The 111,286-nt window shown below is 42.2% G+C and overlaps 7 protein-coding genes across 12 annotated transcripts; 3 read left to right on the top strand and 4 right to left on the bottom strand.

The window, feature by feature from the left end:
- Positions 1-9,208: 9,208 nt before the first annotated feature.
- Positions 9,209-10,129, bottom strand: LOC114763707 (TATA-box-binding protein-like). Its single transcript, XM_028953464.1, has one exon. It carries the CDS (start codon positions 10,127-10,129, stop codon positions 9,209-9,211), a length of 921 nt encoding a protein of 306 aa, XP_028809297.1.
- Positions 10,130-12,703: 2,574 nt separating this feature from the next.
- hmbox1b (homeobox containing 1 b) lies at positions 12,704-32,650 on the bottom strand. Of its 5 annotated transcripts, XR_003751901.1 has the most exons (11): positions 32,445-32,650; positions 22,820-23,404; positions 19,650-19,735; positions 19,347-19,457; positions 18,725-18,881; positions 18,320-18,402; positions 18,136-18,231; positions 17,924-18,018; positions 17,333-17,416; positions 16,501-16,705; positions 12,704-16,158 (listed from the first exon to the last, which is right to left on the bottom strand). XR_003751901.1 is itself a non-coding variant. In XM_029002762.1 (10 exons), the coding sequence occupies exons 2-10, from the start codon at positions 23,398-23,400 to the stop codon at positions 16,559-16,561; spliced, it is 1,440 nt and encodes a 479-aa protein (XP_028858595.1). In that variant the 5' UTR covers positions 23,401-23,404; positions 32,445-32,650; the 3' UTR covers positions 12,704-16,558. The 5 variants fall into 5 exon arrangements, 4 of the variants coding, with proteins under 4 accessions (XP_028858595.1, XP_028858597.1, XP_028858596.1 ...); XM_029002762.1 differs by having other exon boundaries at positions 12,704-16,705; XM_029002764.1 differs by having other exon boundaries at positions 12,704-16,705; positions 17,924-18,015.
- A 304-nt stretch (positions 32,651-32,954) lies between these two features.
- ints9 (integrator complex subunit 9) lies at positions 32,955-50,653 on the top strand. 2 transcript variants are annotated; one of them, XM_029002558.1, is made up of 17 exons: positions 32,955-33,052; positions 33,286-33,413; positions 34,100-34,137; positions 34,234-34,296; positions 34,628-34,767; positions 34,872-34,958; positions 36,232-36,352; positions 37,822-37,956; positions 38,079-38,190; positions 39,250-39,430; positions 40,867-40,927; positions 41,576-41,747; positions 42,171-42,295; positions 43,704-43,871; positions 46,065-46,163; positions 46,509-46,646; positions 50,386-50,653. In XM_029002558.1, exons 2-17 carry the CDS (start codon positions 33,320-33,322, stop codon positions 50,557-50,559), a joined length of 1,908 nt encoding a protein of 635 aa, XP_028858391.1. In that variant the 5' UTR covers positions 32,955-33,052; positions 33,286-33,319; the 3' UTR covers positions 50,560-50,653. The 2 variants fall into 2 exon arrangements, with proteins under 2 accessions (XP_028858391.1, XP_028858390.1); XM_029002557.1 differs by having other exon boundaries at positions 34,077-34,137.
- Positions 50,654-53,631: 2,978 nt separating this feature from the next.
- On the bottom strand, positions 53,632-64,478 carry extl3 (exostosin-like glycosyltransferase 3). Its single transcript, XM_029002556.1, has 5 exons — positions 62,262-64,478; positions 61,061-61,188; positions 58,953-59,097; positions 57,767-57,895; positions 53,632-56,095 (listed from the first exon to the last, which is right to left on the bottom strand). The coding sequence occupies exons 1-5, from the start codon at positions 64,398-64,400 to the stop codon at positions 55,886-55,888; spliced, it is 2,751 nt and encodes a 916-aa protein (XP_028858389.1). The 5' UTR covers positions 64,401-64,478; the 3' UTR covers positions 53,632-55,885.
- Positions 64,479-79,892: 15,414 nt separating this feature from the next.
- On the top strand, positions 79,893-87,095 carry riox1 (ribosomal oxygenase 1). Its single transcript, XM_029002889.1, has 15 exons — positions 79,893-80,129; positions 80,216-80,341; positions 81,080-81,222; positions 81,304-81,403; positions 81,765-81,878; positions 82,555-82,661; positions 83,101-83,208; positions 83,358-83,392; positions 83,472-83,650; positions 83,988-84,092; positions 84,984-85,125; positions 85,648-85,768; positions 86,526-86,625; positions 86,724-86,810; positions 86,895-87,095. The coding sequence occupies exons 1-15, from the start codon at positions 80,052-80,054 to the stop codon at positions 86,961-86,963; spliced, it is 1,614 nt and encodes a 537-aa protein (XP_028858722.1). The 5' UTR covers positions 79,893-80,051; the 3' UTR covers positions 86,964-87,095.
- On the bottom strand, positions 87,093-91,044 carry ndufb1 (NADH:ubiquinone oxidoreductase subunit B1). Its single transcript, XM_029002890.1, has 3 exons — positions 90,927-91,044; positions 90,097-90,240; positions 87,093-87,259 (listed from the first exon to the last, which is right to left on the bottom strand). The coding sequence occupies exons 2-3, from the start codon at positions 90,234-90,236 to the stop codon at positions 87,223-87,225; spliced, it is 177 nt and encodes a 58-aa protein (XP_028858723.1). The 5' UTR covers positions 90,237-90,240; positions 90,927-91,044; the 3' UTR covers positions 87,093-87,222.
- Positions 91,045-91,195: 151 nt separating this feature from the next.
- cpsf2 (cleavage and polyadenylation specific factor 2) lies at positions 91,196-101,594 on the top strand. Its single transcript, XM_029002680.1, has 15 exons — positions 91,196-91,320; positions 91,565-91,739; positions 93,542-93,701; positions 94,412-94,517; positions 94,745-94,874; positions 95,076-95,191; positions 96,458-96,645; positions 97,578-97,868; positions 98,507-98,607; positions 98,861-99,061; positions 99,463-99,615; positions 99,708-99,933; positions 100,324-100,644; positions 100,735-100,869; positions 101,236-101,594. The coding sequence occupies exons 2-15, from the start codon at positions 91,591-91,593 to the stop codon at positions 101,326-101,328; spliced, it is 2,370 nt and encodes a 789-aa protein (XP_028858513.1). The 5' UTR covers positions 91,196-91,320; positions 91,565-91,590; the 3' UTR covers positions 101,329-101,594.
- Positions 101,595-111,286: the final 9,692 nt, after the last annotated feature.

Below are 111,286 nucleotides of genomic sequence, written 5' to 3'. Positions count from 1 at the left end.
AAATTGAGTTCTGACTTGTTATGAACAGTACTTGTCTCTGTAGGAAACTGAAGAATGAGGCAGATCTGGCTTCCAGTTTGAGTGCCTCGTGCCTCAGTGATTCTCATCCTCCAAATGGCTACCTGCACGGTGTAGATCTTTAACTTCTCCAACCTCCACCTCCTGTTTACAGGTGTGTGTGTGTGTGAGTGTGTTTTTCATTTGGATGAATGAAACAGCCTTTTTAATAATGTTGGGTGTCTTTAGCCTGTGTATTGAGAAACTGAAGAGTCTGGGGCAGCAGAAGGAACGGTTTGGTGTTTGGCGATGAGAAGTCTGGACAAACACATGCAGGTTATAGCTGCATAAGCCCTGGTGCACAGATACACAGCTCCGCATGAAATCCTCACACCCTTCGATGATACTCACGAAACAGATGGAGATGTGCCTGGGTGACTTCTGACCCTGAGCATGAAGACACACAGTCCTTGTTCTGGATAAGGTGACTCACTTTTGACTCAGCATGATACGAAAGAAACGGGCAAATGAATGATTATGTTTTATAACGTTGCCATGGGAAAATATCTCCTATCTGATGTTTTGTTCAGTCACACGCATTCCATCATTGGATGCAGTAATTGGACATGCACATCTTCAGCAGGTACACACTTGTATGTATGTAATATGTTTATTTATTCACCCTCATTTAGACATCTGTCACATGTCCAATCTGTCCCATTCATTGACAAGCCCCCCCCACCCACACACACACACACAAATGTCAGAAGTAAAAAAAAGTCATAAATTAATATATTCTTGCTTTTCTATCAGATAAACACTTGTGATTTATTCAATCATATTTGTTGAGGTCTTAAAAAGGTCTTAGTAAGCGGTGAAGCAAGAACCCTGGCTCCACTGCATTTGTGTGGCTATACAAGTTGGAACGTCAGTGGAGCGGAGCAGTAGGGATGAGGATGATCTGGGAATCGACTCCAAGCAAGTGTTTTACTTGCTTAACCCTGACATCATTTATCAGACGCCCTTATCCAGAGCGATTTATAATCAGTAATGACAGGGACAGTCCCCCCTGGAGCAACTTAGGGTTAAGTGTCTTGCTCAGGGACACAATGGTAGTAAGTGGGATTACCCATACCCTACCCACTAGGCTTCTACCACCCACTACCACCTGATAACAACCTGAGGAGTGATTCAGAGACTGGTTCTGTGGGTCGGAGTGTGTGCGTGGGTGTGTGTGTGATGCACGCATGCATGCTTCTGTTTACAGCTCGTATGTAAATTAGTTTGCCCTGTCAGGGAGAAGGCGTGGCAGGGAGTGTGTGGCTCCACCCCTGACACTGACGAGCTCAAGGAAGCCATGACAAAAGATCTGTACGTGTGAGTACAAATCCATATGAATCCTACAACTCCAGCTCTACGTGACTCGTCAAGGGAAGTCAAGCAGCTCCTAGCAAGATATGTGATAAACAGAACAATAAAATACCCGTAAATACTGCATAGGGTATTGCTGCTAGGATTTCTAAACTCATCACGATGTGAACACATTTGAATAAATGCAGACCTTACGTGGTTTGAGAAGAAAAATGGCTCTCATGTTTTAATTAAGATACAATGCAGACAAAACCTATTAAACCATGCTGGGCATGAATGCAGTTTGAAGAGGGTATCCTGTATGCTTGTTTGGCAGCTATATTGTAATTAAGCTGAACAATACATTTTACAATATCTACCCACAAGCCGTTTAATCCAAATGTATCATTTCTCACAGAAATGCTAAATACTGGTCAACATTACTGCCGCCCATTCACCCTTTTTTGCATAATTCCTCATAAATATATACCGAATATTTTCATTAAATGCCCAGATTACACAATTTTTACATTATTTGGTTGGACACTCTGATTACTGCTTTGTGGATGTTATTTCACTTGTTTTCTTTGTTTGAGTGGCAGTCATGGATTTCAGCTTTTTCACTGAGATTTGACAGTGGCCAGTTTCGAATGGTCCACCTTCAGTGATAGTCTGTATTTATCTTGCTGCTGACCCAATAATCCTAGTTTACCTTCGTAAAGTACAAAGTAGTAAAATGACCTAAATCTGCATTCTCTCCTCCCATGTTTGGAGTAGTTATATAGGCCATGGTGCAAGTGTTTGGTAAAATATTTTTGCTTGAGACTTGCTGTTTCATTATATCAGTGACCAGAATGCAATTTTACCACCAATCTTTACTGAACTAAAAACGATCAGCATAATAGTTGTGGTATTCAGTCACGGTTCTGATTAACATAGACAGCAAACAGTCTGAGCTTTTTGGTGTACACCTGGATACACTGAACTGGTTCAGTAGGAAGCCATTACATTGCAGAACAATGTAAAAAAAAAAGTAGTATTTCTAAAATGGGCAAATAAAGTAACCCTAATAAGAATTGTTGCAATGTGCTGGAGAAGAATTTGTGCAGTGCGGCGAGGCATGTGAACTTGTAACCGAAAGTTTGCAGGCTCAAATCCCAAACCATCACTTTCTCTCTCAGATCCGCCACTGATAGTTGACTCTGGTGGCTCACTATTCACTCTGATAGTATGTTATCCCAGCAAACTCCAAGCATGTATTGAGCTCAAACTATCTATATGACAACATGATTAATTATTTAATTGAAACTGAAGAAAGCTTGAAATATAAAAGTGAGTTGGGGTAGATGTCACCATAAGATGGAAGACATCAGTGAATTTGTGAATTTCTCACAGAGGAAGAACATGTTCACATAAACACACACACAGACAGGCAATTTTATAATAAGTTTATTAAACTGCTCTTTATGAATTTCTCTAATGTTTAAAATAAATACATTATTTTATGTCATGTTCTGCTGCACGATTACTGCCTTTGGTTTCATGTCAAGTAATAATTAAAAATATAATTTATGTACATCATTTTTATTATAATACATTTTCCTCAAAAAATCTCCATGGCCTTGTCACAGGGAGCTTCTGTTTGATACTGGAATAAAAATGAAACCACATCTGCATTTATATTTTACTGAAGCATTAACAAAGCTTTTCAGTTTCAAGTTAAGTTTCAATTTCAGACAAATCTTGTTTTATTTAGTATTATATTGACTTATTTTCAGCAATCAGCCACAAAAACTGAGCCCTGTTGTTATTTAATTGTGTAGGAACTTAATTCGGGATCCCTATTACATTAAATGCCGTATTAATGACGTGTTCAGCCCTGATGCTGTTTAGCTCAATTGCTGCTAATCTCGCTAATATTCTAACGCTGCTTGGTTTTAAAGTGAGATGCCGGTAAAATGGCTGAAATGCGTCTTATTTTTATTTTACTACTCTGCGTTTTATTAGTACTGTAAGAGAAAAATGGTGGCGGTGGACATTTTTTTGTAGGCCAAAGTACATGTCTACTTGACTGAAATTAACAGAATTCATACGAAATGGCTTTTTTATCAACTTGCCTCCATGATCAAATTAATTTCTCTGTGTTCGGCTGTTGCCTTGGTAACTAGGCTCATCACAAACGTTTTAAAGTGAGATGCGTTTCAGTCTTTCTACAGGCATCACATTTTACTACTATTGTAGGGTGGGGGGGGCACTTCATTTCTCTTTTGCAGAATACTGCAAACATCACCATCCCGATCAGCATCATCCCGTCTGGTGGATCGGCGCGAAGAACTGACACCGTGGACTTCCTCGAATGGGATCGTTGTATCGATGCTGACTTCACATTGTTGGAGGTGATTTTCTGTGGGGGGTTGACGAGGTGTACAAGGTATTTCAACTTATATTGTCCAGGAGATGTGAAATAAGTGAAATAACATGAAAAGGGAATTTCATGCAAAATAACCTGCCTTTCAGTACAGAAATATTGTTTGAGTTATATCAGATTTATAGATTTGTGCAATAGGATGAATAAAATCAGTTAATAATACCTTAATATTGAACAATATTAAATGAGGTGCAAACACTGGACACCGGTGAAAGTGAGTTTTAATAAATGAAAACAATGGCACGTTGGCCGGAAAAAACATAAAAGACACGCAGGACACAATAATCCACAATTCAAACCCTTTATGTGTTAATCACCGGCACCAAACGAGTGGCAGCTCAGGCCCATTAGGACCCATGAACTCATGTGATCAGGCACCTAGGTGTCACACATATTTTTCTTTTTATGGTGGATGTGGCCAAAAACTTAAAAGGTAAATGTAAAGGTGATTTATGACAAAGGCAATTCACAAACAATAAAAAGAAAAGAACGAGTTTATTCCAATGTTCTTTCTATGGATGGATGTTTTGCTTTTGAGCTTATTGTGTAGAACAGCAGCTGATGCTTATACTTGCACTTTGTGGTGCTGTGTAACTTGTTTTTAACCAACAGAACATTGGTCCAGCTGAAAGCTTTGTCCTGAGCTTTTTGTTGGGGTTGTGTATATCTGTGTGTGTTTTTGTTGAGGTGTGTGGCGTGAAATTTATCAGTGAGTTGGTAACGGATTGTGTGTGTATTCTACGTGTGTTTGCTGTCACTGTGTAGATGATGTCCAAGAACCCCTAGAAGAAGTATGCCTGTTGAAGGAGCCATGAACGCTTTTATGGCGTTTTTATGGCGCCTACTTGCAGTAAGCAAGCTCTTCATCGATGGTAACTTGAAAGCACGTTGTAAGTCGCTCTGGATAAGGGCGTCTGCCAAATGCCGTAAATGTAAATGTAAATGTAAGCAGTGTGGAGGCTGGGGTGGGAGATTTTACACCTGCTTACTATTAACACAACAGAGCATCCAGAGCTGCTCCCCACCGGTCAAGAGCTTCTGTTTCTAAAACCTTGTGATCATGTGACTTGTCTCATCATTTGTGTTTCTTCTTTAGGGGGGATGAAATTACGACCCTCTTCATCGGCATGGAGTACTGCGGTGGAGGCTCCCTCCCTGCTCTTTATAAAGGCAACACTTCAGCACCGTTCAGCGTTGTCTTCTGCTGTGTATTTAGGGTGGCTGCAAGGAGGTCTTATGGGTAACAACACTATTCCTGCTCTTTAACATAAGTAAACATATACATTTGCCGATCCATTTGTGATGTACTTCCTTTTTGCATCCACTAGGGGCTGCAGTTTCTCCATGGCAACGGCATCCTACACAGAGACATAAAGGTACTCATAAAGGTACTCACATACAAACACTCAATCTTATCTGGAAGTTATGAGGCTTATTTACAGGGAGAGCACCAGTATAGTTACTCAAAATAACATTAATTACAAGCGTACTGTCATATCTAACCTGTGAGTGCTTGGACTGATATGACAAAAATGTATTTGGTCATAAAAAAAGAGCTTTGCATTGTGCAAGAAGAACATTACATTCCAGGAAAAAAAAAACTGCTAATTACCATTGAATTGGGTGGAGGTTCCATCATGCCTTGGGGCTGAGTGGCTAGTTCAGGGACTGGGGCTCATCTTAAAGTGGAGGGTTTGTTGAATGCAACCCAATATCAAGATGAAATTATGCAGGGCTTTGATATTCCAACAAGACATCAAATCAGTTTGAAATCTACAAAGGCATTCATGCAGAGGAGTACAATGTTCTGGAATGGCCATCACTGTCCTCTGAATAGGATATTCTGAAGCAGGCTGTCCATGCTTGCCAAAAAAATAAAAAAAATTTTAATGGACGGATGGTCAAAAATTCCTCCATCCAAAATCCTGACACTCATTAAGGGCTTAAGGAGGTGCCATGAGGCTCTTATATTTGCAAAAGGGGGCTCAACTAAGTATTGATGTCAATTCTCTGTTGGGGTGCCCGCATTTATGCACCTGTCTAATCTATATTCTATGCATATTGTATATTTTCTGTTAATCCAATACATTTACTGTAACAGCTGAAATACGACCTTTCCCTTTCCATAAGTCATTACAGATATTAAAATGAAATACCCCCTTTTTTCTTTATCAGGTTATCTGGGCAACTGGGCATAGTTATAATCATTTCAGATATTCAGTTCGTGGCTGTTCTGGCTTTCAGAAACACTCCAACATAAATGGCATTGTGTGGGTCTTTAGTTCGACTCTCCAGAAAATTACCCTTTAATTTCACATGAATATCAGACAATTTCACATGATATCAGACAAGTACAGTGAATCTGACGCAAGAAACCAGTGCAGCACCCTACTTTGAACCAGAATTACTGCATTACTACTTCTTGTTTCCAATTTTTCTGACTGAATTCTAAGTATATAAGAAATCTGATTTCTGGTATGTTTTTGTAACACTGATGTTTGGTTGGTATGTTTAGTGAACTCAGATCTTCATGTTCTTCCTTAGAGTGAGGCAATAGTTTGATTAAAAATGTATTTTAAAATATTTTAAAGTATAGAAGTCAAGGCAAAAGAGTGTAAAAGTACAATATCAAAGGTTGGTGATGGGAAGGAAAGACAGGCAAAGTTTTGAAGCTCCATGCCCTTTATTAGATAGAACACATAACAACATGGGAGGTTCACCTCAGGGGAGGCTTCACCTCCGATCACAACACCACCCAGCATGCTGTAACTATACCCATCTCCAGGCAACAGCCCCCTAACTCGCCCAACACTCACCCTAACGGTGGGTAGGACCCTTCCATGGCCATAGAGGCGGCCATATGCAAATAAGTGTTGTTATTGTAAAATTCACCCCAAAAATTAGAAAATAAACGTACTGTCTCCAAAGTTCAGTCACTTTCTATATATCACTTAACTAAAAAGTGAACTAAGTAATCTTATCTAATTTATCTAAAATAAACAAACTTAATTTGCTTAATTTGTATATACTGAAGCAAATGCCTAAAATGTAGCAGATTAAAGAAAAAAGATGCAATTTTATTTTTATACTGCCATGGTGATAAATATTTTATGTACTAGAATACATGTGGTGTCATGTCTGTTTTGGTCAGATATGGACTACTTTGTGTTTTTCTTTTAGGCGTTCTAACTACTGTGCATCCCTTTTTAATTGAGGTTTTGGCAAATGTATTAAAAATCAAAGAAATTTGAATATGACAGTCAAAATGAGGATCAGCGTCAAAGGTCAGATCCATACACTATGAACAGAAAGAAAAACATTTACATTTAAGGCATTTATCAGACGCCCTTATCCAGAGCGACTTACAATCAGTAGTTACAGGGACAGTCCCCCCTGGAGCAATTTAGGGTTAAGTGTCTTGCTCAGGGACACAATGATAGTAAGCGGGATTTGAACCTGGGCCTTCTGGTTCACAGGCAAGTGCTACTACCACCCTACAGTGATCAGTTATGGTTCACTAGGACCCCCAACTATAAATACAATCTTCTTATTCACTCTGTTGTAGTTTCTATACAAAAGTAAGACGAAAAGAAGTTACAAGTTAATCTGGGTGGCCTGTGTGACTTTAGATTAGTTTTCACATATGCTGTTTTACACACACACACACACACACACACGCACGCACGCACGCACGCACGCACGCACACACACACACAAACAAACATATTTATACTACATACCAAACCTGGTTATTAACAGCTGATTATTTTCATTCATCCAATAAAATGAGTTCTCACCCAATACTGGTTGAAAAACATCATTTATAATGAAGGCCTGGCTGAGGAAAGCTTTGAAGCATATAAAAATGTAGAATGTTCAGTTGAAATATTTCCTGAAATAATTTTTACTTCCTTTATGAAATATGAACTGGTGGAGATGGTATTACTGTAGTATAGTACTGTACTGTGTGGTAGGGGTTAACAGGCAGTCTTTCAAATGGGGAATCCTGTTGTGTGAATGGGTGCTTCCTGTAGAGAGTACAGGAGAGTAGGAAAGATTGACAGGTGACTGTTGGGGGAAAAAAACACAGTTTTTCATTATCACAGTATTTTCCACTGTCTATTTTATCCACAAGATCAATTCATATGTTTTGTTCATTTTATTGTGTCATTCTGAATCTGTCTTTCTTCCGGTAAAAAACCATTCCAGTGTAACGAATGTGGAAGAACTTTTCACACGTGTGCGAGACACACTTGCGGCGGCACTCTGGCGAGAAGCCGTACATCTGTGAGCTCTGCGATAAAAGGTGGGTTGAGTGAATGCTGTTGGGCTGTAGTGAAAAGGAGATCATATTTGTCTGGGAGTGAGAATCCAGATCATATGGCTGCAAAAAGGACCGACTCTGGTCCTTGCATGTGACCTTCCCACATTTGCAACAGGTGCCCCCAACTCTTCCTTTTTTGTCCATGCAAAAGTGGCCCCGCCTCCTGCATTTACATTTCCTGATGAGAGAGGGGCCTGCAGCAGCACCCTGCAGATTTGCAACTATTCCTGCAGCGGAGGATGAGGGGGGAAGGCACCCTCTTTTCTGGATATGTGTGGGGTCACCAGCATTTCTCCCATGTCTTCAATGTCGAGCCTCCTCTTGTATGGTTTCTGCTGCTGCCAGGATGGAGGCTCGATTGTCCACAGGACACAGGCATTGTAGAGGGACGTGTCAACCAGGTTGTGGAAGAGGGCCAGAAGAAAATATGCCTTATCATGGTCGTCAACAACTCATTTGCATTTCCTGGAATCTTTGATTACGATGGACTTTCGCTTTGTATCGCAACTTGTATCGTGCTTAGGAGCAGCATTCCCGAGAAGGAAAAAGTGGGAATATCTGGTGAAATATAAAAAGACTCATGGCTGTATTAGATGAAGGGGGCGCTTCTACTAAATACTGAGCAAAGTGTCTGAATACTGAGGACCATGTGATGTTTCTGTTTTTCTTTGTTAATAACAATTCTGTGTTTTTCTGTCAATATGGGGTGCTGTGTGCATGTTAATGGGGAAAAGAATGAATTTAAATTATTTTAGCAAATGGCTGCAATATAACAAAGAGTGAAAAAATGAGATCTAAACACTATCTGTACCCACTGTATAATGGTTTTAACGGAACATTTTGTGTTAAAAGGATCAAATAAGTCAGTTTGTTGTAACTGAGCTGTTTAAAGCTGTTTTCAAGGAACTGAGACCATAGTGAAGTTGGACCCATATTCAGTCAACATGGCTTAAAGATAAAAAGCTGAATGACAAAATTGTTGACAAACATTATTTAAATTTCTCTCAAAATAGAGATTTTTATTGCATAATACAACAAATATTGCAAGTACACATTTCTTTTGAAACACTGTAGAAGGCATCTTGGAAAAAATGCACAACTGTTCCCTGTTAATGAGTTTTCCTCTTGAATCTCTCCAGGATTGGGCAGATGGCTTGAAAAGCTTTGTTGACTTGGTCTTTGCTTTTTGCGCCTACAAATACAACTTTGCCCGATATAAAGACCAGGAGTGTAAGTTTCTGTTCAGACAGCCTGAATTTTAATCCCGGGAACAATTCCGGCATATAGCAGCACTCCTGTGGGTAGTTCTGAGCAAGATCTTCAATCTGAATAGTGAAGTTAACATTGCAGCTTGCCACCACGTTTTGGATTTTAAATCCTTGGAATTTTGCAGGGTATCCCATCTTCTGGATCAGCCTCCCATACTTTCTGGCTGCATTTTGGGACTCAATTTCGTTTTGTGCTCCTGCGCAAACGATTTTCCCCGACTCGAAGATGAGTGCAGATGTTCTGGGTTTCCGCATCTTCATTGAAACAGCGTTGAAACGCCTTGGGTTGTACTCGACATTTCGACCACGCCTTGCAATGTTGTTCAGGTCCAGTTTACATCCAATATTAAATGTAGACACAACATTTGACAGGTGTGGACCAACAGATAATTTTTTCTGACTAGTCTGTGCAGTCAAGGGTTTGGCCACTGAAGTCTTGGTGGCCATGGAGTTGTCGAGCTGCGGGGTTTGTCCAGCGTGAAACTGGACTCCACCGTTGCTCGACACCCAAGCTTGTTGCTGCTGTTGGGTCTGCAAGATTGGCAGACTGTTGGTGTTCTGCTCTGGTTTCATGGTGTACGGTGTGCAGAAGCCCAATGCAGGATTGTAGGTGCCAAACTGCTGCCACTGGTTTGCAAGCGTAGTAAGAATCACTGGTCTGCTCAAAGGGACCTGGGCGTGGTGGAGCTGAGAGGTTGGTCCCAGGCACCACAGAACCCCTCTCAGTGGCGCTGTAGTCTGCTGCTGCTGCGCAGGTATCATCTCGTCGTCCATTTAGTATGATGTCCGATCAATAATGATCTTCGCTCAACTATGAAGCTTCCAGGCTTGTTCGCCTTTTTTATAGCGTTAGGTTTCATCAAAGTAAACAAACTGGATTGGTTGAATTAAAGACAACGTGATTGGTCAATTGACAACGAGGGACCTAAACCAACCAATCACGTTGCTTCGCTTTAGTAACTTTTTTTTTTTTTTTTTTTTTGCTATCCAGCGCAGTTTTGTATGTGGGACAGATGACGCGCCAAACTCGAAATTCTCGCAACGCTTGCAGAGATGCGCCATTACAGCGCCAGCCGTTCCTAACAATGTTTAACCCGGATGTGCACTAAAAGACACTAACGTATACAATTTATACAAAAATAATTTATACTAAAAACTAAACCATGGCCTATCGTCGCCACAGAATCCTTGCTGCTGTCTTGTTATTTGACATTTAAAAAAAATACATTTCGCCATTCATGTGATGGTATAAGAACGTAAGCAAGTCACTGATTGGTTGTTTCTTGTCACGTGGTAGTGTGCGCGGTTGCCAGTTTGAAAATCCAGACCCATAATTAATTCATAAATTTACTTCACCTCGATAATGACGCTGATTCATCTGTGACATTTCTTAAAATGTGGATAGATCCATAAATATGACCGGAATAGATTATATGACAAGATGGTGCGGCCACGTCCAGACGCCTTCCCGATCGTGTGTTTTTTCAGCTTTTATTTATTTTCGCTACTTTGTTTTACACATATATGTTTGGCGCTTATAGCATGTGACGTTACTGAATATATTTTTACTTGTCACATCCCAGTAACTGTCTTTTCCAACTTCTGCACTCTGCCATTCGACTCCCCAATGAGAACATGCCACCCTCCTTTTCATAATTTCTCACAGTATTACTATCCTATGTCTTTTTTCACCCCATCTGTATCTTTAATTTTAAGATGTGTATACTCTATTTGATATATGTACATAGTGGTGGGGCAGTGGTAGACAGAAGGTTCGAATCCCGATCCGCCGAGGTGCCACTGAGCGAAGCACCGTCCCCACACACACACTGCTCCCCGGGTATGGAATGTGGAGAGTGCCACAATACAATAAATATAATAAGCATTTAAATGACTATTTAAATGAGTCATTAATTCACACATAAAATTTAAATATCTAAAAAGTTGTTTATATATTTGTTTATTTTTTTACCAATTTTAAGGAAAAACGTATTTATCCAGCAAATAAATAAGAGACTTTCATTGGATAGTTACTGATGGATGATTAAAGTCATTTAAGCCAAACTGATGCTATTCATTCCATCAGTGAAGGACCAGCATTCAGTGTTTCAGTGCGAGGTGTCATTGTCACATGTATTGGCCAGAGTCCAGACCTTGACAGAATTTGCAGGGGTTGGTCACACGGTCCCATGAACACAACTCTCGACAGAAACAAATTAGTGACATTGCAGAAACAAACCGAAACATCAACGCTAATGCGCACCATAATCAAGGATAAGAGCGGTCCTACGAAATATTATACCTTCAAATAATGGTTAAAATCAGCAAGATTTCTTTTTTTTTTTTTTTAACCAAAGGTGCAGAAGTCCAGGTGAAGCAGTATTAGAACATTATGAACAATCACCAATCTAATCACAGGTTCAAAGACTTAATGTCATTGTAATGAAAGATTATGAAAATTTTTAAATAAAATTGACATCAAGACAAGACAATTATTCAAATGAACACATTTTGATCCAGTTTTTACATTTTAAGACCGGTAACTCACAAAGTTCTAATGGTAATTTGTTTAGGAATTTAAAAGCTAAAAATGTAAAACCCTGAATGAATGAATGAATGAATGAATGTACATTTCAATTTTGATTGTTGGTAAATATTCTAATAATTTGAGGCACAGGGTTTCCGACATATGCAATTTCAAGTGTAAGCTTTCACCGCAACAGTACATATAAAATGTAAGAATTGATAAAAACAGTACTGTACTGGCAGTAATCTGAAAGCTGGAATTCTGCACCAGTTTACAGGAACCACGACTGGACAAACGTTGTAAGCAAATCCACACTGCTCATTCGTAAATACTTCCAAGCTTGTTACCATTTCATCTGAATTCAATGAAGACAAAACCACAGTGTCAGCCCCCAATTAAAAGAGTCCCACTGTGTCCCCTGGCAAGTTGCTCCATGGACTCTGAACAATTCACTCTGTGTATGATCACTGCTAAATGTGAATGTAACGTTAAAGTAAGCTAGACAAACTTATGAACAAAACCATTCAGAAATGCAAATTGCACAGTAAGACTAAGTCTGAGAGTGCTCAAAAACAGGTAATGCACAAGGACACCAGTCATCCAGGCCAGATCTAATGGAGGACATTAATAATAATTTTTCTTTTTTTTTAAATCCAACATTCTCTGAAATGTTATCCTAATGAAAAAATAAAGGGGAAAAAGTACAGAGCACAAACAGTATAGAAACGCTATAAGTGGGTGCTGCCACCGTGAGAATTCACCGTTCGATTATTCTAAAGAGGAGCAAAGACAAAGCCCAGCGACACAGGTCATCGATATAGCTTTATTCTCTAGTAGATACAATAAAACACAAGTTTTAAAAAAAGTTCATTCAAAACAAAGAAACTGTACAAAAACATTTATATATTTATATATGTATATATACTACATTTTAATTACAGAACAGTCTACTTTTCCAAAAAAGGCACTAAATTCTTAAATGGGTAGAGAACAAGATTCATGAACTATTCCAAATCGACAACATTCGCACTGTTAAGATGTGACCTTTCATCTCGTACAGTTGCTCAGATTTTTCTAATATTAATAGCAGTAGAGCTGAACTGGCGACGGACAAGGACACGTTTGGGGACAGATGGAAAAACCCGAACCCTGAAGCCCAGAACACAAAGCACCCCCTTGGAGACTCACATGGAGCCGGAAACAGTTTCCTCCATGCCTCTAGCATTTAGATTTGTCTGGACCTTTTTTCCGTTTTCATACAAAGCGTTTCACGTGATTTATAAAAATCAGAACAGTCTTTTTGTTTTGTTTTTTTTTTTTAAATCTCTCTCCTTCTGTGAAACACTGAAACATATACCTGTTTTCTTCAAGTATATGATTAGAATGGCATAACTGTTACTACACAAAACCCAGAGTAATGTTCAAATCATAGATGATTTGAATGAAGAGAAACATGTACACACACCCACAAACCTACATTTTCTGAGACCCATGTTGTACAGTCGTTAATGTGAACCCACACTGCGACACTAGTTTATTACACTTGGCAGGACGCAGTAGCTACCGCTTTGCTTAACGTGAGGTAAATGTTTCGTCTGCATACCACTGTTAAAGGACAAGTCATAAGACATGCTGGCTCAGCTGGACACCTTCGTCCAATGCTACTCTACAAGACAAAACTCGGGGGGAAAAGTAGGGAAAAAAAAAACAAAACACACACATATATTTGCCCATTATATTGCATAACAGATCATGTATATTTAATATTGAGCTAGTTCTAATGGCTTGTATCTTCCAGTGTTTTCTAGCACCCCCTCCCCAAAACGTAAATGGGGGAGGGGGTTACCTGCCGGTGGGTGTAAGAGAACCCGTCTACTTGTACTGTAAATCCGCTGTGTTGAGGTAATATCCCTGGTCTTTGTCTGTTTGGGGGGGGTGCTTTGTCTTCCCAAAATGCACTGCTCGAAAATATAAAGGGAACACTTAAACAACACAAAGTAACTCCCAAGTCAATCTCACTTCTGTGAAATCAAACTGTCCACTTAGGAAGCAACACTGACAATGCTGTTGTGTTCACATGCTGTTGTGCAAATGGAATAGACAACAGGGGGGAATTATTGGTAATTAGCAAGACATCCCCAATAAAGGCATGGTTCAATTGTGTCATTTTGTGGTCAGCAGATTCATGTAAAGAACAAAGTATTTAATAAGAACATTTTTCAGATTATTTTTGTGTTCCCTTTATTTTTTTGAGCAGTGTATAAAGCATTTGAATCTGTGACGAGACTGCTCCAAACGAAATCACACAACAGAAAAAAGAAAAAAAAAAGAAAAGAAAAATTCTATACAAATTTGCAAGATTTTACAATGGCAGAGGATAAAAAAATTAAATAAAGTAAAACTTTAAAACGTCCCAATTTCATTAGAATTGCTTTTTACTTTAGTCTCAGAGTAAAATACATACGGTTTACCAAGCACAAGTTACGTGGAAAGCCTCGGTGAAGCAGAAGTAAAGAGAGGAGGTAAGTCGTCGAGGGATGAAGATCCTGCATCATCTAGTCAGCACGGCACACTACCGGTGAAGGGATGGTTCTCCAACCTCACAGTCATTCCATTGCAATTATATATATATATATATATATATAATCTTAAAAAAAGCTAAACATCTCTCTCCTTGTGCCATTTTGTAGTGACCCCCCCCCCCACACACCAATTCTATTCTGTATGTCTATGAAAATCCCCCCCACTTCTCTCAAGCTATCCAACAGTTAAGTGACAGTCAACATGGCAGAAAGCATTACTTAGCATCCTTTAGGCTAGATGAAGCGCCTCCGCCCGTTTTGACCTCTTTCACACATTAAAAACCAGAAGCTTTGGCACAGGACTGAACACTTCCAGCTCCAGCCGGTTAAACACCATGACGTCTTTCAGCTACCATTCGGCGTAAATTTCTGCAGGCGACGCTCCCGCAAAAAAACTCCACAATCTCTGAAAATCCCATCATACAACAAGGAGGAACAGGTCCAAAAAAAAAAAAAGAAATTGGAAGAATTAGGTGAATGAGAATTAGTCAGTTTTTGTCCTGGACATCTGTACATTCAGAGTCAGTTACTTGGAGAGGTTCAGTCAGGCGAAATTTCAGTCAAATCACTTAAAAGGGCAAAATGGAAAACTCTTGGTAAATAATTGCTACCAAATGCTGATGTCTACACCATGTGGCATGAAATAGATTTTCTTTGGACTTTACAGCAAGGTACGTATTAGTAGTAGCTAGTAGCAGTGGTAGGTACTTTTTTTGCAGGATGTACTGTTTCCTTGCAGGGCAGTGAGCACGCATGTTCAAATATCTGAAAATGATCACATTGTTTCTTCAGAGAAGAACACCAGCTCCCTACCAGCTTCCTGGTACCAGGAATATAATCTGGACCCCATTGCACAGGTTGAAAGGTGTTCAAGCCACAAATAACATATATTTGTATTTCAACTGAAGATAAAATTGACATTTATGAATTTGTGCAGAACAAGAAGGAATCATTACAATCAACTGTACCACTATTCAAATACTTTGAATACTGGCTGATACTGCAGACTGATATTTTAAATTCCATTAAAATATTATTCCCCTATAATTGTTGAGGTCTCAAATCCATATTATTTGTACTGAACATATTTTATTTTTTTTCCAATTCAAGAGTTTCAATAAAAAAAATAAAAAAAAAATTGGTAAATGGAAGGCCTGGTGTTGCTCAACTCCACAGCAACTGACAAATGTCACTGGATGTCACACATGGACTGAAAAAATAAAAACATGAAACGAGACTCTGCTTGTAGCTAACTGGGCCGACAGGCCACCACTTCTCCAGTGGATTACAAAATCTCTCCAACTTTGGTTTAAGAAACCATCTTCAAAGTTCACACTTGTTTAAAAACTCATCCATTTTTTTACACCACGAGTTTATATTATGAGGTGTGAATAAAAAAAAATAAAAAAAACTTGTGTGGGAATGTGGTGTGTTCAAGTGTACCAACTCATGCAATGGCATCCACGACGTCCTGACTGGCTTTAACCATTCCACGGCAGGACAGAAGACTCAGAGTCATGCCTGTATTGGCATTTCTGGGCCTCTAGGAGGCCGCTGCCCGCCGCGGAGAATCTTGCATCCTTCTGGGAAGCACACAGAGAACAATGACGAGAGCCATCTAGTAGACTGGTCTGGAATGAGGTATGGTCGGGTTGAGCCTGGTCATAACATTTTTTTTTCTCCTGTGAGCGAAAGAAAAGATATGCCAGAAGACGAGGCTAAGAAAAACAAAAGCCAAGGCAACTGGCACAACACAGTGGAAGATTCCAACAACAGAAGACCCCCCCCTTTGTCAAATCCCTTCATTTTTACCAGTTAAACTGGGGGGGGAGAAGAGAAACACAAAGCTCTCTTTACACCTTGCCAGATGCCAATCTAGTAGGGCGGCCATCTTAAAGAGTACAGGAGACGTGCGCAGCAGGGGAGGACTGAGAAATTCAACAAAGCTGCTTCTATTTTTCTAGGGCTGAAGCGTCATTTTGGTCATTGTGAGATCCCTCAATCATACACACATATACACACACCTCTTGTCACACACAGTCTCACAAATCCCCATGCTTTGCCCAGCCTGTGGTGGGCTACTCAGTCATCGTCCATTGCCTCCGTTTTGATATCGTTGGGCACCCCGCTCCCGGGCCGCGATAGGGCCAGGATGGTGTGGTTGACTGCAGCCATTTCCACGGCCAAGGAGATGGGGTCCTGGTGGTCACCATGGCTGGTGGCATCGTCCTGGAGGTCAGACAACAATTACAGCCTTGTGATGAATGCATTCATTTCTTTGAACACATTAATTTCTTGGCCAGCCATTAAATTCCAGGTTCCTTTATCTAAAAATACCTCACTTGCCTCTCAAAACATCACAGCATTTCATAAGAAGGAAATCCTAAATGACAGACCATAACAACAAAAGAACTTTCTTATTTAGCAGACTGAATGCCAGATCAAAAGATAAGAGATACAAAAATAATATCACAATATTTTAAAGCTATGATCTGGATACCTTGAAAATGACCACTGAATCACTGTCTTCCTCCTTCAGCTTCTACTGTTAGGGGTTGCCACGGGGGATGGTAACCACCGTATAAATGGCCGTTTCTTGCATAAAAAGACATCAGTATAAGAAATTTGGAAGCATCTCCAATTCAAGTCTCTGAAATCGCATGGGCTTTCACTTTTCTCCGCTGTTTTCTACATGTGCGCCTGAAGAGTGGGAAACGATGCAGCAAGTGGTGAGGCAAGGATACACTCTGCGAGCCTTTGTGGCATGCCGCACCATTGTGGCGCATTGGTTTCCATCTCCCTTCCAATTAAAATATTTGAAATTCATGAAGCTACAAAAGGTCAGGAATGTCATACCTGTGTTGGTGACGTGGGCTCTAGTCTGTAAAAACCAAAGGATCGGTTCATGGGTCTCTTCTCAAAGTAGGGCACATCGCAAGGCTGTAATGACAGTTTCAATGAATGCCACAAGCAAAGCCAGATTATACTGGTGAAGTACAATGGTGAGAACATAAGAATTCCAGCGGTAATGCAAGGTGGCCTAGCGATTAAGTAAGTGAATCCCGATCCACAAAGGTGCCACTGAGGTGCCACTTAGCAAAGCACCGTCCCTACACACTGCTCCCTGGGCAGGTTTCATGGCTGCCTACTGCTCAATAAGGTGATTGGTTAAATGTAGAGATCCACAAAAACAAACCACTGTCACATATATACATATGGTCACAGGTTCAAACCGCACTTACGACCATTACTACCACCGTGAGCAGAGAAGGGCTCTGTAACTAGTGACTGATAGTCGCTCCTGTTTTATCTATTCAGATATGTAAACATCCCACTAGCGAACAAGGCCCATGCTCAGCACCAGTTTAAAAGAATTGATTCATGAGCACATGAATCATTTCTTTCCATTAAAAACAGCTATACAGGTTTTGCCAAATGAACATTTACCTGCTCAGTGTAGTCGTTGCCATCAACGTCATCGCTGTTGGAGTGGCCGCCTGGACTCTGGACATCAATCCCGTGGCTCTCCAGGATTGTGGCTTCTTGGAAAAAACAGTCAAGTCTCACATCACTCTGCAGATGAGATACTAAATCAAAGTTTTCTGCGTGTTTTCTGCATATCACCACAAGTAAAACGTCTAGTGACATTAAAACATTACCGATGTTGGCCCGGCGCTTGATTTCCTTGCGGCGGTTGGCGAACCAGTTGTACACCTTCAGGGAGGTAACCCTCTCCAAGTCAGACAGCTTCTTACCTATGAAAAGAAGCAGATGGTACATTGTTTTCTAATAAATCTATTAATATTCTAGTATATTTTAATGTAACTAGATAACATGACGAACCTGGTTTCTGTATAACAGCGTTGCAGGCATTGGCAATCTCCTCCCTCTTGGCTTCATCAGGGTACTGGTTGTCATTGAAATAGCTAGAGAAGGAGCCCGTAATTGAAATTAATGAGTGAGGGGGGGTTATATTATTATAATAATAATAATTATTATTATTATTAAAAATGTATATATACTATGGATGTCCATTGAGGATGAGGAAAGTAATTTTTTGTCTTGATATCTTGAGAGCATTACTGTTTTCTTGTTATCCCTGTATATCAAAATTTGTTTCTTAAGATCACAAAATATAAAAATAAAATGACCAAGAAATCATTCAACATCCCCACTAAGACCAATGATGCGTAATCCCTGTTTATGTGCTGTGATCGTGTAGTGCAATGCTGCTGCTTTTATCCTCACCTCTCCATCACTGCAAGGCACTCCTTCCTCCATGTAAAGCGGCTGCCGCGGCGCAGACGGAAACTTCCGGGGGCAGTACTCAAAGGGGGCGGGGTCTGGCGCCACTCAATCTCATCCATAGACAAGGGGGTGGGGCGCATGTTGAGAGTGGCACCTGCTTACCAAAATAAAGCAGACACACACTTGATACATTTAAACAATATTTCAACTGCAATACCCCCCGACCACACCAGATGGCGACAGAAACCCTGCAGTCTAACAGGACAACGAACAAATAACGGGAATCGACTGCCATTTACCTTCCACAACTCTTAAAGAACAAGCAAACGGAAGGATGGAAAGAGAACATATCTAAAACACAGATTCAAGAAGTAAGCCCTTTAAATGTCTAGTTTTAAATTGGCAAAGTAAAAAAAAAAAAAAAGTGAAAATCTAGTAAATTATATATATATATATACACACATATATATATATACACACACACACACACACACACACACACACACACACACACACACATATATATATATACACAGACAGACATTCAATCTGACTCATTCCAGGCACTGGTTCAGGAAAGATAAGAACAGCCTCTTATTGTATCTGCAGAGAGGCGTTTTACCCGGATTGGTTTTCTCCAGCTGGTACCAGCGGTAGAAAGCTCGCTTCTTCTGCTCGCTCAGATCTGATCCCTGCTGAAGCAGCCAGTGAGAGATGCGGCTCTGACTGATCCCTGGTTTTAAAATAGAAATCAGCATTAGCCGATGCTCTCAGTTCCAGAAAGTGTCGCAAGCAAAAGAAAAGTTATTGGCAGGGCTGGGTGTTTAATATTACATTTCTGACCCCTCAAGGTCACCATGATCCCCTGTGTTGTGTTCACAGAAAAAGGAAGTAGAGGTAGGGTATTGCGGTCCCACTGACTGACCTGTGACCTGGGCCACCACTGCCTGGGAAATGCGGCGGTTCCCCAGGAAGGCCTTGATCTCCTCCTTCACCAGGCTGCTGTCCCGCCTGCAGGATGGTCAACGAGACAAAAATCAGGCGCATACACAAAAAGAGCTCTTTTCAGACAAAAATCTTCCCTGTAAAAACCAGAGGGGTGTTGCCATGGCAACATGGCGGCAGCCGCACTTATGTTAGTCTGAATCCATTAGATATTCATAAGGCGTAGCTCAAAACCACTCAGAATATGGCAAGCTGCTAATGTATGCCCAATCGTACATACAGTGATGAATGCTTTATATAGCTGCCGGCATTTACTTTCTCGGCAAGATGATTGATACAGAAGGGCTAGAAATCGGCCAGAGGCTTCTTGAAGGTTGTAAAGACATGAATTCATCCACAATTAGTCAAATTTGCAGAAACAGGTCCTAAAACTAAACGGCTTTATTTAAATAAATAAAGAAACAAACAAATAAATAAAAATGATCACAAAACAGTCAGCTCTGGTTCCGAAGTCTGTGGAACTATATTTTAGGGCGTGGTAAGTGGGCGTGGTAAACAGTGACAGAGTAACAGGAAGTAACTGGCATTCTGATACAGTGTGAGATTTATCAGCCACCAGAGACGATGGCGCCTGCTGCAGAGGAGGATGAGGAGGGTGGAGTGGGTGTGGGGGAGGGTAGTGGACCATCTGTAAATGATGTGTCATCAGACTGCACCATAAATGGCCAATGCAGGGGTGGAGACGCCCTCCGCCCTTCACCCCGCAGCTAAATTGTGTTAGATGGCCCAGACAGTAACATCGGCGAACTCTTCCCAGCGCTGCAGGCTGGCGCAGGGGGTTTTATATGAGCAGGAAATGTTACGCATAGTTTGAACAGAAAAATCTATTAAAAAATAGATTTCTATTATTGTGAATATTGCTCCTTTCAAATATCTTCTGATGTTCCCCTTCATATTTACGCAGGTATTCCATTCATTAAAGGTCCCATAATATGAATGATTTTTTTCTGCCTTTATATCGTAGGCAAAAAAAGCATGAGAAACGGGAGGTAACCTTTCCCCTTATGATGACATAAGGGGACAAATTCAGACAGTCTTGAGCTGCTGCTCTCATGAACGGCAAAGCAGAATCACCAAAGCACCCTTTACACATGTCGCCATTTCTAGCCACTGCAGGACCATAGAGCCCTTGTAGGACTCAGATTAATGGTAAATAATCCCACAAAGTGACATGTTCATAATAGGGGACCATTAACAGCCATATACAGTTACCAGTCACTTACATTACAAAAAAATGCCCTGATAGGATTTTCAATCCCTTTGATTATATTGTAATGGAGAAAATTAAAAAACATTTGTAAATGAATCTGAATCTCAACTATAGTATTTTTCTGCACACTCACATCACACTGTACTTGCATGTACTTTACAGACAAGGTGGCTTCGCTCAATTGGCACCTCAGTAGACACATTAGAACAATTGAGAAAGAAGAGAAAAAAAAAAAAAAAAAAAAAAAAAAAAAAAAAAAAGAATTAGCCGCAGAGGATGTAGACAATAAAAGAGACAGTGTGATTAAATCATCTAATCATCTAAGTGTGATTAATCATCTAAGGGCAGCGTTATGATAAAACGTGAGAACACTAGGAATATCAGACAGACATAAAACAGAAAACTAAAGCAAATTTCTTTAAGCATAAGCAGTTCAAAACAGGACAAAGTATTAGGACGATTCTCTATGTGATGCATGGGACATTTTGATAAGACAAGTTACTTTATCCCCATAATTAGAACTATGAACAAGTGTGACGTATGCAGTAATTGTCGTGCCTTACTACTGGGTACTTCAATATAAAGTTACGACAAAAGCCATACAAGCAGTTTGAAAACTTGCCACGTGATGCAGGGGACACACAAAACTAGTCTCACTTGTTAAAACAAACCACAGTAAAATTCTGTAAACTCTACAAGCATTCAGACAAAACTATTGCACCAAATATTAATGGGTGTCAAAACTGTGCAACACTTCAATAAAATAATGTTTATGCAACACCAACATATGCAGCTAAAATGACCAAGATGGTGTGATGCACGGGACAACGAAGTCACTGGAAAAAAAGCTACACAAGTGCTGTTAAGTTTAACGTATCATAGCCTGGACGAAGAGTTGTGCTTTGTAAACGTGGTGCATTGTATGGATATTTTAATTAAGCATTATTTAATAAAAATGAACTTTGAATGTTTGATTCATGATCATAACTTGCTTTGAATTTCACTGAAATTAGCAAAAAAATTTACATCACGAGAGGTAACCGTCTTTCAAATGTCTGAAAAACATTTTTTTTTTTAAGTACATTGAAAGTAAATGACCAATTTCTGGAAATCCTTAGGTCCATAAAGGGCATGTTGGACCATGCAGGGTGGACTGAACAGTTTCAGTATATTACTGACTACCACTGCACCCCTAATTCAATCCCTATTTTTGGGTTTATTACAAAGTTTAAAGAGTGTACAAAATGACATGAAATGACAAATCTTTAAAGCAACACCAAATAACCCACTCACTCACCAGCCTCACGATTCGATTACAATTTTCAATGCCTCGATTATTGATGAATCCCATACATTTTGTACATTACTTCACGTGATGTTTTTAAATACAAGAGTTGAGGTCTCGTTCCCCCGTGTGGACGCTTTGATTTGCTACAATGAGCAGATTCAGTCTGTGTGGACTGAACACTTTTTATCTGCTTATTGGAGCAAACTGCTTTTCAGAACGCAAGGTTTGATTTTCCTCTTAATAAAAAAAAAAAAAAAAAAAAAAAAAAAAAAAAAAACACCGCGCCTCCCGTCGTGTTGTATATCTCTGGACACTCCCGCTTTGTGAGTGTGTTTGTTTCGAAGGGGCATACTGAACACTGCCGCTGTACACAGATCAGGCAGCCGCAGTCGCTCCTTTTTAACAAGTTCACTAGAAAAAAAAAACCACAGAGCAGCGTTATGATATCATTATGATATAATCGATTATGTTCTGCGCTGCATCGCCGCAGAACCGTCCACGTCTGCATCGAGTATATGATTCATTTCAGCGCCCCCTAGTGTCCATACCTTTGACGGGTAGTGTACACGAGAGCAAAACGACCCCAACTGACCTCATCAGTTCTTCCACTTTGTCGTCTATATCCATCTCCTCCTCGCTGGGCTCAAACCCATAAGCCCTGGCACTGTTCACTGGGTAACGGGGCGGCGAAAGCTTGCCGTTGGGCGTGGCGGCTAGGTTGTCCCGCCCATTCTGTGCCATGGCCACCAGGGAGACGGGAGATGGCAAAATGCCAGGTGGAGGTGGTCCGGGTGGCGGGGAGGTGGCATAGCTGTTGCTGGGCGACGGGGAGAGGCCACCGCAGTACTGTGTCTGCGTGGCGGTAGAGGTCGTGGAGGTGGACTGGGCGGCGGCGGCACTGCTGACGTTCGGGGTCGAGTTGTAATTGTTGCTGCCCCCGTTGTTATTATTGCTGCTCCCGCCGATGGCGTCAGCGCTGGGTGTCTGAGGTGGGCCGTAGGAGGTAGAGGATGAGGTGCGGCGGCCGAACTTGTCGCCGTGCTCGCGGTCCAGGCGCTCTAGCGTGTCGAGTGCGTGAAGGATCTCGTGTTTGGTCATGCCCGTGCGACGCAGCCGCTGCAGCAGGTCAATCTGCTCGATGGTGAAGCGGGGCTCGTCCGTATAGTGCGACATCTTGCTACAAGACAGAAAAGGTAATGGTGAATTGTGGAAGGAACAAACGAGTACGGACAAAAAAACTAAATTAAATTCCAGCTATAAATACGTTTTCCATGGGATGTCACCATAACAACAATGAATCCAGTCAAGACAGGATTCTGCCAGTCACCCTCCAATTTTAAATCCTCCTTTTGATCAAGATTAAAGTCAATTACTTTTCCCCCATTTCCATGGAAACAGCCCAGGGAGCCAAATGGAAAAATGTTATCATCGATTAGCTCGTACAATAGCCCATAATACAAGTCTTCATGCCAGATCCAATCGGCTCTGAGCATAGACCTCAGGGTAAATTTCAGCACAACATTGGGTTCAGTAGGAAGGTGTGCATTTTCGCTCTCTGGCTGTTTAGAATAAGATCTAATTTGCACACTGCTTTATTCTATTGACATTTTTACTGCGATGCGTCACTTACAGTCCACTACTTTCAGATGGAGGGAGCTTCTTGATTGCTTTTTGAAGAGAAACAAACTGGCCTTTTTGTTGTTATGTAATGATATCAGTCACACAGAATAGTTAAAAATGGGAGGAGCCAGGGGTGATGACTAATTCCAGACTATTTAAAACACACAAGCTGCCAAAAAATTACTTGATCTCACCATGTAAATGTAAAAAAAAAACTTCACAAAAAAAAAAAAACCCAGTCCAAACCCAGCCCAGTCTGGTGAAAGTGAAAGTGAAGTGATTGTCACACGTGATACACAGCAGCACAGCACACAGTGCACACAGTGAAATTTGTCCTCTGCAGTAGGCAGCCATGACAGGCGCCCAGGGAGCAGTGTGTGGGGACGGTGCTTTGCTCAGTGGCACCTCAGTGGTAACTTGGCAGATCGGGATTCGAACCAGCAACCTTCTGATTACGGGGCCGCTTCCTTAACCACTAGGCCACCAACACTGCACGAGATCCTGTCTCCTCCATCCTCCTCGGTTTAACTCTAGCTCCTCACCTGACATTGAAAATGTGGCGCGGTGTCATCAGCAGGAATTGACTCGTAAACTAGTCAACGCAACATTCCTGAACACGCAGAATTTCAGAACTAACGCTTTTAAATAAATATACAACAGAGACCATTTGTAGCTAGCTAGCAAGAACATTAACATGAATATTCAAATCTGAATTCAAATCAAGTAATGAATGATCAGAATAAAATTCAGCTCAATCTAAGTGATCAGCTTTGGGCATTTTACAGAATCACAATAAAAATGCCAGAAATGAGCATCTTTTGCAATCCTTTTATTTTGCAATCCATTTATTTATAAAAGTTGGTAGGTGGAGTCAACAGTGCAACACACCCACTTTTTACTACTGACTAGCAAGATCCCTCTCATTTCCCCACACGTTTCCTTCACTCCAAACTGAAGGGTGATCAGTAACACTGTTCCCACTAAAAACGAACGGAAAGATTAACACGTCTGACATGCATATACCTGCTGCTGGCCCGGCATGTCTGTCAAATTTTTAAAAAAGTATATGTGGCCCCTGAGCCTACCCTGGGCATAGATTTAAAAAAAAAAAAAGAAAAAGAAAATATGGAAACCAGGACAACTGGGAGGTTCCTAACTATAGCTGTTACGCGAAAGCGTTCCCCAGTTCCTGACTTCCCTGCTGAAGTGACTGCCTTGTGAAATGCGGCTGCCAGGCCGGTCAATGGTGGGGTGGGGTTGAAGAGGTATTGTTTATCGTCCCTGATGTTTGTGGGATAGATTTGCGGGAACGAGGGCAGTGTAATATGCTACAGCATAATGTAAACGGAGAACGATGCTCAATGAAGACACCGTCTATTCCTCACCATATCCACCTTCCATAACCGCTTACTCGCCTATGAACCAGAAGACCCAGGTTCGAATCCCACTTACTACCATCGTGTCCCTGAGCAAGACACTTAACCCTAAGTTGCTCCAGGGAGACTGTCCCTGTAACTACTGATTGTAAGTCGCTCTGGATAAGGGCGTCTGATAAATGCTGTAAATGTACTCCTAAACTCAGGCTCGTTCTAATGGAGCCCATCCCGAGACACTGGGTGGAAAGCAGGGGTCTCCAAGAGGGCGTGGCACACTTAACGCAGGGGTGAGCAACCTTTAACACTCCATTTTGACCTGGTTTCCACAAAAGAGAAAACACTGGGGGCTGCAAATCCTTTTTGACACGGAAAATGAAGAGAACACTGCATATATTGTTTTTTACTTTCACGCTAAGTATAAAAAAAAATAAACTAGGCTAGTGTGTTGAGTGTGAAATTTTAGAAATGCATGGTGGTTTGGCACAAGCATATACGGCTGTCCGGAGCTGTGCTGGGGTGCGAATTCGCAGGCATCCCTGAAGAGCTGGGTTTTGGGCCGAGTACCACAATGCTGAGGTACTTGAGCGTGAAGAGCGCTCTAGTTACCGCGTAATCCATTCGGTTCAAAGTGGCGCGCTTCAGGCTTCAGGGTTAAGAGTCTTGCTCAGGGACACAACGGTAGTATGTAAGGTTTCTGGTCTTCTGGTTCAGAGGTGAGTGTCTATCACCACCCAGAAACAGACACGGGGGTAAAATAACAGGGTCAAATACAGAGGACGGTGGTGCAGAAAATTTAACACATTGCATTTTACTAAGAAAAGATCACAATTTTAAAAACTAAAAGAAAAAATAAAAATATTATACACTTAAATTATTAGTCCATATTCCCCAGACACTGCTCCCCGGGCACCTGTCATGGCTGCCCACTGCTCACCAAGGGTGATGGTTAAAAGCAGGGGACATTTCTTTGAGTCACCGTGTGCTGTGCTGCAGTGTATCACAATGACAATCACTTAACTTTCACAAGACAACTCGCCTCAGATTTTACCCTTGCAGGCCGCAATTGTCTTCTCAGTGACCCAAAAATGGGTCAGGACAACAAGGGGAGACCATTTACTGCAGGGAGGTGTATATGACTGAGCTGTCCTACAAAAGGTTCAGGATTTTTAACCAATCAAGAACCAGGATACTGGTAATGCACAACCACTTAGTAAAATTTAGCTCAGGCAAGTGGCTATAAAAATAAGGACTCATGAAATAAGCTGCTTATGAACCAGAGATCAGGGCTCAACATGAGTAATGTTCCTATTATGACTATATATGGACATATTATAACCAGGTATTACGGCTGGACAACGTTAAAAAAAGCAAGGTTTAAAAGCTGAATCAAAATACACAATACAAAACTTCTTCTAAATCAAAGCATAAATGCTAAATTCAACTATTTACGGCATAAAAAATGACACTAATATAATACATTTAAAGTGCTACAATCCTGAAAATTTAGGCTCTTCTAGTTCCTAGACCAGAGTTTGTGTCCATCTGTGATTATTAGAATACATTTATCCTTGCAGTGTCTTTCGTCATTTTTGCATGTTGGTGTCTGCGTGAGGGTCCCCACGCTGGGATTTTGTATTAAAACTCTGCGATCTTGCGTTTTCATTCTTTTCTCCGTCCTTCCACGTGTTCCTGACAAAGTTTAAAGTTTTATTTGGAACAAAGTAGCCCCGCTCTCTCCCCAATTAAGGTCTCTGAAATTGACCAAACTCTCCATAGATTTACTTTTCTCCACACAAGCGCCAGGAAAGTTGGGTGTCAGCTTTGACAGGGCAGAGAAGAGACCCTCAAAAGTGAAAATCTATACGTCTAAATCTGCTATATGTTTAACAGTAACGTTAGGACTCGATTGGCACGATATAGTCCGTCACTACATCACACCTAGAACAAGTAACGATACAGCAAGTATATTCCTTATATTGCCCAGCCCTACCAGGTATGAAAATTATATTTATGGGTATAACCAGGGTCAAATGTGAACTCTTTGGTCTTCCAATGACTTATATTTTGTTATAAGTATTCTCAGAGGGATTGTCTTTTTACATGAGGTGTCTTGCTATTTAAGTATTTTGACATATACTAACATATTATTGAAAAGTTTGATTAGCTTAAAGGTCCCCTGACATTAATTATTTTTTGCTTTTATATCAATCTTATTGGTCCAGTAATAATGTATCTGAAGTCTCTTTGAAAAATTCAGCCTCAGTGCAGAATTGCAGCCACTTTGATCCAGAACCACAATGAGATTTCCCAGGACGCACCGTTTCGGTGTCTGTAGCTTTAAATGCTAATGAGGAGAGCAGCCTATAGAAGTTGAGGGGGCATTCGCGGAAACTCACCATTCAACAACCACAATGTTTGCGACAGACAGGAAGTCGTGTTAGCATTTTCCCCAGAATAAAAATAAAATAATAAATGCCCTTATGACAACATAAGGGGACAAATTCCAGATCCGGCCGTCTGAGCTGCCGCTATCTGAACTTCAAATTTGGTTAATACAGATACAATTAAGGATCATAATAATATTGTGCATACATTTGTCAAAATAGAAATCACTCAATAAGACATTTTAAGCAGCCTGAATGGCTTAATTTAAAATGTGCGAAAAATACATAACGCCCAGGAACCACGCCAACCACCGGCTTCCTACGCTCCCAAACAAAATGGCAGGACTGGCACAAATAACTATCATAGACGGAGGTTTTAATGAGGCAGAAGCAAACAGCTTTGTCTTCAGAAGTTCTCCAGCAGCAATTTTTAACATGACAATTTTAGCCACGAAGAGATGCTGTGGAACAAAAAAATAAATAGGTAATGAAGGGGGAGGACATCTTAATGAGTCGAGCAAATGCAGATGGTTTAAAACCACAGGTTAAATCTGATCAGACCTATACTCTACCACTCTCTGGGAACGCGTTATTTACACTGGTTAACCGTTAACCCGCGGCACTAAAACCAAGCACGAGGGCTCAACACCAAACAAACGGATTAAAAACTGCAGACGCCAATATCACGGTAATACGTTAGCCATCAGATCAAGAAACAGATTAATAATTGAGATAATAAAGTGTTTCATGTTGCGGCATCAGGAGAGAGAGAGAGAGAGACACAGAGAGAGAGAGCTGCTGCCGTCATGAAGTGCCACTTGTGATGACATGCACTCTTGGAATCTGGGCCACAAAACGAATCCTTCAGCGATTTTCTCAAGGATTTTTCCCTGCTGATCTCCATACCCGTCTATTACAGAACAGATGGCGTCAGCAATTGTGTACCATCCGAACGCCGGTTTTGAGTTACGTTTACTGCACAAGACCTCAGTTCTCCACCGGCCACCTGCCCCGAGTCATTAAAACGACATGTATTTTACTGTAAATACTGCAGACGTTTGCTGTACAACCCAGTTCACAAATTGCTGCCACAGAGGGAAATTATGTTGAGACTCTTTTTTGTCAGAGCTTTTCATGTCACAAAAACTGCAAGACTCAAACCTGCAACCCACATTTTAGATTTAATCACAAGCAGTTTGTGCCCCCGAGAGCAACAAAGATGCTGAAAGACAGAACATGACAGAGTAACAAAGAGTAAAGACAGAAACATGCAAATGCATCAAAACGTCATGAAGAAATTGTTCAATTTACTTTGGTGCAGAGTATGCTTGCTGAAGTATTTCAAGAGGGCTTTCAGTAAGATGTCATCCGGGTCAGAGGAGACTCAACCCACATTAGAGATTTAAATCACCAAAAGTTCTTGCCTCCAAGAGCAACAAAGATGCTGACACACACAGACATTTCTTTCCCCGTTTATAGTCAGATGCTGACAATATAAGCTAAAAAATTTCATCGATTTTTGTTGCAAAATTCCTTCCGTAATCTCCAAATCTGTATAATCAGCACGTTGAACTAAAGCAAATCAGAATGTAGAAACCAGTCTTCGCAAAAAGAATCCTCGTTACAAAATCGACCGTAATTACAGCTCGCCCGTCTTCTTCATTTTTATGTTGTTCAAGTTACAGCTTGAATCTGCCCTAAAACCTATACTGTTACTATGGGTGCCTGTCTGACCTTTGACCTTGCATATGAGGAGGAAGTGCATCCTGCCAATGCTATCACGCAATCGCAGAAACATTTCTCTTAAAATGCTCCAAAGAATTAAAATGGGTATCTAAAAGTAGCTTTCCTTGTAATAACGTACAAAGCAGCTAGCTCACAATTTTGGAAACGACTGAATGAATCGATACCACGCTAAGAATGGGTGGGGTGCAGATGTGAAACCTTGGTGCTAGATGCTTTAAAAAAAAAAAAAATTACCAAAACTTAGGAGAACAGACAAAAACATGCAAATACATAAAATCTTCAAATAAAAAGTATACTTCAAATATTTAATTAGGGCTTTCAGTAAGTCATTGTCTGGGTCAGATTCTTCAGCCCGAAGATGTAATGGTTTGGAGCAAACAGATGCCAAACGACCAAATCACTAGAAGAATACAGAAACTGGCAACAATGGCATCTTTTCGGTAAAACTGGAGGGCTTGATCTTCTTCCGATCAGGAAATGAGGACGCTGACTGTGCCAAGAAGGTGAACACCCAACACCATCACATGGCGTGGTTCAGAGTGAAGGAGGGCAGTGATAGTCATGGTTTTTATCGGATTTATGCAGATTATCTCTGGCGTCTTCAGTTGTTATATGGTTCAAATGAGCATGACAACAGACGTAGCCTACAAATCATGAAGGCTGGATATTAGGTTGGTATACAGTTTGAACAAACATCCATATATGGTGGTACCATGGGTGGTAGTAGCCTAGTGGGTAACACACTCGGCAATGAACCAGAAGACCCAGGTTCAAATCCCAAGTGTCCCTGAGCAAGACACTTAACCCTAAATTGCTCCAGGGGGGGACTGTCCCTGTAACTACTGATTGTAAGTTGCTCTGGATAAGGGCGTCTGGTAAATGCTGTAAATATAAACCAATCAGTGGAGTGCTGCAGTGTAGAGGGGGAAATGCCATGGCGTGATCTGATTGAGACGGACACAAAATATGTCCCAAAATAAAGTGAAACTTGCATACAGAGGAAGGAGCCAAAACACTTCATACAATTCACAGTTGCCAGAAAGCGTCCGGCCGAAGAACCTGCTAATAAATATGATGGCATTGGAGGTGTGGGCGATCTATTGGTGGTTAACCATACTGTCTGGTTTGCACTATTCATCTCCACTGAGAAATAATAGAAGCCTTCAGAATTTGTTCTCTTTCATTAACACTAGGCATATTTTCTTCACAATTTATATAAAATTTATTTAAACGTGTTCCACAATTTGATCAAACAAGGTCAACAGACTATACCCCTTCAACAAATCCAAATGTTAAAATGTAATTATGCACTGGATCTATCAAGCCCCCCCCCCTTTAATCTGAAGTTTGAATCCTGATCCGTCAAGGTGCCACTGACCAAAGCACCGTCCCCACACACTGCTCGCCGGGCGCCTGTCATGGCTGCCCACTGCTCACCAAGGGTGATGGTTAAAAGCAGAGGACACGTTTTGTTGTGTCACCGTGTGCTGTGCTGCAGTGTTTCACAATGACAATCACTTCACTTTCACATGTTTGAAATCTGCATTCAACAAATAATCTGTTTTTCAATTATGTTATAACAGATGCATACACAGTTATATGAAACTGCTATTAATGCACACTAAGCCCAACCCTAAATAATAGAAATGGATTATGCACACAACCATTCAAAGGCTATTCCCTTTCTTTCCATGAAGAAAGATTTCAAAATGAATTTGAAACACTTAAGAGAAAAAAAAAAAAAAAAATCACACCAGATATTCAACTTGGCTGAACTTGGCCAGTTTTATTGCTTATTTAACTAGTGCAACTGTTCTCAGCTCTACTACGATCATTATAAACAGGTTCTCTAATAATCAATAAAGCGAGTAACGGTCAACAGATAAAGTTCCTCTTTACACGTGTGCAGATATTCCATCATTAACGTACAACGACAACACCAGCCACCACAGGGTTGCCGGATTTGCTGAGGACTTGCACGAAGCATTACGGCAACTGGTGCCGGTTGCTGGTCAAGCTGGCTGACCTGAACAGTCAAGGCGGCCATGCTGGTTTTCCGGCGCGGCCTTGCTGGTCTGGCCAGTCAGGATTTACCGGTCACCACTTATTAAACTTCCCATACGGTCTGCGGAACACCACACAGTGCGGCCTCGAGCCTGTTTAAACGCTCAAGACCGCTTTAACCGTCGGGCCAATAAAGTCTGTTATGTCTCCCACCATAATAATCCATATCACGACGGAATCAAAACCAAAACGGCCCGAGAGTTTTTACCCACGCATGTCGCTCGGTCTCCACGCCCCTGCAATAAAGGCGCACGATGCTCGTAGCTGGTCCCAACGTCGCAGTTTATTCTACATGACAGATTCTGCGATACTGACACCCTCTTTCCATTTGGCCTGCCGGATCTGCACAGAAGCCGGATCCACCGCCGCAAATTCACTCTCCTTGCAATAAAGCTGCTTTTCTTTTTCCAAACAGTAGAGCAATTGTTGCGTATTAAAAACGCCCAGATGTCTCAGCTTATCGCAGAGAAGGGCCATAAAAAAAGCATTTATTGCGGACGATATTGCAAATGTGATGAGCGGGCAGGTGGATCGAATTTCAGTCGCGCATCAGGAAAGCAACGCCACTTAAAACTATATTTAAAAAAAAAAAAAGTCACACGATGGCGACATGGAAACAGACGTCGCGCCTGCAGCGCACATAATCTGTTCCAAAAATACATATACCATACATACATACATATATCATACTGATATAGACACATCAGTATGAGGGCAAACAGCGTCTTATTTACTTCACAGCCGAGAGACGGGGGGGAAGTTTCAACGTCTGCGCCTGGCGATTTCACGTCAGAGACGCAACACGAAGAAGAAGAAGCCAGTTCGCAGGCTGCGTCGGCGTGCCAACTAACAGCCTCCATTTAGAAGTTGTGCACCGCGCTGGCGAGGGTGGAAAGGCACGGGAAGTTACGCGGATGGGTGGAAGTGTTGTCTTCATGCGTTTGCCCGGGAAGGCTAGCTGGTCAGCTAGCAGTGTGGCTAAAATAAAAGTGCAGCGAAATTCAACGGCGACGTCGCACAATCTCACCTTTAGTTCTCGCTTTCGTCACGGCCGCGGAGAAGCAGACCATTTAACAACTCTGCTATACAGCAACGTCGGACGAGCCCTTCTTCTGTAGCAGTGAACGGCCACCATCAATTTTTCCCCCCCGATTCCACCCGGCGGCCCTTTTGACTGATTTCAATCAGCGATGGACTGCCTTCGCCTTTGTCTGACTGACAACAGCCATTTTGACATCGACGCCCGGAAATCGGTCAAAGGGATTATGGGAGTTGTAGTTTAACAGGGCAGAGGCAGTCGTTGTTCATTGTTGGTTTTAACTTTGGTGAGGACTACAAGTCCCGGCATCAAAAGGCCGGGCTTCACACAGAAACGCTACATATATTACGATTGAGTACGTGACTTATGTGAATTATGATTAGGTAACGATTGAATACATTACATTAGAAAGTCGCCTTTGTTTGTAACTTTCTGTTAAAATGCAAACTCAGTTGCGTCTCCATGCCGCCAGGGGGCATTAACACCACCAAGCAGTCTCTCGCCTCCACTTCAGTCGAAGAAATTCACAACAGACCACGACATGTACCTCAAAGCCTAAGTTTACATCGTTTTAGCTGAACTAAACAATGAAATTGGTGAGTTTAATTAAACGTTAAACAGCAAGAATTTGTTGAGATCGGTGAGCTGAACGGTTTGCACATTTCGGTACTGAATTGTCAGTAATACGTCAGTTTAGATGGCTTGTTTGATAAACGTACTTTTCGCCTTTCCGCTATTGTTCTGTTTTTTGGTCACATGGTATCAGTGTAAATATAATTAAAATGTTAACACACGTGACTAAGAAGTGTCGCGATTTTAATAATTCCAGTATTGCCTGTCCGGACACCCTACGTTGCCCTGCAATGTTCTCAAGTTCAAGTCCACCACCATTATGCTGGACTGCGGCCTGGACACGACGTCTGCACTGCACTTCCTACCACTTCCCTTGGTCCACAGGTGAGGAAGCGAGGTCTGAGGTGTGCAGTGACACGATGAGCAGGGCCTTTCTGCTCTCTTGCTCTCTGCCTCTGTTTAGCGTTTCGGTATAAACTGACGTCAAACGAATTGACTTAATTTTAGCATAAAGTGTAAACCTGCCATTTTATTAAGGAAACCTTATATTTGAATCGTCCTCTATCATGAAAATGTCACTTTGTGATATTATTTAACATTAATACAAGTTCCCCTAGCCTGTCTATGTCGTGTAGTGGCTTGAAATGCGATAGGTGTAAAGAGTTCTGTGGTCATTCTGCTTCACCGTACAGAGAGCGGCAGCTCAGACGGTCAAATCTGGAATTTGTCCCCTTATGGCCTCATAATGGTAAAGGTTACCTCCCATTTCTTATGCTTTGTCGTTTCCACAAACGCCCCCTCAACTTCTATAGGCCCCTCTCCTCCTCGCCCCGCCTCTCTCCTCCTCATTAGCATTTAAAGCTACACCGAAACGGCGCGTCCTGGGAAATCTCATTGTGGGACAGGATCAAAGTGGCTGTAATTCTCCACCAAGAATTTTGATACAAAAGATACAGATACAAAATTAGGGGACCTTTGAGTGTTTGAAGTTAGTCATCTATCAATATATTTTTTTTGTGCTTTTTCTGTTTTTCTTTGAACCTGCAGTCAACTTTTTTCCAAACTCCCAGGATGGGTGTCCAAAGATGGAGCCATAAACCTTGACAAGGCAAGTGTTCTATACTCTATCATTTAGATATCGGTGTACAGAGTTTGCTTGCTTTATTTGCATGTCGAGCTCAGTTCTCCTGCTGATTCGTTTCAGGAGCTCAAGGAGTGTGCAGGCCGAGTTTTTGTGGATTCTCAGCCAGAGTTCTGTCTTCCTGAGGTATGCATGAACTTGTAATGTTGTAGCCTGGATAAATGTGGACACTGTAATAAAATATGATTGTCTGGGTGAACGCAGGACTCTCATTGGCTGATTGGTGTGGATGTAAATTACACTAGTAATGCTTGCCATATGCGAGCGAGATAAACTATAAAACCAAAATACCATACTGAAACCATTTTTTGCGGTAAACAAGAAATTCATTCAAAAACCTTTTTGTCAAGAATTCGAGCCCAAATGTGACGTTCCCAGCAGCGAGCATGTAAATACATGTACCACACCCTGTATGTCTGGGGAATACGAAACGCCATCTCTCTTCTGATTCCCGCAGCAAGAGCTGCTTGACCTGTCCACCATAGATGTCATTCTGATTTCCAACTACCACTGCATGATGGCCCTGCCTTACATAACAGAGAACACCGGCTTCACTGGAACAGTTTACGCCACAGAGCCCACGCTGCAGATTGGCAGGTAGCTCATGCTCTTCCACCCCCCCCCCCCCCCCAGCCCCCCCCCAAACGCACACATGTCTGTACCCCGCCATGTGCTGTCTCTTTGCTCTGTGGGCATTTCAGATTGCTGATGGAGGAGCTTGTTGCCTTCATGGAACGAGTACCTAAAGCTCAGTCTGCCACCTGCTGGAAGAACAAGGAAATACAGAGGTGCAGTATTGGCCTGTTAGCCTTCTCATTTGGTTTATGAATTATGCCTTATGAAAACACTGCAGACTGTTTTTTTTCCATCAGAGAGATATTTTGGAAGATTTACTAGTTTGCGGGTCAGATTGTTATAATAAGTGTGCTGATAATCGTTTTGCATGTTTGGGTAGTGGGCGTGGTCCTGGACATGATTATAACAGAGATGATGGTTGTCATGTCCACTGACTCTGCTGTAAACAGAGAAGTAGGGAGGAGAGCGAAGTGTGCATTCGGTTTGCCAGATTGGGCGGTTTTGTGATTTGGATTTTGGGAAAGAGAAATGGGAACAGAAGAACACTATTCAAATTGAAATAAGTTAATAAAAAAAAAACTTCTCTTGACGCTGAAATTTCCAACTCTATACTATTTCCAATACTACAGGAACTTTTTAATACTTTTTTTTTTAATTAAAAACAATATTTTAAAAATATTTTCAATAAAAACAGAACACCATATATACACACTCACACAACATAAATAAATAGAAAAATGGATCATATTTATATATATAAACACACAAGCACACACTAATGTATATTAGTATGACATAGTTAGCTGGCTGATTTACAGTGGCAATTAAAATATTCTTATTACGTTTGAACAACTTTCCTTCTCTCTCTGCGTTTAATTCGAATTGATGTAGCGGGGGGAGGGGCTGACCGCTGCAATGCCTGTTGAAAATCATTTTTAGCCTGCCTAGGATTTCCGAGAACTGGGCCAGCAGGAGGCCGCTTTTCTTGCACTGACGGGCTCAGCGCAAAATATATGTGTGGTTTTACTCCGTTTCCCTCCAGTTGTTAGAATTGAATTTTTATTGATTTTTAAAAAATAGATTGATAGATAACAACTGCTGCACAGCATGAAACTCCTACCCAGAGGGGCACTGTACTCAGGCAGCCACAGGCACTGCCAGATGCCACCAGAAATCAGCAAGCAGCATCATTATGATATAATCAATTGTTATTGTGATACACTGCAGGACAGCACACGGTGACACAACGAAACGTGTCCTCTGCTTTTAACCATCACCCTTGGTGAGCAATGGCAGCATGTTTTCGGTTGAGGCTCAATTCTCGAGCTATGTGTTCATATGGTCATATATTTTCTATATGATGAGTGTGAATGAAACCTTTACATGTGTTTGCCAGTACAGTTGCCTGTGGCCCTTTGAGCCGAGCTAAAAAAAAAAAAAAGGTATGTAGGATATGTTCTTTTATTAATTATTGACTTCTTGCAGGCTTCTCCCCGGGCCACTGAAGGATGCGGTGGACGTGTGGGCGTGGAAGCGCTGCTACGGCACGCAGGAGGTGAACTCTGCACTCAGCAAGGTGCAGCTGGTGGGATACTCCCAGAAAGTGGTGAGTCCGTCCCGCCTGACCATCGCCAGGGTACCAGGGCCCATTCACAGACAAATGACCACATTTAGCAGGAATGGTGCGAGTTTAGAAGATCTGGGTTCATGTTTGGTTCTAATACCCAATACTGGATACATCTGTACATGTCGTTGACCTAATGTTGTGGGTCCGTTGTACATTCTAATATCTGTGTGGCTGCTTTAACAAATCATGATGCAATAACTGTTTGAAATATCTGGGTCCCGTTGTACAAAAAATTGTGAAAGTAGGTTAAGGTGAGAACGCAAGGGTAATGAAGACATTCCATTTGGTGCAGTTTTGACACAGGGGAGGTCTGGGCAAGTTTGTGCCTCATCATGACTGTGATAAAGCCCATATTCTCAGGATGTGCTCTGGTTCAGAGTATGAATAAATGCTACTCAGTGTCCTTTTATTTGTACCTGCCAAAAATCCTGAAAGTATTTTTACACAACAGTTAAATAACTGTTTCATAGATTATGAAAAATTCATTTTCTTTGTTTGTTGAAAATTGTTAAGCAGGCTTACTCAAGTATTGCAATGCTCATTTGAATCAATATTTGGGTAATAATGCTGCATTTAGTCTGAAAGAGGAAGTTGGTATTTTTGTAGTTCAAAATCAGATTTCCAACAAAATTCAATATGATCAGTAAATTGTTAAGAAATGCTTACAGATGCTAAACATGGCTTAATGTTTCTACTGGTATTTGGATGTCATTACTTGGTCCAATCTCCAGGGTGTACAGGTGGGTGGGACATAATGCTTAACCTGTGAGAGGAGGAGGATGAACTTTAAGGCAGTTTTTGCCATATAGCTCATGTTAAACATAAAAAAAAGATTAATGACAATAATATACTGGGTTTAATAACATTTTTAAATGTTAATGGTTTATTGTTAATGGTTTATTGTTAATGTTTTATTGTATATCTTATATTTATGCTCTGCAGATGAAAGCATAATGTTGGAATTCAAGCATATGATTACTTTTTGTTAAAAGCAAAATAGTACATTGATAATATTTGAACATACACTGATTTAAATTTATTTTTACAGCGGCTTATGATAGAATTGTCTGGAGTGGTATATATGGTGCAATATCATAATATCATATCAATTGTATTGTATTGCTGTATTCACTGTATTCCCACACTTTCATATGAGTCCACAGTTTTTTTTACATACCCTTTTATTTTCACTTATTTTGCTGAGATGCCATTTTACCATATAATTTATTTGTCTTGACCACTGTTTCCAAATTTTCATTCAAATCAAATTGATCAACATCACACTTCGGTATAGTGCAACAATGTGGGCTGTGAAGAACCTGACCTTGCTTGAACATTGCCGGAACCATAAATAACCATGGATTATGGTTAGCGCTACATTTTTTCCCCAGAGATTTTAGTTTTTCTTACACTTTTTGGATATTTTTCCCATCCATTTCACATTCCAGGAGCTGTTTGGTGCAGTGCAGGTCACACCCTTAAGTTCTGGGTACTCGCTGGGAAGTTCCAACTGGATCATCCAATCACATCATGAGAAAGTGTCCTATGTGTCTGGCTCCTCCCTTCTGACCACACATCCACAGGTTGGTACAAAGTGAGAAACAACACAGGATGTGCCTTAAACATCATTAACTGTCATTGTTGAACATATTGAAGAGCCTGTGTGCCATTTGTTTTTTTGTTTTTTATTTGTATTGTGACCCAGCCTATGGACCAGACTTCCCTGAAGAATAGTGATGTCCTCATCCTTACTGGCCTGACACAGATTCCCACCGCCAACCCTGATGGCATGCTGGGAGAATTCTGCAGTAACCTCGGTGAGTCTGCACATCTTTTCTTTACGCTTTCCCCTAAAGAATATATTTGACTGCAGACTTGCTTAAGAATGTATTATTACTAGAATTTACCATATAAGACTGTTGAAAGACTGTTGAAAAGGCCAAAAAATGGCCATGACCAAAATACCCCTCACATGCACCTGAAATACTGCACGGGCAAGAATCAATCACAGTTTTTTTCCATAGGAAACGTGGTCTCAGGTCAGGCTTGCTCTCTTATGCAAACAGATATTGCCCGCTCCCTCGTTCTGATTGGGCACAGAAAAGATTTGGCAGTGTGGGAAAACACCCTTTAGATATTTCTGGGTTTGTGAAAATAAGGAGGGAAATTTGCCTGGCCACAGCAGAAAGTGGAAAGTACAAATTTAAGAGCATCAAAAACCAATAACAACAATTTCTCTCAATTTCAATTTTGAAAACACGCCTTATGTAGGATGAAATGGTCCGAGATTTTAGAGCGTTTAATACGTGAATATGTCATATATTGCAGACAAGATTCCCGCATATTGACATTCTCGCAAATTGAATAAAATATCCCAGAAATAAGAGCATCCTGATTGGCTTATTTTGCTAAGTAAACCAATCAGTTGTCATCACGCCCAGGCTTTTATTAACTTATGGAGGACTGAAGTTATGATAAGTGTTATTGTGGGTGTGACTATTCAAGTCTCTTTAGGGGTGAGATGGGGGGTCTGTTAAACTCCCTGAAATGAGTTTGCATGATGCCTGCATATTGGTAAACTCTGTTGGAATTATGTCTGCTCACTGCTCTCTCTGGGGAATGGTTAAATGCAGAGGACACATTTCACTGGGTGCTGTGGTGTGGTGTCACATGTGACAACCTTTCACTTTCACTTAGTACTGCACAAATGGAGGAGAGGTTGATTTTATAACCACTTAATCCAATCATATCATCTTACCATGACACTGCGAGAAAGGCATATGTGAGAGATATAGTTATAATGATTATGAGGGAGGGTTTTGAGTTGAACACTGCTCATAATTTTTATTATTGATTTTTGTCTGTTTCTTTTTCAGCCATGACCATTCGCGCTGGCGGTAACGTCCTGGTTCCCTGCTACTCATCTGGAGTCATCTATGATCTGCTGGAGTGTCTGTACCAGTTCATGGACTCTGCCAACTTGGGCTCTGCACCGTTCTACTTCATCTCACCCGTGGCCAACAGCTCGCTGGAGTTCTCGCAGATCTTTGCTGAATGGTGAGAACAGTCGCTGTAGTCTGTCCATTAATTTGGGAGAGGGGGAATTCTGGTGATGAATGCATTCCTGGAGTAGGGAACCTTAATTTGTACTTTTTTATTTTTCGGAACCTCATATTGAGGTCCAGTGATTCCTATTCATTTTAAATAACTCAACGAAATTGAGTCTATAATGTAACAATAATATTATAATAAGATAACATTGTTTTTTTTTTTTTTATATAAACTGGATTTGACTCTGATCTACTAGGTACTATATTGACTGGGTTAAATAGAATTGCATTACTTAAAAAAGAGACTAAAATACAATTTTTGTTGACTAAAATTAGACTAAAATATTAATGGATAATTCTGACTAAAATATTCTTACTTTTAGTTGACTGAAACTTGACTAGACTAAAATGAGTCTGGACGTGAGTAAGACCGATAGACGAAAATGACAGCTGGGTGCAAAGACCAAATTTAGACAGCTTGTTCTGCGCAGGTGCAACACCCTGGCCAGTTCATCTCTTCCCATTTGAGCCTCTTTCTTACACTTGTCTTTGTCATAGTTTTAAATTGACAATGGGTTTGAGTATGAAGACTTAATCATGAGTAATCATAATTAATTTGTTTGAATATTGTGTGATGCATTTATTTATCAATTGACAGCACTAATTTTAATAAAATTTTAATACTTAATAGTGTAACATGCATTAAAGTTTTGGATTTGAGTCTGAAGAGCATCTCGTGCGGCACCCAGCAGAGTGGCAAGTTACACGTAAAGCTGGGAGTTACACAGCTAGCTACTCAGCAAGGTGGTGCTCTGCAAGCCTCTGCAGACACCACAGTCAAAGTTGAATATTTTTGAAAAGTGGCCTGACAATTCTGATATTCTATTCACTGAAAATGTAAAAACAGCTGAAATACAAGATTCTGGGATCGGTCTGTCACGTTTTGCAATTTCACTCTGCCTGAAATGGCAAGCAGTAATTTAAAGTACCCAGCTGTACAGCGCCATCTACAGGAGTGGAGGTAGTTGCGCACTGATTCTCATGTCTGCTGACCACTCTGAAAACGCTCTACAGCACCACCTGGTGGACTAAATTTGTATACAGAAATATCAATATTTGATGTCCCTGTATTGATAGATTATCACCACATAATATATCGCAATATATTGCTGTTTCGAAATATCATGTGATTCCTGTAGACCTACTTTTTGTTAACTGAAATAATGAGGCATAGCTATGAAACACTTTGTGTTGGAATCGCGAGGGTGGTGCTCAGTAATGGCGTGCTCAGTAACCACGACTACATTTTGAGCATGAGGCTAGAATGGAGAGCTTGGTTGTTGCTTTTTATGCAGAATCAAAATTTTCATGTTCAGCCAACTGTTAACATGAAATTGGGGATATAGTCTGATTTGTCTGTGTTGTCTTCATTCCACCCCTTAGGCTTTGCCAGAATAAGCAGTCAAAGGTCTACCTCCCTGAGCCACCATTTCCACACGCTGAGGTAGGGATCTGAAGGGGAGACTCCACCACAATCACCTCTATCTTGAATGGCGATTGTCAAGCAAAGCACGCAGTGCGCACACAACAAAATGTGTCCTCTGCTTTTAACCACCACCCTGAGTGAGCAGTGGTGCCCGGGGAGCAGTGTGTGGGGATGGCGCTTTGCACGGTGGCACCTCAAGGGCACCTTGACTGTTTGGGATTTGAACCGGCAAGGCCCGCTAGCCCACCACTGCTCAACCTTGTATAAATGTAAATAGAAGCCCATAAACTGCTCAGTATAAACAATATAGAGGATTCCCGTGGCAACCTGTGAGCTTCTTGGCCAAGAGAGTTAAGGCTGGGCTGAAAAATAATGTTGGCCGCACTAAATATTGACACTGAACATTTTCACTTAGGGGTGTACTTAATTTTTTTGCCATTAATGTCCGTGTGTTTTAGTTATCTTGAGGGGCAGTAAATGTACACTGTTATACAAGCTGCACACTGACTACCTTACATTGATGTTATGACTTTGATACAGTCCCAAGGAGAGATATTTGCAAAAATATAAGTGATGTACTCCCTTTTATGTGATTGTGTAAAGCCTGACCTCAGTTACATTGACATGCATTGGTTGGTTGGAGGTTAACTGGTTAAACACTTTCAGCTCATCCAGACCAACAAGCTGAAGCACTACCCCAGCATCCACGGAGACTTCAGCAGTGAGTTTCGCCAGCCATGTGTGGTCTTCACCGGCCACCCGTCGCTACGCTTTGGGGACGTGGTGCACTTCATGGAGCTCTGGGGCAAGTCCAGCCTCAACACTGTCATCTTCACAGGTGAGGGCTCATGAAATGAGCTCACCTTTCCATTCTAAAATTTCATTTTCATCAAGCATCAGTAGTATAATTCACTCTGGTTCCAGCACACTGGGAGATCAGTTTGAAAATTGTCTAATGCAGGGGTCACCAAACCTGGCCCTGGTTTATCCTCTTTTAACATGACTGTCTGCATTGATCTGGACTTTTGCTGTGTGTTGCCATGCTTTCTCTGCCCAGAGTCAATCATCTGTTGTTCCAGTGTTATTACACATGCTAAAACCTTGTTTTCTGACATAATTTTCGTTTTAAAAGGGCACTGCAAGACCCACCCACTCGTACTTGTCACTGGATAAGGGTGTCTGGTAAACGCTGTAAATGTAGTTTTGGATGACCCACTGTTGATTGGAAATGTTTCTTCACCTACATCTTCAATCCCCACAGAGCCGGATTTCTCTTATCTGGATGCTTTGGCTCCATATCAGCCTCTGGCCATGAAGTGTGTTTACTGCCCCATTGACACCCGGCTCAACTTCCACCAGGTCACCAAGCTGCTCAAAGAAGTTCAGGTTCGTGCTTATAATCGAGAATTAAAAACCTTTGGCATTTTGTTTTCTTTCATATCAACACACAGTGCGTCTGGGAAGTATTCACTTCACCTTTTCCACCTTTGGTTATGGAAGAGCCCTTGGTCATTCATCCGTTGCTCCATTTGTATTATGTTCCGTAAAAACCCGATTCTCTGACACTGTTTTCCTTCAAAAATGACGAAGGCCCCTGTTTTCATTGGGACCATCAATTTTGCAGCGTTTTTTCTGTGAATACTTCTGTTCATGTTTTATTAATTTGTTTTTAATCTATTTTGGAACAAGGCTATACCTAAGAAAAGGGAAGCACTGTGAATGCGTTGTGTTTTTCTTATGTTTTGAAATGCATGACTTCCTCCCCCAAATCAATTGTTTTCTTTTCCTTAATATTTTTTACATAACTGTTCAATAGTTTAGGGTCGTTTAGAAAATCCTTCCGTTTTTGATAGAAAACATGCACTTTAATTGTGCACTGTGTGCACTTTAATGACAATCACATTGACAATGGAATATATGCATAGAGAGGCCAATTATCAGCAGTAATTAGTACAGTGGAATGCTGTGTTCAGTGACGCAAGTCACTTCACAGAGCGTGACCGATTAGTGATTGAAGTGATTGTCATATGTGATGCACAGCACACGGTGCACACAGTAACATTTGTCCTCTGAATTTAACCCGTCACCCTGAGTGAGCAGTGGGCAGCCATGACAGGCGCCCGGGGAGCAGTGTGTGGGGACAGTGCTTTGCTCAGTGGCACCTGTGCTCAGTGGCACCTGTGCTCAGTGGCACCTGTGCTCAGTGGCACCTGTGCTCAGTGCCGGATCGGGATTCGAACCGGCAACCTTCTGATTACAGGGCCGCTTCCTTAACCGCTAGGCCACCACTGGCCGATTATTATTATTGGGGTGGTAGTAGCCTAGTGGGTAACACACTTGCCTATGATCCAGAAGAGCCAGGTTCAAATCCCACTTACTACCATTGTGTCCCTGAGCAAGACACTTAACCCTAAGTTGTTCCGGGGGGGGGGACTGTCCCTCTAACTACTGATTGTAAGTCGCTCTGGATAAGGGCGTCTGATGAATGCTCTTAAAAATTAGAAAACCGATAAAAATTCAGACTAGTAGAGTATCTGGTGCATCGGCAAATGTGACTATTTCTTATTCGTTTTCATATATTTGCCTCATTAAGTTTGTTCAATTTTTTTGGACATGTCTTCTAAGTGATCCTAAACATTTGAATGAAAAGATGTTCTTTAATATTTAGAATTCTCCAATTCAGTTTATCCTCTTTCTGTTTCTATTTTTACCCATGATTCTCCTTTTAGCTCTTTTTGTCTGACCCCATTTATCTTTCATTGTCTCATTATTTCTTGTCTCTCCCCCCCTCCAGCCTGTACATGTGGTGTGTCCAGAGCCGTACACGCAGCCCCCTCCCTCTCAGTCCCACCGTTCCGACCTGATGCTGGAGCTCCAGCCGGCACCCATGCCCTACCGCCGCTGCGCCGTGCTAAGCCTGCCCTTCCGCCGCAGATACGAGCGGATACACCTGCTGCCTGAGGTCAGGGTGATGGTTTCATCAGCTAACATTGAGTTACCACGTTAACGTGACGTTTTTTTTTTCCATTCAACCTTTTTACTTGGGGGTTGTTATTTAAGATCTTGCACAATGGATGGGTTCAGGAATCATACATCTGGCAACAGTGACAAATTGATGGGCAGGTATTAAATTATCCAGAAATAGGCATGTCAGTCATTGCCATTGGCTCCTCCCATTTTATTAAAGCATCATTAAAGATAGTGTACAGGGTGACAGAAATAATTACACAACAGTGCAGTGATATAAAGTGTACGTGTGTGAAAATGGCAAACATGGAACACAGGCAGAGCAAGAATTACACGTCAACCAAGATTACATACAGCGCTAAACCTGTGAAATGAGTGGAATAAAAGGTAAGGTGCCAAATAAAGAGATTTACTGTGCAGTATGGAACAGTGCTATAAAATTACAATGTAAACATAGAAGAGGTTGTGTGTGTGTGTGTGTGTGTGTGTGTGTGTCAGTCCAGTCTCTTGAGTGTTCAGGCAGTGAGTGTATGTAAGGGGTGTGTAGAGTCCTTCAGGATGCTGGTGGCTTTCCTGATGCAGTGTGTGTTGTAAACGTCCATTATGAAGGGAAGAGTGACTCCGATCTTCTCAGCCGTCCTCACAATCCGCTGTAGGGTCTTGCGGTGTGGTGTAATTCTCAAACCAGACAGTGATGCAGCTGGACAGAATGCTCTCAACAGTCTCTCTATAGAAGGTGTTGAGGATGGGTGGTGGGAGATGGGCTTTCCTCAGCCTCCACAGGGAGGAAAGATGCTGCTGGGCTATTGAGCTGGTTCTGAGAGTCCAGGAGAGGTTCTACTCTAGATGAAGACGCAGGAAATTTGTGTTCTTGACAAACTCCACACAGGATCAGTCAATGTTCAGTGGGCAGTTGTCCCTTCGTGTTCTTCAGAATCAACAATCATCTCTTTAGTTTTGTCCATGTTCAGAAACAGAATGCTGAATCATTGTTCTTGCTGATTAGACCCACCCGGTTGTGTCATCGGCAAACTTTAAGATGTCCAGTGGGTCCAGGGTGGAGGGCGGCAGGGTCTTCATATGTTTTATGACCAGCCTCTCGAGGCACTTTATCATGATGGGACACGACACTAAAACCTTTTTAGGCGCGGGCACAGTGGTGGTGGCCTTGAAACACGTTGCTGTGTCAATGGCGGTGCTCAGTGAGATGTTAAAGATGTCTGTGAGAACATGTGCAAGCTGGTCTGTACATTCTCTGCAAAGAGTCATAGGTTTCTTGTCTTCAAGATACAGATGACTACCAGACGGTTCTTTTTATTCTATTTTTATTCTATATCTATTTATTTATGTAAATTCTGAGGACATACTTGGCGAATAACATCTGTTATATTTTGAATGCTACCTGTCTTAACTTGTAGAAACCGTTCTATAATTAACATTTTGAAACAACATTTGTGTAAGTTGTCATGTTTCCTCATAATCTACATACATATGTCGATAAAAACCAACAAAGCACTCTCTAGTCTTTGCACTCCAGCACATGGGGGAAAGAGTCTGGTGCCCCAGTCTGGTTTTCAGTATTTTTTTGCTCTTTGTCTGTCATACAACAAAGAGGTAAAAAAGGAGTGGAGCAAAGGGAAATTGCTGAAATAGGGTCACCATGTATACTTGCATTCAGTCGTGTTTTTAGTTTGCTTTGCCATAAAAATATGTTTTTGAGATTTAATTTGAAATGCAATGTTATCTCATCAGTACAAACTAAGGTATCATATAATGACAAGAATTTATGTTTGATTCTCAAGAAAAATTGTGTATCAGCAACCATTTATTGTTATAGTAAAATATGATCTGTATGATACAGTTCTAATTTTTGGAGATTTTTTTTTTCTTTGTAGTTCAAGAAAACTAATCCTAAAATTAGATTAATGAGATGCAGTTTATGGGTTAATGAGATGCTCTCTGGTTAGTATGTGGTTGCAAAGAAAAAGGAAACAAATAATTACATTTTTATTTAAAAATTTTATAGCATGCCACTTTTTTTTTTTTGCATTCCTTTAAATTAAACAATTTAAAAAGTGAAAGGAAGTTTTCTTCCCTTAAAGAGGACAGGTGGAAGAAGCAAAATGCGAAACAGCTTAATGTAGGAATGTCGCCTTTTTTTTTTCTTTTTTTTTTTTTCCCCCTGCAGCTCGCCAAATCCCTGGTTCCCTCTGAGATTAAACCTGGCATCTCCGTGGCGACCGTGTCCGCAGTGCTGCAGTCCAAGGACAATAAGCATGTGCTTCAGGTCTGTGTGTGTGTGTGTGTGTGTGTGTGTTTGAAAGGGGTCCAGGGTTTCCTTAACCCGAAAGGGAATATGAAAATCGTGAGCACCATTATTCTGCCTGTTTTTCATAAAATTCCCCCTGAAGTTGTCAGGGGACTGCAGCTCTCATGCTTTTCAGAACAAGATTGAGACTACAACAGGTGCATAGAGGGGTGAACACTATTATTCAGCGTGCGCCACACAGCTTCTCGTGAACAAGGCTTTTGTTTGTGGCTTGCAGACAGTTAGATCTTTCTCCTGCTTTAGGAAGCTTCAGGATGCTGCCTTAATCCTTAATCTCATATCCACATGTCCATGTGTCTGCAGCCCGTACCCAAAGCGGCCCCTGCTCCCCCCAGTAAGAAGAGGAAGCGAGTGATCGAGGAGCCACCCGAGCTGCTGGCTCCTAAGCCCTTGCTGAGTGGTGCTGTGCCCCTGGAGCCCTTCCTGGCCACTCTGCACAAGGTGAGTGACAGCAGCTCACATTTTCCCCAGAGTTGTGAATCATCATTGGTCTCAGGATTCCATTACAAGTTTCTTAACAATGAGTGAAGTCATGCATTTCTGTCTTGAATCTATCGCCAGCAAATTATTTAGACATTCTTTTTGGGTTGTCATGGGATTGAGATCTAATTTGATATTTAAGTAGGTATAGGGATCCTGAATTCAGGATCGAGACAGAAAGGATCAGGATTTGTATACTTGTGGTCAACCAACCAAGCATATCCAGCCCACAGATGTGGACCACAGACAGACGATGGCCAACACAAACTTTGCAGTCACTACACTACACAGCGTCCTTTGGTGGGCCTCACACAATCATTCACACCAGACTGCCCCCCCCATCCTTGGCTATGTTCACAGAACAATTTGTGATCACTCCACATGGAGTTTGAGTCACTATGGCTGATTTTCTGCAACCTGTGTGCCTCTGAAGAGCATCTTGAAGAGTGATGCTCTACGAGCCTCTGCAGACAAAAAGTTGAATATTGTGGAACTTTGACCTCTGCATGTTGTGATGCATTAACATGTAACCAATCAAAATAAAGCATCAAAGTGGACCTCAAACCAAGATGGAGGAGAGGTTGATGTATAAGTTGATTATAGCAATTTAACTCCGCCATATGTGCAACAGGAAAATGGAGAATTATGGTGAAAAATGTCAGATGTTGTCTGCCAGGTGGGTTTTGACCGTTGGCAGTGTAGAAATATCACGTGATGCCTATAGACCTACTTCTCAGGGTGCAGAGTGGAAATCGGACTTGACCAGATGAAAATACACTGCTCAAAAAAAATAAAGGGAAAACAACACAATGTAACTCCCAAGTCAATCACACTTCTGTGAAATCAAACTGCCACTTAGGAAGCAACACTGACAATCAAGTTGTCACATGCTGTTGTGCAAATGCAATTGACAACAGGGGGAAATTATAGGTAATTAGCAAGACATCCCCAATAAAGGCGTGGTTCTGCAGGTGGTGACCCCAGACCACTTCTCAGTTCCTATGCTTTCTGGCTGATGTTTTGGTCACTATTGAATGCTGGCGGTGCTTTCACTCTAGTGGTAGCTAGGTTGCACAGCCCTCCATGTGCTCGCCAGAGGTACCTAATGCCTGACTGTCATTAGGTACCAAGATGAGATCCTCATACCCCTTGTGAGACCCCATGCTAGTCCTGAGTTCCTCCTAATGCAAGGCATTGCTAGATCTCACGTGGCTGGACTGTATCAGCAGTTCCTGCAAGACTAAGGCATTGATGCTATGGACTGGCCCGCCCGATCTGAATTAATTTATTAAAAATTGTTAAATCACTGACACCCCTACTAAAAACAAAGCATATCTGTTGTTGGAAAACAAGTAAAAAAGCAAGCTGAGAAAGATAAGTAAACCCAACCCTGAACGTAAACGTCTTAATTCCCCCCTTCTCCCAGAGTCCTGGCCAGCTTCCACCACAGGCCTCCAACTATTGATCAAACGCTAATTAAACGGGAAATAAAACGCTTGCTGCTGCACTTCCCCCCCCCACGCACCCCGGCAAAACCGATTTTCCTTTTTCTGGAGGTGGCGGAACCACCGGATCTCAACGCGTTTCAAGGTGAACCTCCCCGACATTAATTAGGCGGCCCGGCGAGGGAGACGCGACACTTTTATTGTCATCCGGCAGGCAGCTCTTTTGTCCTCCAGAAGAAGACTCGAACAGGAAAAGTTTCGCAGTTCCTCATCGCGCCCGTCATTCTCCCTGAACCTTTTGTTCGCGCTCGGCCCTGCTCAGGGACTCGGGGACTTGCGAGCCTCCATAATTCTTTTGTCATTCTCCCACCGCTCTCCCCCTCCCCGAACTGCCCCTGTAGTCAACCTCCGAATCTGCTTTTCTCTTTGAGAGAGAGAGAGAGAGGGGGGGGGGTCAGAATGTTGTGGGCTAATTTATGGAGCAATCTTTTTTTCCGGAGATTCCACAGCTTGGCGACCGACACCTTTTTTTTTTTCTTCCCAACTGAGGGCCATAAATTTTAGGCCTCGTCTGTCATTGGCCAGCGTACATAACTCTTAATGACCCCATGTCATTTATCAGGAGTCCGATGACGCACAACGAGTCGGACACAAAGCACCATAGTTTTATTATGTTGTTTGCTTGTCTTTTCAAACTGATGTAAATTCAGGAGGAGATCTGGTCAAATCATGAATGATCAGCACAGAAAAATCCACCAATGGGGTTCCCAGTCCCAGTTTTTATTACAAACCGGCCACTGCCACTCTCAGCTCGGTCGTCAGGGTTGGCAGTGGCTGCTCTAGGTTTACTTTACTTTTACTTTGCTTTACTTTACTTGGCAGACAAGAGGAAGACACCAGCAATTCTTATTCGGTTTCCATAGATGTTAAGTTATGAAACTAAGAGCCCTGATAAGGTCTAACTTGTCAAGAATAGCACATGCTAGGCAATTAAGTGCTAGATGAATTGTGTGTATGTGCATGTTAGACTCCTCTGAAATACATTTTAAACAAGTGAGTTTTCAAATGTTTCTTAAGGTTTGTAATATTTATTTGACAATCAGTTCTCTAACTCAGTATAATTCAGTTGATTACGTAACCTTGTAACTCCTGTTACATGTTGGTTTAACACTATACTTATAAATATAGATGAAACTATACTTTGGAAAAGGATTTTTTTTATTGTTATTATTACTTATTTTTTCCTGTTAAGAAGGTCAGTCAGCAGATCTCATATTTTGAGGGGGTGTGGACTCTCTCTCCCTCCACATTCCACACCAGGGCTGAGGGATAATACTCCTCAAGCTCCGTTTAGGGAAAAAAAAGTTCAGTCCTGAGGGGGCGGCATCCTTGAGATCCTTCTGATTCTCAGCTCCAAAGAAGCACTAACGCGCCCGCAGGGCTACATTCTGACCTCTGCAAATGTACAGAACGAACTGGACATTGTCTCGTTCTGTTCATGTTTGGAATATAAATACATTCGCAATGTGTTCTAACTCATTAAATGTTTCCATTTTCACGCGCGTACAGGGCTCCTATTTCTTGGCTTTTTACTGCGAAATGTCTGTCTTTCTGTCTGTCCTGATTTGACCAGTTATGAATCAGCAGTGACAGTCAGCAAAAAATAAATAAATAAATAAATAAAACTTTTTTGATTGCCAGCGGTGACAGGAAGGACACCAGCAGTAGAGACGCGGGGCTCATACAAGATCTGTGGTCTGTGGTCAGCACACTGGCGGTGTGTGATCCTCGTTCACAGTAGAAGAAATGGTGGCTTGCTCCATTTTTAGCATCCTTACACAAGTCTGGATAGACTTGATTTTTTTTTTTTAATCTCTCATCAACAACAGAGCATTCAGGGTGGCGGCTGCCAGAGCCCTTTGCAGGACACACACACACAACGGCTATGGACAATTCACAAGGTCCAAGTTGGGGTCCAAACTCACAACCCTGGATGTGTGAGGCCACGCCAAGAAAACAGTTCTTATTAAATTCACATTCCATGTGACTAATCAATAAAACATTAATACATTGATGTTTAATTTTGATGTATCTTAAAATGAGAAATTCTTAAAAAAGAAAAAAAAAAAGAAAACTGAAAACCTGCATGAATATTTATAATGTGTGTGAAATATTTAGAGTTCCTGACTTGAAACTGGCTTATACCTTCTCCACCGTAAAATATTTAAACCGCTGCCCGCTCTCGGCCCGTGCAGCATGGCATCATGGAGGTGAAGGTGGAGGAGACGGCCGACGGCCACATCCTGCACCTGCAGGCGGAGGACGCGCTCATCCAGCTGGAGGAGGACGGGACGCACATAGTCAGCGACAGCGAGCCGCTGCGCGCCACGCTCCGGGACTTGGTGCTGCGTTTCCTGCAGAAGCTCTGAGCAGCAAGATAAGAATATAATGTAGATAAGAACACATTTTGTATGTTTTTCTTTTTCTGTTTTCGTTTAAATAATAAAAAAAAAATTAAGTCTTTCTTATGTAAATCTTCATTTATTTGTCAACACCAGGGGGCAGTGCTGAGTAATCTGCATGAAAAGGGCTGTAGACCATGGTTTACATGAACCCCTGAACCCTGGTCCTGAGCAAATGTTCCATACATGTTCTAACCCAGTACCAAGGTGAGGTTTTGTCACTTAGGGCGTCTGATAAATGCCAATAAATGTAAATGTGATCCACTTGTATGATGTGACACCTTAAGTGAAAGTGATTGTCATTGTGAAACACTGCAGCACAGCACACGGTGTGTCAACAACGAAGTGTGTCCTCTGCTTTTAACCATCACCCTTGGTGAGCAGTGGGCAGCCATGACAGGCGCCCGGGGAGCAGTGTGTGGGGACGGTGGCACCTCAGTGGCATCTTGGCGGTTTGGGATTCTTCCCCGCTAGGCCACCACTTGTGAATGTGGTGTGATGAAGGGGAGTTCATTGCAGGCTGTGGGTATTATGAGGAACGGGGGATTTAAAGGGGCACACACACACACACACACACACACACACACACACACACACACACACAACAGCTATGGACAATTCACAAGGTCCAAGTTGGGGTCCAAACTCACAACCCTGGATGTGTGAGGCCACGCCTCGGGGGATTTAAAGGGGCGGCGGTTGTCCATGATCTTAATCCCGTATAAATGTCCGGAGGCAGCTGCCCTGACAGGGGAGAGGATGGCGGAAGGCGAAGGTCATGATCTCGTGCTGCATTCTTCTTCTGATGCTGCGATGCCTGCGCCAATGTACATCCATGGGTGACTAGAAGCGTGACGCCACAAGCATCCGAGCAGCCTGGAGGCAGGAGATCAGGTTTCGCCACAGTGGGGAGACGTGGCTGCAGTGATCATGTGACCTCAGCGAACTGCACACTTCCACGTCTGTTCCATTTTGGAACTGGTAATAATCGAAATCTGTCATTAATAGAGCCACAAATTGGTTTCAATCACAGCTGTTCAGCAGAGCAGCTGTCTGGCTCATGAATCAGCGTTATGCAACCATCATCCACGGTCATCCACTCTCGTTCCGTATTCCTGGAACAGTACTAGCCACATGTTTGTCAAAAGATTAAAACTCTTGTTTGCTATTATATACACTGGAACACAAAAATCAGACATCCTAGCTCTGAATGAATGAAATGTTCTTATTAAATACTTTGTTCTTTACATGAATGGAAATCATATTGATCAACCCATGGAGGTCTGGCTTTGGAGTTGAAAAATGAAAATGAAAGTGGAAAAACACACTACAGGCTGATCCAGCTTTGATGTAATGTCCTTAAAACCAGTCAAAATGAGGCTGAGTGGAGTGTGTGGCCTCCACGTGCCTGTATGACCTTCCTACATCAGGGATCTCCTCCCAGACCTGTACTAAAGCTACCGCCAACTCCTGGACAGTCTGTGGTGCAATGTGCTGCTGCAAGACATGATGTCCTAGATGTGCTCTGCTGGATTCAGGTCTGGGGAACGGGCGGGCCAGTCCATAGCATCAAAACCTTCGTCTTGTAGGAACTCCTGACACACTCCAGTCACATGGGGTCAAGCATTGTCTTACATTAGGAGGATCGCAGGGCCAACCGCACCAGCATACGGTCTCACAAGGGGTCTGTGCATCCCCCCAAAGTAGTGCCACCCCACACCATTACTGACCCACTGCCAAACCGGTCATGCTGGAGGAGGTTTCAGGCAGCAGAATGTTCTGCACAGCGTCTCCAGACTCTGTCACGTCTGTCACATGTGCTCAGTGTGAACCTGCTTTCATCAGTGAAGAGCGCAGGGTGCCAGTGGCGAATTTGCCAATCTTGGTGTTCTCTGGCAAACACTAAACGTGCTGCTCAGCTTTAAGACGGAAGTGCAAAATGAAGGAAAAAATTGTGAATTAACGTCAACTGACCTGCAAGTTCCACGTTATGTTAAATTAAAAAGAAGTATCTGTTAGACCTATCTAGATATTAGATTTTTTTTTTATCTAATCTGAATTTCTGAAGTCTTCAGCTGCTGTCAAGGCAAATTGTTTCTGCTTAGTTGTCTCTGTCTGGAACATAATCCCTTAATAAATCTCAGAAATATTAATGGTTGTGTTTCTCCACGATCAGATAATAAAAAGAAATAGAGAAAGTGACACCAGCATGCTCGGCAGGTGCGACCAGGTCCTTGTAGGTCCTGCCTCTTCAAACCTTTTCAGTTTTAGGGACAGGATGGTTTTCAGTTCTCCCAGGTATTATATCCTGGAATTTCTTTATTGAAGTGACATGAAAACGGTATGTTGCAGGTAATGTGCATCAAACGTCTTTCTTTTTACAAGTAGAACCTCCTGGGGTTGAATAGGTTATGTGAAATTTTCAAAAAGCGTTAATACCAGAGATGACCATCGCATGTGCAAGATGATATCTAAAAACATGGAAATGGCATTATGTTCATTCAGATACAGAGACCCTCAAGACAGCAGTTACACGTCTGTGACTAATATAGTCCTCTTCACAGAGGTCTGATTCAGATGAATTTCATAACTATTCAGTTTACTGGAGGGGATAAGACATGGACCCAATCAGATTTTTGGGATTTAGAGGGGCTCTAAACATCTAAACTGAACGTTGGAAGATCTGTGATTGAATGTATTATCCATGTAATGGTGAACCTTGACACAGTTCTTCCCCTAAATCGGCATTAAAAAGTACTGTCCCTGGTCCTACAAATGAAAGCTTTACATTTCCATTCCATTCAGCTTTTAACTATTTGGCTTGGTCAGAAGTCTTTCAGACTGAGTAATAGTTTTAAGTTGATACTAAATATGAACAGCACCATCAAAAATATTCGTACACATCAGAATTCCCGACCTGAATTATGACGGAATAGGAGAAAGAAGTTGTCCTGTACTTAATCTGAGATGAACCACTGAACTGGACTTAAATAAAGTGGACTTTTAATAATAATAATAAAAAACCCAAAGCATTTGATGTTCCTTAAACAAGTTTGAAGATTTTAATGTCATATTGAGATTTTAGTCATTCTGTCAACAACAGGATCTGTTAAGACTGCAGGGTCTTGGGGATAGTAGTGGGAGGGATGGGGGTCGATCTGTATCCACAGCACAGACTGTGACATAATAGATCCTGTGCAAAAAAATAATGAAAAATAAAAAATACATGATGTACAGCTGTACTGTGTGAGTGTGAAAAATAAATAAGTGTTCCTCCTGCACAGCGTTCAGTACAGTCACTCCAATCTAATCCAGGACTGAGTACATCACGCTGGTGTAAAGAACCAAAGGTCTTGGCAGATTTCCTTTGTTGAGCCATTTACAGTAGATCAATTTTTTTGCCTTGTCCCATAAGCCCATTGTGCCAAAAATGGAACATGTGAGATGTGCTATTTACCATCAAGCAATGTCCACAAATTTCACTATGAAATAAATTATGACAAGTGCAATCAATAGACATTATACAAGAAGATCAGTACTGAGTATTACCGCACAGGCCCGAAAAAAAATTCAATATCATAATAAATAGTAAATATTGCACCATCAGAAAATATTGTATTTGGTGCCATCTAACGGTATACTTTTTTTAGCTGGTACTTGATTAGTGAACTAATTTACTTGCAGAAGACAGTGATGGACATTTGCGACCGTCTTAATTCATTTTAAACACAACACATATGATTGACTTCTTATGCCCCAATTTGGAAATTTACTGGAAAAATAGAGCCGTGCAACCACTGAATTTCTTATTGGCAACAACAGATTGCAAAACCTGACATAGAACTGTTATGGGATGACCTATCAGAGGTTGTTCTTCACGCTGTACAGGAGGCACAAACCTGAAATCAGTGGCCAGGCCCTGATGGCCATGAGTTGAGAAGAACTCAAGTCTTTTAACACCATTATTGCCATTAAGACCAACCTACAGGATTTCCACTCTTTACTCTTGTTATTTTTCAAGGTTATAATCTAACACGTCAACGACAGATAAACAGCTTCTAAAGCCTGTTTGTCCAAAAACAGGAAATCACGTAACTCGGAGTTGGTAGTTGGGTATGGTAGCAACCCAGAGCCCATTACACCAATGAGGGACATGGCGGGTTAAGGGGTTTTAAGACTCTTCTTTGAGGAGGGTAATATCAAATAGCGAGATAGCAGAAATTCACACGCTAAAAGAGCCTTTCCTCTTTCCAGGGTGACACTGTGACGTGTTAAGTCATGGATGAGATCTACATTCCTTCAGAGCTGCTCAGTCAGCAGCAACCGTACCGGTTTGGCAAAAAAAAAAAAGAAAAAAATTAGGCGGTCGAAGCTTGAGGCTAAGAGAAAGGGACAGCTAGAACTTCTGTGAATTTCCTTTTTTCTAACAGCTGACAGATACTGGGGGGAAAAAACTGCCTGAAGTTAAGTACCCTTCAGTGACTTTGTCTAAGGGAAGTTGTCTAGGGCACCAGGAAGAACTCGGGACTTCAAGCTTCCATTTATGTAAAAGACTTAGAGTTAATTTGCGAATTTGACTGGTGCGCCCGATGGCCTTCCATCTGGGAAAGGCTTGGAAGTTGTATGGAGAATGGCGGTGGGGCATGGGGGATTTACTCCACAAAGTGCGACAGACTAACCTGACATGCACGTTAAGTTCAATGTTAAGGGTGATACTCTCATCACACACACACACACACACACTCACTTACGCACCCACACACTCACTTATGCACGTACACACATAAACACTGATACAAAAAAAATTCTTGAATTAAGAATTTGGTTATCATAATCAGTGCTTTTCACACACAATTAGAATATATAAATCAAAAAAACTTAAAAAGTATTTAAAAAAAATAATAATTAAAAACAGAGGCCAATGACAATCATTTTGTCTCTCCGCCCCTTTCTCCCATTGGTTTCTCATGATAGGCTGAAGGAACAAATGTCCGGCGTTCCTACTATGCGTCAGTTTGAACACTTCCTGTCCTTGTCAGTTTGGTATCCGTCGACCTCTTTCGGGTCCTCTTTGAGGGCCACACCCGCGGCCCGTCGGTAAGTGGTGCAAAATAAAATCTGTAGTGGTTGTCGATGGAAACAAACGGGTGACTCTTTATTTCAAAGACAGTTTGCTGCAGGCGTCTTAAGCTTCCTGCTCGGTCCGGAGGTCCCGATTTCCACCATCTCCCTGTTGGTTACACGGTCTGCGTGCTTGCGCCATGAACCCCGCGATGGGCGGGAACTCGTGCCGTTATATGAACTTGAAGCACTTAGTCTTGTCGTGGGGCAGCCGGGTTTTGAAGAGCACAGAGTCCACGCGGAACTGAGTGTAGAGCAGTGGCATGTAGCCGTACACCTTCACAAAGAAGTTGATGCACTTGTGACGCTCGTGGAAGTGGGAGTCGTCGTGTGACAGGGCCTGCGGGCATCCAGGGCAGCGGAATGTCCACCGGGAAGTAACCTGGCAGAACAAGACTGCGTTATTGACATTTTGCATTTACGTCACTTCACATCGATGCAAACATTGTAAAAATTACTGAACAAATTGAAATTATTATAATAATATCATTCAGAACAATAAAAAAAGTGTACATTTGCAGTAAACCATGACTGCTCCATTTAAGATGATGGCATGTTTCCTAGTCACATTAAATCAGAGCGGAGGTGAACGGAGCAAGTTTGTAAATTGTCATATTACTGTTGTGGTGCTGGTTATGTATAATCAATAAAAAAATGTCTGTGTCTATTGTGTATATATATATTACATAAACCCTAAACCTAAAGCACATCATGGCACATACAGAAGCTCTGGCTAAAGAATGATTCAAGTTCAATGTTAACGTTATTCATATAGGCAGACTTCTCAATCGATGGGAGCGATACAGCCAATAGTTCCGGAGAGTCACGACAGATGAAGTAATGACAGAGGGTAAAACACATCTATATTATGTCACCAGCACTGGCACTGCCTGCAATATTTGCGTTTTTGCGGTTGTCAAAAGTTCGGAAGGTTTGGACTCTGGACTGTCCTCTTGATGGCTTTTTTTTTCCCCAAACGTTGGATGAAATGTTTGAAACACATGATGGTAATCCAGCAGCAGTCGTGACACCAAATGCCTTCACCAAGGCAGGTTTTCAAATAAAATGTTAAAATGATATCAAATGATTAATTAAAACCATAATGAAAACACTAGAGTAGAATAACTGCATAATATTGTCAATATCTTTATACGTGACTATTGACTCGTCTTTAGATGTGAGAACATTGTCTTGACGAGGCTACAGTGAAGAAGCAACGATTCTCATTTATTAACATAAAGCTCTAGGCGTACTTGGAAGAATGAGAAAAAACATAATCCATATGGGGAGATATGTGGGCGGGTGGAACACATCCATCAATCTGACAGTAATCCCGTTTATGGATTTTGCTTGGAGGAGACCACACCGTCAGGCATTGGGTGATGAAAAGAGGCTCACGCTCATGTAATTTAATTACAGGCATTAATTTTCCAAATGGCCGAATGGTGGTTACAGCATTAAGATTAGCAAGGTTTACCTAAACCCTCCGTTGTAATCCTTCTCATTCTCACCTGATTGGATGATATTAATTGGCATGATCATAAATGTTGGTGAGAATTAAATTCAAAAACCTGAAATAGACAACAACAACAACAACAACATTATCAGGCTTTAGGTGGGTGAGAGAGACGTTCATCCAGGCATAATTCCTGGAATTAGCCATTTGGAATCTATGTTCTCGTTCATTAGCAGGAACCCTAGACTGTCTGAGAGGAATTATCTGCACTCGGCAACATGGGGGAAGAAAAAACAAGAGGAACCTCTAATCTGTAGACTTAAAAGATGTTTTGTGATCTTGGAAGGCGCTCTCATGCACAGGAACACCACTTCCTAACATGCAGGACTTTACTTCCTGTTTCTCACAATGACAAATGTGATTAACTCTCTGCAAAATGTGTGATTAGTTCAAATCTGACCGCCCCACACCTAAACCCTTTCGGCGCAATAAAAACACATTGAATGGGTGAAAATTCATGCTGCGATGACTGGTTGCTGGAAATGATGGAACATCATCAGTGTGTTTTTTCAGTGTGTGTGTTTTAACCAATCTTACCTTGATAGGTGGCTTGCGTGTGATATGTGACACCAGGAAGTTCATGGCAATGTCCTCACAGTTGATGTACTCATCCACCATGTCCCGGATGGCCTGAGGCATTACGTACGAGTACAAGTAGGCATAGTACTGCAACCGAGAGGCAAAGTGTCACTTAAGTGTCACCTACTCAGACTCAGTTCCTTTCTAATGAAAGCAATCCATTACTCATTTTTCATGTATTATTAAATGGGACTTTGATTAGCAGGATCAGTTTTTTAATTTTTTTATTATTATTTTAGATCAGGCCTTGAATTAAACTCTGAAGACTGGCAGAACTTGAGGAACAGGGTGGAAACATGGCAGTCCGGCAACAATCCTCCAAATGCCACAGCAATTAAAGGGGATGTTCACTAAGTCACAAACACGCAGATGATCAAGCATTCTGATCGATAATGAATTTGACATTAAAGAACACACCCCAAAGCTGTCACTCATACAGAAGCAACACATCAGTGTCATACCAGACATGCTTTCACACAGCACACGCAGGGGATCTGAGAGCCATTCTCTCAGAGCCCAACTCTCAGCCTATGTTGAAAAGTCAGTACATCATAAACGTACGAATTTTGGAGTTGCATTTTAGCATATAGAACTGCTATATGTGTTTAACTCTGACAGAACGGCCATGCAAACCCAAGTTTGGCTTGCATCCCACAACGTCTGTCTGTGTGTGTGTGTGTGTGTGTGTGTGTGTGTGTGTGTGTGTGTGTGTAAAAAGAAAAAAAAAAAAAAAAGAAGAACAAATGAAAGATAAAGCCTTTGTGCCAAGCTCAGTCTCTCTCTAAGCCAGTTCACACAAGTCCTATTATATCAATGGGTTGCTAGGCAACAACCAAGTGAGAATTTATCCATCAGGCATACAAAGAAATTCTTAATAAATCAAATAAATGTGCCTGGCACACACCCCTGAGCAGGAAAGTGAGCAGAGAGGACAGAGGATTAAACAGAAGCTCAGATAAATGCAGCCTCGGGTCCAGAGGCCACTTTCAGAGAAATGGATGTTTTGACATTAATCCACATCTTTTTCCTATGAAAAAAGGGACACTATTCCTTCACGAGATATACCTGCATTTTGACCCATTTTGTTTTTTTTTTATTGTTTTAAATGAACAGTAGCAGCAGGACCAGCTGGTCACAGACGCACCTTGTGAAAGAAGGCCGCGCCGGTCAGGACCATGGAGAGTTCGCACGAGTAGTTGGAGTTGTAGAGCCAGGACTGGTGGTTGACGTCCCAAGCGTGGAACCTTCCTGGGAATCCCACAATGCGGTCCCGGGCCTCGCGCCACACCCTATGAGGACACGGGGCATCCCATTGAAATGAATGACAGAGAGAGGGAGCTCAAAACTGGTTTTCTAAAAATAAGAAACAGCTTTTATTTTTACTGAATCTGTTTGCCAGGAAGGACAAGGAAGGAAAATAGCCAGCGATTAACAATCACATATACCATCAAACAATTTAAATCGGTTTTAATCAATTACACAATTCTCTATGTGATGCACGGGACATTTTGATAAGAAAAGTCACTTTATGAACAGAACTATGTACAAGTGTGACATATGCAGTAATTGTCGTGCCTTACTACTGGGTACTTCAATATAAAGTTACGACAAAAGCCATACAAGCAGTTTGAAAACTTGCCACGTGATGCAGGGGACACAGAAAACTAGTCTCACTTGTTAAAACCAACTTCCACAGTAAAACTCTACAAGCATTCAGACAAAACTATTGCACCAAATATTTCAGTGTATAATGGGTGTCAAAACTGTGCAACACTTCAATAAAATAATGTTTATGCAACACCAACATATGCAGCTAAAATGACCAAGATGGTGTGATGCACGGGACAACGATGTCACTGGAATAAAAGCTACACGAGTGCTGTTAAGTTTAACATATGACAGCATGTAACTAGGAGTTAAAATATGGTGAATTGTATGGATATTTTAATTACGTCTGATTCATCATTCAATATAATATATATAAACTGAACTTTGAATGTCTGGGTTATGATCATTTCCTTTGAATTTTATTAAAATTAGTAAAAAATTTACCTCTTGAGTGGTAACAGTATTTCAAATGCCTGTAGTTTTTTTAATTAAATTGTGTTCCACATTATCTGAGTATTCATCCTAAATATTAAGAAAAGTATGAGTGCAAATATCACAGATTTTTAGCATTCAGGTTTCATTTTCCAGTGAATCGAACCAATTAAACACACAAGCTAAAATCCTCACTGTTGTGACCTGCTGCTCAATAAATAGCCGCAGTCTTAATTTCCGGTCAGCTGCCTAAAACCAGACTTCGCAACATTAAATGCATGCAGGAATGACACAGTTGTGAAAAAGTAAAACGCAGCCCCCCAGGCATCAGTAACACTTCCTTCAGCTGAAAGCCAGAATGTGGTGAGATGCCAGTTACAACGCCTGAGGCTTTGGGGTAATACATGTGCACCTCAGTAGCACTCTGCATGTCCGGACAGGACATTTGTGATGATCAGCCTTGCTGCAGGGAAAAGGCTGTGTGCACAATATCATGTTAACATGCTAGTCTGGTCTTGAGAAAGCTAACGTTATTTTGTCATCGTCCAAGACTGGGTCACCAAACCACAAAAGTAAAGGGTGCATCAATATATAATTGAATCAATATATTTAAAATAATGATGCATTTGAAATGAAAATGCATTTAAAAGGCTTTTGACAAATGACTGATAATTAAAATAAAAATGAATCAGCTGGTAGGATCTTCTGTTTCCATCCAAGCCGCCCTGTCAGTGGGGTTCAGGCCTGACAGAAGTAACTGAACATGCTACTAAAATGGGGGCACCAGTTCACCGGGTTAACAAAACTACACACAAGGCACCAAGTTTTGCTCATTAAAAAAAAGCTGGCAATTGTTGGAAGTCCATTGTCCAGAGTTTTTGAATTTGATTTAACTTCATTACCCAGGAACCCTAATGTTTCAGGGTATTCCAAGTGGAGTGATTTTATTGATTTAACACTACAGTAACATTCCCTGGCCTGGGGGAAGGATGTAGGAATTTCTGAAGAATGGAGAATGGAATGCATTAATTTTCAGGGAACTTAAAAACACACAAACACACACACACCCCAAGAGTTACACTTAAAATGTGACGACAACACACACACAGTCCTGAAATATTATCACTGACTATGATACCATGCAATACCTTGTCCCAAACACAGACCCTCAGAATGCCAAATGTGTGACTATGAAAGGAAGCACATCCTCACCTGAACCCAAACATGATTTCATCATGACGAAGGTGGGCATCGTCATCAATGGACAGGATGGCTTCAGTTTCCACAGCGTCCCAAGGCAGAAAGCGGTTATTGAGGCTGTTCTTCTCGGTACGTACAACCTACAGCAAGGATGAGGCGGGTAGAGAAAGCGAAGCTCGGTCAGCAAAACCACACACACACACACACACACACACACAAAAAGGCAGAAGCTCCCTAATGAGACCTTGAACAAACCGAAAAATTCTATCTGAAACAATAGTGCTGACTAAGAACATAGCTGCCAGCATGGCGGGGCCTTAATGATTTAAGTCTCCTATGGGAAACATATTAATTAAATATGGGATTTTCATTCCGCAGATTGAAATGTCACTCAAACCCACAGCCTACCAAGGGAGACAAAAAACCAGATGTACTTAAATCCAAAGCTTGCATTTGCGAGATAACGATATGAGACTTTAAAATTCACTTCAGAACATTTCCGTGGATTTGCTACCTTGCTGTTTCCTTTCAATCTAAACAGCACTTTGACTTCCTGAAGTCCAGACATAACATAACCAGGACAGGCGAGCCCTATAGAGGGGGGTTCAATCAGCTGAACGCATCATCTGTACCAAGCTCCCTGACCTTCAATCCATCTGCAGCAAGCGGTTGCTGGACTGGGGCCAGCAAGATAGTGAAGGACCTCAGCCACCCCAACAAGTCCAACACAGAGAGGAGCTTCTTACCGCAGGCTATACGAGCTCTCAACCACAACACTACATAGGACTCCAATACACTCCAGCACTTTCACTTCAACCTGCAATCACTCTGGACTCAATCCCCCCAGTATTTTTGCAAACTCTTTACTCTTTTATTACGCTTGCACAATTTTTTTCACTTTATACTTTGCTGTTACACATATTTTATGTTTTATGTTAAAGACATAAAACATATGTCTTGGTTATGTTTTCATTATTTGCATATTGGTTCCACTAAGCAGTGTAGCAGTCGCCAAAGCATTTCACTGCATATCATAGCGTGTATAACTATGTATGTGACAAATAAAATTTGAATTTGAATAACAGCAGCGGTTTAAAAGGGATTTAAAGTTTGGTCCAGAACCAATTTGTTGCACCAGGTTTTAAGAGAAGCAGTTGACTATTACTTTGGTAGTTTATGTAAAAAGATTTTTGGAACATGAATATGAACTCACCACAATAGGAAGCCCAATGTCTGGCCAGATGAGGTCCTCAGAAGGCGGTTTGGGGGAATTCCAGACTACTACCACCTTGTTGAGATAGGGGAGTCCGTTCAGCCGCTCCAGCGAGTTCATCAGCACTTCCTCACGTTCGTAGGTGAGCATGACCACCGTAAACTGCTCCCGAGGCATGTTCCCCCCGAGGGCGGCTTGGAATTCCTTTCCAGAGCCACCTGTGCCTCCACCGATTGGCCGAAAACCTGTCCCAGACCCCAGGAACTTAGCCTCTGAGGGAAGCACAGGGTCAAGAGGGGTGTAGGGGAAGAGGTGGAAAGGACCCGGCGGGCGGTTCCAGGTGCGATACGTGTCTGAAGCGGTGTATGTGAAGTTCCGCAAGAAACGGGGTGAGGCATATGGAGGCTCTGTTTCCACTGGGCCGAGGTCCAAATCCCCATTGTCTGCCATGTTGGCATCAGTTCCTGCCAACTTTCCCGCTTTGTGTGGAATCTCATGGGCTGGTTCTTCCCTAATGGGTGTAGCTGGTACCTGAATGCTTGTACGTACGCTGGCTAATATGGTGCTGAAGACACTGTCGAACGTCGAGAAGTACGTCTCCCAAAGGAAACGTCCTTGCCGCCGCATTGCCAGCATGTCATTGTCGGACAGACTGCGCAGCAGGAAGTGCAGTTCCGTGATCCTCGGCTTTGGCACCATGAGTGCTGCCTCACTCCATCGGATAAGGTGATGGTAGGGTAACCTCAAGTGGTCGCCCAGGATTACAGGTATGGCCCCGACTTCTAAAGCTTCAAAAAGTCTCATGCCACACCCAGCCGAAGTTACAAGCCGCCCGTCCCCTGGAGCGATAATCAGGGCAAAGGTGGAAACTTTCAACACCTCCAACCTTTCCTCACGCTCCCCACAAAGGGCCCACTCAGTTGGCAGGCTGGGTCTTGGCCGGTTTTTGCACGTGAATTCCACCAGCACCTGGTCCAAGTGGCTGTCTTGAACCGCTTTCAACGTGCCAATGATGCGGTCATCATAGTCGGCTGGCGGATCACCCTTTATTTCCTCTTCGAAGGACTGTGGGGGAGCCTCCAGCAAACTGCTCTTCAAAGACTCCACTTTCTCCCCTTGGAAGGTAAAAAGATATTTCCGTTTAACGGGTACTTGAGGAGGCACCTCCAAGAAATTTGGCTCAGAGAGGGCATGGACCAACGGTGAAAGCACGAGGTCAAAGCCTTCTCTGTACTGCTGTCCCATGAAGGTGGACTGAGCAATGGCAGCTCGCCCTGTGCTCACGTTATACAGGAAGTTCTGGGTTAAAGTCTTTCTTGACAAGTGGACGAGCAGGTGGTTATGGCCGTCAGACCTCCAGAAGGGCAGCTCTCGAAGCTGTTTTTCCAGGTCTGAGGGAGAAGGAGGAGAACCCGGGGTCTCCTCCACCTCTCCTACAAGGACCAAATATAGACAAGCAATGCTTGGGTTGTCAGTAACATAGATGCTGCTTTTAACAGAAGCAGCAAACGCCTGCTTGACGAGAGGGTCGATATCTCCACCCCAGCGGTAGGACGCTGTGTCGTAAACGTACACCGGAAATCCCGAGGTGAGAGGGCACCTGGCGTAGTCGAAACAGGATCGCAGGCAACACGACAGCGATGACTTGGGCGGGGGCAGTCCCGGGTCGTCCTTGTCGGGTAACAGTCTAACGGGCAGCGAGAGCTTGGGCTGGTTCTGCGCCATGAGCTCCTTGTAAGAGTGCTCCGTCTGGCTGATGACGTTCTTGAGCTGCAGCAGGTCCTGCTTGGCGCTGTCGATGCTCCGCTTGCACGCCTCGATGCGCAAGTTGAGGCGAGCGATCTCGCCGTTCAGCTCCTGCCGTTTGGCCTCCAGCTGGAGAAGCTCCTCGCTGACGGACTCTCGGATGCGGCAGAGGTCCTGCACGTGCTTCGCCTCGCACAGCTCGCCGCCGGGCCGCGGCCCGAAGATGCGCTTGTCTGGCCCGCCCGCCTCGTCAATGGTGGTGAGGTAGTAATGTGCGATGAGCGGGAAGAAGACCAGGATGAAAAAGAGCATGAAACTAAGCCAGGTGAGGCGAACCCTGCGCAAAACCCAAGGCTGACCGCCATTGCCCGCGATGGCCCCGTTTCGCTGCATTGTGTCACTCGGTCACTCTCCCTCGGACTGAGTGGTTCGGTCAAATTGACGTGGAGGATCAGTAGCCATAGTGATATTCTGTCCACATTGCGAAAAAAAAAAAAAAAAAAAAAAAAAAAAAAGGAGAAAAAAAAAAAAAAAAAAAAAGTGTTCAAAAGGCCACGCAGCTCTAGCTGCTAACTGCTTCTGTTGCGTTATCTGGACATGAGGGTCTCAGGTGAAAGGAAATGTCACATTCCTGTGCTTGCCATCATATCCTGCAATCACCTTCCCATCTCTGGCCGTGCTGGCGTGGCCTCCGACCTACCCAAGCAGAGAGCCGCTTTCCCGCGAGGTGCCGGGAAAGGGAAGGTGAAGGCAGAGGCACAGACTGCCACGGTCGGCATGGTTGGTCCCAAACAGTAAGCGCACCATCATGGGTCAAAGGGTCCTGGTCCTGTTCCCTGCATGACTGAAGCGGTCAGCTACTTTAAAGCTCTCCAACGATTCAAAAACCTGGAACCCAGACAGAACCTGATGTTAAAAACTCCTCAACAGAAACTCTCAAGACCTTAATAAAAAATTTTTTAAATCCACTTGTATATTATACACTGTAAAGAAATACTAAAAAGTGTGTAATTATTTCACCCAGAAACAAAAAAGGGGGTCAGATGACTGACAGCTCTCACACACACCACTTCCTCACCATGAATAATTTGAGCCCATCAATGTCACATCTGAAAACGTCATTAAAGACCATTTCTTGCTTGTTTCATCCATTTATTTCTTGAATTTGACCATAAACTGATACACAAGCCCCACGCTTAGCGTTGACACTGACATACACTGGAAAAACAAACCCTATATTATCTCTGATACATATACAGTCTAATTGACAGTGTGGTTATAAAATGACGTGTTTCTGAAATCACAAGACATTCTGAAGTGCAAATCCGAGTTTTAATTCCCAGCAGATTCACTCCTGGCAACTGCAGAGCAAGGACACTAGATAGAATCGATTGGCCGTCAGAACTGGGCGTGGTGGAAAATGACAACAGCCGCCTGCCTGCAAAAGCAAAAAAGGCAGACGCCACCACAACCGAACGCAAGCTGCCCTCCCGCGCAATCCCTCACTCACATGACAGCGGTTCTCCCACCAGAGGACACGGTGCGCAGGGCCAGCGGTAGCCACAGGCGTGCTTGTCCATTCCTGTCCAAGCAAGACAGCATGACACGGATCAGCCACGCTGTGCCACGGCAGGAGAGACACACAGAGCTGCTATTCACACGTCAAAGGCTGCGTCTGGCTACTGATGTACACACACGCACACACACACACACACACACACACACACACACACACACACACACACACACACACACACATACTTCCCCTAGCAGAATCCGCGCGTCTAGCTAGCACAGGTCACCTTGGTGGACGCGCATGGGGACGCGAGTCAAGTCACGGGAGTGGCCACGGCTCGCCCGATGGGCCGCCGCCGATGCTGAGGTAACGCCCCACAGCTGCCGCGCCTAAACGAACGAGTCCCTCTCGAGAGCGACCGGCAGATTAATTACACCGGGGCTCCCGCGTCCACGTCCCTCGGGGGGTGGCAGACAGATGCCACACCGTGCGGGCTAACGGCCCCTCTAATCTCGAAGGCCATAAAAATCCAGATTTAGTTCCCCAGGGGCCCAGGATGCTCAATCGGCGAAAACGCTCCATCCATACACCACGCGAGTATCCGCGTCTCTCCGGTGGCTTTTCCATGTTCATGTGTACAAATTAAGTTGTTTATTGTTGCTGGACAAAAAGAGGTTCGACCAACAAGATCAACTTTCACATTCCGTATCGCTGTGTGATCTGTTTGATAAACCGCCACGGAGGTTGAAAAGTGGAAGTTATTGAAAGTCTTTTCGTTTGCATTTTTTTCACAGCTGTCGCATACAAGGCTGTTGTTCGGAATTATGTCCGTATTGTGGGGATCATGGGTATTTTGGCCAGCAACCTGGTATGCGCATGGCTAAAGTAGGGGTGTTGAAATGAATCGTATAAACGATGCATCGCCATGCAGGAGCGCGAATGGAGGAAAAGTCTCGGAGTGCATCGTCTTCCCTGGAGTTTAGAAAACCACGCCTATTTTGTTGCACTGAGCCCCGTGACAAGCACAACTTTGCCGCGTTCGGTCTGAAAGCGGCTTTAGATTTGCTCCAATGAGCAGGAAAAAGGTCACCGTTCCGTCCGCGCTCAGCTGATGCCACGGGCGTCTGAACCGGCCATTTTTCTGCTGGGGGATTAAACTTCTACATTTGAAACAGACATGTGATGTAATGTAGAACATTGATGGCAAAGTCAGGCAGTGATAATTGTAAGCAAATCAACTCGTCTGAAACCAGCTTAACGGTGGAGAGAAGAGAATCTATAGAGATAAGTGAAAACCCACATGGTTTCATGGAGGATTGGATTGCGATGTACAGGTTGGGCCATTTATATGGATACACCTTAAAAAAATGGGAATGGTTGGTGACATTGAACACATTTTATAAGTGGTCAGAAACTTGTAAATAACTCATGAAAGAATAAAGTTACGTTAAAACCAAGCACACCATTGTTTTTCTTGTGAAATTACCAATAAATTTGATGTGTCACGTGACCCTCTTCCTATTGAAAAAAACAAAAGTTGGATCCAAGATGGCCGACTTCAAAATGGCCACTATGGTCACCACCCATTTTGAAAAGTTTGCCCCCTCACATATACTAATGTGCCACAAACAGGACGTTAATATCACCAACCATTCCCATTTTATTAAGGTGTATCCATATAAATGGCCCACCCTGTAGATAGCGTATTGTGGCAAATTCTTCACCATATTATAAGTGCAGTGGGTATTTTAGGGTCACAGACCACTATTAACTGACAATATAAGGCAAGACCATTGTATGAAAAACGGTCCTCCACTTTTGGTTGATAAGCTGTGCAGTTTCGAGCTCAGAGCATCTCTGGCAAGAATGAGAGGACCGAGAGGACCACGTATACAGTATCAGCATTACTTAGCCGTGGTTGATATGATAATATGTATCAAATGACGAAATAAAACAATGTTTACGTAAAAAAAAAAAACTCTTTACTGGAAGTCTCAGGCCTTGATATGAGATTTTGGCCATTTGCCCCACAGTCTATTTTCCTAGGACTGCATCTGAGGTACTGTACCAAGAACACTGCAGCGTATTGCAGAACAGTGTACAGACATTAAATAATCCATTAGACATCTTAGCAAAGCGGTCAGAAGGGGGGAAAAAAAGGCTCGTAATCAGGTCATTAAAAGGCGAGCGCTGCAGCCGAGACCCCGGTATGCTGCTTAAACGAGTTACATGAACACCGCGCTGCATTAAAATGCAACGCTAAGCTCCTCGCCGGCGATATGCAGGGCTGGAATTTCTTCGCATCAGGACGGTGCGCGCCTCACACTCGTGGGGACAAGCAGTCTGTTTGATGACCTACATTAACGAGAAGAATGCCGCAAACCTGCATTCTTGCTTTTATGCGAGTGTGCAAAAGGGGGGGAAAAAATGATGCTCGCACTCCAAACACAAACGGGGGGGGGGGGGGGGGGTGGGAGAGAAGGCATGACATGTTAAGCTAGGTATGTACCAAGCCTTATCGCAGAGCGCAAACAAGCTCCGGCAGGCGAGCAGGCTGCCCTGACACCAAGTTTCCCACGTGGTCGCAATCCCAGCAGCCCAAGGAACGCACCTTCATATTGAAAACAAAGGCACAGATTCCTACCGGTGAATGAGGACTCGAGGGTCCGGCCTCCGTTTAACTTGATTTAAGGCCCCGCGAGGACTTATCCGGCCTGGCTGTCAGCGAGCAAGTTAACAGGCGGGGTTCTGGGAAAGCCCGTCGAAGGCCGACAAACCCCAGTGTGATAATTCGCAGTGCCCCGCCCCTCCTTAAAAAAAAAAATTTGGTCAAATCTACTGCCCAGATCCTGATGGGCACGCGGTCGACGATTTTTAATGCGACCCGTGCATTTGCCGGGACTGGCTGCTGCCATCGTCGGGTCGGAGGGGGCAGAGGTGGGGGGGGGGTGGACAGCTGTGGCGTAGGCGGGCGGAGTAGCAGCTGTTCAGAGACAGTCAGGCACTCATCTTCAGCCAGCCGAGCTCAAAAGGCCCCCCGAGGGCCCAGACGGTATTTACAAGGCGAAATCCAGGGAAGTGTTTATTTTATTCTGAACTCGGATTCTACGGACACATTTTGGAACGCATGCTGGTGTACAAACCAGTCGAGAGATCAGAGGGTCGAAGAAGAAGTAATTGACCTTTCTAATAAATGCAATTCCAGCCCAAGCGCGGACATATGATGAGCTGAAAACGGCCTTTATTAAGAGGAGAAGAGATCCCAGCACGGCGAACAATGGGGCCATCTGTATTCCGTCCTACCAGATCCCAGTAAGGCGGGGCCTGCCAGCCTGTCCACTTCTGCACTCGAGCACAAGGCCGTCTGAATCGGTCACTGATAAGGATGTATGGTTAGCAGATGGAGAAAACCACTGGCCTTGGGAAATACACCGGGAAAAAAAAAACGCGGTAGCAGGGCTGATTCGATCTGGCTGCAATTCCAGAACCTTCTCCCAACCTTTAGGTAATAGAGGTGAAGCAACACATATTGCTTATCCCAGAATTTGCATATATAAAATCATATGAAATAATCATTCAAGGCTGTTCTGGGTGAAAAAATGGTCTCTTCTTCAAGACACTTTTCCTTTTATCTATTTATGTAAATCTTATCCACAGACATCTTATACTGGATGAGCCACAGAATAATGCAATACTGATAAATTAATTTTTTTTAAAGCACTCCCCTGCTGCAGCATCAGAGAAACACTGCTTGAAAGCTGTACTGACCTTGTGTTTAAAAGGGCCATGGTTTACTACAATACCGAATTCTGGAAATGTCACCTACCCGAGAGCAACAACGTCTGCTGCGAACACTACAGAAGCAGACAAAATACAACCCGAAAACGAACAAAGCAGGTCATCACTGCTGAAACGGAACTTTTGGTATATTTGAACAAAAAAAAAATCTACTTAAAAAAAAAAAAAAAAAAGACAGGTCTTTTGGAAAGAACAGAATGTCTATTATTTTTACAAGGAATCAAAAAGAAATGCAAACATAACTTGAATAGAAAAAAAAAGAAAATATGCGTAAAGTAAATGAAAACATTGTTTCGACGTGTGTTCAAGCCAGTAGATAAAAACACCAGTGATCTGCAAATTGTGGAGATGAAGTGAAAATGAAGTGATTGTCATTGTGAAACACTGCAGCACAGCACACGGTGACGCATCGAAATGTGTCCTCTGCTTTTAACCATCACCCTAAGTGAGAAGTGGGCATTCATGACAGGTGTCCGGGGAGCAGTGTGTGGGGACGGTGCTTTGGCTCAGTGGGACCTCAGTGGCACCTTGGCGGTTCGGGGTTTAAACCAGCGACCGTCTGATTATGGGGCCGCTTCCTTAACCGCTAGGCCACCACTGCCCCCAGATTTCTCTGCTTTCCAGCCTTGTGGATGTAAAAAAAAAATGCTACAAAAAAGTATAAATTCTTGCATCATTTCTAAATTCTTAATATATTTCTGTTAAACATGCAACCTTTACATATTTTTTATTTTTTGGAATCACACTATACGGAATTAAATATGTGTGCAGGCCACAGAATCTAAGGTTTAATGGGGTTTCTTACAACATGTCTGCAATCAATTGTCTAGAAACTGTATCTCGATGGTTGGATAGATGTCTTCATTGAGTTAACATTTGAAGCATTCCAGGAGATGTCGATTAAAACTAGGTCTGACACAGATGAATAAATATGGAAGTAATATTAACATTTACAAGAAAAGGTCCCTAAACCAGTAATGACAATCTATATTTCTAAACGTTCTAGTGGTTTCAAGATCTACCAACATATTGCACCTTTTCAGAGGCTGGATTGCTGAAAACGACAACCAACCCTTACTATTTATGGCAAGGTCCTTTTGATCAACATAGATTTGGCACAAAACGTGGCGGAGCATTTCCTGACGGCATCGCAGCCTGTTTCTAATCATAGTTTAGCATCTGTGTCTTTTCAATTGCAATGAATGCGGGGAATTTGGAGCTGGACAAAACTCCTAAAGTAATTTGTGAAATTCAAAGTGAATAATGAGGGCTTTTTTTCCTGGCCAATTGCACCAATGGTTACAAGTGAGTAGGATATCACAGTACGGGCGGAGATCCGGTGACTTTTCCCACTGTGACTAAGACGACATGATGGATTTTTTAAGTGAAGTGATTGTCACATGTGATACACAGCAGCACAGCACACGGTGCACACTTTGCTCAGTGGCACCTCAGTGGTACCTTGGCGGGTCGGGATTCGAACCGGCAACCTTCTGATTACGGGGGCGCTTCCTTAACCGCTAGGCCACCACTCCCCCGGAATATTGGAATATGAAACACATCATAATGCACAAATTATTTTAAAATATATTTGTGTATTGTGCATTGTTTAATTTTAAAGAGTGGTAGTAGCCTAGTGGGTAACACACTTCCTTATGAACCAGAAGACCCAGGTTCAAATCCCGCTTACTACCATTGTGTCCCTGAGCAAGACACTTAACCCTCCAGTGTCTCCAGGGGGACTGTCCCTGTAACTACTGATTGTAAGTCGCTCTGGATAAGGGCGTCTGATAAATGCTGTAAATGTAAATATTAAATATATTGCAGAACTAATGCTCATTCTCTTAAAAAAATGGGTGCAACCGTGCAATAGAAATGACATGAATCCTGGATGTCAAATGAAACAAATAAATCAGTCACCTGCCTGGCTGAGCAAACAGACAGGAACAGGCAGAGTCGTCTCCTTTTCCAACTCCTTCCAATGCAATAAAGAGAGAAGAAAAAAAAAAAAAATAGAGTCCTACAGAAACGCATTATTGCCAAGCAAAAGAGGCCGTAATGTAGAATGGAATGGGCGGAGCTTTCCCCATCACTTACACCAAGTCACTCTCTGCAGCCAACAAATGCGGGTCCCGCCGAAAACAGTCACCATTTAAACTGCTGAATTCGAAGACTGTTGCACAACGTGCAACAACGAAGGTGCCTGCATTTATACGAGCTCCGCTGGTTACTGTGTGGTGCTAATAATGCCAAGGACGCGGGTTCAACATTTAATTGGGGTGGCAGTAACCTAGTGGGTAACCCACCCGCCTCGGAACCAGAAGAGCACAAAGCTCAAACCCCACTGAGCAAGACACTCAACCCCGAGTGTCTCCGGGGGGGACGGACTGTCCCTGTAACTACTGTTTGTAAATTGCTCTGGATTAGGGAGTCTGATAAATGCTGTAAATGGAAATGAAAGCTTTTAAAAACAGGCCGAAATTGTAAAACGTTGGCCCAAAGCACAAAAGGGTTAATGAAACAATAGCACGCCGGCAAAAGGGGTGGTTAGTCCCTCTTTAAGATACAGATAACTTCCGAGTGGTTCTCTCTGGGTTTGCCTATTAACGTAAATCCCGAGAACATCTTTGACCAGTGATCAAGCCCCGTGCCAAGCAAGTAATTTAACAAGCAATTTAAAAAGCATTTAATTTTTTACCAATTTTCCCTATGAATCTTAATTAAAATAGATACAGATAAAACTAATTTATGACTGATCAAGACAATTCTCCCTTTTAAGTCTCATAAATATCAACTTCAAAAAATAATTCTACATTCCTACACTATAAACATGCTTATTCAACTGCTATAAACTCAGTGGTTTATAAGATATAAGTAGTTAATTAATTAATTAAAAAATACAAACTACATAAAACAATAAAACCATTAAAAAAATTAAGAACACACTGAATGTAATAAATCTGAATATTGCACCCTAACGATAAGGATAATAATATAACGCAGCTTCTTCAAATTCTTATAGCTAAAGACCCCGTGCAGACAACGCACTTCCATCCCACACCATCAAACACCTCCAGAAACCGGAAACGCGGGCACTGCGGTAAACCTTCTTTATTTATTCGCCGATCAGGCCGTACCGTAATGAGCCCGTCTTAATCAGGATACGCTTCCCACAAAGTGAGGAGGACGCTTCAAGGGCGCTCATTATGCTGTTTGCATAGGCGAGGGCTTAACCTTAATTACGGGTAGTAATCAAGCTGAGAGCAGAGGGAGGAAGCGTTTTTAAAAAAAAAAATCCTCAAAGACGCTGTCCCACCAAAGGCACTTACACGACGAGACGCGAAATGACCCATGCACGAGACGGGGAAATACTCAGCAACTGAGCCCATTTTTAAATCCCACAAAAGTCATGAGGGAATCCATAAAAAAAAAGTGCAGGGAGGATGAGATCGGCCTTACGCTACTTGGAATTACAGAAAAAAAAGAAAACAAAAGTCCCCAGATCTGGTCCCAAGAGGGTGGCGTCCCAGGCAAAATTCCACTTCCACTTATCCGGACCCTGCGTGTGCCTGTCTGGACATCGGCTCAATGTGGCTGGTGCTTCCCTTCACGCTACCCAACTCTGGAGCTTCCTGAGAACCCAGGATCAAGGACAGCCTGGGTCAAACTGGGTCAACACTCATCACTTGATGATTAAGATGCCTTTAGAACTTTTTTAGCAGCTGAAGTAGGAAAATATGTGTATATGACACATTGATGGGTGCAGATTTGAACCATCCAGAATGATATCAATCATCAGGCTCCTCCCCTTTTACCTCAAAAATAACTACCACATCGACAAAAATGGTAGTTCGTTTCTCTCGTTCAAGATCCAGATCAGTTCAGTTCCAACAATCAGTTCATTCTAGTTTTATCTATCTACACAAATCCTGGTGACGTCTGGCCTGGGATAATTGAACGAGCACTTGCTGCCAGTTTGAGAATAGTGCCCTGTACGAGTATATAAGCATATCAATACACTATAAAGCAAAACGTAGAATGGAATCAAATGGTCTCGGCCTGAGTCCAGTTATTAACAACCTACAAAGGATTTGACAGAAAGAGACCTGAGACCATCACCTGGCAACCCCGTGCCTTTACACCACAATGATCACAGGGAAGCGGCGACATAAAAATCCAGGTTAAAAAGTAGTGTCGGTAGGGACCGTGGCTGCCGGATCGGAGTACAGCGCCGCTCCGGAGTTTCGGCCTCGTCCACACGGACGCTCGACATGAACGGCCAATACGCATTTTCGCTGAGCTTTGTAGCTTCGTTCCATTGACTCTGTTTGACATTCGGTGGGAAATGGAGAAATTGTAGAAACTTAAATAGACATCATTCGAACCCGCAGTCGACACGAACGGCAGAAAAAACGCCCGTGTGACTCTCATCTCACCGATGTATTTGAAAACATAATGTGGAGTAATGTAAGAAATTGATGGGATGCATCGTCATGCATTGATGATTGCAATGGAATTGTGAGACCTCTGCTGTCCAGGATGGCCATCTTCTGGAAATAATCTTGGGATATTAGAAATGTGTCGTCTTCTCATTTCCTGCCATCATCTGAGAAAATGGACTGCTGCTAACATGCACATTAAAACAAGGGAATTTATTCACTGTCTTCAAGCCCAAGCTGTAGACGCCGTGCTCCGCAGAGATATCTTGTTTTCTGCATGAGCGGCTATTAAAATGTAATTGGATTTTTGCCCGACGGCACACCTTTCACTCGACTCAACATCTGACAATGGTTTGGAAATGGAAAAGGTACGTGACCTTCCTGATAACCACAGTCTGAAAAGGAGGTAAACCGACTCCTGCCCGGCCAGTTTATTTACACGTCTTTTTTTTTTTTTGTAATTCGCTCTTCCCGAGAAGAACACGGCTCGACCTAAAACCAAAGGCAACTCGGCAGTGGTGGATGCTCAGAGAGCGGAGAGGCTGGTGTTCGGATTTCTATGGCCCTGGGCCTTCATTAATCCAGACTTAAAAGTACAAGAGCGTTGCTATTGTCCTCGGCAGTCGATGTCTGACAAAGACCCACAGCCTAAAATCCCTAAACAAACGGCAAGTTACTCCGGGACATCAGCTACGGATCTGCAGGAATCTCTTGTGCTCGGAGCAAGAGCAAACGCAGAACAAGATTACTGCTGGTTCATGGGTTCTTGTCAGTTTTGGGTCCATATGGCCCAGCAACAAAAATGACAGCACAAATGATGAATAACTAGTCTTTAAATGGGCAGAAGACCTGATACGGCACAAACAAGACGAAATCAGAAGATCTTCTCGAAAACACACATATAAATATTACATCTGTGAATGAACGGCACTAACGGCAAATATCCAGAATACCCCAATACCCAAATATGGAATACATTGGAACATGATTTCATGGGAACCCAGCTGTCCAGGCAACCAGGAAGTGAGAGGATATAATAAACCCTAAAAAACAGCCTTGGGGGAGTGGAGGCAAAAGAGAAGATTTTTATTTTCAATAAAAACTGGCCATACTGGTTAATAATTACAGAACATTTAAACAAAACACACATCACATTCGTTTGGTAGGGCTTTCTGTAGTCAGGTTTTCATTGGTTGCTGTATTCTTTCAATTGCTCTGAGAAAGTATTCTTGGTGACCTTTTTATTAAGAACTGAATTGAACAAATTAGGAAAAATGAATCGTTAGACGGATTGATGCATCTGATTGGTTTAGAACACGACATGGACCTAATATGTGTGAACCACGTGAGTTTATGAAGATTTTTTCTCCCCGAATATGGCTGGTGCAACCTCAGGTTTTTTGGAGAATATGGTGAGAATAGAGCCCTATTTATTTACATAGATTACATTACAGCTTGAATTCTGGGAATGATATTCTCACAATAACGTCTTAAATATCACTCCATCTGCCTTACACAAGAATAGCTGAAGCAAGGAGGGGTTCAGGAAGGATTTTATTTAAAAAAAAAAAATGTATAAACGTGAATTAATAATCAAACCTTCACTTTTTGACAGAAAAGGGATCAGTCTAATAAAATAAAATAAAAAACAGAACGGATTCTCGCTGATTCCAAAGCAGGGTCACGGCTGCCAGAGCACATCATGGGCTGACCACAGCATTCACCAATCAGAATTCCCAGAATAAAGGAGCCGATAATCTGGCCACGATCCCAAGATGATTATATGATCACATGTACTCTGTATTTGTACCCTGTGTGACTCTGAATGACTTCAATACAAACTAGTGAAAACCAAAAAAACCCCAAAAATATTGCTTTAGCTAAATTTCCAGAATTTCAATATCTTATATACAGAAAATACGAAGATTAAAAAATATATAAGACAAGAACATTTATTTTCATGAAGCACTGACATGATGTGTGTAGAGAAAGAGTTCTCCAGCTTTTGCTTGCAGGAGATCAAGAAGGGCAGATCATTGCCAGGGATGGGGTTATAAACGGTATGCGTTATCAAAAGGGATGAAGTTGTATCACCTGCACGAAACCACGCCTACTTGCAGCATGAGAGCACATGGCAGAGTTTTTGCCGGTCACCAGTCCAGGGAAACGACCAGGGGCCTCGTCCCAGCCTGTTTGGTGCTCATTAGGATTTTTAAAACCAATAAATTATATATCTTGGAATCCCAGAGGGACTACATGATGAAACCCAACCAGGAATAGTGTAATTTAAATATTTACTGAGAATATTTTTAATGTAAACTCTACAGCTGAATACAGAAAATCCTAATCTTTTTATATAATCACTTGCATCATTTAAATACCTGGTATACGGTTATGCTATATGTTGTGTAAAAAGTTTATTATACAACTTCCTGCTGCAGTTCCTTTGCTACGGACACGTTACCCTTTAAAGTCAATTTACATTTACTTATCAAATTATACACCTCAAAATATACAGTCTACGGTTCAATTTGTATTGGAATATGAATTTTATGCCACATCGCCCAGGCCTACGTGATGTGACACTCGGCAACACGCTGTATGCACAGATGATGGGGAAGAGGCTGAGAACGACCCCCACCACCCCACCCCGCTCTACCAACAGCTGCCAGCCCTGGACGCCCAGTGATGGATTGTGGGATTGCAGCCAGGGTGATTTACCCCCCCAACACCCAAAAAAAAGGAACACGGGCCAGGCCTTAACACTCCGCCACGTTCTTTATGGACCATCTTTATGGTGAGCTTTGCCTTGTAAGTGAAGTTATTGTCACTTGTGATACACAACAGCACAGCACATGGTGCACACACGGTGAAATATGGGAATTTCAAAGACAGCAAAACAACAAAGCCCAAAATCAGTCCCATAGTCAAATATTAGCGCATGGAGGAAAACAGATTACTGCTTATTCTATCTTCCCCCGGGGGGCAGCCATCTCGTGCCCGACACCCTCACCACGAGCAACAGGCCATTCCCGACCCTTCACCTGCCACGGCCACACCCCCGACAGTGCAGGGACCTGGGAGCCGAACCGCAGGAGAGAAATATTCCAAGTCCCGGAGAAGGATTAGCTCAATAATCCCGACTGTGGAGCGCGCCAGGATTCGACATGCATGTGTGCCGCCAGCATGCAGCACAAGAATCCCCCCGCAGTGCACTCACACACACACACACTGCTGCCTGGTGCCCTCTTATAAGTTTTTAACTCAAGCAAACCAATTTTAGCATTTTCGTTATATTGTAGCCCCAGGATTCCACTGGGCATGGACGCCACGCTTCTATCACTTTTATTATTCAATTAAACTGTATTTTAACAATTTCGATTACAATTTTGTCTTCCAATGAATATTGTAACAAGTTACTGCTGCGTTTCGGTTAGAGATGACGCCCTCCCTTTGCCTTCTGTCACAAATAATCATTTATTTTAGAATTAGAATATCTTTATTCTCATTGTAACAAATACAACATAATTAGACTTCTCCTTTTTTTAAAGGGGAAGTCTATAAATAATGAAGCATATATAAAAAACAGGATACAAAAGGATATAAAATGAAAATTTAAGAAATGATGCAGGTAGATAGTCAATCTGCATGAAAACCTTATTGCACGTAAAATAGAAATTGAATTGGTTTGGAAGTGAAAACTTTCATTTATTTTGTATTTTTTTCACAAATGCAATATACATATTGTGATATTGTATTGATATGGGGACTTCAAATATCGATATTTTTGTACACAAATTTAGTCCAAAATTCAGTTCAGAGTTATGATGTTTTGGCTGAATTATTAATGTAATGTGATCCACGCAGATCGTACACAGCATCTTGTATATCAGCTCCGTTTTTACGTTTTCGGTGAACTGAAGAATATCGCAACACGTACAGCATCACAATATGCCCTGATACGCATCGTACCGCGAGATCCCTGCCAACCACACCCCTAGTAAAGACTGGATGTTTAAAATGCCAGTAAGTATTATCTACCTGCTGGCCACTTACCGGCCTGCGGACTGAAACGGAAGACGCGGCGCTCCCCTCTCATTACAAAAACCACTAACACTAGTAACGTGAAAACATCACTAGGGTAGCGGTGGCCTGCCGGGTGGTGGGTTCAAATCCTATGCAGGGCCAATGGCGAAAAATGTATGACTACGGACCAGAAGATTCTAAGTTCGACTCCAGGCTGGCTTGTGCATTTGCTGGGGCAGCGGTGGCCTAGCGGTTAAGGAAGTGGCCCCGTAATCAGAAGGTTCGAATCCCGTGCCGCCAAGGTGCCACTGAGCAAAGCGCCGTCCCTTCGCACACACTGCTCCCCCGGGCGCCTGTCATGGCTGCCCACTGCTCACCAAGGGTGATGGTTAAATGCAGAGGACACATTTCACTGTGTGCACCGTGTGCTGTGCTGCAGTATTTCACAATGACAATCACTTCACTTTATTTATTTGTATATAAACCGGCACCGTCCCCACACACTGCTCAAAATAATCACACGGGTCTGTAGGATCCGTTCTGTTGGGAGTATTTACAGGTACAGCCAATTAACAGTCCAATTAAACGACTCAAATTCCTCCTGATAATAACCACACTTCCGACAGGTCCAAACGAGTAGAGCCAATTAAAGATCATCAGAGTAAGATTAATGTGGGCCAGGAATGAAAATATCCGGTCTGTGAGTCGCATCTCATTTACATCATACACACACACACACACACACACACCTTCTACTTTCTACACCGACCACGATGACGGGAACGGTCACACACCTCCATCAGACCCCCGATCTGCACCAGAAGTGGTCAGACAACGAGGCGAGACTTTACACCCAGGACAGTGGATGTCACCAGCGCCGCGGAGAGTAAACATGTCGCCATCTGACCCCTACAGTTCCTGGCGGCCGCCGCCACCAGCAGCCTCCACTGCTCGCCCGCAGTAAACACGACCCCTGAAGCGCCATTAACCGGGCAGGCGAGAGCGCTGTCCCGAGACGCAGCCGAGCTCGGCAGCCACTTACCCCGCCGCCCGACGCCTTCCCGGCGGCCTCCGGCGAGAGCGACGCGGAGAGCGGCCAGAGAGTCCGCGGAGCGCCGCGACACGCCACAGCGTAGCCTGCGCGCACAATCAAAGCCGCATTGTTGGACTAGCGCTGAGCGCGGAGCAAACGCCAGGCGCGGTGCATGCCGGGTAGGAGGCGCCGACGGGCAGTGGTGGGAGGAAACGGCGGCATCTGCTGGTAGAGGCTGGTACTGCACCTACGCCAACTAGTGCCAAAATGAATAATTCATGATGCGCGGAATGTGCCCAAATTAAATCATTTGTGAAACATTTCAAGATGACACATTTAATAAATTAATAACGTGTTTTAAATTTCCAATTTATAGAATTCATGTCTTCTTGATTTGATGATGTTTTAGTTTCCCGTTTTTAATCATTCATGACACGTTTTATTTTTTCATTATAATCACAGCCGTCCATACTGTACAGTCATTCAACTTGTACAATTACTATGTGTGACATGTCTGTTCACATTGGTCAAATCTCATCAAACACTGTCTCACATCTACATATATATTTTACCTTAACAATATAGTGATATGCAATGCGTTTGATGCCATACATTTTTGGTATACTGTCAGTCATGTTTATAGTCTTCATTACAGTTTACGTTTAAATAAATTATTATTGAACACAGGTTTTTCTACCGTTAGACTAAAGCCTTTCTGAATTTATATTATTGAATTTTCTGTTTTAGTATTTTTCAATTTTATTGTTTTATCAGTTTTTGTTGTGCCGGAAATTATTACACATGTTGTGTTCATGTGTAATAATTTCAAATGTGATTTCTAATCTGCGTTTTAAAGTTTTAAGTGTCTAAAAATCACTATTACTAAAACACATAAACGTATAAATAAATTATTATAAATAAGGTATACATTTACCATAACTTCACACTGCCTGTACTTGTTAAATGAGAGTCAAAGGTGCAATATGTGCAGTATTTCTCCTGATAAATGTTTTGTTTGGGTTTATTATGGGTTTTTTATTGTCTGTAATACATTTTTCATTCTGAACCGGTTTTGTTGGGCCATGCGCACAGTGTGTAACAACTCCTTCTTCCCAATGGGTGGCGGTCGAGTGCGCATGTGCAAGGCGACACGCGCAAACACGTCTTCACGAAGAAGGGACCAAGCGCGCGTCTCGCTTTGATGACGTAAGCACGGCGACAGCAAAAGCGGCATGGAGACGAAGCGTGTGTCTGCTTTTGAGCTGTATCGGTCACTCTCATCTGCGGTGCCCGTCGCGCTCAATGCACAGGTAACGTCGACGTCCGCTTTACGTAGCTGCTTTATCTCCGTGCTTCTGGGCGCCATTGAAACTTTTGCGACGCTTCTGTCGTTCAGGACGTTGGAGCAAAAAAGAAGAAGGTGAAGGTACAGAATGGTCCGAGTCCACTGACGTCCAAGAAGACTAAAAGGAAGAGAGTGGAGAAGAGGCATGGCAAGCATGCCAAAAAGGAACTGGTGGAAGTAGGTTTTACAGTCCCCTGCATGTGTCATTAAAACCAGTAGGTTCAAGATTGGTTTATTGTCAGTACAACATTATACACAGTACACCCCATAGTGCATAAAAGAAGGAAAAATGTATATACACACTAAACTATACAAACTGAAACTCAAATACTGCACAGGTTATCTATATAAGAGGAAAGTAACACTGTACAATGAACAGGTCGAACAGGACATGATGAGGTGTTTCTCGTAGAGATGGGTGGAAATTGAAGTTTTTTTTACTTTATTTGTCACTAATGCAGGTGACAAATGTACATGTGTTTTTTCACTCCAGTAGAAATTAAGCGGCACATCCTCAGTTTTTTGGTCCCACACTAATACAGACTGGATTTGGCGTGTTTTCTACTTCTCGGCTGAGCTCTCCATGTATCTCTCTTTGTGGTAGATGTGGTAGATGTGATGGTTGGTATCATGTCCGATATCTTGTGTGTAAACATTAATACATAAATGTAATTTCAGTTGCATTTATGCTTTAAAAAACAAGCTAATAAAACAAACTTAAAAATTGTATTTAGTACCAATGTTCATGTTACAATGTAGTAAAACATATAATAAATACAGACTGTCTGATCTGGAAATTGTCCTCTTATGTCATCATAAGGGGAAAGGTTACCTCCCGTTTCCCTTGCTTCTCATTCTCCGTCCAGAGAATTTTCCCACCTCTGCTTTAATACTTCCCATCTCTGGTCACTGCAGAATGCACGGGATATGCAGGAGGATGAGACATCATCCTTGGACTCCTTTTTGACCAGCTTGTCAAAAGTGAACAGCAGCAGACAGAGGGCCAGTGCCCTGTTTCACTGGCTTATCAACCCAGTTTCGTCCGAGAACTTCTTCAGGTGAAAAACGGCGTCAGCATCAGCTACTGAGCTCACACTGTAGTTAGTTCAGCCTGAAGTAAAGTGTGTGTTGTCACCTAGAGATACTTGGGAGAAGAAGCCACTCCTAGTCAGGCGGCAGAAGCCGGATTATTACCACGGCCTTTTCTCCACTACGGAATTCGATCGGATTTTGAGAACCGTGAGTGTTTCAGATTTTCTATGTACATTGTTTTGTGGAAAATTGGCTGTAATTAGTATTTGTAAGCTAATACAGTAAAAAATTCGGCCAAAGTTTTTAAAGGTATTTAATCTTCATAATGGTAATGATACCATTTAAAAGTACAAAACCACATTTTTTTCACCAAAACACTGTAAATATATTAATGGCCTATAAGCAAACGTCTTTCTCTTTCTCCATACAGTCAGTACATTTTTAGACGCATCAATATTTTTCAAAATTACTTGGCATTATGAAATGCTGTCTAAGACTTTGTAAATACTGTGTGTGTATAGATATATAGAGAGGGAGAGAGATGTTAGTTCTGATTTGTTCCTTTTAGGACAACGTCCAGTTTGGAGTGAACCTAGACGTAACCAGCTATTCAAATGGCAAGAGGAAGACCCACAATCCTCCAGGACGGGCCCTGTCCTGTTCAGTGTGGAAATATTATGAGGTAGAACTCATTTGTCTGTCCAGCCCTTCTTTTCAGTTTGCAGTGACTTTTGTTTAAAAGCGAGTGAAGCACTGATGACACACAAACTACAGATCCCACAATGCAGTGCGAACTGCTGACAAACGCGCGCAGCTTTGGTGACTTTGAAGCAAAAAAAACCCTAACCCTTTAAAAAACAAGCTAATAAAACAAACTTAAAAATTGTATTTAGTACCAATGTGCATGTTACAATGTAGTAAAACATATAATAAATACAGACTGTCTGATCTGGAAATTGTCCTCTTATGTCATCATAAGGGGAAAGGTTACCTCCCGTTTCCCTTGCTTCTCATTCTCAGCCCTTCTTTTCAGTTTGCAGTGACTTTTGTTTAAAAGCGAGTGAAGCACTGATGACACACAAACTACAGATCCCACAATGCAGTGCGAACTGCTGACAAACGCGCGCCGCTTTGGTGACTTTGAAGCAAAAAAAACGAATTTCAAGCTTCTTCACAACCCTTTCAGCAAGGCAACTGAAGCACTGCATTATGGGATCTGTAGTTTATGTGTTATCAGCCCTACATATCGCCAGGCTTTAATAATAGATCTATAAAAATGTATCATGTGGGATGTGGCCGTGGGCCATGACTTTGACGCCCCTGCTCTAGAAGGATCAAATCATGTGTTTGTTGTCCAGAGTGGCTGTTCCCTTCGGCTGTTAAACCCTCAGGCCTTCTCCTCCACCGTGTGGAATGTTCTGTCCATCCTTCAAGAGATGTTTGGCAGCATGGTTGGAGCCAACATGTAAGTCACTGTTGAACTGTTTTTTTAAGAAGTGAGTTCTGAGTTCACTTTGAAAAACAATGTCTCAAAGCAGGTCTATGCTCATATCTGATTTCAGCGACCTTTTTAGTGGGTTCGTTTGGAGACATTTATTTGTCAAAGGGACATTTATTCACAGTGGGAATAGATTGTATGTCCGCCAAGTTTGCAGCCAAAGCTGTGTGTAGAAAATGATCTTTTTAATGTAACATCCCTGTCCCCACAATCGGCCATCAATTTACTACGACTTTGTATGAAAGAGCCGGAGGATGCAGGAAATTGGTGGTGTTGTCCATGGATTTGAGCTAAAGTGCTAAAATTGTAGTATGTACATTCTGATTATGAAAGTTGCTCCACTTAGTTAATTCAAGACGCATTTATAATCATTTTAGAAACATTTTTTTTGGACCTGTTCACACAGCTACCTCACCCCAGCGGGTACGCAGGGCTTCGCCCCGCACTACGACGACATTGAGGCGTTCGTGGTTCAGTTGGAAGGAAAGAAGCACTGGAGAGTTTATAGCCCGCGGTGAGTTGTACACCTCACAACGCATTATAAGCATGTATGAAATCGAGCATGAACGTAATTAGGCGAGTTTGCTTTCTGTGATTTGTTGAAGTCTGGCTTGATTGTGGGATGCCCGTGAAAATCTGAGCATGACCCTTCTGTTTTCATAGGTCAGATGAAGAAACGTTGTCCCTCGTCTCCAGCCGTGAGTACCTCTTGAAATTTGTCCAATCGTGTCTTTAGGGGGACGGGTGTTGATTGGCTCTGGCTTTCCTGCATCTCAGCAAATTTCAGCCAGTCGGTAATTGGGAAACCCATAATGGAGGTGGTCCTCGAGGCCGGCGACCTGCTCTACTTCCCCCGAGGGTTCATTCACCAGGGTGACTGCCTGCCCGACGCCCACTCCCTGCACATCACCATATCCTCGTACCAGAGGAACAGCTGGGGGGACCTCCTCATGAAGGTGAGCGGTTATTGATTCCCATCCTGAATGAAGGTGTTAATCAAAATTACATTACAAAAGTTTCTGTAGAAGTTTCAGAAAAATTATGAAAATCTGGTCTTTCAATCAACATCAACACACTAAAAACACAAGACACTGATGTGTTTTGCTCAACAAGCAGTAGTTTGGGCACTTATTGTGTTAGCTTACGTTTGTTAGCTGACATTGTCACAGCAAAAGAAGTGATTTAAATGATAAAGAAAAAGCAGAGGTAGTTGCTTCTGGCATGCATTCATAATTTTGCTTTATTAGAGGCATGATCGTGTGCAAACTGACCGGTGTTTCACTGGAATGACAGATGGTCCCCGCTGCACTGGAGATGGCCATGGAAGAGGATGTGGAATTTCGGAAGGGGCTTCCCCTTGACTACCTCTCTTATATGGGAGTACAGAACTCTGAGAAGGTTGGTGCTTAACAGGGAAAATGTACAAAAATGTACATACCAAAGCATATTCCCCAGTCCACAATAATACACACCATAGTAGGTCAGGATTGCACATTAAGGGTTGTACTACATGGCTAATAGTTGTTGCTGTCCTAAATTCAACAGTATGACATATAACCCAAATAAGTTAGTTATAATTCAGTAAGATTACACACTGTCTGAAATGTCTAAACAATGGCATTTTTTTTTATCTAGCTTTGCAAATAATGAAATGAAACGCTTGATTTTTGTTGTTTATAATTAAGTTAATTGAATTGAATTGGACTTAAGCAAATTCAAATGTATACTTGTCTTAGGAACATGGGACAGTGGGAGGAGTAAAAATATACATACATAGACTCCTTTTGCTTATGTCTATCGACAAGTCTGTCATCTCCGTTATGCATCTTATCAAACCCTCAGATCCTCTTCAAATTAGTCAGCCTGTCCATAAAACAGTTAAAAAAAAAAAAAAAGAAACAAGTAAAAAAAATGTGTAATTTGATCGCAAGTAGCTCAATGCCTTGTAAACCCTATATGAGCTCTGTGTCAAATACAGGACTACACACAGTCCCTCTGTGGATCTCCTTGTGCTGGCTTTCCACCAGCATATGGAAATATGAATATGCATTGTTTTCAATGGTCGGGTAATTTTTGATTATTTTTGAGCCACAGGGGCCAACCACATTACCATATTTTAGCACACAAATAAAAATAATTAATAAAAAAAACAATTTCATTTAAGTGGAAATATATGCAGGCACTAGTCAAATTTGTTAATTAATCAGATAATTGTCTGATGCTGAAAATGTCTTTGAGGCTGTAAGGGCTGGTGTAATCAGGGAGCTGGCTTTGGAATGTTTTGGACAGAATGATCCACGCAGGGTCGAGTTTCAGAAGAGGGTGGACTCTCTGATGAAGAAGCTGGCGGCCTACGCTCCTGTGGACGCCGCTGTGGATCAGAAAGCCAGAGAGTTCCTGCATGACTGCTTGCCTCCTGTGCTGACACCAGGTACAAAACACCGACCAAACGTTAATGCTGGAGTGTTTTAGGAAAAGAGAAAGCTAGGTGTTGTTTTAGGGACTTCAGGATTGGGAACTATATTTGATTTTACATTTTTTTGGTTATTATGATACACAGTACACAGCTAACGCTGCATTGTTATGAATGCTATGGTTGGGATTGTAGCTGCATTCATATGAATTGGCGTGGTCATTTCATGACTATATTCACTCAGATTTTTCATAACCACTAAGTGAACATGATTTTTTATTTTTTTTTTTGTGATGCATTTAACCATCACTCTTAGTGAGCTGTGGGCGCAGTGTGTGGGGACGGTACCTTAATCAAAGTGACCTCGGTGGCACTTTGACTGTTCGTGATTTGAACCCGCAACCTCTCAGTTACGAGTCTGCTTCCATTCCTGCTAGGCCACCACTGCCCCATGATGTCTGACTATATGGCATACATACAGACATTAATATAAATATATTCCGAAGCCTGGGTTTCAAGCATTTATGATTTATACTATAGATGAGAAGACGACCAGCGTCTTTGGAGCACCAGCACGGTGGGAAGATGGAGAAGTTGTGGATGTGGAGGCACAAATCAGGGCTCAGACCAGGATCCGATTCATCCGAGGAGGAATTGCAAGGTGGACTCTGTTCTCCTCGTTGTCGTATTTTCAGACCTCATCAAACTTTCAGCCTTTTAACGCTATTAATTATTTATCAGTTAATCAAAGAGCCTACCCCCTTCAGCTTTGGACAGCTTAAACATGTCAGCACATGGCCTTCAGTCCCAGCAAAGTCTGTCAGGATATTCTGTCCATGTATGCCACCAGGTCCTAATAGATTTCCACAGGGGGCACTGTTTTTTTTAAGCTGGCATTGAGCATAGCATTTCTTTCTATTCATTTTTATAGATTGCTTGCCCTTACACATGGAAAAGGCCCCACGTTTGGTTTTAATTTGTGGGTGAAATAGCGAGTACTGTTGAACAGTGTCTACTTTGCCATTTGAAAAATGTTTTATTGGTATTTAGGAAAGTGAAGTGACTGTGAAACACTGCAGCACAGCACACGGTGACACAAAGAAATGTGTCCTCTGCTTTTAACTATCAGTGTGTGGGGACGGTGCAGTGTGTGGGCACCTCAGTGGTACCTTGACAGCTCGGGATTCAAACCGGCAACCTTCTGATTACTGATTACTTCCTTAACCGCTAGGCCACCACTGCCCCACCTATATTTCCGCTAATTTGTAACAAACGCATCAAATTCTACTCTTATGTACCACCCACAGCCATAGGCACCGTGTATCAGTCACGTCACTTTTAGGGTCAATGTCTCTTATTTATAAAAGTACATATAGGTGTTATTGTATTAATGCAATTATTTTTCTCCCTTGCTAAAGGCTTTGCAGCAATGGAGAGGATGTCTTACTTTGCCACACAATTGAAAACTCACGAGTTTATCACAAAGAGGAGCCTAAGAGCTTGGAAATTAAATCGGAAGTAAGCGGGGTATCTTTTTTTTTTTTTTTTTAATTCTTTTTTTGGTGTGTGTTGCTTATAAGAAAGTCACACTTGTGTATGTTTTTATTTGCTTACAGTACACTGATGCTGTAGAGTTTCTGATCCATTCTTACCCAAAGTTTGTCACCGTGGCTAGTTTACCATGCGACACTGCAGAAGACAAGGTAGCCCTTCTTTATCAGTACAAAGTGCTTAATCTGTGAATTTTTTTTTTTTTGTGTTAATACATTCCATCCTCCATCTTCAAGGTACTCCTGGCCGAGATGCTCTATGAGCAAGGACTGATCCACACGTCAGAGCCCCTTCAGCCTAAATAAATTTGTTCTTTTTTGACTGTCACTCAAGTGATTTACTGCTTTTCAACTTTTTTGTTTGCTAAATTCAAATTCAATTCTAATAAAAAGTCTGTTCCCAGTGTATGAACATGTAATAACGCAAGACCAACATTATTTATAATAATTATTTTATTGGTAATAACATGATGGAAGAGACTCTGTGGCCTCAATTTGAGGACTAATCAGAAATCCTCCTGCATACAGGGAGGGGGTAATGATAAATATGCTGCTGCTGGATGCATTACTTCCAGGTGTACTCCTCCCCAGGCTTCAGTTCCCTGGTAAAACAACAAAACGTAAGATTTACAACAGGCCATTGCAGTTTATGGGTCAGTTTTGCTCCCCATCAACACAATTCTTCAACAGCAGCACTTTGACTGCTTAAATTAGACAAGAGATGCACGTTTCATGGAAAGAACATGGCCAGCAAAAAGCCGCATCCTACATAAGCAGACCTATCCTTGGATCACAGAACACTTATTTATATTGGTGAATTTCAAACCCCAAGCTCTCAATGTTGTTAATAATTAAAGTACTAGCATCACATTTTTAATATACCAAAACTAATGTATGTATGTAATATATAATGCATAGCAAATAACTAATAGATTTTCATATAAATAAATAAAGGTATGCATTTTAGGACCATGTTCTACAATGGTCATGTTTATACATGTACATGTTTATGATGAAATTTGAAAACCCATAAGTACAAAACAATATATTATTTTTTCTGATTATGATGCCCAAATTTTTACTTATATTTATGGAGGACATGGCAACGCACCCAAACCTTAATAGGATATGCATACAAAGTGTAATTTAAAAAGAAAAATGTATTCTATTGAGAGCAATAAGAATGTTCATAACAGCATTCAACTTACAGCCCAGCATGATTCACAATGTTGCTTTCAGGACGTGATTATGTAATTCATGAATGGAACAAGTGAAATGCAGTAAAAGCACATCAGCAATACTTTAATATTACAGCCAGTGTCACTGATCTCCCAATCAACTAATCAAACTAGAGATGGGAAGTAAAGAGATTATATTTGAGACAAATTTTTACTTGTACAACATACATTTTCAAGACTAATATCAGTACATTCTAGGCATTTGAACATAATACTATGAGGCTTTTGAAGCAGCTTTAGATTTTCTCCAATGAACAGAAAAACGGTCTGTGTTCAGTCCACATTCACCTGACACCACGGACATTTGAACCAGGCGTTTGTGGCTTCAGGTTGTAACAGGTTTGGTTTGGTGTGTAGTGGAGGAAACTCTGGCGGAAGCATGCAGAGAGGCCCGCCGGGAAGAAAGAGAATCTCACGCCGCGGCTGGGGTTTCCATCAAGCTTTCTATTTATTATGCTTACAGCAACTCAGTTACGCCACGCCCGGGTAAATGTCAGAGACAGGGACATTACTACCACCCTTCATGTAATATAGCCTAGTGGGTAACACACTCGCCTATGAACCAGAAGACCCAGGTTCAAATCCCACGTACTACCATTGTGTCCCTGAGCAAGACACTTAACCCTAAGCTGCTCCAGGGGGACTGTCCCTGTAACTACTGATTGCTCTGGATAAAGGCGTCTGGTAAATGCCTTAAATGTAAATGAACCGAACGTTACTGCTTTTATGTAATACAAAATGAAACAATAAAGGGACCACAGGAGCTTGGACCAGTCTGCATCAGGACCAGGGGAGACGACTTACTCCAACAGCAGTGCTGCACAATTAATCTAATCGCAAACGTTATCGCGATGTCAGTCTGTGCGATTACATGAACGCAAAAAGCTGCGATTTAAATGATTAGTACATGGATTGGATCGGATATGTTGCCGATCCATTCTCTCAAAAGATCTCACATCTCAGTCGGATGTGACGTGTTTGGTCACATGACTTTTGATGCGGAGACATATGGTTAGACGGCGCATGACGCGCTGCATCGTATGTCAACGTCGCCGCCATATTGCGATAGCCTCTGCTGTGGCGTGAAGCATATACATGTCTATGGAGAGAAGTGCATAAAAATGCCTCACTCTTGTGCTGCTTGGGGTTGTACAAACCGCTGTACGCTCCAAACCAGATCCCGGGGGATTACATGTTTTGAATATGTTTGGCCATTATAAAATCCCGTTTTATAAGTCTTAACCTTAGCTAAGCTAGGCTAAGCTAGCGAAGCTATGCATTCCTGTGTTCAAGTCAGCCTCCAAACAACGTTTTGGCTAAACGTAGGCATTAACTATTTAGACTGTTCTTAGCTGTTTAGTTAACTTTTCTCAAACTTTGAAGGTTTCCTAAAGAAATTCACCTCAGTTTACAAATCTTAACCTTAGCTAAGCTAACAAAGCTATGTATCCCTGTGTTCAAGTCAGCCTCCAAACAACGTTTTGGTTAAACGTAAGAACTATAATTCGGGATTTTATAATGGCCAAATATAATCAAAATAGTTGTTTAGCCTTACCAGGGTTTGTCGTTCGACAGTAATGTAGAGTTTTTGTGATTATTTAATTTTGTAGAATATTGTATTTTGAAAGCACTGGGCATTTCAAGTTGTTATAAGTAATTTGTATGTTTCACTTTGAAATTAAACATTTCACTATTAGTATGCACCTTTTCATTGATATACAAGCAAGTGTCCTTTATCACATCGCATATCGCAAGACCTATCCACCAGCATAGCGACATGTGCATTTAAAGGAGATATACCAGTATATACACGACAGTTTTCTGCTCATTGTAGGAAATCAAAGTGTCAACACAGGCGTACGAGACCTTAACTCTTGTATTTAAAAACATCATGTGAAGTAATGTAGAAAACTTATGGGATTGTTATTGCGGCATTGATCATAATCGAATCGTGAGACCAGTGAAGGTTCACACCTCTATCTGACTGGTATTCCAAGGGCCTTATTTCTGTTAGTACCATGCACATGGCTAATACACCAAACCCTATTGTTATCTCTCACTCAATCCTATCAACCATTTTGTGATCTGTATTACTGACTAGCAGAACCAAACCAAATCAATCCACCTCTTCTTCATGTCCTTTTAAGTGGTAAAGAACATGTGTGCATTTCCCAGTAAAACCCATGGGATGGGATACACACCTGCTGTATAGAGCACTCTTGTTCCTGAATGCGGTCAGCTTCTGGTCATTCCACCGGTCCAAATAGATCCCGATCACGAACCCGAGGGGGACTAACACGTTCGTCCAATGCTCCCTCACAAGTGCAGCGAGGTTCACCATGATTCTTTAAATCAGAAACACACACACACACACACACACACACACACACACACACACAAATCAGCAGCAGTATGGAGACCAGAGATCTTAAATTAAGAGGCCATGGTTCAACCCTGAACAGGACACTGAATCCTGAGTGTCTCCAGAAACTGTCCCTGTCACTACTGATTGTAAGTAGCTCTGGATAAGGGCATCTGAATGTAAATGGGTTCTTGTTCACTGCTGATTGGTCAGCCTCACAGCTTGCTCGTCTGTCGTTCCTATAAGATTTGTGTGTGTGTGTGTGTGTGTGTGTGTGTGTGTGTGTGTCACCAACGTTGACCGAATCAACGATTCAGATAAAATATTAACACTGTGATATGGCTTCTCAGGCCACACGTTAAAATGACAGGGCGACATTAAATGCAGCCATTGAACTTGGAGCTATAGTTGCAGGCAAAATAAACGACCCGAAGCCACTTTACTTCACGACGCTCGTACCTCGAGCACCGTGTCAAACGAATAAAATACAGCGTTTAACATGCGGCTTGTTTCTGCGGTGATTAGCAAGGCTAGCGGACCAAGGTGCTAATTAACGAAACACGAGGGCTTTAGATAACGGACGGATTACAGAGCAAGGTTGCCGAAAACTGCACGAATAGTCTAAAAAAAAAAAAAAAAGACTTATAAAGTGAGTGTGATTATTAGTACCTCGGTCTTCAACGCTCGGCCCCTGCAGCCGCGTCCGAGAAGCAGTTTCCGCTTAGAGGGCAACGGATTAAACCAAACCCCGAAACGAAACATGCGCATAAAAAGAAATAATTCATAACAGGAACCAAATTTAAGTACATTACTTTGATGAATGATTACACATATTGTGCTTGAAAACCAGTATACCGCTTCATATATAGATAATTAGATATATGTTTTACTTTCTTTTGATGCAGTGATGCTGCGTCTCAAATGGTACGGTCCGGGGAGGACGCGTTACGCACACAGCGGCAAAAATGGCGGCCCCGATGTTCGAGCGTGCTGCAATTTAACAAATAAAAGTTGTCGCCATGGCCATACTTCCATACGCTTGTGTTTAGTAAAGGTCCCTAAGGTATACCGTTTCTTTCTACTGTTATCAGCGGTGCCCGGCGTCGCCATTAGCTGTTGTAACGTTTATCTACGGAGGGTGGGCAGCTAGCGGAGGTTTAGCCGGTTTGCTATCGAGTTGTATTAAACCCGACATGACGGAAAGTTCTTGGTCTGCGTGCGGCCAGCACAACGCCGAGAACATTACACCAGAGTGTACGCTGAGTACCAGCGGGTAAAACGCTGTTGTTGTTGTTGTTCTCTCGCAGTGATCTGAATCTGACGGCCGGCCGGCATGACGTCCATCATCAAGCTCACCGCCCTGTCGGGGGTCCAGGAGGAGTCCGCGCTCTGCTACCTGCTCCAGGTGGACGAGTTTCGGTTCCTGCTCGACTGCGGCTGGGACGAAAGCTTTTCCATGGATATAATCGATGCCATGAAAAGGTGACACCCCCCCCCCCCCCCTAACTATATGTCATGGCTGCCCACTGATCACCAAAGGTGATGGTTAAATGCAGAGGACACCTTTCGTTGTGTCACTGTGTGCTGTGCTGCGCTGCAGTGTTTCACAATGACAATCACTTCACTTTCACGCTCAAACCACTGGAGAAAAAATATACATTCACACGTCAAGAGAACGCGGACACCGAAATTACTGCTTTATGGGTGGGGGTGTCTTGTTACAGATCATGTTTTTTTCCAGATCTAGAAGCTCACATGCTGTCTGGATCATTGTGCACATTTGTGTTTACATTTACAGCATTTATCATTTACATTTTTACAGCATTTATCAGACGCCTTATCCAGAGCGACTTAACCGGAGTCATGGTTGAGGTCTCTGAACTAACACCAGCACTAGACCACTTTTCCAAAATGTGTCTAAAATTGTGAGAATGTGGCTCAGATTGCAAGTTGAAATTAAAATATCCTCAATTTCGATAAGATTAATCACACTATTTAAAGTGTGCTTTCCAGCGGGGCGCGTTTTAGAAAAGATTCAGCTCATGACCGGAATGTGAAAGTATTTGCGTTTGTCATTGCGATGCGCTGCAGTACAGTGAAATACGTCCACGTGAAAGGCGCCGGGGAGCAGTGTCTGGCACCTTGGTGGTTCGGGTTGGTTTCGGGTCTGGTTCCTTATCAATATTATCAATAAATCACGATTATTAATCACGGTTGTTCATTATTTGAGGTAAAACACTTTTTTTTTTAATTATACTTTCTATTTTAAACAGTAAGTGAACAAGGCTTTCAGATTTTTGGTGATAAAATCCAGCCTGTCAACATTTTATGGCTTAACAGATGACCGAAGGCAGGTCACTATGAAAATACTTAATACATTTAATTTGAAAGATGAACAACCATTTACCTACTTATTTTGGAAAAAAAACAACTATAGACAGAACATGTCCATAAACAGAGGCGTTTTGTATAGATTTGCCAAGAATTACAGACCATGAACAATATTCAGGTGTCAGAACAGAAACTGTGCCTACATGATTGGGTTGGAAGACTGATTCTCTGCTCTGTAACTTGAGTAACAGTAAACACAATATTTCGTCACCTACAAGATGATAAGATAAAATCTTACTTATGTTATGCATTGTTCATTCGCTTGTTATTGTTATTGTTAAAAGTCCGCCATTTTCACACGTACATCAGAGAAGCCTGATTGAATGATCTTGGAACCCTGTTCAAATATGACTGCGGTATTGCATTTACATTACATTTACATCATTTATCAGATGCCCTTATCCAGAGAGACTTACAATCAGTAGTTACAGGGACAGTCTCCCTGGAGCAACTTAGGGTTAAGTGTCTTGCTCAGGGACACAATGGTAGTAAGTGGGATTCGAACCCGGGTCTTTTGGTTTATAGGCGAGTGTGTTACCCACTAGGCTACTACCACCCTATCGGCGCATGCTGAAAGGCTGAATATCTATTAGGGTTGCCAACTTTTTCAACCCAAGATGAGAGACACTTTCTTGCAGGTGCGAGCACAGCCGCACGTCTCACTCTGACACAATTTGAGGTTGCCGCTCAGTCTATGCTTTCGTTTGCCCCCTGGTGGATGGTTATCTAAATGTAAATATTTTGCCAACAACCATCTTCATTTAATCGTGGCAGCCAAAATCACAATTGAGATTAAAATTCGATTAATCGTGCAGCCCTACCGCTAGGCCACCACTGCCCATGTGTGAAATGCCTGGAAGTTCCTCAGAAAATATTTGTCTTCTTGCTTGTAGGCATGTCCACCAGATCGACGCTGTGCTTCTGTCCCACCCGGACCCCATTCACCTCGGGGCTTTACCATATGCTGTGGGGAAGCTGGGCCTCAACTGCACCATCTATGCTACCATTCCTGTGTACAAGATGGGCCAGATGTTCATGTATGATCTTTATCAGGTGGGAGATATGGGACGCTTGTATGATTTGTCATTATGCTTCAGCTTCCAACTTTTAGATATGAAACTGGTATCAATGATGCAATTAACTGCTGTAGAGCAAACAAACTAATTCTTCTTATTATCTTGTTATAATCCACATGAAAATGTCACTTTGTGAGATTATTTATCATTAATACGAGTTAATACTAGCCTGTCTATGGTCCTGCAGCGGCTAGAAATGGCGATAGGTGTAAAGAGTGCTTCGCCGTTCTGCTTCTGCTTTGAAACGGGGAAATCTCATTGTGTGACTGGATCAAAGTGTCTGTAATTCTGCACTACGTATACAGTATTAAGACAGAAATGTACTTGCTGTTAACTACGTACTGCGTTCTTTGCGTCATACTCAAAAAATGACGGAATGTTTCCGGATATGGATGCAATACCTGCGTAATTTTGTAGGGGAAGAATTGCGAGATCTGCGCTGAACATACAGGTATTCATTCATTAATTTGTTTTTTACGGCCTCGACACTGACCCCTGGTGGTAAGGAGTACACACTACAGATTACGACGCACAGTAGGGACGCAAGTATACCAGCAGAAACTTTAACAACTCAACTGTGTACGGATATGCATACGTAGTTGTAGTATATACAAGTATATTTCTCAGTTAAGACCTATATAAAGGGGGGAAAAACGGACCTTTAAAGTTCTGCTTTTTTTTTTGCAGTCACGTCACAACACTGAAGATTTCTCGTTATTTACCCTGGATGATGTAGATTCTGCGTTTGATAAAATTCAGCAGCTGAAGTACTCCCAAATAGTCAATTTGAAAGGTAAGAGCCGGACAGCTCTGCAGACATTAGTCAGCATGTTTCTTTTGTGGGAATATAATGTGAAGCCTATTTGCTCAGCTTCCCATGACTGCAACATCTGCTTTTTGATAACATCAGTTCTCTGCTGGCAGTTAATTAAAGCAAAACTGTTAATACAGACTGTAAGTAAACATGCGGCCCACAGTGCAGAGAATCTGATGTTCGCCACGTTAACTCTGCCCTCTCAGGGAAAGGACATGGGCTGTCAATCACCCCCCTTCCCGCTGGCCACATGATTGGCGGAACCATATGGAAGATTGTGAAAGATGGTGAAGAAGAGATTGTTTACGCTGTAGACTTCAACCACAAGAGAGAAATGTGAGTTCTGCTGCTGCGGTGGATCATACTGGCTGATGCATATCCAATACGTATTAAGCACGTTCAGATCACTTTGCAATATGCTGTCACGTGAGTCAGCATATGGCAGAAGATTATCATCTGATGAGGCTTCAGGTTTACGACAGGCCAGTTTCTAGGGTCTGTTTAAGAAATCATACTTTCTGTCTTTCCTGTCCGCAGTCATCTGAATGGCTGCTCTCTGGAGATGGTGAGCCGGCCATCTCTGCTCATCACCGACTCGTTCAACGCCACTTACGTGCAGCCGCGCCGAAAACAGCGTGATGAACTTCTCCTCAGTAAGTCTTTCCATTAATCTCTTATTTATTGTGGGCCAGTAGTAACCTAGTGGGTAAAACTCTTGCCTAAGGACCCTATGTGTCCCTGAATATGGGGCAGTGGTGGCCTAGTGGTTAAGGAAGCTGCCCCGTAATCAGAAAGTTGCTGGTTCGAATCCCGATCTGCCAAGTTACCACTGAGGTGCCACTGAGCAAAGCACCGTCCCCACACACTGCTCCCCGGGCGCCTGTCATGGCTGCCCACTGCTCACTCAGGGTGATGGGTTAAATGCAGAGGACAAATTTCACTGTGTGCACTGTGTGCTGTGCTGCTGTGTATCACGTGTGACAATCAATTCGTCACGTGTGACAATAATAATTATAATAGTACATTTTATTTATCACTGGATCTCAAAGGGCTACAAGTTAAAAAGAGAGAAGAAAATAGAAAAGACATTTAAAAATAAGAGAGATTTAATTAAACATCTTGATTGGGGACACCAAAGGTCTTGCTGAATAGAAATGTCTTAAGAAGTTTTTTATAACAATCAGTGAGTTGTGGAGCCCTCAGGACGTCTCAGAGGGAATTCCAGAGGTAGCAGAGGTAAGCCCTGTCTCCCATAGCCCTCAGGTGGGTGGAGGAGGTTTGAATTCGTCTTTTGGAATATGAAATTAACAACATATAAACAACAACATATAAAGTTCTGGAAAATAATTGAAATCTAATTGACACACAAAAGTATAACAAAGTATGTAGTTCCCACAAGACTGCGCGAGACTACAATGTGTAAAACTAGCGCAGTTCTAGAGCATCTTTGCTGGCTTTACATAGTGAACCACGTCACTTGGTGCTGCATCCGTTGCTTCCATATTCCAGAACTTTCTCAACTGCTTGTCTCCTTTAAAAAAAAAAAAGTCATGTAAATTACAGCTGATGATCTATGACATGATGGCGTCCATTTTACTCCAGCTTGGGTTACACGAATTTGGAGGAAGAAACACTGTTGAATTGAGTGGAGGATGGGAGTGATGTGTTTGCACACTCTCATCATGATCCTAGCTGCAGCGTTTTGAATATATTGTAACTTTACGTTGCAACAGAAGACCACATGTTCAAACCCCATTTACTACCATTGTAGACACGCATCTCAAAATGTCTGGTAAAATGGACCTGAACTGAGACCGGGGCGCAGCATTTAGATCTTTTCCCATGTCGAACTTGACACCAGACCATCTTACGATCGTTTTTTTGCACTAACCGTTCTATTCCCCACATTCCCACCACAGCTAATGTCATGGAGACTCTCCGTGGGGACGGTAATGTCCTGATTGCTGTAGACACGGCAGGCCGTGTGCTGGAGCTGGCACAGCTGTTGGACCAGATCTGGAGGACCAAAGATGCTGGCCTGGGCGTGTACTCCTTAGCGCTGCTCAACAACGTCAGCTACAATGTGGTGGAGTTCTCCAAGTCACAGGTTATTTCATTTTTTGGTTACTCTAACATAAGTGGCTTGTAAAATTTCAAATCACAGTCTGATAAAAATCTGTCATCTGATCGCCCTGCTCATTTGTGGAAAGGTGGCTTTTAATTCATATTTCCTTTTAGTCTATTGCTTCCGATTCAGCTTAGTCTGTGTTTGAGTATTAAATTAGTATAAAATAGCAGATTATTATATACTATATATTGGTACTTGGATAAAAAGTCAAGTACAGCATTTTTATTTACTTCAAGTTCACTATAGTAAATTGATTGAGCAAGAAATTCTAATCAACTTAACAATAACTTATTATTGTTCACCTCGTTTTATGTCAATAATGGGAACATCCTAACACTGAGGACCTGGTGGTTACAGCAAGATACTTTGAGGCGTGTGGGGAGCGTGCAGTAATGTTACATCAAGATTTGCTGAAATAAACTGCTGACTTATTACCTGAAACATGGAGAAATGGCATTAATAACAACCATTCCCAGGCCTTTTCCTGTCTGATGGTTTCTGTCATGCAGAAGATGATGTTTGATGAGTCTAAACAAGATAATAAATGCAGTTTTTAAGGTTTCCTGAACTCGATCCCATCTGTGACTAGAGCCTGAAAACATTCAGTGGCTATTAAAACATAAAATACTCAAGCTTTTAGTTGTTATCAGCTTGCATTTTTTAGAATACAAATAGTCATTTTTCATCAGATAGCTCAACATTCAGATAGCTAATAAGTACTTTATTCGCGAATAGTGATTCTTACATTGGAGAACATCCACAACGTACTTCATCTTAAACTGAAAATACCCTAAAATATCTGAAATATCCCCTGTAACTGTGCAGAATATCAGTGTAAATCATTCTCATTCAAAAGCAATTTCCAGCATCTAATAACCCCATAACCATGTCATAAATAACCATTACTGCAGGTGGAGTGGATGAGCGACAAGCTGATGAGGTGTTTCGAGGACAAGAGGAACAACCCCTTCCAGTTCCGCCACCTCTCCCTCTGCCACAGCCTGGCAGACCTGGCACGGGTCCCCAGCCCCAAGGTGGTGCTGTGCAGCCAGCCCGACCTGGAGTCCGGCTTCTCCCGAGAGCTCTTCATCCAGTGGAGCAAAGACAGCAAGAACTCAATCATCCTCACCTACCGCACCACGCCGGGCACGTTGGCCCGCGACCTCATAGACAACCCCGCCGAGAAGATACTGCGTCTGGAGGTCCGCTTGACTTTTTAACTTCACGTACAGCCCCACAGCATTGAGTTTGATAATGAAGGGAAATGAAGCATGCTGCATTAATGTGGGGCTTTGGTAAAACTGGACTATTTAGACGCCCTTATGCAGAGCGCCTTACTATCAGTAGTTACAGGACAGTCCCCCTGGAGACACTCAGGGTTAAGTGTCCTGCTCAGGGACACAATGGTAGTAAGTGGGGTTTGAACCTTCTGGTTCATATGCAAGTGTCGTACCCGCCAGAGAGATAAATACTTTATTCCTCCCAGAGGTAAATGTACAATTCGGTTATGAGTTCACGTTTCCCAGGCACAGCCAGGTTGTAACGCCATTTCGTCATTAGCCGCTTAGCTTTTAGCTTTGTGAGCCTCAGCAGGCAGCTTCGGAACTGTGCTTAGGGCTAAATGTTCCTTGGTCGAGTAAACAAGTCTTACTGTGTTAAGAACCATATCAGTAGGATATACTAGTAAAAGCTAAAAGATAAATACGAAAGTAAAAAAAACAAAAAAAAAAAAACAGAGGAAACTAGGTAGGCTACTCGGCCCGTTTTACAAATCCACTTTACTGCTTTGAATTTGAGAGTTGATTTCCTGAGGTATTTTAACCCTTGCTTCTGGACGCAGATCAGGAAGCGGTGCAAACTGGAGGGCCGTGAGCTCGAAGAGTTCCTAGAAAGAGATAAGATGAAGAAAGAGGCCGCCAAAAAGATGGAGCAGGCAAAAGAGTGAGTTGCATATTTTATACAAAATGTGGGGAAATATTAGGCAGCCAAATACAAGCACGGGCCTGCATTAAAACGGATAAACCGTATGCAAAAAGAGAAGAAAAAAAAAAAGAAACACATTCAGCAGCCTGGTTTTCAACATTTTAAAAAGGTGCTTGGAGGGTTTGGGGATGTGTAAATATTTTATTGATGGTCACAGGTTCTAGTTGTGACTATATGCATAGTTCTGTTTGAATACGTTGCAAATTTTCAGAGTGGACGTGGACTCCAGTGATGAGAGTGACATGGAGGATGACCTGGAACAGCCAGTGACCAAGACCAAACATCACGACCTGATGATGAAAGGAGAGGGCGGGAGAAAAAGTGGGTTCTTCAAACAGGCCAAGAAGTCATACCCCATGTTCCCCTGCCACGAGGACCGGATCAAGTGGGACGAATATGGAGAGATCATCAGGTTCCAGTTCCAGGCATTTTATAACCAGTCTTCCTAATTTTTTTTTGGTGTATCTAAATCCCACTCTAAATCCATGTAATCTGTCTGTAGATTAATATAGTAAATAGACACCCTAATTGGATTCCATTGTGAAATATCTGTGCATGTTCTGCTGTCACAAGAACCTTTGTAAATTGGTAAAACCGGAGTGGCAGTTTTTTTTCTGAAGAACTGGGAGAACTGATTTCCCCAAAGACTTACCCTTAACAAATAGCTCTTTCCTTATAAAGAAACCATATTTCCTTGTGCTTCCATACACCTGCGTTCTATTTATCTCTCTCCCTCTGTGTGTGTGTGTGTGTGTGTGTGTGTGTGTGTGTGTGTGTGTGTGTTCATGCCTCTGCTTAATGAATGTTTACCAGGCCAGAAGAGTTTCTGGTTCCTGAGCTCCAGGCAACAGAGGAGGAGAAGAACAAACTAGATTCAGGACTGACCAATGGGGACGAACCCATGGACCAGGACCTGTCAGATGTGCCCACCAAATGCATCTCCTTCATGGAAACCATTGAGATCAAGTGAGCACACAAAGAATGAGAGAGATAAGTGTGGTAAAATATGTTCAATTCCAGTAAAAGGTATAAAATACATTGATGTTTTAACTCCATAGGGCACGAGTCACATATATTGACTACGAAGGTCGCTCAGATGGTGACTCCATCAAGAAGATCATAAACCAGATGAAGCCCAGGCAGCTGGTCATCGTCCACGGACCTCCTGAGGCCAGCCAGGATCTGGCTGAGTCCTGCAAGGCCTTCAGTGGCAAGGACATCAAGGTGTACACCCCCAAACTGCAGGAGACAGTGGACGCCACCAGCGAGACACACATCTACCAGGTTCGCTAGATGCTAACACTGTTCCAGTATGAATTGACTCGGCCATTTCATGATTGTATTTATTCTCATTTTTCTCCATAACCACTTAAGTGGAAGCAGTTGTTTTTGCCGTTGTGATACGTAGCACAGCACAATGGTGCTGCTTTTAGTGAGCAGTGGGCAGCCGTGAAAGGCGCACAGGGAGCAGTGTGTGGGGACGGTGCCTTCGCTCGGTGGCACCTTGGCAGTCCAGGATTTCAACCATATTTAATTATTCTTTTTTTTTTTTGCACACATTTAAGTGTACTTCATTTTGTTTCCATTACACAATCTTATAAACATGACATTTTATGTGACTTGTTAAACGTAGAATGAAACTTTTTTTCTTTATCTCCACTTCCTCAACCACAGGTCCGACTGAAGGACTCTCTGGTGAGCTCTTTGCAGTTCTGCAAGGCGAAGGACACTGAACTCGCATGGATCGACGGCGTGCTGGACATGCAAGTGGCTAAGGTGGACACAGGCGTCCTGCCTGAGGAAGGCGGGGCGGACGAGGAGGACGGGGATGTAGTTGCTATGGAGACTAGTGCAGAGCTGAGCATCGGTGCCGATGACAGCGGCCCAGGTGACTCGACGCAGCACGCCATGAAGACTCTGTTTGGCGAGGACGATCGTGAGCCTAGCGAGGAGAGCGATGTGATCCCCACGCTTGAGCCTCTGCCCACCAATGAGGTGAGAGACAGAGACAAACCAGCGGTTAACTGTAAAATGTTTACCAGTTACAACGATTAAGAGTATCTTTCTGCTTTATCTCTCAAACAGATTCCTGGCCATCAGTCGGTGTTCATCAATGAACCACGCCTGTCTGATTTCAAGCAGGTACTTCTGCGAGAGGGAATCCAAGCGGAGTTTGTGGGCGGAGTTCTCGTCTGTAACAACCTGGTGGCTGTTCGGAGGGTGAGCCGAGCTTTCAATAAGTTTAGAGAAGTCTATATTACTCTTTTAAAAGTGCCACATACTTTTCTCTTATACAGACCAATTCTATGAAGGTCTAGATGCTGAGTGGAATTTTTTTTTTTTTTTTTTTTTTTTTACATTTATGAATCATTTTCATATGTGTTTTTATGAATGATCACTTTCAGCTTGTTTGGGTCATTTTAGTTTTAACTGATTAGGAAAAAATCTGTTATGACTATGTAGGAGAATAGGTTCTCATGGCTAAAATACTAGTAATTTCCTCATTCTATGACTTGATTGCTTTTTGGAGCTCCTTTTTGCCTCCAGATGATGGTGAGGTGAAGGTTCTCTCTCTGTTTCTTTCAGACGGAGGCTGGCCGGATCGGGCTGGAGGGCTGCCAGTGTGATGACTATTATAAGATTCGTGAGCTGCTGTATCAGCAGTATGCTGTGGTGTAGTTGTGATCACAGCGCAGGAGCATCACACATATCACACATACACACACTCGGCTTACCTTCACTTCTTTTTCCTTTTTTTTTTTTTTATTGTAGATTATCAGTTTTGGGGCTCATGTCTTTCTTGGGCTCAGTTGACACTGAATTTTTGATTGTTTTATGTTTTTCCATACATCAAGTTATCTTCGATGTGGAAAGGAAGTGGCTGTTATGTTTTCTTTTATATATATGAGTTTTGTAAAGATGATAAATTGTTATGTTTTGTGAAACTGTGTTTTGTTATTTTTTAAGTCATATTCAATGGTTTAGGGTTAAGAACTGCATCACAAAGTTTCTTTAGACATCAGCCAGCAATAGAAATCAATATTGACCAACATGAATGGGTTAAGAAAGAGATAAATAACTCTTAGTGGTTATGTATTTAAATACTTGAATGAGTATTTGGATATCATTATTGTCTTCATATTAACATTCATGTTTATGGCCCAGGCTCCTGTTACTGATAGGATCTATTAAGTGACTAAAGTCATATATACAATCCTTTTTTCTCCATGAGGTGTGCGGGTCACTCCAGGATCTTGGTTTTGTTTTTCAGTATAACAGAATAAGTCAACAACAAAGAAACTAAAACTTTGAACAACCTACAACTTGGTTGTACACAAAAGTGCATGCAACCTGAGCATGGTTTTTCTTCGCACAGAAATACACAGTACCTTCAGCCATAAAAAGTATCAATATTGGGCCGTTTACTTACTATTTATGTTGCAAATATCTTTAAAAATCCAAGTACCTATTAAAATGCATAAATACAAGTCTGCATGAGCTTTACTATGTCTCAGTGAACCTTAGTAACCCACCCGGGGAGAGAGAAAAAGGCTCCTCTGTGCCACAGGGCATTGCCCGCCCTGTCCAGTAAATGTTTTTCATTTTGATAATTGACCAGGAACGTCAGTTATGTCCATCAGCTAATCCTCTTAGCTTCCATAATGCTGTTACAGAAGACCCCTTTTTAATGTAACAAGCTGCTAAGCTTGAGTGGCCAAAATGACGTGGCAGGCTGTCACCCCAGCAGGCATCTGCCCCCTCTACCCGTCATCTTGTGCCCTCGTTCCAACCCCACACACTGTCCCCAGTGGTCTCAATCCACAGAGCCCTAATTCCCCCCTCTGATTCCTGACCTACAGTGTAAAAAAGCAGGAAGGCTCCAACTCTGCAGTGAAGTGGGGGCATCAGAGATTGTGTTGACCTTGTTAATCTGACTCTTATTAATTAATAACAATGTATTTGAACTCATCTGATGTTACCTGGACATACAGAGGCATGGCACAATAAAACTTACAAGAATGAACCGTTTCTGATGTCTTAACACAGGTCGATTACTGTTGAAGTTACATGAAACCAATCAGATTGTCCTTTGATGTTTCTGCCTTGTCCAAGCAGAACCCCTGATACAGGAACACAGTGGTCAGGAATTAAAAAAAAGTCCCACAGGACAGATGCAATGTCCCACAGATGCAAGTGACGCATCTCTCTCAAGTATAAATTACAGCTATGACCTGAAAAAAGCTTAATCTAACAGTGTCCAGACGCATACTGGTGCAATACAATCGAAAATTAAAGTTTCATTATTGTACTCACTCCTCCAATTTCCATTCAAACTCACAACCTTGAGCCACATTCATTATTTTACTATTTTCATTATTTGTGACTTCTGGCCAAGTGGGGATTATGCTTTTCAGGGGTTGGCCTTGGCCCCTTTGTTACACTGAAAAGGCGTGACAGTTTGGACAATTTCATGCTCCCGCCTTTTTTATGGCTAACATGACTGCAGGCCAGTGTACAAAGCAAGGGTCATAAAGACGTGTGGAGGAACCTGACAGGCCATCACAGTCCTTACCTCACAAATGCTCTGCATGAAGAATGGTCAACAAGGACCGTGAACACACTCTTAAACCTTATAGGAAACCTTCCCAGAAGAGTTGAAGTTGTTAAAGCTGCAAAGAGTCAGGCAACTCTTATATTAAAGCATATGAATTCATTTACATTCAAGGCATTTGGCAGACGGCCTTATCCGAAGCGACCTACAATGTGCTTCCATGTTACAATCAATGAAGTGATTAATTCTGGTTCACTAGGACCCCCAACTATGAATAGAATATTTTTATTCACTCTGTTGTAGTTTCTATACATAAGTCAGACAATAATAATATAAATATTCTCTAAAGAGGAAGATCTGTCGTTTGAAAGTACTCAGTGACTGAGCTGTTCTGACCTCAAGTGGAAGTTCATTCCACCACCGAGGGGCCAAGACGGAGAAGAGTCTAGATGAATGTCTTCCTTTTACCTTCAGAGATGGAAGGACCAGGCGAACAGTGCTGGAGGCTCGGAGTATACGAGGTGCAGTGTGAGGTGTAATAAGGGCTGTGAGGTAGGATGGTGCTACTCCATGTTTGGCTTTGTAGGCCAGCATCAGTATTTTGAACCTGATGCGTGCAGCTACTGGGAACGTAGCAGAGGGGCGGTGTGGGAGAATTTAGGAAGGTTGAAGATCAGTCGTGCTGCTGCATTTTGTATGAGTTGTAGAGGTCAGATGGTAAATAGTGGTAGACCAGCTAGAAGTGAGTTACAGTAGTCCAGTCATGAGATTACTAAGGACTGAACCAGTAGTTGGGTGGCCTGTGTTGACAAATAAGGACAGATTTGTCTGATATTGTAGAGAAGGAATCTACAGGAACGGGAAAGATTGGTGATGTGAGTCAAGAAGGAGAGTTGGTTGTCTATTGTTACTCCAAGGTTGTGGGCTGTTGTAGAAGGAGAGAGCTGTGAGTTGTCCAGGTAAATAGCAAGATCCTGATGTGGTGAAGAATCTGCTGTAATGAATATTAGTTCAGTTTTGGTGGGATTGAGGTTGAGGTGATGGGCTGCCATCCAAGATGAGATGTCAGTTAGCCATGCAGTGATTTTGGAAGCAGGATGTAGATCTGATGGAGGCATAGCAGTGGTAGGATAGTCCATGTGAGGAAATAACCTCACCAAGTGATCTCGTGTAGAGGGAGAAAATGAGAGGACCTAGTACTGAGCCTAGAGGGATACCAGTGGAGAGTCTACATGAGGCAGAGGTGGATCCTTTCCAAGTCACCTTGTAAGATCGCTCATCAAGGTAGGAAGAAAACCACTGTCTCTTCAGGATAGACTAGAGAGTCTTGTGGTTAACTGTGTCAAATCCTGCAGAGAGGTCGAGGAGAATGACTACAGAATTGTCATTAGATTTCTTTTTTTGTGTAAAAAACACTGGCATTAATATGCAAAAATGCCAGATTTTTTCCATGCATTTGCACATTTTATTAAAATAATTTTGTCAAATATTTGTCAACATTCTTCCCCCCCAAATTGATACACTTAAGTCAAGATTTTTTTGTTCTGTTAAGATTCTTCAAAATGTCCTCTGTCATAGAGTAAAAACTTGTTAATATTGCATATCCCTTGCATGGGGCAGTGGTGGCCTAGCGGTTAAGGTAGCGGCCCCATAATCAGAAAGTTGCCGGTTTGAATCACGATCCACCAAGGTGCCACTGAGCAAAGCACCGTCCCCACACACTGCTCCCCAGGTGCCTGTCATGGCTGCCCACTGCTCACCAAGGGTCATGAATAAAAGCAGAGGACACGTTTCTTTGTGTCATTGTGTGCTGTGCTGTGAATCACAATGACAATCACTTCACTTTCAAATAAGACTTGATGTATAATTTCCTAGCATCACTGGATTCAGTCCCTTCTACAATGCTTCAATCTACATCTTGTGACCTCCTCCCTTTCGTCACATCCATCTTTACTAAGTCATAACATCTGGTCAGCATCTGCTTTGTCTTGTGGCAGAGCTGTGAAGATCTGCTTTGTCCACCTTCCTTTCCCGCGCAACAATCACACACGTGAGCCTGTCCTCCTCCTCCATGTGCCAAATGACTCCATTTGCTTATGCAACCGACACCCACAATGTGACAAAATCCACAGCATCTCTTTATCACTCGTACTCCTTTTCATAATTTTTTTGGTGTGGAAAGTTTGATTTAGTCACTGTATAAAAGTACAAAGTACTTAGTTTTGGAGTAATTTTTGCTCTTCACATTTAAATTAAGCTATACTATGTATAAAAAAAAAAAAAAAATTACCAACCCATCACCAAAAAACTGATAAACTCAACAATACACTTCCAGCCTTATGCACCTGATTTTTGCACATCTCAACTAATTTTACACATTCCTACACATTTTGCACGTTTGTCTCTTGTGTGTCCTGTTTGAAACATCCAACATATCCACTTACAATCATCCTACATGATGTTGTCTAGTTATGTCCTGTTCGACCTGTTCATTGTACAGAAACGTTCTACTTTTCTCCTATAGAGATAACCTGTACAGTATTTAAGTCTTAGTATAGTTTTGTTTAGTGTGTATATACTTATATATTTTCTTTATTTTATGATTGCACTATGGGGGGTCTGTGTGGAACATTATTTCAATACACGGTATACTGTGTATACTGTTGTACTGACTATAAACCAATCTTGAATCTTGAAAAATAATAGTAATAGTTAGTTACTTAGAGAGCCATCAACATAATATTTGAAGCTAATGCTTACAATTGTTGATGCTGAAATTTTGAAACTTACTTTTACACTTTGGATTATATTACATGTAAAACGTTGCAGGTTTATTCAATTATTTCCCGAACATCAATCTCCTCTGTTTCTGTTGTAGTCTTTTACTTTGTGATTTTGTTGCGCTTGAGTGATTCTTCTGCTTTTTTGTGTCTTTGACTTGGGAAGTTGTGGTGTAAAACGTTGCTGGCTATTTGAAACTTGTTTAAGGAGATGACCATACTGCATTCTTATACTGTGTGTGTCACTAGGTCTTGAAGGTTAAAAATGCACTCAGAGATTTTGGTCCCCTACAAACAGTTGACCTTTTAAATACTGCAAGTTGAAAATCAACTGTGTGTTGTTGTTGTTGTTGTTTTTTTTTTACAACAACCACATATCCGTGGTTATAACTTTAGGGTGGTAGTAGCCTAGTGGGTAACACACTCGTCTATGAACCAGAAGACCCAGGTTCAAACCCCACTTACTACCATTGTGTCCCTGAGCAAGACACTTAACCCTAAATTACTCCAGGGGGGGACTGTCCCTGTAATACTGATTGTAAGTCGCTCTGGATAAGGGCGTCTGATAAATGCTGTAAATGTAAATGTAAATGTAACTGTGCCCTGAATACACAGGTGGTATTTTCTGTTATCCAGTATCGTATTGGCTTCTTGATTATTGTTAAAATAAAAGAATCTATCTTAATGTAGAAAATTTGGTGTTAGGAATATATAATTACTCAGATACAATTTTCACCCTGTCAGGTCAGAAAACAGAGAAAACTAATGATCTACATTTAACTCTAGTTGTCCTCTGAAAGACATTTCATGTTAATTAATTTTTTTTTTTGGAAAAGAAATGCTCTGCCAGACTAAGTAGGTAGAACCTGCTGCTCAATAACAAATTATGTAATTATGATAAAATAGGGTGGAAGATGACTCCAGGGACATACGCAAATGAACACATTTGAATGTATTTGATTATAAAATTATATTCATACAAAATTAGGTTTTTGAATGGTTTCTGCTTCAGTAAGAACAACTAAATATTTTAAATGTGGCTCATACGACAGAGAGTTTTAATGTATTCTAATGTTATAAATGTATTCTACACTGGTAAAAACATTTATTCACTCTCCAGAGAACCCAGTTGCTCTCTCTCTCTCTCTGGGAACTCCTTCAAGACTGTTGGAAAACCATTTCAGGTGACGACCTCTTGAAGCTCATCGAGAGAATGCCACCTTTTTTTGTTAAGTACATAACTCCACATGTGTTAGTAGTAATAATTATATACTTTATGTCAAAAATGATTGATGGCATATCTGTATGAGGAAAAAGCGCGTGATTTATGACCATCTACCCTTCTACATTCTCCCCTTCTCCACTGGACACTGGACACAGTGCGCGTAATTTATGGCCTTCTCCCTTTTCTGCCTTCTCCATCGGACCCTGCGCGTAATTTATGACCTCCTTCCCTTCTCCCTGACCCTTCTCTAACCCAACCCATACATATGGCTAATGTGTTGTGTGTGTGTGTGTGTTTACCACGGTTGCATAGGGTAATAAAAGAGGCGTAGGATGTCTCTGAACAGAGTACAACAGATTCTGTTACAATGGGGAGCCCACTTGGTGCAGCTATGAAGAGACGTATTACGCCTACGCCTGTTACAAACAGGATAGTTTGTGATACACCATTTGCGCCAAAAAGGAGAAGGCCACGATCCTTGGTGAGTTTTCTTCAGAACCCTGGTGGCTGTGAAGAATACGAATGGATGTTATCCGATGGACGTGTCGGCGGTTATATTTTTGACAAGAAGGAGCGTCATGTGAGACTGTACTCGGTGGACACGGACCAGGAGTATACACCGGACGACCAATTGTGTGTGTCGTTTTATGCTGAAGACTGGTGTTTGTTCAAGAATAACGGGTGGAAAAAGATTGAAGATGTAAATACGGGGCCTTTCTACATATCGTGGACCGGTGCTACGGATCAAAACCACTACTACATGTGTGGTGGATGTCAAGAGCAGAAATCAGAGTCTTACATTTACGTGTGTAGTGGTAAGAATGTCAGTCGTGTGGTGCCTGACTGTGAACGCCGTGTGTATGGATCGCCAAAGGATGTGAAAGTGATGTACCCGTGGTGTGATGTGGCCATACTCCACAACGTCTTCAAGAAGATTGACAGATTGTTTAAATGGAGCGAGATTTTGGCCGGATACAACGAAATCAGGGTGTGTCTTTTTCATGGGGAGGCGGAGTGTGACAATGCCACGTCACACCCTGAACCACCCCCCACACCGGCTAACCATTAAAAAGCAGAACAGGACCTCAGACCCCTAACACAATCTGGGTGATCACAGGTTCTGTCAAGTCATGGCTGTTAGACTGAATGGTGCATCTGATGCTGTTGAAGACTGTTGTTGGATCGACAAACTGGGTGACAGTCTGGGGTTGCAGAATTTGACATACATGCCTGGACCATTGGTAGACAACCCGTCGTTGCAAACCTCTGATGAGAAGCCACCACCGGCTGCGACACATGTGGGCGATGTCTCAAACCCATGGGATGGCGACGAATTGACTAGTTCCACACTAAAAGCTTTTAAAACCATAAAGTTTTGCGTGTGCAGAATCCTTCAAAACATTATCGTACGACTGCTGCGGGAAACCTGTTATGGATGCATGGTGGACCATCCGAATCAGACCCAACACCCGTGTCTCTATGAGCCGGAGGGATATTTCTACATTACCAACATGGACAAGATAAAGCAGAGACTTTTCCAGCCTGAGACGCACCACCTCATCACAAACGTTCTAACAGCGTGCGGCCTCTACGTACATCCTCAGAAAATCAACGGTGCTGTGGGGGCGCTGGCCTACGAATTAGAAGATGAACCTTTCTTTTTCCAGAGGCTGGATCAGATGACTGAGAGACTTGCTGACTCACAAAGTGCTGATGTAATTTATGAAGCGCTAAAGAGCTGGGGTGAGAAGACTGTTCTGTAAACATGGGTTTCAGTCTGTCAAAAGATTTGTTAAATCTGAAAATGTCATGATGAATGTTTATACCTTATTGAGAGTGATTTAGACGTATGTGTGAAATTTTTACATTACCTCGACAACGCATAATTTGAAAATAAATAATGTGTGGCCAAAATAGAATGTGTCATTATTTCACGAAGCAACCATCATGACTGACCTTTTAAAAAAATACTACTATACGCCAGACAGCGAGGGCTCCTTCGGTGGTAAAACAAGGTTAAAAGATGCCGTGTTTAAAAATACAGGGGTCAGGTTGTCTAATAAGACGGTTTCTGACTGGTTATCAGGGGAGGATGCATACACGTTACACAAACCAGCGCGTTTAAAATACAAGCGGAATAGAGTCGTGGTGTATGGTATAGACAAACAATTCCAAGCAGATCTTGTTGACATGTCTATGTATTCAAAGGAAAACGATGGTTATAAATTCATGTTAACGTGTATAGATGTTTTTAGTAAACATGCGTGGGGTCGTATTTTAAAAAACAAGACCGGAGCTGAGGTGACTAGAGCATTTGAAACTATTCTAAAGGAAGGACGAGTACCTCAAAAATTACAGACCGATCGAGGAAAGGAGTTTTTCAACAAAGGATTTCAAAATCTAATGAGAAAACACAGCATCACCCATTTTGCCACAGGTAGCGAATTAAAGGCAAGCGTTATCGAACGTTTTAACAGGACTATTAAGGGTAGAATGTGGCGATATCTGACATCGGTCAATTCTAAAAGGTATATAGACGTACTTCCTGATTTAATAAAATCATACAATGCAAGCTACCATCGTAGCATTAAAATGAAACCTGCACAGGTCTGCTCTACAAATGAAGCACGAGTGTTTCAGTCATTGTACGGTGTGAACGATGCGAAGCAGAAAAATGTTACGTTCAATTACAAAACAGGCGACGTTGTAAGAATTTCTAAAGCAAGAGGTGCATTCACAAAAGGATATGAACAAAACTTCACAGATGAATTCTTTACTATATCAGCATGTATCCCGCGTAATCCACCGGTCTACAAATTGGTAGATTATGACGGCGATATAATAGACGGTACCTTTTATGAAGAAGAATTGCAAAAGATCAGACTAATCAGTAATAAACCGTTTAAAGTTGAGAAAATTTTGGAAAGGAAGAACATGGGGAAAAGACGCATGGTCTTTGTGAAGTGGTTGGGGTGGCCTGAAAAATTTAACTCTTGGGTTGATGAAAAAGACGTAGTAGATGTTTAAATAGTTTGTTCCAGAATCAGTCTTTCATTCACGATAAAACAACGCCATGGGGGACGAAGGCTTTTATGTAACCCTGCCGTGTAATGCCTCACAGAGCGTATATCCTGATAATACCATATCAAAGTATAGGACCAAACTCGCGAAACCTATTATTTTAAAGGGCGATTGGGAAGTAGCGCTGATTGAATTCCAGTACCCGCGATCATGGCCGACTTTTGGAGAGGATGACAAAATCATCTTTTTGACTAATAATATAACAGGGGAGAGATTGGATGTTACAATACGCGTAGGTTATTACACAAGCATTACAGACATAGTCAAAGAGATAAGCGGCTATACCAGGGTACACGGCGTTACATTTGGTTATGATGACCTTATTAATAAGGTTTATGTCTATTCGAACAAACCTGTCACCATAGCGATATCAGGCAAGCTTAGGATTATTTTAGGATTTAAGAATAACGAATTTTTTGACGCAAGCATTACTGTGGATCCGTTGAGTCGAGCATATGCATCATATCCGGCCGACCTGTATGGTGGCGAATATAGCCTTTTTGTCTATACAGACTTTATAGAATATCAGGCGGTGGGTGACTATTTTGTACCCCTTCTACGATGTGTACATATAACCGGGAAAAACAAAGAGTTTGTCACAGTCAAGTATGACAGAGCGCACTACGTACGTGTTTCGAAATCACACATCAGCGATATAGCTGTAGAAGTGAAATCAGATCAGAATTGTGTCATACCATTTAAGTACGGCAAGGTGGTTACAAAACTACACTTCAGACCCACGAAGCAATCTCAAAGAATTTGAGAAACTATGAAGGCTTTTAATCCGTACACGATAGACCCTCATCGTTATGTGACGTATTATCAAAACCAAGCTGGGGGTGGGATTCCAGGTTTTTATGGCGCCCCTTCCATGTACGGCGCAGGGCTTGGCGGTATTTTCCGAGGTCTTTTCCGAATGGCACTACCGCTATTGAAAAAAGGTTTCGCTATAGCAAAACCCCATCTAAAATCGGCGGCAAAGAACATTGTTACCGATGT

The sequence above is a fragment of the Denticeps clupeoides genome, chromosome 14, assembly GCF_900700375.1.
Source record: "Denticeps clupeoides chromosome 14, fDenClu1.1, whole genome shotgun sequence".
Lineage (NCBI taxonomy): Eukaryota > Metazoa > Chordata > Actinopteri > Clupeiformes > Denticipitidae > Denticeps > Denticeps clupeoides.
This window is presented reverse-complemented; position numbering and strand designations above follow the sequence as displayed.

Coding starts and splice junctions, on each gene's coding strand:
- LOC114763707 (XM_028953464.1), bottom strand. CDS start 10,129: ATGATACCTGCGCAGCAGCAGCAGACTACAGCGCCACTGAGAGGGGTT.
- hmbox1b (XM_029002762.1), bottom strand. CDS start 23,400: ATGTCGCACTATACGGACGAGCCCCGCTTCACCATCGAGCAGATTGAC. Junction 19,736..22,819: donor AAAGTGGAAGAACTGATGAG/GTCAGTTGGGGT, acceptor ACCATCCTGCAG/GCGGGACAGCAGCCTGGTGA. Junction 18,882..19,346: donor GCTGGAGAAAACCAATCCGG/GTAAAACGCCTC, acceptor TATTTTGGTAAG/CAGGTGCCACTCTCAACATG.
- ints9 (XM_029002557.1), top strand. Junction 34,138..34,233: donor GAGCCATAAACCTTGACAAG/GCAAGTGTTCTA, acceptor GATTCGTTTCAG/GAGCTCAAGGAGTGTGCAGG. Junction 37,957..38,078: donor TTCTGACCACACATCCACAG/GTTGGTACAAAG, acceptor ATTGTGACCCAG/CCTATGGACCAGACTTCCCT.
- extl3 (XM_029002556.1), bottom strand. CDS start 64,400: ATGCAGCGAAACGGGGCCATCGCGGGCAATGGCGGTCAGCCTTGGGTT. Junction 61,189..62,261: donor ACATTGGGCTTCCTATTGTG/GTGAGTTCATAT, acceptor TCCTTGCTGTAG/GTTGTACGTACCGAGAAGAA. Junction 57,896..58,952: donor GCGCGGCCTTCTTTCACAAG/GTGCGTCTGTGA, acceptor TCTCGGTTGCAG/TACTATGCCTACTTGTACTC.
- riox1 (XM_029002889.1), top strand. CDS start 80,052: ATGGAGACGAAGCGTGTGTCTGCTTTTGAGCTGTATCGGTCACTCTCA. Junction 82,662..83,100: donor AGCATGGTTGGAGCCAACAT/GTAAGTCACTGT, acceptor CTGTTCACACAG/CTACCTCACCCCAGCGGGTA. Junction 83,209..83,357: donor TGGAGAGTTTATAGCCCGCG/GTGAGTTGTACA, acceptor CTGTTTTCATAG/GTCAGATGAAGAAACGTTGT.
- ndufb1 (XM_029002890.1), bottom strand. CDS start 90,236: ATGGTGAACCTCGCTGCACTTGTGAGGGAGCATTGGACGAACGTGTTA. Junction 87,260..90,096: donor AAGAGTGCTCTATACAGCAG/GTGTGTATCCCA, acceptor TTGTTTTACCAG/GGAACTGAAGCCTGGGGAGG.
- cpsf2 (XM_029002680.1), top strand. CDS start 91,591: ATGACGTCCATCATCAAGCTCACCGCCCTGTCGGGGGTCCAGGAGGAG. Junction 94,518..94,744: donor CCAAATAGTCAATTTGAAAG/GTAAGAGCCGGA, acceptor CTGCCCTCTCAG/GGAAAGGACATGGGCTGTCA. Junction 99,934..100,323: donor GCGAGACACACATCTACCAG/GTTCGCTAGATG, acceptor CCTCAACCACAG/GTCCGACTGAAGGACTCTCT.